Here is a 114,314-nt window from a genome sequence, read left to right as displayed (position 1 = left end):
TAGGACAAGTCTCTGCCCTTAAGAAGCTTGGAGTAGTGGGCCCTGCCGGGTAGCTCAGTTGGTTCGAGAGTCATCCCGCTATGCCAAGGTTGTGAGTTTGATTCCTGGTCAAGGCAGATACAAGAATCAATGAATGCTTCAAAAAGTGGAAAAAAATCTATGTTCCTCTCCCTAAAACAAAATCAATTTTTTAAAAAAAGAAGCTCAGAGTGTGAAAGAGCTGGCAAGTTTAATTCCTATAAAATAAGTGCCATGATAATCACTCACCCAGAGTGGACCCACTCAACCCTGGGACGATGGTCACAGGAGAGAGGCTTCCTAAATTCTGAGGTCTCTAAGCTGAGTCTTGAAGAACCCATATAAATCAGCTAAGTAAAAGGTAACAACAGGGGTAGGGAAGAAAAGGAGACCCCTGGGAAACAACACGCAAGGAGGCTGAAACAGAGGTAGCGTGTAAACAATCCAAGAGGGCAGGACAAGAACTGAGGAGATAAACGGCCCTGTTACACTGAACTAAGGAGTCTTATCTTTGTACAGAGGTTGTTGGGAAAATTTTAAACAATGAGTTACAAAATCCAATTTGAACTTTTTAAAGATTACCTACCTTCAGTATGAACGATTGGAGGACAAAGGCCAGAGTCATGAGGATTCTAACAAATGTACTGGAAATCCTACCATAAAGAAGTAGACAGATGTGAGAGAAATCGAAGGAAACAGTAACCTAGAATCGTTCCCAGGTGTCTTGGTAGCTGGAAGAGGGTGGAGCACCGGAGGAAAAGCCAATTGCAGTGCTCACGTTGGAGAGGACTGCCCGACACCCAAGAGGAAATAGAAACAGACCCTGGATACGAGGCTCTGAGCTCAGGGAAGAAGTCTGCATCAGAACTGTAGTTGAGGAATCTGCAATATTAATGTAGTAATGCCCAGGTCTGACAAATCTGAGCCACCGCTCATGTTTAAGACTTCAGTGAGAAATTCAAGTTTGAAAAATCCAGTGAACAAGACAAACAAAAGCTCATAGCCACAGACTACAGTATGGTGGTTACAGAGGGGAAGAGGGTCGGGCAGGGGGTGGATCGTACAGGGGGTCAGATAGCGAACATATGGCGACAGAAGGAGTTAGGACTTTCAGTGGTAAACACACAATGCAATATACAGATGATACAGAATTGTACACTTGAAACCTATATATTTTTACTAACCAATGTCACCCCAATAAATTTAAAAATTTAAAAGTTATAAATCCTCTACTAAGTTAAAAGCCTAAAACATTTATTTCACACTCATTTCTTAATCTCCAATGAGGGTCTTTCTGAGCTCCCTGTATTCTTTCAGTAGCCACCACCTGAACTGTCTTTCTGAAATGGATATAATTCCTTAGGATATCCAAGGCTGAATTAATACAAACCCCTTTCTCATATGCTCCACACTGAATAGTGTCCACAGGGGCCAGCGGACCCCAGTATCACACCCCCAGCCCTTCTTTCACAGAGTTTGCCATCTTCGCCCCTACTGCACCGACCAAAATTCCATTCGCAAAAGGAACTACAGTCCAGAACTACATGACTGTCGCCTGCTAACAACCCCAGCCTAGATTCTGTCATCTTTGAGGAGAGGGGTAGAAAGAAAAGGCATGCAAGGAGGAAAATGTTGACTTTGGCCTCGTGAGGACTGGTTATAACTGCCAAGGGTGTGTTCCGTTGTGAATCCAGGTGTGTGACATCCACTGAGCCCTGTGGGGAAGCAGAGAGGTCGGGGAAGATCAGAACCAAAAAGTGTCCTGTGTATTGGACAAGTAGCCAGGCATGGCTGACCTCACTGAAAACTGCTGCAAGGGAAGAGGGAGTGGAGCTCAAATGGTGGTGAGTTGAGGAGAGAATTGGGAAGTGAGAAAGTAAATGGTTAGTGTAGGGAGCTTGCTATGGTCTAAGTGTTTATGCCCCCTGAAAACTCCTATGTTGGAACCCTAAGGCCCAGTGTGATTTTATTAGGAGGTAGGGCCTTTGGAAGGGGCCTAGGTCATGAGGATAGACACTTCATAATGGGATTAGTGTTCTTATAAAAGAGACCCCACAGAGATCCCTAGCCCCTTCCACCAAGTGAGGACACAGCAAGAGCGAGCCAGCTACGAACCAGGCAAAGGGCTCTCACCAGAACACAACTCTGCTGGCGCCACGACCTTGAATTCCCCAACCTCCAGAGCTGTGAGAAATAGGTTTCTGTTGTTTATAAGCTACCCAGTCTGTGGCATTCTGTTACAGTGGCCCAATGGGGCTATACAGGGCTCTTTCACAAAGAAAATAGAATAAGAATTCAAGGAGAGAGGGGCGAATAAGTAGAAGATTGTCCGGGGTCATGAGAGGTTGTTTGCTTGTTTTTGCTTTTGCTTTTTTTTTTTTTTTTAAGGATAAGAAGAAATTACAGTCTACTTCATACTGAGGAGGAAGAGTCAGTAAGAAGGAAGCAAGAGGAGGTACAAGAGGAAACAGAAAGGCTCTGGAGGAAATGTGGGATGGGATCAGGAGTTATCTTTTGGAACGAGTGGTGTGGATGCTGAATCAGTCAGTACTTTTGAGTTGCAAGTGTCAGAAACCTAACCCTAACTAACCCAAGCAGAAAAGAAAATCTATGATGTAAGGATTGATGCTGGCTTCAAAATAGGCTCAAATAACATCAATAGGTCTCTCCTTCTCAGTCTCCCTTGCTGTCCAATGGGTTGACTTTCTTCTCAGGCAGGTTATCCCCAGGGGATGTCAAGAAGCGGACAGCAGTCCAGGCTCACATTCTATGAGCTTGGGAACCTCGACAGGCCAAGCACTCATCTTTGTCCAAAAGTTACAGTAACAGCCCTCAGACTGACCCCTACTGGAAGGGACTGGGTCACATGCCCACCCCTTAATCAGTCAGGCTTAGTTGAGCCCAAGTGGCATGCCCACCTTCATCAGTCCCACCCAAGCCATTTGAATTGAAGACAGCGGTAGGAAGGCCCCTGAAGAAAATCAAAGTGTAGCTAGCAGAAGGGACATGGATGCTAGGAAGGCAAAAAATGGCAGGAAGGAGGAAAGTAACAGAAGTAGAGAAAGTGAGACAGGGTTGTTTCCATAGACAGATATAAATGAACAAGGTAAAAGAGCATGGAATAACCAACATTGAACACAGGGTTAGAGCAGAAGCTACCGCAGAATTATTTCTGTTGCACTTAGACTTACTGCTCAAAAAGGGGGAAGGGGCAATTTCTTCTATAAAAGAGAACTTTTATTACTTGAAGTTCCTATTATCCGAAAGCATTATGCATTGCCCTTCTATCCATCCATCCCGGTGCACGCACTCACTCCTAAAGACTGGGGCCGTGAGAAAAGCAGAGATTGCTGCAGCTCTATCCCAAACCCATTTGGTTATGAAAGAACTCTTCATATCTCAGGGTCCCGTGGGGAACAAGAGGGACTTTTTTTAAAGCACTGAGTCTCAAACTTCCTCTGCCAAGAACCAATTCTTTGAAACCTTAGGCTGAATGTAAAGACAGCGTCAGAAAATATTCCAAAGTTTCCATCTTTCTCCTGTTACACGAGCAGTGATTCTTCGTTTCCCACTTCTAAGTCTCTATACATTCTCTTCGACCCAGAGAATACCGATACCCCCAAAACAGCATTCCTATACATCCGTTTCTGGGTCCAGCCGGGGCACATTGTTGGTCATGCCAATGCCTAGGCTCTCTCCTACGGATTCTTTGTCTTAGCTCCCCTTTCCAGTATAGCTTAACACAATTTGTGTGTGCATCCATGCCAAATGGACTGCCTTCGGTGGAAGGGGTAAAGGGTCTCTGACCTGCCTGCTCCAGGGTTCTGTGGCCCACAATGGCACGGGCCCGCCACACCCCTTATGATGTCTAGCCCCCTCCCTTCAGGTTGAGGAAGCCCACTTCAGTAATGTTTTCTGGGCTGGAGTGTTTACAAGTGGCCTCCCTAAACCTCCCAGTCTTTCCACAGTTAAGTCTTCAGGAAATATTTTTCAGATTCCATGAAAGTCATATGTGATTAGTGCCAGTTAAGTCTGAACATTAGATTTTTTACTCATTAATCAAATACACATATTTGATATGCAGTTTTCAGAGAGGATGTTATATAATCCTGCAGCCTTCAGTGTCCATGTTATCAAGTAATGTGAGAACCCAAAGCTCCAGGTGAATATTTGGAGGCCATGCTAATATTAACTTCAGACATTAAGGTAAAAATAATGTAAATTCCTGACTTCGTACATAAACGTGCAACTCTTCCCTCCCTGTTGGAAGACTGTGGGCTTGGTATTACCCAGCTACGCCATCTCACCATCCCCATGGGCACCGTCAGCACGCAGGCGTGTGCGTGACACCCCACTGGATGCACCCAGTGGCCATGGGACACAGCAAAGCCAACTGGCCCAGCCAGCAGTTGACTTTCACCCTGAGGGCAGCAGTGTGGATGGAGAGAAATGGACAAATACAGGGGAAATCACCTTTTTGAGGTCAAGTCTGCAGGGCACTGGGTCTGCATCTAATTGAAACCAAACCCCCATGAAAGAGCACCTACGGAAGGAAAAGGAAAATACCAGCCGCTTACCAAGCACATTTACCAGAAAACAGTGTTTCAATATTGATCGATGTTTAGGTTAGAATTTCCGATGCTTCTACTCTATTAAACCCCTTAGCACTCTCCCCTGGCCCTAAAATCTTTCATAATCATATTAGGTTTTCGTGGCATCAAAAGCCAAAACAGCACAGGTTGCTTTTGGTGTAAATGCTGAAAACTGTCTCTTATTACTTGAAAGACTACAAAGGATTTAGACAGTCACATGTAAAATGATCGTGGCCTCTTTTCTAGGCTTTGAGGGTATAACTTTCGTAAGTCAGCCCACCAGAGTATTTAAATTAAAGAGAATAGTTCTTCAAATAGAACGGTGGTTAGTGCGTGTTGGTGAAGTTGTATCCCATGCGTTTGAATGATATGGGTAAAGAACTATATTGTAGACTTCACATATTCCTTACTCTCCATCCCCACTGCGGTCCTTTGGAAAATGATATTAGTGTGGACTCCAAATATTAATCTGGGGCTTTGGGTTCTCGTGTCACTTGATAACTTGGACACTTAAAGCTGCAGGATTATAACATCCCCTCTGATAACTGTATATCAAATACAGATATTTGATTAATGAGTAAAGAGTCTAATGTTCAGAGCTAACTGGTACCCCCAGGTTCTGATCACATTAGCCTTTCCTTATAACCCTACAGCATTCCCACATTCATTTTCCACGTCACGGCAAAATCCATGGCCCTGTGTAAAGAGCTTGCTCAAGGCTGGCTTTCGTTAGTATTCCATGTCCCCATTCTCCACTTTACCCGCACTCCGCCCTGTCATGTGGAAACCATCCTTTAGATGGGCTCAAAAGGCCCTTTTAGTCCTCTTTTCTTCTAGCACCCCTAAGGTCTCACGCATGCGTGCGTGGGTATGGGCATGGATGAGACAGTACTCAAAATGCACACAATGCATTGTGGGACGTATTGATGTATCATTAGTTTTATTCCGGGCACACACAGGTAACTGAATTGCAAATTACGTCGCCATTGAAGTCAGATAGAAAACCCCACCACATAGGACTGCTGAGGTTTGGTGCAGTAGTTCATCCTGACGGCCTCGTGTGTACAGTCACTGTAGTCGGTATCGCACTTGCCACACTTACAGCTTACAGCTACGGGATAGGAGAAATAAGGACTGACGTGGCGCGGGCACCCTGGTATTTCTACGGTCTTGTACGTGAAGTCTCTATATGTACAAACATCCTGGGACAGAGCATGTTTGGGAAGAAACAGCTTGCCATTGATATCCTGCGGAGAGGACAGAAAAAGGAACATAGTATAATAGGACTTGCAGGTACATACAGATAATGAAAACAAAAATTAATTCACCTATATGCCATTGTCACAAATAGGACTGGGAGAGGGTTTCTTAGCCCCATTTAACACATACCAACTCAACACACCCTCACTGAATCCCAGAGAGACAAAAGTGGCATATACCCCCTTTTATCCTTGATCACGGGAATAAGATAACAAAGTGTGGAAGTAAACTTGTTACAAAATTATCTGTGCCCACTGTGCTGAGTAGATGCACATAATATTGTAACCTGTGCATTCTCCACTGAGGAGCCAATTATCATTAGATTTGGAAAGTGGGGATGTGATTTATCTCATTTCCTTTCTGGACAGAAATGGGCGAAGCCTAGGTTTATCTAATTTACAGCTAAAAGAAGTGAGAAGGACTACATACCCGTGTCACACAATATCCAGCACAGATGGTGGTGTTGACGGCTAGGCAATAATCACACTCCTTCCTTTCGACATGCATCGTATACTCAGTAAGAAAACAAAAAGAGGTTGCTTGCCCACATGCAAGGCCAAAAAACACAGACATCAGGAAGATGGCAGTCATGCTAAATCGAAGATAAAATAAAAGAATCTGTTAGATGTATCCTTTAGCACATTCAGAAGGGACATTTGGAAAGAACTAAAAATATATGTATTTTATGTCCTGGCTGGTGTAGCTCAGTGGATTGAGCACAGGCTGCGAACCCAAGTATCACTGGTTCGATTTCCCAGTTGGGGCACATGCCTGGGTTGCTGGCCAGATCCCCAGTGTGGGGCATGTGATAGGCATTACACATTGATGTTTCCCTCCCTCTCTTTCTTCTTCCCCTTTCCTTTCTCTATAAATAAACAAACAAAATTAATTTTAAGAAATGTATGTATTTTAATACAATGCCTATTTTGTCCTAGGCCCTATACTAGGTGTTTTTACATAATTAATACTCTCAGTAACTTTTCTTTATACACTCAGATGCGGCTATGACCCACAGAGCCCACGGTGTGTGAGGTCGTACGGTGAAGGTCCTGTTTGAAAGTGCTGCTTGGCTCCACTGGCAGCGGAACGGCAAGTCTCAACCACCACAGCAGGGAAGCGGCAGAGACACAAATGCCAACTAAGTGCAAAGCCATGCATTCAATGGGCACAATCCAAATACCTGCCTCTGTGGTTACAAAACGTAAATTAACCGCGAAGTTTCAGTAACAGCTTCCCCAGAATTGTAGTTTCAAAAAACTTTGGTTAAAAGACCAGCAAACAGTTCATAACCAGAAAGAGCCAAGAACCCCAGAAAGTGCATAATCAGACATTAGTACCATCTCAAGGCAAATAATCTTGCATTTAATTTTACCCATTGCCTTTCAAGGAAGACAAGATAAAGCTCCAGAAAGTAGAGAAAAGATTAACTGAAATTACCACTGGTGCTAAGGAGCTAACCCAGACATCCATATACTCCCCTTCCCCATCCCTAGGCTATTCCTCTCAGGTTGAAAGCAGCAGAGTTGGACGAATAAAAAATTGTTACTCAGAAGATGTGCAAAGTTCATTATCTTAAAAAGATTACAGATGCAAAAAATACAGATGGATCCAATGAGAGCGATACGCCCCAGGATGGCAGATCCACTGCGGGTTAGCCGGGTAAGTAAGATACGTTTGGCTGCACAGAGGACACCAGAGGGCCCACATTCCTCAGGCAGAAGGAGAACATGTATCTCAGGAGCTTCTGTGTGATGGAAGAGTTGGTTCAATATCAACTGGGCATCATAATGAGCTGGGTAATGTTGACATAATTATTTCAGTTCTGCTACTGAGAGTGTGTAATCCAGATTTTGGATTGTAAAGTGATCACTTCAAAGAGTAAGATTTTTTTTTTACTTTACAAATGTTGTACAGTGAGCTAGGTATATTTGGATTTTTTTCCTTCTCAAGAATATTGGTCCTGGATTAAGGAAAATAATCACATTTTAAGATTTCCCATGTATAATCAATAAAACATACTTTTAAAAAATCTCCCATGGACCTATAAGAAATTTACTAAAACATTTAATCCGTATAGGCCTCATTTTCCCATCTGCAGACCAGAAAGAGACAAATACACTCGATCCTTTTTTAAATCCTAGGAACACAAAAAAAATCTGCTTTAGAACCTTTACCTGTTGCCATATTCAGCATGGACACTATACTTCCTTCAGAGTTCCTCCTATAAATGTAAAACTCTACCTTCACAAAGGAAAAATTAAAAGTACTGAGTTATCAGCAAAACAGCTGTGTAACTTTGTGGATGTAAAGAAAGTAAAAATTATTCTTTCTTCTTTATTGCAAACAGTGAAGTTTGACCCACAAAATCCTTCTAAGCCTCGATTTCTTTATGCAGAAAAGGAGAGCTTAGAACCCGAAGATGACCAGGACACTCCCTTAAGCACCAGTAGTCTGTGATTCTATGTGATAGATCGGTGTTAGACTCCTGGTCTAAGAGTTAATGACCTACAATTCTCCTTCCAAATTTCATTGCAATTGTGTGAAACTGAGCAATTTAATATCTTTGTGCCTTCATTTTTCCATATGCTCCATTCTAAACTCATAAAAAAGAATAAAACAACACACGCGATGAACTTGGAGTGCTACATAAAAAAGACTATATAAATATATACATAAGCATGCATGTATCACTATATAAAATCAGTGTTAGTTAATACCACCCTATATAATCTGCCACAGTTTCTCTTTTATCACCTGGATTCTCGTCTTTGCAAATTAATTGTCTCTTTTAAAATCATCATAAATTACTTATTGACCAGCTAAATATAGAAGGCATGATTTTAGGCCCTAAATAACCACAAATGCTTTTTTCAGTGGAGTAACCATGTATGTCTACACTGCCAATGTTTTTCCTTATTCTAAGATATCTTCTTTCTTTTGCCCCTTACTCCATTTTTTTTCTCTCACTACCTGCATTTTCAATAAATACTTTTTCTCTGCTCTGTTAATTTCCTTCACCAACTTATTCTCTTCAATTCCCTTGCCACACTATGAAGAGAATCAACTGTCCACCCTATACACAATCCAGGAACTTACTAAAGCAACACATTTTTCCAGAGTAAAATGTACTATAAGCCAGATGTGTATACCAGACACTATCCAAGGTGGTTTGGCCACTAAATAACTAAAAGAAGACAGTAAATTACCCTGCGGGTACTCAAAATTGAATTTCCTCTAAGTTTCTCCAGAAGTATATTATCATCAAAGGGAACCATTAGTAATTGATAGAATTCAATAAGCAGATTATTCAATAAATCAAAATGTAAATAGGAAAAGAAAGCCATGAACATCAGTCAGGGAATTGACCTGTTGTTCGTCTTCAAGTCAATGGAATTTTTCTCATCCTTATGTATGTAGTTCACACAACTTCACCCAACATTCAACTATTTTGGAGCAATAATTAAAATTCTCTAGAGCTGATCCAAGCAAATTATCACTCAGCATTTGCCAATTTTCAATAAATGCTAAAATGGTGAAAGTGAACAAAGAAAAAGAACATTTCATCTTGCAAAGCCTTCCAAGTACAGACACCTACCTTACTTTGCATTGGTGAGCTGAGGCTGTAGTGACTCAGGTTAAAGCCTCGTGGTTCATTTTATACCCTTTGGGATAATTCCTCTCTGATCTTCTTGTTTATACAATTGCGTTTGAATTACTGCTCTCTTATCTGAAAAACATCTATTGAAAATTCATACTGAACCCTAAATAAAATGTGTTTAAACAATTTCACAGCGCCTTCCTCTGGAAACTCTGACATTATTGCAGCACAAATTTCCTTTTCTCCTATTTCAAAATAAAGTTACCCTTTTAAATACATCCTTTATTAATACTTATTAATATTACAAAGGAAATACACAGAAGGAGAAAAAAACCTTAACATCATCTAAGTTCGATATGGAAATGAAATTTTATTTGGGGCATGAGTGCCCCAAATTTTACCTAAGGCCTCATTTAGAGACGAATAAAATTACTGCTTAGCAACAAAGCAAAGGCAACTTTTTAATGGAAATCCAGGACACTTGGCATATATGTTTCTGACTAAAACAACAAGAAAAGGAGTTCAAAATGTTTTGGTTTTTTTCTTTGTATTTAAAATAGTAATAAATAAAATTTACGTGACAGAGACTGAAAGTAAGGGATAGAAAAGCATATTTCATGAAAGTATTAATGAAAAAAGCTGAGGTAGCAATATTTATATCAGGCAAAAAAGACTTTAAAACAAAGGCTATAATAAGAGACAAAGAAGGACACTACATAATGTTAAAAGGAACAATCCAACAAGAGGATATAACCCTTGCAAACATTTGTGCACAGGACATAGAAGCACTTAAACATAGAAAACAAATATTGATGGACATAAAAGAAGAGATCGACAACAATACAGTGATAGCAGGGGCGTTAACACCCCATTGACACCAAGGGACAGATCTTCCAGAGAAAATCAACAAGGACACAGCAACCTTAAATGATACACTAGAGCCTTTCACCCCAAAACATCAAAATATACATTCATTCCAAGTGCACATGGAACATTTTCTAGGATACGCCACATTTTAGAACACAAAACAAGTCTAAATTTAAGAAGGTTGAAATCATATCAAGCATCTTCTCTGATCATAGTGGCATGAAACTAGAAATCAATTACAAGGAAAAAAACCCTGAAAAACACACAAATTCATGGAGGTTAAATAACATGTTACTAAACAATGAATGGTTGGCAACGAGATCAAGCAAGAAATCAAAGGATACCCCGAGACAAATGAAAATGAAAACACAACAACCTCAAATCGATGAGAACCAGAGAAAACAGTCATAAGAGGGAAATCCATAAAATTTGTGTGTGAAATAATAGTCATTCAAGTAAATAACCAAATCTGACAGTATGTCACACTGACCTGAGATCCAGTCCTGGCTCTGCCATCTGCTAGCTCTATGACACTGGCATGTTTGAGTGCTCTTTACTTCAGTTTCTTCATTTATTTAAAGGTAACATCACAGTTTACATAGAGCATGTAACACAGTGTCTGGCATGTAATGTGTTCCATAACTGACAACAAGTTTGTAATAATTCAATATTTATTTACTTAATATTTAGTCACAGTGCCTAGTACATAGTAGCCAGCTATTATATTTGTGGGGTGCAAAAATGGATAATGGATGCATGAATAAATACTTACCAAATTTTAAAACCACCTTCCACCATCTCTATAGCTATAACTCATGTTTACCTTTTCAATCCATTTGCCTCACTATAATAAAATGCCAAAAGTTCAATGAAAATTTCCCATTGCACTCAGGAAAAAAGTCCAAACTTCTTAGTATCACTCACAGAGTCCTTCACAGTCTATTTTATACCTCCAGTTTCATCTTTCCCCACCTCCTACCCCTCGCCCTATCTTCTCCACCCTTTTTCCACTTTCTATGTCCTTCAGTCTAACTGAACTGAGTTCCTCAAATTAGTCACACATTCTGTTCCTGCACATTTTCCTGTGCTCTTCCCACTACCTGGAACACCGCCCGACCCCCCACTCCATGCCTCATCTCACCTAACTCCTCTGCATCCTTCATGACTAAGCTGAGAAAGCTCTCCTTCTGCAAAGCCTTCTCTGAGTCCCTAAGGCCTCTCTCATGGTTGGTTGTTTTAATAGAGAAAATATATAGAATATCTGGCACTTGGTAGAGTCTCAATAAATCATAGATATTGTTATAGATTATTGGCAACCTGGTTAGTCTTCTCTTGTCCTCTTTAATGTTAATGAAAGTTAATGAAAAAAAAAAAAAAAGAGGCCTGGTATAAGCAAGTCTCCCTGGAGGGGGAATGGAAAGGTAAAGGCAGAATTGGGGATATATACCAAAAATAGCCACTCCAGGGGCTCCCAAATCTTGGGAATGTGAGCTACTATGTAGTAAGAGAAGAAATCTGAAAACGGGTAAAGTGACAATGAAGATGCCAAATTTAACCTGCTTCGTGTGATTCCACCCAAGATGACAAGGGTACAGTAACAGTGAGAATGTTGTATGTTTGTTTCCAATGGAACTAGTACTCTGTTGCATAAAGTATTGATTCATGTACTCAGTGTCCAGCAGATTCATACACATATCCCTGGGAAATATAAATAACATAATAGGTAACTGGTATACTCTGGCCTACTAAGAGAACTATAAAAATGATCATACATTTGGGTAATGATTTTATTTTCAAAGAGGCTCTAATGTATATGATCTCCTACCGTTAAAAGAATCCAGGCAGACTGAACTTTTACTTCCAGACTGGATTTACTTGCCCATCTCAAATAACTATAAACAGGAAAAAATATATGAAACAATGGCTCTACTTACATGGGACATTAGGCAACAAAGGAAAGTGATCCCAAAGAAACAAGAAACAAAGGAACTACAGCTTACTGCTGGAAGAAAGTTTCTGGCCTATGGTACAGGGAGGGGTAATAAGGCAGAGGCAAGAATTGTCCCCAAATTGAAGAGATGGACCTGGGTGTCCATGGAGCCCAAGGCACTTGGAATTCATAGGAAAGCATTTTGGAGAGGAGAGAACTGCACAGAGAAAGAATTCTGGAGATCTGCAGATAATCTCTGTGAATATTCAGCTGAAAGCTGATAAACTCCTATGAGGAAACTAGGTGAGGCTAGGAAAGGAAATACCTGAAGGGATCAAAGAGAATGGCCCTGGGACTTACACAGGGATAGGCAGTGTTTGTTCCAACCAGCAACAGTGGAAAATTTTCTAATCCATGGGAAATCAAGTACTAGATTTAGAAGGGTTGTGCCTTAATTGTGGGGAAAAATTAGTCGTAGACTAAATGCTGCTCTGACCCTGCCGGAACAAATCTTTAATGCAAGACCCAAAGGATCAACTATTTGCAAGTTAACAGTACTGACTCAGAACAAAGTTGAAGAAATATTTATAGGAATACAACAATATCTTACCCCCGACAATGTATTCAATATAATCCATAATATGTGGCACACAATAAAAAATTACTAGGCATGCAAAGAAGCAGGAAAACATAACTCATAATGAGAAAGTGAATCCATTGAAATGGACCTATAAATGGTATAGATAATAGAGTTAGTAGACAAAGGACGTCAAAGCATGACACTACCAAAGGAACACAATAATTTCCTGGTAACTGATCCCAAAGAAGTAGAAATTTCAGTAATCGAAAAAAATCCTAATTATTTTAAGATTCAAGAGAACATAGACAACTCAATGAAATCAGGAAAACAATACATATATGAAACCAGAAATTCAACAAAGATACAGAAATCACAGAAAAGAACCAAATAAATTCTGGAGTTAAAGAATATGTAAGTCATACTGAACTCTAGCATGTAAGTTAAAAGACAGAACTGTTGAAAATAACCATAGCTACAATATTTTGTTAATGTAACACAATATAAAAATATGTAAATAGGGGCACCAATAACATAAAATGGGTGAGGGAAGTAAATGTGTACAACTTTTTTATGCAAATGAAATTAAGGCATTATTAGCTTAAAATAAACTGTCATAAATATGAAAATGTTTTAGATAAGCCTCATGGTAATCACAAAGGAAAACCAATAATAGATATACAAATGATAAAAGGAAAAGAATTAAAGCATACCACTACCAAAAACATCATCAATTACAAAGAAAGACTACAGGAGAGAAAGGGGAAAAAAAGAACTCAAAACGATCAGAAAAGAGGTAACAAAATGGTGAAAGTATGTCCTTACACATCAATAATTACTCAAATATAAATGGCTTAAATTCTCCAATTAAAAGATATACAGCAGTTGAATGAATTAAAAAAAGAAAAGACCCAATGATATGTTGCCTACAAGAGACTCTAAGCTTCAAGGATACTCATAGCTTCAAAGTGAAGGGACGTAAAAAAGATATTCCTTGCAAATGAAAACCAAAATAGAGCAGAAGTAGTTATACTTATACTAGACAAAACAGACTTTAAGACAAAAGCTGTAACGAGACAAAAGTTATTATATAATGATAAAGGAGTCCATTTATTAGAAGATATAATAATTATAGCCCTAACCAGTGTGGCTCAGTTGGATGGGCATTATCCCATCAAATTTGAACCAACAAATCAAAATGATGTTGGTTCGATTCATGGTCAGGACATGTCTCAGTTGCCAGCCCAGTTCCAGGTGGATCAAGGTATGTGCAGGAGGTAGCTGATCGATGTTCCTTTGACACATCAGTGTTTCTCTCCCTCTCTTTCTCCCTTCCTTCCCCTCTCTCCAAGAATAAATAAAATCTTTTTTAAAAAACAATATAATAATTATAAAGACATATGCATCCAATATTATAGCACCTAAATAGATTAAACAATAATTAATAGATCTGAAGGTAGAAAAAACAGCAATGCAGTAACAAGCACTTACATATCCCACTTTCAAAAATGAGTATGTCATCTAGACAGATAATGAACATAGAAATAATGGAATTGGAGTATGCTTTAGATCACACAGACCTAACAGACATATACACAACATTCCACTCAACAGCAGCAGAATACACATTTTTCTCAAGGGAGAGACAGCTGATTTGCCTAATACATAGAAATAAACACTGAGACTGTGGCAAAGTGAGGAGACAGAGGGATATATTCCAAACAAAAGACCATGAAAAAACTCAGAAAAAGACCTTCATGAAATGGATATAAGCAATCTACCTGATAAAGAGTTCAAAGTAATGGTCTTAAAGTTGTTCAATGAACTTGGAATAAGAATGGATGAATACAGTGAAAAAAATCCTAATTATTTTAAAGAAAGTAAGATTCGAGAGAACATAGACAACTCAATGAAATCAGGAAAACAATCAGGAAATCAGGAAAACAGTGAGATCTTCAATAAAGAGTCAGAAAAATGTAAGCAAGCTCCAAGCAGATGTTAGGGAGCTGAAGAATACAATAACTGAACTAAAAAATACACTATGGTGGTTCAAACGAAGACTGGATGAAGCAAAGGAATGTCAGTGATCTGGATGACAAAGCAACGGAAATCTCCCAGAAAGGGCAACAAAAATAAAAAAAAATTAAGTAAAGATATCTTAAGGGACCTTTGGGATAATTCAAGTGTAATAATATTCACATTATAGGGGTTTGGGAAGGAAAAGAAAGAGAGAATCAGCAAGAAAAATTTATTTGAAGAAATAATGGCTGAAAATTTTCCTAATCGGGGGAATGAAACACACATCCAGGTCCAGGAAGTCCAGAGAGTTCCAAAGAAGATGAACCCAATGAAATCCACACCAAAATACACTATCATTAAAATGGTAAAAGTTAAATAAAAACAGAGAATCCTAAAAGTAAAAGAGATAATGTGTTACATAAAAGGGAAACTGCATAAGGCTATCATCATATTTTTCAGCAGAAACTTTGCAGATCAGAAGGGAGTGGCAGGACATATTCAAAGTATTCAAAAACTTCAAACCAACAGTTCTCTACATAGCATGATTATCACTAAAAAATGAGGAAGAGATTAAGTTTTCCAGATCAGCAAAAGCTAAAGGAGTTAATCACAGCTAAACTCTAAACTGGACTTACAAGAAATGTTAATGGGACTTCTTTAAACTGAAAAGAAATGGCACTAATTAATAACAAGGAAACATATAAAATTAAAAATCTCAGTGGTAGGGGAAAACATATAGTAATGGTACTGAATCAATCACAAAGTATGAAGGTTTAAAAGACAAAAGTAGTAAAATTAAAACTAGTTAGAGAATGCAGAAAATAAAAAGGTAAATTGTCATATCATAAAATGTAATATGTGGTGGGTGGGAAAGTGTAAGTAAAAATGTAAAGTTTTGGAATGTGTTCAAATCTAAGTTGAAATCAACTTAAACTGTTATATACATGGGATGTTAAAGGATCATACACCATAGCCAAGCTGGATTTATTCCAGAGATGCAAGGATGGTTCAACATCTGCAGATCAATCAATGCGATACACCACATTAACAAAATGAAGGATAGCCCTGGCTGGTGTGGCTCAGTGGATTGAGCACCAGCCTGCGAACCAAAGGGTTGCTGGTTCAATTCCCAGTCAGGGTACATGCCTGGGTTGTGGGCCAGGCCCCCGGTGGGGGATGTGTGAGAGGCAACCACACATTGTTATTTCTCTCCCTCTCTTTCTCCCTCCCTTCCTGTCTCTCCAAGGAGGAACACACCAAGGCACATCATAATTACATTACCTAAGATTAAACACAAGGAGAGAATCTTAGAAGCAGCAAGAGAAAAGGACATAGTTACCTACAAAGGACTTCCCATAAGACTGTCAGCTGATTTCTCCAAAGAGACCTTACAGGCAAGAAGGGGCTGGCAAGAAGTATTTCAAGTCATGAAAGGCAAGGGCCTACATCCAAGATTACTGTATCCAGCAAAGCTATCATTTAGAATGGAAGAGCAGATAAAGTGCTTCTCAGATAAGGTCAAATTAAAGAAGTTCATCATCACCAAGCCCTTATTATATGAAATGTTAAAGGGAGTTACCTAAGAAAATGAAGATAAAAAATAGGAACAGTAAAAATGACAGCAAACTCACAGTTATTAACAACCACACCTAAAACAAAAACAAGAGCAATCTAGGCAACAACTAGAACGGGAACAGAACCATAGAGATGGAGATCACATGGAGGGTTGTCAATAGGGGAGAGGGAGAGGGAGAGGTGGGGAAAGGTACAGAGAATAAGTAGCATAGATGATAGGTGGAAAATAGACAGGGGGAGGGTAAGAATAGTGTAGGAAATGTAGAAGCCAAAGAACTTATAAGTATGACCCATGGACATGAACTATAGGGGGGGAAGGTGGGAGGGAGGGGGTGGGCAGGATGGAGTGGAGTGAGGGGGGCGGGAAATGGGACAACTGTAATAGCATAATCAATAAATATATTATTTAAAAAATTCCAAAAATAAAAAATAAATATTTTTTTAAAAAAGAATTAGAAGGCATCCAAATCAGAAAGGAAGAAGTAAAATTACCAGTTTGCAGATTACATGATACTATATATGGGAGTGGGCAAAAGTAGGTTTGTAGTTGTTCATATTGAAAATAATACAATAATTAATATCTAATAATAGAGCAATAAACTGTTTCATGTACTTACAACTGTAAACCTACTTTTGCCAGCCCCTGTATAGAAAACCCCAAAGACTCAACCAAAAAGCTGTTAGAATTAATAAATGAATTCAGTAAAGTTGCAGGATACAAAATTAATATATAAAAAATCTGTGGTGTTTCTATACACCAGCCTTGAACTATAAGAGAAACTAAGAAACAATCTCACTTATCATGGCAGCCGTAGGAAAATAATACATGCAGTTTATGTCAGTTACACCTCAACAAAGCTGTTCTTAAAAATCCAGTAGGCAGAAATAATCTGTCTCCTACTCTGACTTCATCATCTTCTGTCTCATTCTACCTTTTACTTCCAATGTTCCTTTGAGCGTGCTAAACCTGTTCTTGCAAGAGGGTTTTTGCATTGTTGTTTATTATGAAGAGCTCTTTCACCAGATCTTCAAACAGCTTCCTCACCATCTCAGTTTTAACATTACTTCCTCAGGACAGCCTTCCTTGACTATTAATCTGCCTCTGCCACTTTTTCTCCCACTATCTCATTCTTTCTTCCTAGTGCTTATAACTTTCTGATATTATATTGCTTACATGTTTATTCTGTTTCTCCCCTTTCAACTACACTGTAAGCACCATAAATGGAGGAGCTTACCTGTAATGGTAAAACCAGCCTATTTCATATATTAGATGTTCAATAAATATTTACTGAATGCATAAGTAAGTGGAAATACTGGTGCTATTTCCAGAGTTTGTAATTAGATACAAGGAGAGGTTAACTGCTCTAATATGTTACAGATGGATATAGCAAAGCCCTACTAAAATAAAAGTTTCCTAGTATCCTTTTTATTGAATTAAAATTTTAACTCATTTTCAAAGCAAAAATGAAAGCCCCAATCTCCAGTTAGCTAAACAGAGGAATTGCATTGGTTATGAATGAGACTTGTTAGCATTTTACCCTCGTCAAAGAATGAGTGTTCTAGCTGGCAAGATACTTCCATGAAATTCTAAAGTCCTGAGCAACAGATGTTTTTAAAACTCAGGTTACCCATCTGAAGTCTGCGTTATCTGTAAGAGTCACATTAGAATAGTCTGCCATTTGAAATAAAATCATTTATTAAACTCCTTTCAATTTTTTCTTAAACAATACAGATAACCGATAGCAAGAAGAGTTGGACCTAATGTGCACATTTATCCCTGTATTATCCTGAAGCTCCCAAGTAGAGAGTAATATTTATAAAAACTATGTCAGTTTACTTCTCTTTTTTGGTAGCATGTTAAGCCCCCAACATGCCACATTTATATGAATTGACAAAAGCTTTCACCATTTCAGAACATTTTTAAGTTAAGGTCATATATAAATGTTAATAGGAGTTGCTAACATCTTCTGTAATAAAGTTCATAGTGTTATAAAAGTACTCTTTTCTATATACAAAACTTGTTTCTCTATTCCTCAGTACAATATACTATTCACTCTATTTTTTATTGTATATAATCTCTTAGTAATTAGATATTATTTTGCTGTCTGAACAATATGAGCAGTATTAACTGTACTCACAATAACACATGCAACCACTTCTCAGCAACTAATCAAGTTATTAATCTCACCAAAAATTATTTTAATTTCTTCCATCTTTGTTTAATATCTTTTATTTTAAAAGAATCACAGTATTGTTATATGTAAAAATCAATAGAGAATTCCCCTGTTGCTATTATTTTAAAAGGCGAATTCACCTGAAATTGTGTATTTAGAGGTGTGATTACTGATTACCTGATTTTAAAATGTTGTCTTCTGGAACATCTTCTAACAAAAGATTTCTCAAACATGCCAGAGTGGGGGTAGCTTATGTCAACGGAGTCTCCCTGAACCAAGGAAGATAATTTCAGGGTGGCCACAAGGGGACCAGCGGGTTGCACCACATGGTCAACCTGGTCATTCCACTTTGGTTGCTGAAATGCCATTTCAGACTTGTCTAAACACCGTAGGCTTGGCACTTGAGAACACGAAATATCTTGTGAATTGTGAACAGTGCTGAATTCGTACTTCAAAAGGCTTGAAATCCGGTTCCACCACTTGTTCTGAGCCTTTAGTTTTCTCTGAGTCCAGTTTGCTTATCTGTACAATGGGGGTAAATGCTACTTCACAGGGGTTGGCAGGTATTAAGTGGAGTAGTAGACAATAAGCCACTTTCTACACTATAGAGCCTTATATTCTTTTATAAAAAAGAATTCTGTAAGCAAATTAATCTGTGGTAGCTAAGAAATAATACACTAATAAGGCAGCTAAGTTCCTTCACTACGTGTGTGAAAACAACTGAAGTGAAAGCAGCTGGACACAAAAGGTCACATGTGGTGTCATTCCATGTATTTGAAACACACAGAGGAGGAAAGCCCACAGAGCCGGAAATACCAGGGACGGGGGAGTGGGAATCGGGAACAACTCAGTGAGCACAGGGTTTCCTCTGGGAGTGAGGACACTAGGTAAAGGTAGTGTTTGCACCACTTGGTAAACGTGTTAAATACCATAAAATTCGTCACTTTAAAGTGCTTAATTTTATTATGTAAATTTCACCTAACTTTAAAAAATGACAATTCACAGCTTATACAAAAATAACAAACAATGTATTGTGGGGCTTATAACATATGTAGAAATTAACTATGTCAAGAATAGAACAAAGGACAGAAATGAGAAATGAAAATATATTTCTGTATGGTTCTTATACTATATGTAAAGTGCTACAATAGCATTTGAAGTAAACTATGATAAGTTAAAGATGTATATTGCAAATCCTAGAACCACCACTAAAAATGAAAGTATAGCTAAAAAGCCCAGTGTCAAAAGAATGAGAATATAGACTGGGAGAAAATATTTGTAAAACACCTATCAGACAATAGATTGTTATCCAAAATATACAAAGAACTCTTTAAACCTGACAATAAAAAACTAGTCTGATTTAAGAATGGATAAGGCCTGAACAGACATCTCACCAAAGACATCCAGATGGCAAATAGTGTATGAAAAGATGCTCTACATCATGTCATCAGAGAAATGCAAGTTAAAACCGTAAGATACCACTACACACCTATTAGAATGACCAAACTCCAGAACGCCGACACCACCAAATTCCAGTGAGGGTGTGGACTAATAGAAAGTCCTGGTGAGGATGTAAAATGCCATAGCCATTTTGGAAGACAGTTTAGCAACTTCTTTTAAAACTAAATATACAATTACCATACAATCCAGCAAATTGTGCTTCCTGGTCTTCACCCAAAAGAGTTGAAAACTTAGGTCCACAAACAAAATAAAACAAACAAAAAAACCCCACAACACCCTGCACATGAGGTTTATAGCAGCTTTATTCAGGATTGTCAAAACTTACAAACAACCAAATACCCTTCAGGGGGTAAATGGATAAATAAATTGTGGTATAATCAGATAATGGAATATTATTCAGTGCTAAAAAGAAATGAACTATGAAATCACAAAAGACATGGGAGAACCTTAAGTATGATTCCAACTGAATGACAACCTTGAAAAGATAAAACTACTGAAACATTAAAACTTAACAATAAAAATCTAAAAACCTGATTAAGAATGGATGAAAGACCTGAATAGACATCTCACCAAAGAAGACAGACAGATGGCAAATAAGCATCAGTGGTTTCCAGGGGGTGGGAGGAAGGAGGGATGAATGGCAGAGCACACGGGCAGTGAAAACATTCTGCGTGCTATAATAGTAGATACGTGTCATTAAACATTTGTCAAAATCCACAGAATGCACAACACCAAGAGTGAACCCGAAGTAACCATGGACTTTGGGACAATATTGTCCATGGACCATGGACAGTAATGACGTATTGAGAAAGTGTCATCAGCTGTAACATTCCACCACTCTGGCGCTACACGTCAACAGAAAGGGAGGCTGTGCTTGTGTGGACACTCGTGTATGGGAAATCTCTACGTCTTCCACCCAATTGTGCTGTGACTCTAAAACTACTGAAAATATAAAGCCTATTAATTTTTAAAAAGCCAATGGTGAAGATAAAATGAATCATGCCAATATTAAAGTAATCCAAAAGAAAATACAGAGAAAAAAGGAGACAATAGATAAGCCAAATAAAAAATATATGGCAAGATGAAAAACTTAAACCTAAGCATATTAAATGGTTTAAACATTCAAATTATAAAGCAAAGATGACCAGCCTAGAGATAATCAAGACAATATTCTGTCTACAAGTAACCCACTTTACAAAGATATATGTGGATAGAAAATGCAAACATTAGTTAAAAGAAAGTAGTAATATCCAGTATCACACTTTTGGTGAAGTAACGGGGGAAAGGTGAGATGCCCACTCTCAGTATTTGTATGCAACTTTGTACTGGACATACGAGCCCATGCAATAAGGCAATGAAAAGAAGTAGTAATCCAATAAACTATGTTCTTAATGTAGCTGATAAATACAATATTTAAAAACCTCATAAAAGAGCAAAAAATAAAATTTTATTTATCTGCAGATGACACAATCTCACACAGAAATTTTAAGGAATCCACAAGCATGCTTCTGAAACTGAGTTTACCAAGGTTATAGGATACAACCTGATGAGACAAAACTCTCACCTCCCCGGGCACCATCATCCTCTTCTCCTTGCCACAGGGCATCTGGAGGACCAAGCCATGCCACATTCATGCACCCTTTCTGGATCCTGGGTGCCACAGATGGGTGCTGTCAGAGGGCCATCCTTTGGTTCACTTACCTGCTGGCCTGCCAGCTAACCTGCCTCAGCTCCCATGCACCAGACACCATCCAGAACCCTCCATAACAGATGTAGATTTCTGCAAGGCAGAGAGCACTCGGTCAATGCAGCTGGCACCAGCAGACCAATGCTCCTTGCCAATCTGGCTGTTCATGGAATCTGGCCACCGATTACTGGCCAGAGCTGCTCCGAGGCAGCCCACAGGTGTCCATTTGTAGAAACTGCAGCCCCCAAGTTAACCAGTTTTCAAAGAACCTGGGAGAGGCAGGTGGGGGGTGATTATGGCTACTGCTGGCACTAGTCTGGCCACGTGGAATCTGCTGACATTTCAGGTACTCCCAGGACAGGAAAGAGGTTTCTAAAGATGGTGAGTCCACTGGGCCAATTTGGAAGTAAGGAACTTCAAGAGTAAGGGCCCTCCTTTTTTACTGTCCCTGTTAAATTTCCATCTTCATATAGTGAGTCAAATTCATTAAAACCCACAGAAAGCCCACCTATCACAGGCATTCATAACATTGATTTTATTAATAAAAATGAGAGCTAATGATCATTAGCACTTGTTTTGTGCTAATAATGTCTATTAACCTTTCAAAATGTCTATTAACTCATTTTCTCTAGTTATAATCACTACCATTTTACAAACCAGAAAACTAAACCACAAAAACATTATTCAGAACTTGAAAAGCAGAACTAGGGAACCAAACTCAGTTGGCCAAACAAACCCCATACTTTTAACTGACATATCCTATCTGTGGTCTGGCCTAAAGAATTAGTTTTGACCGAATTATGCATGATAATTCAATTTGTGATTTAGCTGATAAACAATATACAAAAATCTCAGATACTATTAAAAAGGCTAAAGAACTTTTACTGAAATAGCTATTAATTTCATATAAGCTGAGAGAAGATTCAACACTATGAACAATATTGTTGGTGAAAAGAGAAATTTTCTACTTATGAAACTAAGTCATTTCATGACTATCGATTTACCAGGAAAGTCATTGAAAAAAATTGATGCATTTCCGTTTCACAAATCATAGTTCAGACAGAAGCTCCTTTTGACTACAGATAGCAACATCAAGCAACTAACAGCAATAATAGTTTTTAGCTAAAGGACAATTTGGAAATTATCAGAATAATTAAATGATCTACACTGCAATTTATATCACAGCAGTTTTATAAGAATGTTTAGTTTGTAAAATATATTTCTATTATAGAACATATTTTAACTTTTATATACATAATGACTTACACATTTATACCAGTGAATCCATATTTTTACTATCACTCCTAGACATGTAAAATTTTAATATGTATATATAGGTCCATGAGTTTCAAATTAATAATTTAACCTATAGAAATAAAAGCACTAATATTAGCACTGTTCATAGTGCAAAAAACCGGAAAGAAAGAGAATTCCCATTGTATGAGTTAACATAGAGTACATTATGCCAACACTAACAACCCCAATTCTCAGGGGCTGAACACCAAAAAGTCTTATTTCTTATTCATACTATATGACAACAATGGGCTAACGGGCGAACTTTATTCCACAAAATTTTCACTCACGGACCAAGGATGACAGAGATTGCATCATCTGTAACATCATAAATTCCTGCAGCAGGATAGAGTGTGATAGAGGGTCTCATGCTCTTCACCAAAAACTCTGGTACAAAAGTAATTAACGCACATCACATCTACCTAGAATCCATTGGCCAGAACTTACCATATAGCCTCACCAAGGTGGAAGGGGAAGTGTAATTTTCTCATGTGCCCAAAAGAAGAACTGGATATAGATAACCATAAAGGTCTCTACCACACTCTAATAGATAAATAGTTATATTATGGTACATCCATGAACTATTACACAGCCATTTAAAAGAATGAATTGGAACTACACCATGTTTTAAGAGGGATTTCCATGAGATACTGAGTAAACTCTGAAAAATATACATAGTATCCCATTTTTTTTAATTAACCATGACCAGAGAAATCTGTGTATATGCATGCATGCATACATAAAAATGTAACCAACTAAATACATTATATCGATATCTATCTGTCATGGAGAAAAATAGCGAAGGATACACCCTAGGTTCTTCTCAAAGGTTACCTGGGAGAGGGGAATTTGATGGAGGGGAATTCTGGTATGTGTGGTGAGGAGGAGAGCAGAGTGGGTCAGGGAGAAAGCAAAAGGGAAAAAAAGAGGGCACTAAGATTTTATATGATTCTATTTATCCAATTGATGTAAATTATGTATATGCATATAGAATTTAAGTCATTTTAAAGCTTTTTAAATTTTTTGATCACTTTTATATGCCCCAAGTTACTGATCTGTTGAAATTAAAATGCTATTTTCCATTCCCTCAAGCTCTAAACTCTATGATTTCATAACTTAAATAATTGTTGAGTCTTATCTGTCTGCTGTTTGTCATCTCCTATTTGTAATCCACAATTGACCTGCCTTGATTAAAGTTCCTGATGTACTACTCCAGCCTGTGGACTATTAATTATACAGAATTCACATTGCCTGAATTGTGAATAATTTATTTCTAACCTTTATATCAACCAAAGCAACATGCTCTTTGACATCATTAATTTTTACATTTTCATGAAGTAGGAGACATTTTAGAAGTAGAGTGATAAAGTTATGGATATTTTTCCTAGGACAGGTATTAGATCTAATCTAAAAGTGTAGAACTTTAACTTTCAGTCTAAGAAATTCTCCCATCTCTCGTCCAGACTACTTCAATAACTTTATATATATTGGGTCCCAAATTTATATCACTACACTGGACCTGTCTCTAGGCCAACTTACTGTCTCTATTTGGAAGTCCAACAGGCATTTCCAACCTAACATGTCTAAAACTGCAGCTCAGGCAAAAAACGCTGAACCTATCCTTGGTCCTTTCTCTTTGTTATCACATCCCACATCTAATCTCCAAAACAAATTCAGAAATTGACTCCTTCCTCCCCTGCTGCTCTCACCCTTGTTCAAGTCACTACCATCTCTCGTATGCATTAAACCTGTTTGCTGTTTTAGCCTTTGGTCCCCTTTTCAAATGTTTTCAATATAGTGGTCAGAAAGATTTAGATGCTGAAACAAATTAGATTTTCTTTGCTCAAAAAAATCTGATTTCACATCTTATCCAGAGAAAAAGCCAAAGCTCTTAAACTAGTCTGCAAGGGCTACATAATCTGCACCCCCACACTCCCCACCCTATTAAGTATCAAGCCTTTCCCCTTCTACTCTCCCTTTTGCACTCTCTCTTCCATCCACAGGGGCTCCTTGCTGCTTCCCAGCTATGCTAGGCACACCCCAGGTGTGTAAATGTAATTAATATTATATTGTTAAAAAATGTCTCTGGGCCTCTGTACTTCCTATTTCTTTTGCCAATAATGTGTTCCCCCAGATAGCCACGGGCTTACTTGTTATCCAACTATCATTTCAGTGAGGGCCACCCCACATAAAATTTCACCCCCTTCATACTCCCTGATACTCTTCCCTGTTTTATTTTTCCTTAGCAATTACCATTAACTAATATACTATATGTTTTGCTTATTTATCTTGTTTATTGTCTATTTCCTTCCCAATAATGTAAGCTCTGGAAGAACAGGGTTTATTTTTGTTTTCTTCACTATTATATCCCAGTATCTACAATTGTACTTGACACTTAGTAGACACTCCATAAATATTTGGTTAATGAATGTTGAATAAATGAAGTAATTTGGGAAGTCAAACTGGTATAGCCCTTTTTCCAGAAACTAAAAAAAAAAAATTGTCAATTTTATAAGTAGGTAAAGCTGCTTCAGAACTGTAGAATTTGGCTAAAATGAGCTCAAGATCTTAAAAATGAATAAAACTATCAAAATTTTGATGATTTGCTGTCTAGATGACCTCACAGAATCAAGAAGAAGCATTTATTTGCATCCAAAATATTTTAATAGTAAATAGGTAAGAGTAAATTTCAATAATCTGTTCCTAGCATTCAATGGCTAACTTTACAATTTGAAAACTTAGCCAAAACAGTGTTCATGAATACAAGAAAAAGTAAATCAAAATATAATCATCTAATTATCTGAATACAATTACAAGTTTTCAGATAACATATGGTTATTTCACATTTAGACCAAAATATAAAAATACAAAGAAAGATAACTAATTTATGCAAGTACCACAGTCTCAATTTCAGAAAAAGTTTGGCTCTTTATAACTTAAGAAAAAATTAACTATAAATTTTATGTTATTGGCCTCCTTAATCACACTGATTTTCTGAAATTAAACAAACAGCCTTTCTGCTTCCTTTAGTTTTTTTTTCCTATCCATTTTAGCAATTACAGCCCAACGGTCATCCCGCATTTTCCTCATAGCTCCAAACTTCAGCGTAGATCCAAGGGTTGTTAGAGATGAAGGAGTCTGAATATGAAATAAAATCACAGTATGTTTAATTAAAAAATAAAGTCCAGCTTTTGAAATTTGCTTTCTGAAATAAATTTGTAAGTTACCTTTTTTGGTGTTTTAACATAAAAATGTGAAGTTGTTGGGTAATTATTCTTGCATGTGTTTTTCAATGTCTCTTCCTCTGAAACCATGCTCTTAAAGAAAAATACAAAAATATAATTTGGGGGCTGCCATAATTAATATTACATTATCTAAAAATGTCTATATACCATATATGAAGAGGAGGAGGCAAAGGAGGAGTGAGAAAGAAACAGAGAGAAAAAAGAGAGAAGAAAAAAGACTGAAGAAAGAAGGCTATGACAAAATAACTTCAATCTGCCAAAGAAAGACCTAGATTTTGATTTCATTAACTATATTCCTGAAAGGTTATGTGAAATACAAGGTGTGTATGAACAGTAATTTCCTAATTTCTATTTCAGTTTCAGAGTCTTTATATGACCAATTTCTCCTCCCCTTACTCCCAAACTACTTACTCAAATTCACACTTAAGCCCTATATAAAAAGGATTTATAATCATATAAAATTAAAATATCAACTGTCACTTTATGAGAATTATAATTCTGCCAAATAATAATAGCTAACGTATATTTAGTACTTTCTTTATGTCAGGCACTGTTTTAAGCGCTTTGCATATTTTAATATTTTTTAAAGATTTTATTTATTTTTAGAGAGGGGGAAGGGAGGGAGAAAGAGGGGGAAAGAAATATCACACAGGGGGAGAGGCGAAATATTGACTCTCGCACACCCCCTACTGGGGACCTGGCCCACAACTCAGGCATGTGCCCTGACTGGGAATCAAACCTGCAACCCTTTGGTTTGTAGGACAGCACTCAACCCACTAAGCCACACCAGCCAGGGCTTAATGAGTTTTAATACAATAATTTTGTGAAGTAGGTATACTATTATCCTCATTTTAAAGGGGAAGAACTAGGATGCACAAATATTAAGTAACTTGCTCAAGATTATATAGCTAGCAAGAGATGGAAACAGATAGGTTGGCTCCAGAATTCATTTTCTTAATGAAAAGCTACACAAATTTAGTCAGGTAAGCAATCAGTTCACATTATCTTTTCCTGCTCATTAAAGTTACATTTAACAAAAAATTCAGAGGCTTCATGATTGAAAATATTCATGTTTTCATGAATTCTAAGATTTTAACAGAATACAATAAAGAGCTACCTTTTCACATGTGTTCAAATCAGTATGCACAAACTGACCAGCTAAGAGGAATTATTTTTAAAGTATGTTGTAAGCTCATTAAAATTTTGCTTAGTGCACAGTAACTGATCATTCATACAGACTGCCCATATGAAAATAATAAATTAACTCAATTTAGAACAAACCCTTGTCTGTCCTTAAGCTCTATTGCAGTCATCCTTTCATCTTTCACGGTCCCATACCCATTTGTGTATCTTCTTTGGAGAAATGCCTAATCAAGTCCTTTTCCCATTTTTGAATTTGGTTGTTTGGTTTTTGTCATTGAGTTATAGCATGGCAGTTTCTTATGTATTCTGGATATTAACCCATTGTCAGATGCAAGATTTGCAAATGTTTTCTCCCATTCTTTAGCTTGTCTTTTCAGTTGTTTTAATGTTAGTGTCCTTTGATACATAAAAGTTGTTAATTTTGATGAAGTCCAATTTATCTATTTTTATTTTCTTTTCTTGTCTGTGCTTTTTGGTGTTATATCCATGAAGTCACTGACAAATTCAATGTCATTTAGCTTTCCCCTAAGAATTTCAGAGTTTTAGCCCTTAAGTTTAGGTCTCTGGTCCATTTTGAGTCAATTTTTGTGTATGGCATAAGGTAAGAGCCCATCTTCATTCTTTTGCATACAGATTTCCTAGCACCATTTGTTGAAAAAAAAAAAACTATCCTTTCCCCATTGAATGCTCTTGGTACTCTTATCAAAAAATCGATTGACTACACATGTGAGGATTTCTTTCTGGGCTATTTTATCATGTTAGTCTACACCTGTCCTTACGACAGTACTATACTCTTTTTTAATTACTAGCTTTGTAGTAAGTGTCAAAGTCAAGAACTGTTGAGTCCTTCATCGTTATATTTCAAGATTGTGTATGAATTGCAATTCTATATGAATTTGAGTATCAGATTTTCCATTTCTGCTCAAAACACTGTTGGAATTTTGATAGGGATTGTATTAAATCTGTAGAATGCCTTGGTAGGATAGACATTTTAACAATTTTAAGTCTTCCTATCCATAAACAGATTTTTTTCTATTTTTTTAGGTCTTTCATTTCCTTCAGCAATGTTTTGTAATTTTCAATGTATAAGTCTTTCACTTTCTTAGTTAGATTTGTTCCTAAATTTGTTTTTGCATTTTAGATGGTATTATAAGTGGAATTATTTTCTTAATTTCCTTTTTGGATTATCTATATTGCTGGTATATAGAAACATACTGATTTTCATGTGCTGATCTTACACTTTCCAATATCGCTAGGTTCACTTTTTTGCGTTAGAAGTTTCCTGGGGAGTCTTTGGGATTTTTCCATGTATAAATAGGATCATGTCCATCTGCAAATTAGAGATAATTTTACCTTTTGTTTTTTTTAATTTGCATGCCTTTTTCTTTCTTTCTTTCCTTCCTTCTTTCCTTTCCCATTGTCCATGGTTTTTTTTGTTTGTTTTTGTCTAATAGCCTAATAGCTCTGGCTGAAACTTCTAGTGCAGTTTGACTAGCAGTGGTGAAAGTTGGCTTCTTTAGCTCATTCTTAATCTTAGGGGGAAAAGCTCACAGTGTTTCACAATTGAGTATGATGTTAGCTGTGGGTTTCATAAGTACACTTTATCATGTTAAGAAATTTTCCCTCTATCCCCAGCTTTCTAAGAGTTTTTATCATGAAGACTACCGGCCAAGATGGAGGCGTAAGTAGACACACTGTGCCTCCTCGCACAACCAAAAGAAGGACAACAATTTAAAAACAAAAAACAACCAGAACTGACAGAAAATCGAACTGTATAGAAGTCTGACAACCAAGGAGATAAAGAAGAAACATTCATCCAGACCAGTAGGAGGGGTGGAGATGGGCAGCCAGGCCGAGAGGACTCACGGCAAGGCGGCAACTGGCGGACCCATTGAGGTGGCAGATTGTGGAGCAGGGTAGGCAAAGCTGCAGCTGGCCAGCGAGGCAGAAGCTAGTGGACCAGGTGACAGACCACACAACCCAGAGTTCCAGCATGGGGAAATAAAGCCTCAAACCACGGACTGAAAACACCTGTGGGGGTTGAGGTGGCAGCAGGAGGAATTCCCAGTCTCACAGGAGAGCTCGTTGGAGAGACCTACAGGGTCCTAGAACGTACACATACCCACCTACTCGGGACACAGCACCAGAAAGGTCCAATTTGCTTGTGGGTAGCGGGGGAAGTGACTGAAAACCGGCAGAGAGCAGAGCAAGTGCCATTGTTCCCTTTCAGATCACTCCCCCAAGTAAAGTGTCACAACGTAGGGTTGTGGGTTGCCCTGCCCTGGTGAACATCTAAGGCTCCATCCCTTTACTTAACAGGCACACCAAGACAAAAAAAAGATGGTTCAAATGAAAGAACAGATCAAAGCTCCAGAAAAAATACAACTAAGCAACAAAGAGATAGCCAACCTATCAGATGCATAGTTCAAAACACTGGTAATCAGGATGCTCACATGATTGGTTGAATATGGTCACAAATTGTATGAAAAAATGAAGGGTATGCTAAGAGAAACAAAGGAAAATGTACAGGGAACCAATACTGACGGGAAGGAAACTGGAACTCAAATCAACAGTGTGGACCAGAAGGAAGAAAGAAACATCCAACCAGAAAAGAATGAAGAAACAAGAACTCGGAAAAATGAGGAGAGACTTAGGAACCTCCAGGACATCTTGAAACGTTCCAACATCCGAATTATAGGGGTGCCAGAAGGAGAAGAGGAAGAACAAAAAATTGAAAACTTATTTGAACAAATAATGAAGGAGAACTTCCCTCATCTGGCAAAGGAAATAGACTTCCAGGAAGTCCAGGAAGCTCAGAGAGTCCCAAAGAAGCTGGACCCAAGGAGGAACACACCAAGGCACATCATAATTACATTAGCCAAGATTAAAGAGAAGGAGAGAATCTTAGAAGCAGCAAGAGAAAAGGACACAGTTACCTACAAAGGACTTCCCATAAGACTGTGAGCTGATTTCTCAAAAGAGACCTTACAGGCAAGAAGGGGCTGGAAAGAAGTATTCCCAGTCATGAAAGGCAAGGACCTACATCCAAGATTGCTCTATCAAGCAAAGCTTTCATTTAGAATGGAAGAGCAGATCAAGTGCTTCTCAGATAAGGTCAAGTTAAAGGAGTTCATCATCACCAAGCCCTTATTATATGAAATGTTAAAGGGACTTATCTAAGAAAAAAATAAAAAATATGAACAGTAAAATGATAGCAAGCTCACAGTTATTAACAACCACACCTAAAACAAAAACAAAAGCCAACTAAGCAAACAAGTAGAACAGGAAGAGAACCACAGAAATGGAGATTACATGGAGTGTTATCAACAGGGGAGTGGGACTGGGAGAGAAGGGTAAAAGATACAGAGGATAAGTATCATCAATGGTAAGTAGAAAATAGACAGGGGGGAGGGTAAGAATAGTATAGGAAATGCAGAAGCCGAAGATCTTATATGTATGATCCATGGACATGAACTATATAGGGAGGGAATGTGGGAGGGACAGGGTGTGCAGGACAGAGTGGAGTGAAGGGGGGAAATGGGACAACTGTAATAGCATAATCAATAAAATTTTTTTATGTTTTTATCATGAAAGAATATTAGATGTTGTAAAAAAAATGCCTTGTATCAATTGAGATGATCATGTGGGCTTTTTTCTTTGTTTCAATACATTAATGTGATGTATTACGTTGGTTTTTTTATTCCTCCCATGAGGATATGTTTTTTGTTTGTTTGTTTGTTTTAGAGAGAGAGGAAATGGGGGAAGAGAGAGAGAGAAACATCCATCAGTTGCCTCCCATCTGCATCCTGACCAGGGATCAAGTCTGCAACCCAGAAATGCTCCCTGACCAGGAATCAAACCCACAACTTTTTGGTGTATATAGCAAGGGTGTCAAACTCATTTTCACTGGGGGCCACATCAGTCTTGTGGTTGCCTTCAAAGGGCTGAATGTAATTTCAACTCCTTAACAGTCAAGGAGTAGCTACATTTATACAGTCCTAAAATTAGTTCAGCACTTTGAAGGCAACCACGAGGCTGATGTGGCCCCCACTGAAAATGAGTTTGACAACCCTGGTGTGCATGAATGTGCTCCAACCAACTGAGCCACCCAGCCAGGGCTACATTGATTTTTTAATACTGAATCACCCTGGCATTTCTTTGCTAAATACCACTTGGTCATGGGCAATAATCCTTTTAATACACTGTTGGATTTGATTGGCTAACATTTTGTTGAGGATTTTTATACCTATATTCATAAAAGATAATGATCTGTAATTTTCTTTTCCTGTGATATCTTTACCTGGCTTTGGTATCAAGGTAATGCTAGTCTCACAGAATGAGTTACAAAGTATTCTCTTTTCAATTTTGGGGGAGAGTTTGAGAAGGACAGTGTTAAGTCTTTAAATGTGTAGTAGAATCTATCAATAAAGCCTTCTCTTTCTTGAGAGGTTTTTTGATTACTAGCTCAAATGTTTTATCATTAATAACTTCAAGTGATACTTACAACCAATAAAACCCATTGTGAATTACCTTTTTAGTCTGTTAAACTGTATGAAATTATACAATACTATACTATATTTATCGTGTGATTCTCCTTTCAAAAATGAAATGAAATTCTGAGCCATTCTGACTCTCCAGTAAGCTAAGAAACTAGCCTAAATTTACACTGCTAGAAACACAGTAATGTCTAATTCTAGACCTCATGCTCTTTCTAATTCTCATTACATTTTTATGTACCTCAGCTTCAGTTTGAACTGGCAGTTACTATGTACAATGACTCACATAGGCTATGGGGCCAGACTGTCAGTGTTCCAGTTCCCACTCCATGCCTTATTAGCTATGTGATCCTGGGCAAGGTGTTTGTATGATTTAGGATGAGAACAGCAACATCACATATACTTCTACAACAAGAGATTGTTCTAAGAGATAACTGAAGTAATCTATGTAAAGTACCTACAACAGTATCTGGTTCACAGTTTTAATCATTAAAATGTTAATCATTATCTATAAAACAAACAGGGACTAAGTAAGGAGTCTATAAGTTAACTTCAATAATTAGGGCCTTAGATGTCAGCTACTCATTATTCCAAAACAAGTAAAAATAGAGGGTTGTAAAACAGTAGAAAGCTTGAAGGATCTCAGAGTTATGACTGGGAATAATATAACTGTTACTTTGAGTTAAGAATCTTTGGTACATTCTTCCATTAGTGTGATCAGGTTTATCTATTTTTAAGTTAAATAAATCTAAGTTTAATTATTCTCAGATCATTATTATGCCTTTAGAAAATATTGGTATGTGTGAATACACTTATGGTAGGTAATAACTTCCTACCATAAACTGCTAGAAAAACATGTAAATTGCTAGGACAAATATCCTCCTTAAATAGGCCATCTTTAATACATTAGTGCCTTAAAAATGATAATGTCATAGTTGTCAACCAACACTGTGCTACAGATTTCAAACAATAAGTGGTGTAAAATAAAGGAAGGTATGTTATATGCAAAATCAAGAGGGTCCCTGAATAACAAAGTTGGCTACAGCAATTTTAAAAATATTCACCTGACCTTTCTTTTTAAAGAAAAAAATGTGGTAAAAGCTCCTTTATAACACTCTGCTGAAAAATATGGTTAATTATCTCCTATGTCAACCACATCATATCAAGTATTTCAAAATGTCATGTTTTCTGAAATTCAGACAAATTGTTTGAACCCTAATTTCTTTAAAATGCTGTAAAAACAAAGGGTTCTGTTATAGTAGAGATGTACTGTATTTCAGGATAGCATTGATAGATATTATGAACGCATACATATATACCAAGAAATAAAACAAACAAAATGTATACAAATAATAAATACTGATTATTTGCAATGTGTTTACCAAAAGGTCAGCAGATTCTGAACTATCTGAATTAACATCAAACTCAAAGACCATTTTTCTCTTTTTAGTACTTTCTTCAGTGGGTACATTCTTGTTTTCTCTTTGCTGAATTTTTTGTTTTGTTGGTGTCTTCACAGTATACACCTATCCAAAAAGAAAAAACAATACATTATCCCATCAAATAAAACATGTATTATTAACAAAGGCAAGATGAGTCTTTAGTAATCAATGACTCTCTGTTATTATTGGCATGAATGTGAAGTATAAATTTTAGATAAGAATTTAATGCAGCCCTGGCTGGTGTGGCTCAGTGAATTGAGTGCTGGCTTGAGAAACAAAGGGTCACTGGATCGATTCCCAGTCAGGGCACATGCCTGGGTTGTGAGCCAGGCCCCGATAGGGGGCACATGAGAGGCAACCACACATTGATGTTTCTCTCCCTCTCTTTCTCCTTCCTTTCTCCTCTGTCTAAAAATAAATAAATAAACAAATAAATAGAAACTATCCCTAAGGAAGCCTAGTCATTGGACTTCCTAGACAAAAGTTTAAATCAGCTATTTTAAATGTCCATAGAGCTAAATAAAATTATGTCTAAAGAATTAAATGAAACTATAAACACAATGTCTAACCAAATGGAGTATCAATAAAGTGATAGAAATTATTTTTGTAAGAACCAAATGGAAACTCTGGAGTTGAAAATACAATAACTAAAGTAATAAATTCACTAGAAAGGCTCCATATCACATTTGAGCTGGTAGATGGCAGAATCCATGAACCAGAAGATCATGGTGGAACCTTGGTTCTCAAACTTAATTTGTTCCAGAAGGCTGTTTGAGAACTGCATTTTTCTTTTTTCTTTTTTCTCCCCAAGACAAGAAATACCCCCCAAGGACCCATGATAGAACTAGATTTCTTATTTAAATGAAAAGTTTGACAGTGAGTCTCATTTAAATCAAGAGAACACTAGGTCTCTTATTTTTTAATTACTTTATTGTTATTCAATTACAGTTGTCTGCATTTTCACCCCACCCCTCCCCCCCACCCCAGCCAAGTCCTTTTGGCTAAGATCAAGTGGAGAACCGAACTGCTCTAGATGGGAGATATTTAAGAACTGAGGCTTGACTATATCAGCATGAAAGGGTTGTTGGGCTGACAACTGAAGTTTTGTTTGATGATCAAGACATTTTTTCTGTGAACAACTTGGTTGAGAACCAAACTGTTCAAGATGGGAGACATTCGAAAACTGAGATTTGACTGCAGTTCAATTGATATCCACTCAGAGGACCAGAAAGAAGAATGAAGAAAAATGAATAGGGCATTAGAGACCTGTGGAACACCATCAAGTACACCAATATACACATAATGGGCATCTCAGGATGCGAGCAGAAAGAACAGAATGAGTATTTTTAAAAATAATGGCTGAAAACCTCCCAAATTTGATGAAAACATTAACCTTCACATCCAAGAAGCTCAACAAACTCCAAGGAGACTAAACTCAAAGATAACCACACCTAAACACATCATAATCAAACTGTCAAGAGACAAAGAAAAACCTGAAAGCAGCAAGAGATAAATTACTCATCACATACAAGGGATCCTCCTAATATTACCTACTGATCTCTCATCAGAAACCATGGAGTCCAAAAAGCTAAAGTTGACATATCCAAAATGCTTAAAGAAAAGCAACTGTTATCAAATAATCCTATCCAGCAAAACTATCCTTCAAAAAATAAGGGACAAATTAAGATATTCCTAAATAAACAAACACTGGTGAATTTATCACTAGTGGACCTCGCCTACAGAAATACTAAAAGAAGTCCTTCAGGCTTAAGTAAAAGAACTCGATGCAAATGAAAAAGAAAAAGAAAAAGCACCAGTAAAGGAAACTGCATACATAATTATAAAAGAAAATATAAAGGAATTTTTGCTTGTAATCTTTTCCTATCTGATTTAAAACACATACATATTAAATAAAGCAATAATCATAATACTGTCTGAATGGGCTCAAAATGTGTAAATATGTGATTTGTATGACAACAACAGCACAAAGAGAAAGAATAAAGACATACTGGGGCAAAGTTTTTGTATACCACTGAAATTATACTGGTATTAATTCAAGACCATCATGTTAGGGTGTTAATTGTGATTCTCAGATAATCGCTAAGAAAATAATTTTAAAAATATAATAAAAAACAAGACAAAACGGTATACTAGAAAATACCTAGTTAACACAAAAGAAGGCAGTAATGGAGATATACCTGAACAAAAAGAAGGCAGTAATGGAGGTATACCTCAACAAAAAGACAAGACACATGGAAAATTAAAAAATAAAATGATAGACATGTTTGATCTTATTAGTAATCCTAACAAATATCAATTAAACACTGCAATCAAAATCTAGAGATTGTCAGAATGAATGATGGGAAAGAAACAAATGCTAACTGTGATGTTCACAAAAAAACACACTTTAGAATCAATATATGGATAAGTTGCAAGTCAAAGGGTGGTAAAACTTTAACCATGCAAATAGTAAGCAAAAGAGAACTGGAGCAGCTATCCTAATATCAGACAAAATAGACTTAAAAAATGTTACTAGAGACAAAAAGGACATTTTTATAAGGATAAAGAAGTCAATCCCAAGAAAAGATAACAGTTGGAAGTATATATGTACCTACCAACATAACCCCAAAATACATGAACCAAAAACTGGAAAAATTAAGTAATTCAACAATAATAGTGGGATACTCCCATACCCCACTTTCAATAATGAAAAGAACCACCACATAAAAGATCAGCAAGGAAATATAGGAACACTATAAACTAACCAGGTGTATATTTAGGAAATTCACAAATATGAGAATATAACACACTCCTACATAACTAATAGGTCAGAGAATAAATCACAAGGGAAATTAGAAAATACTTCAGGAAGAAAAAAAAGGAAAACACAACATACTTATGGGATACAGTGCAATCAGTGCTTAGAGAGAAATTTACAGCTGTAAGTTCCTATATTTATATCAATACTAAGGAGACAGGATGGTGAAACTGCCACCAAGATACAGATTTTCATAAAAACACAGGAAAGACAATCACTCTCAATCACTCCCAACAAAGGCTACTTGTTTTGCCATTCCCGTCCACCTTATAGTATTTGAGGACAGCCAGGTTAATCTTCTCTCTCTTATGCTTATTCTTCTGGGGAGTGGTGCAAGACTTCTTCCTTTTCTTAGCACCACCGCAAAGTGTCACACAAGATGAAGAGTGAAGATGATGTCTTACTGAGTTGTACACTTGAAACCTGTATGATTTTATGAACCAGTGTCACCCCAATAAATTCAATTTTAAAGAAAGAAACATTATATGAGAACCCTTAAGGAAAAAAAGATGAAAAATACCATGTGGTGGCAACAATGTGGAACAACTACAATTCTCATTCACTGCTAGCTACAACATAAATTGATACCATCCATTTTGTTAAAAAAAAAAACATAATTTGTAGTGTGACACAGTAAGAAATATATATTTGGTATTTGTGCCTAGTTTCTGACACAGAACTTTTAAACCCTTGTAATTTCCTCAGTGGTAGAGATGTGATGGAACAACTTTTAGTATAACATTTGGTCTTTGTCCCCAGTAATGATAAGAGAGTCTTTTTTTTTTTTTAGGATGCTGTCACTTTTTTTTTTTCATTTTTTTAATTGTTGTTCAGTTACAGTTGTCCCCCTTCTTCCCCCATTTTGTCCTTCATAATGAGCTCCTTTCAACTATACCTGAGTTTATGTTAATGAAATAGCTGGGGGTTCCTAGATAGCTTCAGGATGGCAGCTATTCACCAAAAGACTAAGGCTTGAAAAGAAGCTTGGAATTTTTCAGCCCCACTCCTAACCTCCTGGGAAAAAGAGGGATTGGAGATTGAGTTAATCACCAAGAGCCAATGATTTAATCAATTGTGCTAGGCAATGAACTTCCATTAAAAACCCCTAAAGGATGGGGTTCAGAGAGCTTCCAGGTTGGTGAACACATGGGAGTACTGGGAGGATGGCACTTCCAGAGAGGTCATGAAAGCTCCATGTCCCTCACCCATACCTTGTTCTATGATTTTTTAAAAATTTTATTATGTACTGGTTTCAGGTATACAGGTTATAGTGTGAAGAAAACCATATACTTTACATAGTGTTCCCCTTGATATTTCCAATACCCCAAATGGTACCATCCATAAAATAGTTATCACAGTATTATTGACTATAGGTTTCCCCATGACTATTTTCACTCACTGCCCCCACTACCCACAAGCAAATTGGGCCCTTCTGGTGCTGATTCCCAGGTGGGTGGGTTTGTGTACATTCTAGGACCCTGTGGGTCTCTCCAATGAACTCTCCTGTGAGGCTGAGAGTTTCTCCCGCCACCGCAACACCCACAGGTTTTACAGCCAGAGGTTTTGAGGCTTTATTTCCCTGTTCTGGAACCCTGGGTTGCGTGGTCTGTCTTGCTCCCAGTTGTTCCTCCTGGTTTATCCGCAGGCAAATGTGGGACTGTCAGCTGCCACCTTGCCCTCCCAGTCCTCCAGCCACCACCTTGTTGCATGTCCTCTATGCCCCAGCTGCCCATCTCTGCCCCTCCTACCAGTCTGGGTGAATGTTTCTTCTTTAACTCCTTGGTTGTCAGACTTCCATACAGTTCAGTGTTCTGGTAGTTCTGGTTGTCTTTTGTTTTTAAATTGGTTGTTGTCTGTTTGGTTGTGTGAGGAAGGGATGCATTTCTACCTACACTTCCATCTTGGCCGGAAGTCTAAGTAATATCTAAAATGTATATTTCTAATCATATTTTATAAAGCTGAAAAGAACTGATTGAATGTTTATTTTCCTGAAGGTATTTTTTAGATAAAGCTTCATAATGGTGTGTAAACTTTATGCATCTATGTAGTTTGATACATATTGTTGCATTTAAAATTCATGTGTATTATAACTGATTTTATACAAAATATGGAATAGAAATTGTATAATTATGATCATGTGATTAAAAATATTAACAAAAAAAAGGCGAGACAGTAGTTGGTCTTGGAGAATGGCTAATAATGGGAAGGGGGGATAAGAAGGTCTTCTGAATAATAATATTCCATGTTTTAATCTGAGTAATGGTTATAAGGTTGTGTTTGGTTTGTAAAAATTCATCAAGTTGTATAATTATAGTTTGTACATTCTTGTATATATTTCTATTAAAGTTGTTTGTTTTTAATCAATTGTCAATGCTGTTTTAAATCATCACCTCGGAATATGTTTATTGATTTTAGAAAGAGAAGAAGGGAGAGAAGATAGAGATAGAGACAGAGATATAGAGAGAATGACAGAGAGAGAGCGGGAGAGAGAGAAACACTGACTGGTTGCCTCCCATATGGGCCCAACCAGGAATCAAATGCACAACCTGGGTATATGTTCTGACCAGGAATCAAACTGCAACCTTTTGGTGTATGGGATGATGCTCTGACCAACTGAGCCACCTGGCCAGGGGTAAAAGTTCCTTTAAGTAAGGTCATTATTTTCATAGAAATCATTTCATATTCTGAATAATATAGTAGTAAATGCAACAAAATAACTTTATATAAAAACCTAAGCTATATGATTAATTTTCATAATTTCCATACGCTAGATAATTATGTGTAATAGGATGTGAGTGTGACTCCTTTCACTCTGCAATTCTTAACTGGGGTACAAATCTGAGGGGGAAATTACTAGTAACCAATTTTCTAAAGAAAGCGACCTATGGTTAAGGCCAGATCCTGCTCTGGGGCTTATTAAAAAGTGGTAATAGCAAGCCCTACAATCACCAAACAACTCCCTTCTTCCCAGTTATTTTAAGGAAACTGGGAGGGAAAGGCATGAAATTTTAGCTTAGAGGGGTAGGGATAGGTGGTGGTACCTTCCCCCGCAACTCCCAAAACAAGTGATGGAATAACTCTAACAGCAGCATTATAAAGACTAAATGCCTTCAAAAAAAGGAGACTGGCATCTCATTCCCCAGCTGGATATAAAACTATGCAGAAAAATTAGTTTGTCTCGCTGTCTGGCTGAGCAGAGTAAGAAGAAATTAGAGAGAGAGGGATGGCAGAGAAGAAAGGGAGGCGTCAGAAGTAGAGCACTCTACACTGCCATTTATCACAGAAAGGCTGAATGATTTCCCCATGGATTAAGTGAACATGTGAAAGACAGCTAGGAATGAGCTACTTTGCTAGCCACAAGGACTGACTGCTCTGTAAAGAATCCAGCAGCAAGATGATGTGGAATAAATAACAAAGGGAGATAACCAGAGTGATACTGGAAAATACCAAGTCAGCATCACATTTCCCCATCAGGGATCTGTGCATTGGTGAATGCTAGAAAGTTATGCAATCTGCCCAAGATGTCACTCAGTTGTAGACAGTGATGGGAAAGGAGAAAAACATTTCATGCTGGTATCACAAAAAATTGAAACTTTCAAGAAATTGGTTTTATATCAATGTCTAATATTAGATATATGGTATATAATACCAAAACTGTCTTTTTAAAAAAATTTTTAATATGTTTATTGATCTTAGACAGAGAGAGAGAAAGATGGGGGTGAGAGAAAGAAACATTGATGTGAGAGAGAAATATCGATTGGTTGCCTTCCACACATGCCCCGACTAGGGATGGAACCTGCAACCTAGGTATGTGCCCTGACCGGAAATCAAACCCCCAACCTTTTGGTGTACCCAGTGATACTCCAACCCACTGTGCCACACCGGCCAAGGCAAAACTTTTTTTTTTCATTTAAAAAAATTATTACTGCTTTTGAAATTTTACCAACCAACCTTTGGTAATGGTGTAGGTAAAGTACTTTTGGCAGATGTCCACAGATATTCTCTTTTATCTTTGGGTTTGCTGTGATCAGCTGATGTGAAATTTAGAGAGATATTTTTCGAAGAGGCTGCTTTAGAATCAAATTTCTGAGAACTAGCTTCAGGTGTTTCCAATAAACATGTCTGTGTTTTCTATAATGGACAACAGAAGTGAAAAAAATCATCATTAAATGTCACTTTAATTAAAGTGTAGCAACTATCAGAAATAATGCTGGAATAAACAAGAATTTACTCTTAAATGTATTACTGATTACAGAACTTTGAATAAATCACACAATTATTAATCAAATAATTAATTTCCCAATTTCTCACTTTGTTTTCCTATTTAAGATGAACATGGTATCTGCTTCTCTGTCTTCAAAGTGCTGCTATGAAAACAAATAAGATAGCTCTCTATCTCACCAAAAATTCAGGATTCCATAAAGAAAAACCTCTATTCCTGGTGGCAAAATGCCTTAATCTGTGGTTCATTCTAATAGCCTAAAGCTAAAGAGCAATTTATTCTCATTTCCATTCATTCTCTTTTATGCTTTCATATTTTCTCTCTCATCTAGTAAAAAAAGAAATCAGCCTTTTCCAATCTACCAGCCTTGTTCCACTCCAAAAAAGAAAAAAAAATGCTCTATCAAGGCAAAATGATCTAAAAAAAAAGAAGTACAAATTGATAGTTACAGAATAGTTATCAGGGTGTAAAGTACCGCATAGAGAATATAGTCAATAACATTGTAATAACTACATATGGTGTCAGATGGGTACTAGATTTATTGGGTGATCACTTCATAAGTTATATAAACATCTAATCACAGGGTTGTGCCTCTGAAACTAATATAGCATTGTACCTCAACAGTAATTTTAAAAATATAGATAAAAATGGAAAAAAAGGAAAAAATTGCAAATTTACTATAAATACTTAGATCTATTATTTCAACTCAACTTCTTTGGTTCTTCTCTCTCTCTCTCTCCCTCTCCCTCCCTCTCTCTCTCTCTCTCTCTCTCTCTCTCTCTCTCTCTCTCTCTCTCTCTCCCCCCCTTCAGCACCTGACCAAGCTTTCCAGTAAAAACTAATAATAATAATAATTGCTCTGATGGACCCCTACATGAAACTAATGCCCATTACTTTCTATTTTACCACTTTTGTTGGTCATCACCATATCCACATATCCATGAATACAATCATGGCAATCATTCTCAAGAAAGAATGAAGGACACACACACCAAAGGGGCTGCTTTCAAAAGCCTGGTGGTTGAATCTGCAGTGAGCACAGATTCATTACACAAATTAGGAGAGTAAAAAGTACAGGAGTATGCCCACAAGTGCTATCAAAAAACTTTGGACTAGGAGTCAAGTACGCTCTTTCCTCCAGATCTTTCACTATCTTTCTGGGTGATTTTAAGTAAATCACTAAGTATCTCTAGGCTTAAATTTATCCATTTATATCATCAAGTAGCTAAATAAGGTGATTTGCAGGTTTCTTACCCTGTCCTAGTGGTCTCACTTCACAGTCCTTGTTCTCTAGCAAATAGAAATTTTAGTAGCATTTCTTCAGAGTTTCATTTCTCCACAATTTTTCCCAAATATTTCTATGTCATAGTTGATAACACAATTTTGATGAAAACAAATTTATTCTGCTCCTTGGATTCGTCATGAGTCTCCAAAACATAACTGCTTTCATGAAATTTTTCTCCCAAAAAGAACTGAGAATGGCAACTGCACCACCGTGTGGCCATGTCTGAGAATTAACATTTCCCTAGAAGCCTTGTAGCCTGAGAAAATGGGAGCCCCTGTTCCCATTCTAGAATACTGAAATAACTTTCTTCATGATACATCATGGAAAAGTATGCACCTTCCTACAAATCACATTCATTTCTAAATGTTGTATTTCCAGTGAGGCATATAAATAGAACACTCATGATTTTCTCTGTTGTACTTTTTAAACAAATATACGATGTTTCCTGTGTGCTAAACACTACTTTAAATGCTTTACAAGTATTATCTCATTTAACCCTCATAACAACTTTAGGAAATAGGTACTATTATTATCCCTTTATAGGTGAGAATACTGAGGTGTAAAGAAGTAACTTGCCCAAACTTAGAAATGTGTGATAAACCTAATGATAATTACATAAATGCTTGTGATATTTCAATAATTTTGAAATAAAGTATAGCAAAAATAAGCCTATTTAAATTATTTCTTTTATCATTTTCTTATTATTTGCAAGAAGTATATGTATATGTATATGTACATGTGTGTACATATATACACACACACACCCCTCCAGATACAATATAAGGTATTTACTAATCTACTTCAAAACAGATATAAAAAATAGGCTATATATTACTGGGATTATACATGAGTCAAAACAACTCTGTAACTATAGGGGATATATACACATTCATAATGTGAATGCATTCTATATTTAGAAATGAATATTAGAATTTAACCAATTTATCTATCTTCATCAGATACTTCTCTTAGAATACATCTAATCCTGCTGGCTAATTTTAATATGGCAATAATTTCTCCAAATAAAATTTTTTCCAGTGCCTACCACAGTATTTGGAATATATGAAGTGCTCAATGTTCACTCACAGGTACAATATTTCTTTTCTTCTTCTCTTTCTTTGAACCCAAATATAACAAAATTGTAGCACTGTCTTATACCTAAAAATTAAACTGTTCTCAACTACTCCTATCACCTCAGTTTATAGTCAAAAGCAACCTCTGTCAGGACTCAGGACTGACTACACCACTGTGTATAAAGAATTTAATCATTTAAACCTTGCCATTAAAATTCTTCTGTAATGGGTTAGACACTGAGGGGTACTCCTCTTCCACATACCTGGCGCGTCCTTCCATGTTCAGGGAACAACACTAAGGTAACATTCCTAACCTCACTGATTCCTTAGGGGAAGAAAAATGACTTAATGGGATTAGTGAATTTGGAAGAAGAAACTGGACAAATAAGAGTTCAATCCCTTCCTTATTCCTCTTGGGTACCAGAAGAAGTACATACTCAGCTCTCCTCCTTTATGCCGTGTGCTTTACATGAGCCATCCATTTTTAAGTGCCCAGACCTACCTGTGACAGAGTAGACAAATTTGTCTAATTTGGGATTTCAGGATTAAGAAATCCCCTTGCCTTCAAATATAAGCTAACAAAGATATTAGTTTGGTTTTTACTGTCTTTTTCAATTGGTTCAGACTTGAGAAAATCAGGATGTCATTTACTTAGTCCTCTCAAACCCAAAATTAGACATAATCTAAATATAAGCTTTAGAATTTTTAATGAAAATATTTTGCTTCTAACATTGGAAAATTCTCAAACACAGAAGTACCTAACTTAAGATAATACTATAATAAAAATTATAGAAGATTGAAATTTTCTCTAAATCTCCAAATTGAAACTGCTTTATAACTTTTAGCTAGTGCTTTTGAATTAATAAATAACAAGAAACAGTTTAGGAATTGAAATTGTGTGATATATTTTAAATGTTCTTTTCCTATTTATGAACACTTAAATAAAATTTTCTAAGTAGATGTTAGAAAATTGGTTATAAAGAAAAAGTGACAATTATATAAAACTCTTACCTTGTCATTTTTTTCTTTGAGAGTCACTGTGTTTTCTTTTGCCTCACTTTTGAGTTTTTCCTATTAAAAATGAATATCAAATACATACAATGTAGTCATTGCTATTATCACAAGTAAATGCTCCCATTATCAAAATCTTTACTAAGAAGTACTAATGAGAAAATACTTATCTATAAATTTTATTGAAATAATAAAAATAAAACACAAAAATGAATTAGTTCTTCTCTACGAAATGTTATTTGGTTTTGAATATATTTTTTAAAAAGTCTGACCTGGCCCTGGCTGGTGTGGCTCAGTGGACTGAGTGCCAGCCTGCGAACCAAATGGTGGCCAGTTCAATTTCCAGTCATGGCACATGCCTGGGTTGTGGGCCAGGTACCCAGTTGGGGGCATGCGAAAGGCAACCACATATTGATGTTTCTTTCCCTCTCTTTCTCCCTCCCTTCCCATCTCTAAAAATGAATGAATTAAAAAAATATTCTGATCTGTCTCTAGTATGTTATCTGTGGAATCTTGAGTAAGCCTTTTAAAAATCTGAATTGCAACTTTCTCAATTCACAAAATGAAGTGGATAGACCAGATTACAAAGTAAGGAATATACACAGGTTAACTAACTATAAAGAACAGCAAAGAGATCCAAAATATTCTTGGCCTTTAGAGGCAGAATTCACTTTTTTCTCTGTGTGTTAACCTTGAAAAATAAACTTTCAACATGAGATGAACAAAGATGAAGGATAAAAAGAAAGTACAGAAAAGCACAAAATACTTAGGAAATAATACACCACCTTAGGGTATGTGAATTCAGCAGTAAAAAGAAAAATAAAAAAAGACCTTGGCTGGTGTGGCTCAGTGGATTGAGCGCCGGACTGTGAACCAAAGGGTCACTGGTTCAATTCTCAGTCAGGGCACATGCCTGTGTTGCAGGCCAGGTCCCCACTGGGTGGGGCGGGGGGCGGGGGGGGGGGGGCGGGTACACACATTGATATTTCTCTTCTTCTCTTTCTCTCTCCCTTCCCCTCTTTAAAAACAAATAAACAAAATCTTTTTTAAAAAAAATAATAATAATACTGGCCTACAGAAAAGAGTATGTAGTAAGTATGTCATTAATACAACAATCATCTAGAAAACAGAATTGTTACAGCCCTAGGGAGCCTTAAAGGTCTCATAGAACGGAAAGTTTCAATGCAAAGAACGTTAGGAAAACTTGCCCTGCCTGGCCATGATACCTGTGTCAATATCTATCTTCACTGAATGTCTTGTGTACACCATGGCATCTCCCATAGTGTTGCTCCTAACCAGAGAACCCACTTCTTAATGTATCAGTAGTCACTGTTCTTACAATATTATATATTCCATCAACCACCAATGGTTGGTTGATCTTTAGAACTATAAAACAGCCAGAAAACAATAGATGGCCTTAGCAAGTCTTTCCCAACAATAATTACTTTAAATGTAAATGGACTAAATTTGCCAAGTAAAATACATAGAGTAGCTTAATGGTTATATAAACATGATCCACAGATATGCTGCCTATAAGAGACTCACTTAAGCTTTAAGGACATTCATAGCCATTAAGTGGAGGGATGGAAAAAGGTATGCCATACAAATGGAAACCAAAAGCGAGCAAGAACAGCTATACATACATCAGACATAATAAACCTTAACTCCAAACCTGTAACAAGAGACAAAGGAGGTCATTATATAATGATAAGGGGGTCAATTCAGCAAGAGAATATAACAATTGGAAATATGTATGCACCTAAGAGCAGAGCACCTAAACACATTAAGCAAATACTAACATATCTTAAGGGAGAAACAGACAACATTACAATGATAATAGGGGATTTCAGTACCCCACTTTCAACAATGGATAAGTCATCCAGACAGAAATAAATAAGGAATCACTGGATATGAACTATGCTTTAGAGCAAACAAACCTAACAGACATCTACACAACTTTCCACCCAACAAAACAGAATATTCATTCTTAAATGCATATAGAACATCTCCAGGATAAACCATATGTTAGGCCACAAAACGAGTCTTAACAAATTTTTTAAAAGTGGAAGTATATTTTCAAACCACAACGACATGAAGTTAGAAATCAATAATAGGAAGAAAACTGGAAAATTTACAAATATGTGAAAATCAAACAACATAAGCAACAATCAATCAATGGGTCAAGGAAAAAATCAAAAGGAAATCCAAAAATATCTGGAAATAAATGAAAATGGAAACAGCATATCAAAACTTATGCGATGCAAGCAGTTCTAAAAGGAAAATTTACAGCAATAAACACCTAATTAAGAAAAAAGAAAGCTGTCAAGTGATTAACCTAACTTTACACTTCAAGAAAATAGAAAAACCATGTCCTAAGTTAGCAGAAGGAAATAACAAAGATCAGAACAGAAAGTAATGAAATCAAGACCAGAAAAATAGAAAAGAACAATTAAACTGAAAACTGATTATTTGAAAATATAAATGCAACTGATACCTTTCAATAAACTATTTAAAATGAGAGGAGTCAAATAAAATAAGATCCGATACATAAAAGGAGACATCACAAATACCACACAAACACAAAGGATCAGAAGAGACTACTAAAGGGTCATAAGAGACTAGTAAAACAATTACATGCTAACAAATTGGATAACATAGAAGAAATGTATAAATTCTTAAAACCATATACCTACCAAAACTGAATCATGAAGAAATATAAAATAAGAACAGATCAATAACAAGTCAGGAAGTAGAATCAGTAGTCAAAAATCTCCTAACAATTGCCCTGGCTGGTGTGGCTCAGTGGATTGAGCACCACCCTGTGAACCAAAGGGTCCTTGGTTGATTCCCAGTCAGGGCACATGCCTGGGTTGCAGGCAGGGTCCCTGGTGGGGAGGTGCAAGAGACAACCACACACTGATGTTTCTCTCCTCTCTTTTTCCTTCCCTTCCCCTCTATCTAAAAATAAATAAATAAAATCTTTTTTTTTAATTTCCCAACAATAAAAGCCCAAAACCGGATAGCTTTACTGGTGAATTCTACCAAACATTTAAAGAAGAATTAATACCAATCCTTCTTAAAATCTGCCCAAAAATTTGAGGAGGAAAGAACACTTTCAAATTCATTGTATAAGGCCAAAGAAGGGCACTGCAAGAGAAGAAAATTTTAAGTCCATATTCTTGATAAAAATAGATGCAAAAGTCCTCAACAAAATATTAGCAAACAGAATTCAACAGCACATTAAAAGGATCCTACACCATGATCAAGTGGGATTTATCCCTGGGATGAAACAATGGTCCCATATATACAAATCAACTAATGGAATGCCCACATTAACAGAGTGAAGGATAAAAATCCTAATGATCTCAATAGATGTATTAAAAGCATTTGACAAAATTAAACTTTCTTTCATGATAAAAACTCAACAAATTAGGTACAGAAGGAATGTACTTCAACATAACAAGGGCCATAGAGAAAAGCCCACAACCAACTTCATACTCCAGTGTAAAAGCTGAAAGTTTTTCCTCTAAGATCAGTGACAAGAATGTCCACTCACACCACTCCTATTCAACCTAATACTGGAAGTCCCAGCCAGAGACATCAGGTAAGAAAAAGATATAAAAGGCATCAGATTGGAAAGGAAGAGGTAAAACTGTCTCTATTTGCAGATGACAATTTTTATATAAATAAAACCTAAAGATGCCACCAAAAATCTGTTAGAATAAACAAATTCAGTAAAGTTGCAGGATACAAAATTAACATACAAAAGTCTGTAGTGTGTCTATACACTAACAATACTACCTGAAAAGAAATAAAACAATCTCATTTACAATAGCATCAAAAAGCGTAAAATACTTATGAATAACTTTAACCAAGGAGAGAAAAGATATCTATACTGAAAACTACAGGACATTGATGGAATAAATCAAAAAAGACACACAAAAAAGAAAGGGATCCAGTGTTCATGGATTATTAATCATAGAGAACTAATATTGTTACAATGTCCATATTACCCAAAGCCATGTACAGATTCAGTGCAATCCTTATCAAGATACCAATGGCACTTTTTACAAAAGACCCTGAGTAACCAAAGCAATCCTGAGAAAGAACAACAAAGTGGGAGGCACAGACTTTCTGATTTTAAGCTATATTATAAATACTTCTGAAAAAAGCTAATCGGGGAAAAACTTTATTTTTACATCCAGTCACTCAGATGTATCATATTATTTTCTAATATGACATATTTTTATAAACACAAATAAACCTTACAATTAGTTACTTTGTAATGCCACAAAACTTACTTTTTCTTTCCTTTCTATTTCAAGTTGTTTCCTAATAGACAAAAGTTCATTTTTGAGATTGGACAGTTCAATCTCCTAAAGAAAAAGAAACATGAAGTTTATTTATAAGTACATATAAATGCAACCTACTGTTTCAAATAAATTTAGTTTCATAGAGAAATAAATTACTTACAAAATATATACACTTTAAAGCCTACTGATAAGAAGGCTGTTAGTTAAACATAACTGAAGATTTCATTTAGACAAAATTTTCATAGTTGCTCTCAAGCAATAGTTAACTCTATGTATCTCTCCTCCTCAACCTCTCCTAGGCTACCCCACCCCCCCTCCCAATCTCAATTAGAGCTCTAAACTTATTTGTAACTCTAGTTTATAACTTTTCATTTAAAGAAAAGGGTTCATTCCACCATTTCAAAAAAATAAATTGGAAACCCACTTAACTGTAACTTTCCCACTTAACCCACTTAACTTTCAGATCTAAGATTTTTTTTGATTCTACAACTCAAAAAATTGTTTTATTTCATATTGTTCTTTAGCACCAGTCCTGTTGACATGAAAATTGGCTTTTATAGCCATCTGTTCTGTATCTCACCAGTGATGCTTTCATCGATGACTGTTCTTGTTCTCTGCTCTTATAAAGTCCTAATTCTGAGTCTCTTTCTTCAATGATTTTATCATACTGGTGCTATATTAAACAGAAAAAAAAACATTTTAATATATTAGAAACCAAATAGATTATGCTTTAATGTAACTGTCATCCGTGTGCATTTGAAATTTGAAAAAAATAATGATTATTAATTCAGTAATATATATGAGCATATTTTTAAAATTTTTCAATTACATAAACAATGAAACATAGATAACTGTCTTGAAAACAAAATAACACAAGAGTGATAAATAATTCTTTTTAATTGCAAACACTGAATTTCGTAATTTTAAAAATAGGCTAGAAACACCAGGACCTCTTAGAAAAGGAGCTGATTCCAGATCAGAGGCAGGAAGTTTATGATGAGCCTTGAACACTGTCACAGCAGAAAGCAAGAAAGCTATCTATCTAGGACTATTAAAGTCAAGTCAAAAAGACTTGCGAGCCAGTTTGAAGAGGCTCCCACTGGCCGAGGATGAGACAAGGATAAAAACTGCACTGGACTGAGACATACCAAATGTGTTTAAATCTAGGAGTTCACAAACTTAGTTAAAAAGTTTTTTACATCATCGTTGGTTACCCCATAATAATGTTATATCCCAGCCACAATTTTTAAAGTTAATAGGCAGGTATAGCCCATCTCATCTCCAAATCCTGAAGAGAATAAGGCCTAATTTGCTAACAGAATGATTACTTTAGAACAATGAAAAAAATAGAAACCCACACTCACAAACCTGACAAATATTAAGCTATTCATCTATGTATTCCACTGATAAAAATTTATTTAGCCTCAAGTATGTTAGACACCCACAGAGAATATAAATATTAGCAAGATACATATCCTGGCTATGTACTTACAAGTAAGTATAAGATAGAAAGTGCTGTTACAAGACAACTAGGAAAACTGAGATAAAGAGTGATCAATTCCGCCCTGGCCAGTGTGGCCCAGTTGGTTGGAGCACTGTCCTGTAGACAGAAAGGTCACAGGTTTGATTCCCAGTCAGGTCACACACCAGGGTGCAGGTTTATTGGAGCCTATACAAGAAGGCAGCCAATTGATGTTTCTCTCTCACATCGAGGTTTCTCTCCCTGCCCCCACCCTTCCTCTCTCTCAATGAAAAATAATGTCCTTGGGTGAAGATTTTTTTTTAAAAAGTGATCACTTCCATCCACCATAAATGATGAAAAGTATTTCCTCAAAGTGACACCCAAGCTAAGCTTTGTGTGGCTAAGATTCAAACACAGAGAAATGGGAGGTCAAGGGCACTCCAGCAGTAATTATATCTAGATCTAGACCTATAATTTTTCTGATAAATAAGAATGCTATTTTATGCATAATTATGGCTCTAATAAATAATTTTCATTAAACAGAAAGAAAAAAATTACCTTATGTTTTTCCATAAGTGCTACCATTTCAGCTATTTTATGCTGACACCGTATATCAGTTTCTTTCTGTAGTTTTACTGCATCATCAGCTATTACTTTTGTTTTCTCGACCTACCAAATCAATGAAGTACTTGTTAAAATTAAGCATAAAAACAAATTTAACTTAAATGTAGAAACCATATGCTATTATACAAAATGCAGAAATCAAACACCAGAAATTTAAGGAAGCCAAGTAGAAAATGCATTACCGTTTTGGTTTATTATAGGGTGCACTACACTATAATGATCATTTAGTCTTTTCAAAATAATTATATACTACTCAATACTCAAGTACTTAGAATAAAGGATACTTTCAGCTTCTATAATAAATTGTCCCTTATACAAATTTATTATTCCTTTTAAAATCATAATTTAAAAATTAATTATATTTCTCTTAAAATGCTATTAAATAAACAAATACAGAGTTTTAGTATAACAAATTCTCAAGTATATTTAGTTTTTCCTACCTCTCCCAGCAGATTTTCTTCTGATATTTTTTTGTCCTCAATTTCTTTTTGATAACTGTCAGTCATTTCTTTAAATTTTTGTTTGGCACCTTCCAGTTCTAACTCTAATTTACTGACCTTTGTGTAAAAAAATTAAAAAGTAACATGAACATTAGGAAATACTGTAGATTTCTTGAAAATGTCATACTAATTTTGTGGTTCTCTGAATCTTTAAAGATTACTTATTCATGGAAATTACAGTTGGATCATTTTCCTTACTTTTTCCATGGGGTAAAATGTACTTTATTCACAAAATTTATCTTCTCCCCTAAAATACATATTTAGACAATAATATTTTTAAAACAGCCATATTTTAATTTTTAATGAGCTTCAACAATATTTAAATTGTTTATAGTCTCAGTTCAGTATGTTTTATTGCAGTGAGTATTCCATTTGTATAGAACAATCGTGTGACTTTTAAAAAGCATATTCTCTTTTAAAAAACAGCTTAACTACAGGTATTTCATGTATACAATCTGATGAGTTTGGACATATACATAAGCCCATGAAGCTATCAACACAATCAAAGCAACAATTTTTGAAGATAAAGATAATAGCTCCAGAACCAAGATGGCAGCATAGGTAGACACACTGCGCCTCCTCGCATAACCAGAACTGACAGAAGATCTAACGGCAAGGAAGTCCGACACCAAGGAGATAAAAAAGAAACACACATCCAGACTGGTAGGAGGGGTGGAGATGACTCGAGTGGCCGCAGCAGGATAGAGACTGGCGGAGTGTGGGACCAACGGGGCAGGCAGTCTGACCACGAGCAGGCCCCGTGGCCCCACATTCACGCACAGATAAACTGAGAGCGCCGGACTCAGAGTGGCGGAGAGAGGGGCAGGCAGAGCGGCGGGTAGCACCCCGCGGCCCCACACTCGCACACAGATAAACCAGGACAAACGGCAGGGAGCGAAGCAGACCTCGTAACCCAGGGCTCCAGCGCAGGGAAATAAAGCCTCTAATTGAAAACACTCGTGGGGGTTGGGGCGGCAGCAGGAGAGACTCCCAACCTCACAGGAGAGGTCATTGGAGAGACCCACAGGGGCCTAGAGTGTGCACAAGCCCACCCACTGGGGAACCAGCACCAGAGGGGCCCAGTTTGATTGTGGGTAGCAGAGGGAGTGACTGAAATCCGGTGGAGAGTGGAGGGGGCGCCATTGCTCCCTCTCGGCCCCTCCCCCATGTACAGCGTCAGGGCACAGAGACCAGCATTACCCCGCCCCGGGGAACACCTAAGGCTCCGTCCCTTTAAGTAACAGACGCGCCAAGACCAAAAAAGAAAAAAAATGGCCCAAATGACAGAACACTTCAAAGCTCCAGAAAAAATACAACTAAGCGAGGAAGAGATAGCCAGCCTATCAGATGCACAGTTCAAAACACTGGTTATCAAGACGCTCACAGAATTGGTTGAATCTGTTTGAAAACCAGATGAAAAAATGAAGCCTATGCTAAGAGAAACAAAGGAAAATGTACAGGGAATCAATAGTGATGCGAAGGAAACTGGGACTCAAATCAACGGTGTGGACCAGAAGGAAGAAAGAAACATCCAACCAGAAAAGAATGAAGAAACAAGAACTCGGAAAAATGAGGAGAGACTTAGGAACCTCCAGGACATCCTGAAATGTTCCAACATCTGAATTATAGGGGTGCCAGAAGGAGAAGAGGAAGAACAAAAAATTGAAAACTTATTTGAACAAATAATGAAGGAGAACTTCCCTCATCTGGCAAAGGAAATAAACTCTGGGAAGTCCAGGAAGCTCAGAGAGTCCCAAAGAAGCTGGACCCAAGGAGGAACACACCAAGGCACATCATAATTACATTACCTAAGATTAAACAGGAGAGAATCTTAGAAGCAGCAAGAGAAAAGGACACAGTTACCTACAAAGGACATCCCATAAGACTGCCAGCTGATTTCTCCAAAGAGACCTTACAGGCAAGAAGGGACTGGCAAGAAGTATTCCAAGTCATGAAAGACAAGGGCCTACATCCAAGATTACTGTATCCAGCAAAGCTATCATTTAGAATGGAAAAGCAGATAAAGTGCTTCTCAGATAAGGTCAAGTTAAAGGAGTTCATCATCACCAAGCCATTATTATATGAAATGATAAAGGGACTTATCTAAGAAAAAGAAGATAAAAAATATGAACAGTAAAAATGACAGCAAACTCACAGTTATTAACAACCACACCTAAAACAAAAACAAAACTAAGCAAACAACTAGAACAGAAACAGAACCACAGAAATGGAGATCACATGGAGGGTTATCAATAGGGGATTGGGAAGGGGAGAGAGGAGGGAAAGGTACAGAGAATAAATAGCATAAATGATAGGTGGAATATAGACAGGGTGAGGGTAAGAATAGTATAGGAAATGTAGAAGCCAAAGAACTTATAAGTATGACCCATGGACATGAACTATAAGGGGGGAATGTGGGAGGGAGGGGGTGGGCAAGATGGAGTTGAGTGAAGGGGCAGAAATGGGACAACTGTAATAGCATAATCAATAAATGTATCAAAAAAAAGATGAAGATAATAGACATATCTACACCTCCAACAGTTTCCTTTTGTCCCTTTTTTGTGATAAGAATACTTAACATGAGATCTACCCTCTTAATAAATTTTTAAGTGCACAATACATTATTGTTGACTATAGGCACCATGGTGTACAGCAGATCTCTAGAACTAAAAGAACTAATTTATCTTGCATAATGGAAACCTTATACAAATTGAGGTATAATTTCTTATCTCCTCCTCCCCCCAGCCCCTGGTAATCACCATTTTAATCTTTGCTTCTGTAAGTTTGTTTTAGGTATCTTATATAAGCAGTATCATGCCATATTTGTCCTTCTGTGACTGCCTTTTGCTGTTGAATTGGAAATGTTCTTTATGTATTCTAAATACTATGTCATTACCAAATATATGATTTGCAAATATTTTCTCCCATTCTATGGATTGTCTTTTCACTCTCTTGATAATATCCTGACACTATCAAGTGAGTGAAGAGATTTCAGTGCAATCTCTACCAAAATTCTGTCTTTTTTATCAGAAATGGACAAGCTGTCACAAAAAGACAAATACTGTATTTTCCTATTCATATAAGGTACCTAGAGTATTCAAATTTAGAGGCCAGAGAATGCTGGCTACCAGGGACTGTGAGGAGGAGGGAATGTGGAGTTGTTTAATGAGTACAGGGCATCAGTTTTATGAGATAAAGAGAGTCCTGGGGATTAGTTGCACAACAATGTAAATGAACTTTAAATGTAGAGTTTAAGAAAAGGTTAAGTTTTATGATATGGGTAAGTAAAAAAGAGGGCAAAAGACTTGAATAGACACTTCGTAAAGGAAATACACAAATGACTAAATAGCTCATGAAAAAATGCTTCACACTATTATCAGGAAATGAAAAATAAAACTGCAATGGGATATTGCTATACACATGAACAGGACCAGCTACATAATTTGCAGAGCTCAATACAAAATGGAAAGGGGGCACATCTAGTTCATAAATTATTAAAAATTTCAAGATGACACTCTTGCTGGTGTGGCTCAGTGGATTGAGCACCAGCCTGCAAACCGAAAGGTCGCCAGTTTGATTCCTAGTCAGGGCACATGCCTGGGTTGCCAGCCAGGTCTCTGGTTGGGGGTGTGCGAGAGGCAGCTGATCAATGTTTCTCTCGTACATTGATGTTTCTCTCCCCCTCTCTCTAAAAATAAATAAATAAAATATTTGAAAAAATTCCCAGATGACAATAATAGAGCAGGAAACTAAATGTAGGATGTTGTATGACTCAACAGGTCTCACACCCATGAAGCTGGGCTCTACCCACAAGAATGACTGAAATTAAAAAGACTGTGAACAGCAAACATGAGTAGGATATGGACTAACTAGACCTCTCATACATTGCTATTAAAGTGTAATACAATTTGCATAATGATTTGATTGTTTCTTATAAAACTAAACATACATCTATTCAATGATCCAACAATCCTTTTCCTAGATATTTACTTAAGAGAAATGAAAAACCGTCCAGTGAAAGTCTTATACAAAAATGTTCATAGAAGCTTTATTCGAAATGATAAAAATGGAAACAATTCAAATGTCCATTAACAAGAGACTAAACAAATCTGTTATGTTCATACAGTGGAAGGTGACTCAGCAGTATAAAAGACCTACTGATACCTACAGGGACATGAGGGAATCTCAGAACAGGCTGAGCAAAATAACCCTCATAACAAGAGAATGTATTTAGCATGGTTCCATTTAAATGATGTTTCAGAATAGACAAACCAATTTAAAAAGACAGAAAGTAGACCATTGGCTGCCTCTGGAGGACGGGGTTTAGACTTCAGAAGGACATGAGGGAACTTTCTGGGATGATGGAAATAATCCTGTATCTTTGAGTGCTGTTGTTTCGTGGTTGCAAAAACATTTGTCAAAGTTCATCAAACTGTATACTTAAAATCATGCATTTTATTACATGTAAATTATATCTCAAGGAATTGGGACTAAGAAACTATTACCTTGACATCATGAGCTTACATTCCAGGATTTTAATTTGTTTCCTACAAAGTCGATGGTTATCTAACCCCTTGTGCATCAGGATAACCACAGATGAAAACTTTAAAAATGTAAATTCCAAGGCTCCACTCCAAATCTACTCAACCTCAATTGTCAACGTATGCATAAGGAATATGAATACATACATATATTGTACACACCCACACATGTATTTTTTAAGCTGCTCAGACTATTTTAACACAGCTAAATCACAGATGAGCACTCTCATAATCAAAAGGATTGATCTCCACAATCTCAAAATATAATGTTTGAAAATAACTGCTAAAAGGCTGTAAAATTCTTAAATTCTCATCTATTTACTACTTTAAAAACAAAATTAATGATTTTAAATACCTTTATCTCATAAGCATTCAACTGCTTGCTTTCCTCTGTATTCCTTTTTTTTAGGGCCTTATTCTGTTAAAAGTTAAAAATAAAGAATTATATTTAGTACCAAAGTGACTCAAACACACACTGCCACCTTAATCAAGACTGAAATTACTAAGGGAAAGGAAAGCGTTACTCTCTAAAATTGGAGTGAATAAAATCTTTTAAAAATAATTTGATACATACCTCCTGTTGGAGTTCCTCAATATTCTTGTTTTTATTTTCAACTTGTTTCTTTAAATTGTTACACTAAAAATTATGAAAAATTATAATTATTTTATTCAATATTCTAGTCAAAGTTATTTCAAATAAAATTACATAAATATAGAAGTCACTTCAAAAATCATTTTATTAAATAATTCCATTAATGTCTAAAAAACCTGTGAACAAATTTTAATAAAGATTATCTCAATACAAATTTGAAATCCTTAACAATTCTTAATAAAAATACATTTGAATTCAACTACTTTAAAAATGATTCCATTTCTCATTTCTGAGATCTCTTTTACTCATTATCTATACGGTAAAGGAATAATATGATACTCTGTCTCCTCCTAACTGTATTTTTATTCCTGTTAAAATACCAGCTGAACCACTTTTTAAAATCTCACTTTGAGGGACTTCTTCACCTGGGTGCACATGCAGAATTAGATTAAGAAGTTATGAGTCCCCCAGATATTTGGAGTACCATAAAAGCAGCACAGATTTCTAAAGGGTCCTCCTAAAACATCCAAGATCTGTAAATTGTTCTAATGCCAATTAAAGTAGAAAGAAATTCCAATGGAAAAAATATTTATTCTCCCTCATTAGCACAAGACTGAAATTTTTTGAGAGCACTATTTTATTTTTTTTTATTATGCTATTACAATGTTCCCAATTTTCCCCCTTTATCTCCCCTCTGCCCTGCACCCCCCAACCCTCCAGCATTCCCCGCCTTAGTTTATGTTCATGGGTTGTACATATAAGTTCTTTGACTTCTGTTTCCCATACCATTCTTAACCTGTCCCCGTCTATTTTATGCCTACCAATTATGTTTCTTATTCCCTGTACTCCCCCCCACTATTCTTCCCCTTCCCCTCTCCCTCCCCACTGATAACCAACCCTCCACATGATCTCCATTTCTCTGATTCTGTTTCTGTTCTAGTTGTTTGCTTAGTATTTGTTTATGGGTTTGTTTGGGGTTTTTTAGGTTCAATTGTTGATAGTGTAAGTTTGTCATCATTTTACTGTTCATAGTTTGATCTTCTTCAATTTCTTAGATAAGTCCCTTTAACATTTCACATAATAAGGGCTTGGTGATGATGAACTCCTTTAACTTGACCTTATCTGGGAAGCACTTTATCTGCCCTCCCATTCTAAATGAAAGCTTTGCTGGATAGAGTACTCTCGGATATAGATCCTTGCCTTTCATGGCTTCGAATACTTCTTGCCTGTAAGGTTTCTTTTGAGAAATCAGCTCACAGTCTAATGGGAACTCCTTTGTAGGTAACTCTCTCCTTTCCTCTTACTGCTTTTAAGATTCTCTCTTTATCTTTAATCTTGGGTAACTTAATGATGATGTGCCTTGGTGTGTTCCTCTTTGAGTCTAACTTCTTTGGGACTCTCTGGACTTCTTGGACTTCCTGGAAGTCTAGTTTTCCTTCATTATTTGTTCAAATAAGTTTTCGATTTCTTGCTGTTGTTCTTCTCCTTCTAGCACCCCTATGATGCAAATGTTGGAATGTTTAAAGTAGTCCCAGAGGTTCCTAAGCCTCTCTTCATTTTTTCAAATTCTTGTTTCTTCATTCTGTTCCAGTTGGATGTTTATTTCTTTTGTTCCAAATCACTGATTTGAGTCCTGGTTTCCTTCCTGTCACTGTTGGTTCCCTGAATCTCTTACTTTATTTCACTTTGGGTATCCTTCATTTGCTTTTTCACTTTTCGACCAAGCTCAATCAGTTCTGTGAGCATCTTGATTACCAATGCTTTGAATTCCACATCAGATAGGTTGGCTATCTCCTCATCGCTTAGCTCTTTCTCTAGAGTTTTGCTCTGTTCTTTCATTTGGGCCATATTTCTTTGTCTTGGCACAGCTGTTAAATTGCAAGGGGGCGGGGCCTTCAGTATTCTCCAGGGTGGGGCAACACTCTTTGCTGCTTTGTGGCACTGTCTGCAGAGGAGGGGTCAGAGAGGGAACAATGCAGCTCAGCTTGCTGGACTCTAGCCCCACTTTCCAACAAACTCATGTGAGACTGGGCGTTTCTCCCACCATGGCAACCCCTGCTGTAGTCCACAGTCAGCTCTGAGTCTCAGTTTCCTGTTCAGCTAGCCCTGCCCACGTGGTCTGCCACCTTGCCCTGGGTTCTCTCCATCTGCCCGTCTGCCTGTCTCCCTCCTATTGGTCTGGTTAACTATTTCTTTAATTTCTTGGTTGTTGGAGTTCCATGCAGTTTGATTTTCTGGCACTTCTGGTTGTTTATTGTTTTTAGATTAGTTGTTATCCTCCTTGGTTGTGCAAGGAAGTGAAGGGTTTCTACCTATGCCTCCATCTTGGTCAGAACCTTGAAATATTTTTTCTTATTGTACTCATTGCCCCTATCTCACTCTCCTTTCTTTCTGAATAAGCTAATGAAAATTGAAGTTTTTGATCCTTTTAAATTTAAATAATTTGAAAAATTAGGACTAATTAAGATAAATAAATTTGGTTGAATGCCCAGAAATCATGGAAAGTATCAAACTACCACAGTTCATTATTTTTATTGTTGTTCAAGTACAGCTGTCTCCATTTCACCCCACCACTCTCCCGCCCACCGTTTCCACCCCTACCTATCCCCCACCCTCAATCCTACTCCCCTTTGGCTTTGTCCATGGGTCCTTTATACATGTTCCTTGACCACCCTTCCCCAGTTGATTTTTAAGTATAATAATTCTTGTACACAGTAATAAAGAATTTTATTCATCAGAATTCTAGGTAGGAAAAAAATGGTGTTGATATTAGAGGCCAGAACTTCAGAAAGTGAACTATACTTTCCAGATGACTATTCACTATATAGAAAGTCACATTTAGGACCATTGTGCAGTGAGGTGCAGAGAAGGAAAGAAGTGAATTGGGAAGCCAGGCAGTAAAAACACTTTACATAAAGGTAGCAGAAATTTTACTGCAGCTCTCTTGAGAGATGGGAGAGATATCTTTTTTAAAATTTTGGGAAAAGGAAGAGATAACTAAAGAGGAATACAATAAAACCTTGCTTTGTGAAGCATTGTGCAAAACTGAACCCAGAGTCTCTTCAAAGAAAGTTACAATGAAAATTCTACACTAATCCTCAAAGCCTTCAAGAACTGAGATTTCTATAATGGCTATTAAGTATAAACACTGGCCCTAAAGAGTCTAGTCATACATACAGGGTCTGGTAGAAGTAAGGCTTGCTTGAGTGTGGTTGGTAGGCTGTGTGAATGTCGCACACAAGGTGGACAGCAATTTGAACATTTCACCCAAAATGTCATGTGTTGTGCTTGAGTGTGATACTGTTATGTTACAGAATTACATGCTTATGATTTTATAATAAAAGATTTTGTAATAAAAAGGGAGTGTTATTTGTGCCAGATCCTGTATATTGTTACAAAGTATCTATTCCCAAATATTTTTGCAGTTTGATAATACCTTGTTTTCTAGTATCTTCATTTGTTTATCTTTTTTTAAAACTTCACATTCAATGCTTCGAACCTAAAAAAGTAATATTTAACATCAGATTTAAAATATTACAGAATTATTATTTTCTACAAGTATCATTTAGAAATGAATTATAAAGCTCAGTCTTTTCTTTCTACAAAAATATTAATAGTTATCAGTACTCCTAATTTATTTCAGTATGCTTTCTTTAAAAAACTGCCTTTACGTTATCTTATAACATTCTTATCTTAGCCCAGTATCACTTGGCAATATTTTATGAGCTTTCCCAATTTATCTTGAATTTTTAAATATTGTCTTGCATCTAAATGTTTATAATCTTTTAACTACACCTTTCAGACATTTGTTAATCTAAGCCACCTAACAACCCAATGATATAAAAGGGACAGGTATTATCCCCCTTTTAGAGATAAGGAAATTGAGGGTCAGATAAAGTATATATGAAAAAAAAGTCTAAAGTGAGGTAGTGGATTGGAAAAAAAAGAGTATAATAAATTTCAATGTCAGGCAAAATACGTGAGAAATATTTGCAAACTGGATTCTTTCTGGGAAACTGTTTCAATAGGTAAACTGAAATCCAACCACGGAAAGACTAAATATGCTAACAACCTGTCTTGTGTTTTGGGGTTTTTTCCTTAATTAATCACTAGTATTTTGTAATTAGTAAAATAAATTTACATTCTTAGTGGCATATTTTTATTTTTCATTAGACATCAAATTCGTGTTTTTCCTCATCACAAACAAGATTAGTTTTTGAAGCAGCCTCTGACTGAAATTTTTAAGTAGTGAATTACATAGCAAGTCTTGAGAAGATTAAATTCATTTTTTTCTGGTTGAATTTAATTAATAAACATGAAACTAAAAAAATTAGCTTTATGAGAGAAAAAGCGTATGGTGTAGGCTAAAGAATGTTAGAAGGTCAACTCCACTCCTTGTTGTAAGGTAGCCTTTCAAAGATTTTTACTTTTTGGAGTTCTGATTTCTTAATTCATAAAGTGAGGGAAAAATGACTTCCAGTTAAATAACATATTTAAAGGACCTAGAATTTTCCTGGTCCATTGTAAGCCCTTAAAAATATTACAGCTCATCTCATCCTTGGACTTTCTCAATAGTCATACAACTTTTAAAGTGTAAGGTCAAAACTCTTAAGCATAGCTTATGAAACCTAAATGTTCTACCCTCATCCCTCCCCACTTTCATCTTTCCTTACACTCTCCACTATCACCACTATCTTAAACTCCATCTTTCAGCCAAGATGAATGTTTTATAGTTGCTTAAATATGATGGTTCTCATATACTTTATAATGTACATGTGTGTGTGTGTAACCTGGAATACTCTTCTTCTGATATACTTGTTTCCCCCCACCCTCTGACTTCCACAAGTTCCTATTAATCTAAGGTTTCAAGCTAAATGTCATTTTTTCCAGGAAGCTTGCTTGTCCTAACTCAAGTCTGGATCAGACGTTTCTTCTATGGTCTCCAGTAGCATTCATAAAGAGGACCTGTGTTTTGGTTTGGCCACCATCCTTTCCTGTAAAGACTCCTTTATTGTAAATCCACAGTGACCCTGCTCAGTCTATGCAGTCTGACAAGAGGCTGATTGGTCTCCAGAAGCGGACACACAGCTCACTCGTGGCCAGATCACTCTACCCCTAACCACAACCGAGAGTCCTCTCCAAGACTTTTTTCCAGAGCTTTCAATACTACTTTTTATAGCCTTCCAACTAATTCCAGTGCTTTTCACCTCTTCCTATTCCAATCTTAAAAATTAAAAATATCACTTCCCTAATAAAAAAACTCTTAATTCGATCACCATTGTGTACCAAAACAAAACAGACAAGCCAAAAAAGCCAAAGTCAGCACCCAGAACATTCACTGTCTAGCACACAGTAAATAGTGAATAATATTTGTTGACTGAAAAACATTCATGGCCTTCACATCTCCTTTGATCTATTTTTGCACAACTCTCTCCCACTACATATGTTACATACTGTAATCACACCACCTACTTCGTACTGTTACACTTTCATGACATTCTTCCCTAAAAACCTTCCTCCTATCCCAACTTGTTAAATCATATCCACCAACGCACAACACAAACTTATTACTCAATTTATCAGTATATTCTGTATTATTAAAGCATGAGGCTTTTATTTAGCCTAAAAATGTAAATCAATGTTAAATATTGAGCATTTATAAAAGCAATTTAGAATTATACCACTATTTCTCCCAGATATAAACCATATAAGCACAATAAGCAAACTCTGCCTATATTTTAAAGGTCAACAGCCTACAACAGTCCCTCTATGACTAGTTATTTATTCAACAGTATACGTCATTTTTTTAGACACATGATATTGCCTTTATGATTTGATATTTTGTGATACAATCTATTATTAAACATAACATACATTTTTGTCACTCTTGTCCAATTTACATTTAACTTCATCTTCTTTCTGCTTTAGTTCTTCTCTCACAGATTCCAGTTCATTCCTTAAAGAAAATGAAAGAGTGACATAGTAATAAAATTTATATTTTCATTTTATTTCCTTTCTGAATTTCTAAAATGGTTGACTATTACATTTTATTGGTTTATATTTTCATTTTGCTGGGTATTTTTCATGCATTAATACTAATTAGGCACAATTCACCCCTATATTTAAATTAATGTATACATTTATTTTGAAATTAACTATCTGGATATAGTCATTATTCTATTAAAAAGCTCCCAGAAAGAAAGCAATACTTATTTAAGTCAAGACTTCACTTTACTATTTTCTAAATCATAAATCAGTCATCACTCTAAGATACAATTTTATTCAAATAAATTTGGTACATAAACACAAATGATTTTAATGAAAAACTACATGACTGGTATATCTACATACACATATATCCTTACATACGTAACAGAGTATCTCTGGAAACATACACACAAAACAGTGACACCTCTGGGAAAAGAAACTGGATAACAGAGACAAAGGCAAGAAAGATAGTTTTCTTGCCCCAAGTGTTTCTTTGTCCCTTTGAGTTCCGTACCATAAGTATGGACAGGATCCGGCAGAAGTAACACCTGCTTAAGTGTGGTTGGTAGGGTAATAATGTGGGTGTAATACTTTATAGTTTTATAATTTGAACATTTTATCTAAAATGTTAAATGGTGTGCTTGAGTGTGATATTGTTATGTTACAGAATTACATGGTTATGATTTTGTAATTTAAAAAGGGGCATTATTTGCGCCAGATCCTATATTATCCTTTTTAAAAATTAAAGGGGAGTAGGAGAAGAGAAAGGGGTCAAATAGATAATAATGGAAGGAAAGATTTTGGGTCATTAGCACACAATATATCAAAGAGCATAATATAATGGCGTACACCTGATATTCATATAATGTTATTAACCAATGTTACCCCAATAAATTTAATTTTAATTTTTTTTAATTAAAAATCTGTCTGTTGCACTTAAAAACAATGGAGCTTTCTCTAAAGGATACTTGAAGCTATTTGTAACTGTACTCTCTCATGACCACTAATATATTTCCAGGTCTAACCTGTATGCATGGAATAGTTTTCAATCATGTAGAATAACTGGCTTGTGAAAACTAAACCCAAAATATTTATTCCTTAACTGAGTATTAAACCTTTAATTGGTATATTCTCACTTTTCCTAAATATATTTATATTTAGAATTCTGTATGCCCACAGAGCAGATAGATGTACTAAAAGATATTATCCAAATAATTTGAATTAAGCCATTTGAAAGGCTTAAATAAAAATAGCCTTTCCCTACAATATACCTTTACTATTTATCCTTAAAATATACAGGGGCTTAATCACAGAGATATAATCTATAAATAACAGCCACCTCTGAATAAGACAATTGAGTGAAAGGGGCAAAAGCCATCATTGGAAGTATGAAAATATAACTTTCCAAATCTGGAAAATAGGAAGTTACACACCAGGCACTGTGTTGGGCACTCTATTCACATTAACTCAGACAGTCTCAAACAAACCTACGGGGGAGGTGTAGTAGATCAAAAAGAGATTCAAATAATTTTAAGTAGCAATAAGTTTTACTGACCACATTCTTTAACTTAACATAAAAAAGTCAAAACTTAATACTTCAGAAATAAGTACAAACAAGACCCCCTACACATTTGGAAATTATCTAAATTACTAACAGATTAAAAGAAAACTTAAAACACAAAAACAGATTTATAAAATAATAAAAATGAAAACACTGTATATCAAAAACCAGGTCATTATCCATAGCTGTGTTAAGAAGTAAACTGATCTCAAAAAAGAAAAAGATAAACCAGTAAATATCAATATATAAATTTTAAAATGAATTAAAGAAAAGATCATAATTGATTTCAAGCAGGCAAAAGATTTCTAAGTATAAAAGCTATAAGAAAAATTACAAAGGACAAGACAAGTATATTTAATTTAAAAAATCACAAAAACTTCTGTATGAAAAAATACCCAAAATAAAAGAAAAACAACAGTTTGTGGAAAATCTATGCTGTAAGTAAAACAAGATAAAGGATTAATACATTTTTTAAGGCTTAACTAAATCAATAAAACAACCAAGACCTCAAAATATTAGTGGGCAAGAGGTATAAGAAATTTTAGTAAGAGGAAATTCTAGCAAGCAAATATGAAAAATTCTAATGCTTACCCTGCAAAATGAAAAGGACAAATGACAAGAATAGTGAGTTGTTTTTATCTATTATATTACCAAATAAATTAATGAGAATACCCGAAACCAATTAAAACATTTTGAAACCAGTATTTTCATACAATATTGGTTGTATTGCATGCTTAGGACAGATAATAACCTATTATGAAATGATGCCTCTGACTCAATAAACCCTACTATCACATTCAGAATAAGGAAAAGATCTGTATATGCTAAGTTGTTTACTATAGCATTATTTTACAATAGTGGACAACTGTACAATGTAAATATCCAAAAATATAAAGGATTAAAATTTAAAATGTTGTATCTACTTGATACAACAGACTGGTATACAGGCATTAATACAGAAAACTGTGAAAACACTTAGAAACATGAATAATGCTTAAAATAATATTAAATATTTTTTATTTCTCTTCTAAATTTTCTGGCACATGATTAGTGTACCTTCTTAATAAATAATATTAGAGAGCTTATGATTCTTTAAAATTAATTTCTATGTCAAATCTCACTATTTCAACACTGAGTATAAAACAGACATTATTAAAACTTCATTTTTAAGCAGGATTTCAAAGCAGTAATTTAAGTCTAATTTTTACTTTATGTTATATGCACCATAAGTTTAATATAAATTAACTATAACAAGTTAACAGAATGCTAAATTTTTTGTCAGACAAAAGAAGCCCACTCATTAGTCTTGCCTTAATTGTCTTTCTGTTTCTTCCAGATTTTCTATTTGTTTCAATATCCTTTCTTCTTGCTTTTTGCTATCCTAAAAAAATATTGTTTACATTAATTATCTTGTTTCAACAAAAACAAAATTGAAACTAGTATTTAAGAGCTTTGTGTGTCAGGATAAAACTCACTTAAATAAAACTCTATTGTTTTATACATAAAACAATAGAACGAGCTAACTTCCCTAGCGCCACACTGCTTCCCCAGACTTCGATTACTCCTCTAACAACCTCTAGTCAGCAGCTAATGAAACAAGTCTTATTTGCTGATTCCCACTGGTACCTTGAGACACATCCTTTGTTTATATTGTTGTGGCTTCAAGGAATGGGTTTCCACTCTTTGTTACCTACTGAACTCAAGATTAGTCATGTTTTAGGCTAAAATCAATGCTATACTGTCTCTGAAGCCTCTTCCACCAAGGCAGAAGTGATCCTGTGAACTCAGGTGACACTCTGCCCTCCAAACAACACATATACTGTTTTGTTTAAGTTCTGTAAGCATTTTTTCTATTGAATTGTAAGCTCCTGAAGAGGAAGAATATTTTATTCTTCAATGTATCCTCCACACTGTCTTATATAATTACTCAATAAACACTTGTTGAATAAATATACAAATCTTGATGCTTAAAATTAGATTAACTTCATCATTGGCCTCCATATTCTGTTGCTTATCACCATCTAAGATCAATATGTTTCTTTTCTTCTACAACAAAGTGTCAGCTCTAAGATAATCAGACTCTTTTACAGGTCATCTATTCTAACTCCTTAAATTTAAAGGTAAGAAAACTAAGTCACTGGTACTTTTGTTTTTCAACTCACATTAATATCTTCTTGCTGCTTACTAAGTTCTAGGGCCATTTCACTTCTTTCTTGTGCTAGTTCTTTGTTCTCCAGTGAAAGCCTGTTGCAGCTTGCAGTTAGCTCAGTATTCTTAAGCCTATTTTTCAAAAAAACATGTCATACAAAAATATTTACATATAAAATGAAATTATGTGAAATTTAGTTCAAAATAATGTTAGAGGAAAGGAGGGAAGGGCTTGGGGTATAAAGTAAGATTGGCCATTAGTTAATACTTTCTGAAGCTGGGTGATTGGTACACACTGGTTCATTTCATTATTCCCTAAATTTTGTATACGTCTGAAATTTTTCTCTAAGTTTTTTCAATATGAAATATATTTCCTTGCATACTCCCTACACCATAACCTCTCCATACTTTTCCACAAATTTAAAGGGCATACTATTTTTTATGTGATTTTTTTCTAATAGACTGTCTTAGAAACAATAGTATATGAGGTATGAACTATTTTTAATTAAAATAAAAACCAGGTTTAACCTTTGTGCAAATATTTTAACTGCTCTTACAAGGTCTCAAATGCTCTAGACTGGAAGAGAGATCACTGCTGTCATCAGTTGGAGCCAGGATCAATTTTAAATGAAGGACTGGGACTGTGAGGCTCTACGAGCACCTACTGTTTCCTACTGTTTTACTGAGAGTGGAAATTCATGAAAAAGTAGATAAAAGTTTTCATTAAAAAATGAAAGGATGAAAAAGCAAATACACCGAGGATAACAAATTTATACTTAAGTATAATTAACCACTCAGTCTATTTATTAAAAGGGGTTTGGGTTAACAGATGAACCTGTAAAAAAGTACTGCTGAAAAGGTATCAGAAGCAAGGAACGGGAGACAGAAAGGAAGAAACAAGACCCTGAGTAAACTGCATCCCTCTCATTTTTATCCAGAGTTGAGAAGCAACCAAAAAGAAAAAATCATGCTCACCACTAGACTGGCTATTTGAGTTTACTTCTCTGTAAATAAACACAAAGTAATTATTTCCTCCCACTTTCTCTGAAAATTAAACTTACTAATAACTAGGTGACTCACTCAAATAATTTATTTGGAAATGTAAGGAATGAATTTGTATTTTGTCATTTCATCAATACAAACCTATGAAATAATTTAGCCTAACAACCAAAATAAGGAGTTAGAACTATAAATGATTGCTTTTATGAGGAACCAAGTATCTCCAAGAAAAGTAACATACTGATCTTAAGCACTTCTTAACTTCATGATGTACTCTTTTTATGTGAATGGTATGTGCTTGCCTTAGCAATAAAGTTCATAAATTATTTTGACCTTTAGAAATAAAATACAACTTTAAGCCCATTCAAATAAATACGAATATAACATTAATTTATTATTAAATACCAGAAAACTTAACAACTGAATACTTAAGCTATTTTATAGAAAGACAGAAAACATACTTCTCATTTTCAAGCTCAGTTTTCAGTTCTTTAACCTGTTGTGAATACTGCTGTTCCCTGGTCACAATGGTAGTTAATTGTATTTCCAAATCGTGTACTTTTTCCTGGAAAATAAACATGTATATCCTTGGTTGCTTTTATAATTTTCTCATTTGAAAAGCTTGTTCCCTCTATACAAGTAAGTCATATATTTGGCAAAAATTAAGTAAGAATATGTCAAATTTTTTAAATTTAAGTAGATTCGGTGCCATAAGCATTATAATTTAAAAATTGAGCAATGACAAATGTAATACAAGTAAATCCCATCTTGATATTCTGAAGCTCAACCAATAAAATTATATTTATCTATCATAAAATACTTTTACTACTTTTGCTCTATCAAGTAATTAATTTCAATTACAATGTTATATTATTAGGAAGAAATACTAGGTCCAATAGAATAACACCTGTTTGGGTGTGGTTGGTAGGGTAATAATATGGGTGTAATAATTTATAGTTTTGATTTGAACATTTCACCTAAAATGTCACAGTGTGCTTGAGTGTGATATTGTTATGTTACAGAATTACATGCTTATGATTTTGTAATAAAAGATTTTGTAATAAAAAAGGGGTGTTATTTGTGCTGGCCCCTGTATATTAACTAATAAAATCAGTCTTAAAAACTAAGCTGTTCATACTACTATAAATAGTTATAATACTGTTATGCTGTAAAAATATACTTTATCAAATAAAAGACATTCTAAAATTATCATGAGCAATATAAGAAATGATCGTAAACTAAGAACTTAAGGCTAACTTTATATTTTAAAAAGGAATTTTGTGAAAAAATCTTTCACAAAGCTAATAGCTACACCTTAATCTATCTTGTAAGTCTGTGCTCTACTAACAAAATACATGAAAGAAAAAATGTAGGCTTTTTAAACAAACCTCTCTGGTTTGGAGAAGACCAGTTAGCTCTTGCTCTGTTCCTTTTAATTCTTCAGCAATCTTCTCTAATTGCTTATTTTCATCTAAAAGCTTTTGGTGTTCTGCCTATTTAAAAAATTAATAAATCATGATAATGAAAGCACATATACATTCAAAATAATAAAACTGCCTAATAAAGTTGTGGAGAAAATTATGAGTTTATCTTTGGCTAAAATTTTTTAAAAGAGAAAATAAGTCCTTATTAAGTAAATTCCAAAATTAAATATGATGAAAGGAATTAATGGACAGAGCCCTGAAATGATTTTTAATTTTTTTATTGTGGTTCAGTTGTCCTCATTTTTCCCCCATTGCTCTTCCCTGTCCTGCCCACACCACCTCTTCCACACTCAATCCCCCCCTCCATGTTGTCCTTGTCCGTGGGTCTTTTATACATGTCCCTTGACGACCCTTTCCCTTCTTTCTTTGTTATCCTTCTCCCCACCCCCTCTGATCACTGTCAGTTTGTTCTTTATTTCCATGTCTCTGGTTCTATTTTGCTCACTTGTTTGTTCTGTTGTTTAGGTTCCACTTATAGGTGAGATCATATGGTATCTGTCCTTCACCAGCTGTCTTATGTCACTTAACATAGTGCTTTCCAGTTCCATCCATGCTGTTGTGAAGGGTAGGAGCTCCTTCATTCTTTCTGCTGCATAGTATTCCATTGTGTAAATGAACCAGGGTTTTTTGATCCACTCATTTGCTGATGGGCATTTGTTTCCAGCACTTGGCTATTGTAAATAACACTGCTATGAACATTGGGGAGCATAGGTTCTTTTGGATTGGTATTTCAGGGTTCTTAGGGCATAATCCCAGCAGTGTAATCACCAGGTCAACAGGCAGTTCCATTTTTAGTTTCTTGAGGAAACTCCATACTGTTTTCCGTAGTGGTTGCACCAGTCTGCATTCCCACTAACAGTGTACCAGGGTTCTCTTTTCTCCACAACCTCACCAGCACTTGTTGCTGGTTGATTTGTTTATGATGGCCACTATGACTAGTGTGAAGTGCTATCTCACTGTGGTTTTAATTTGCATCTCTCTCATGGCTAGTGATGTTAAGCATCTTTTCTTATGTCTCTGGGCCCTCTGTATGTCCTTGGAGAACTGTCTTTTCAAGTCCTTTGTCCATGTTTTAATTGGACTGTTTGTCTTCCTAGTGTAGAGTCATGTGAGTTCTTTATATATTTTGGAGATCAAACCCTTGTCTGAGGTATCATAAGCAAATATATTTTCCCATATGGTCGGTTCTCTTTTCATATTGCTGATGTTTTCTTTAGCTGTGCAGAAACTTTTTAATTTGATGTAGTCCCATTTGTTTATTCTTTCCTTTCTATCCCTTGCTCTAGGGGACATATTGGTGAAAATTTTGCTCCATGGGACATCTAAAATTTTCCTATGTTCTCCTCTAGGACTTCTATGGTGTCACAACTTAAATATTTAGGTCTTTTATCCATCTTGAGCTTATTTTTGTGTATGGTGTAAGTTGGTGGTCAAGTTTCATTGTTTTGCATGATAGCTGTCCAGATCTCCCAATGCCATTTGTTGAAGAGGCTGTTTTTACTCCATGGTATACTCTTGTCCCCTGTGTCAAATATTAATTGACCATAGAGAAATGGGGTTTATTTCTGGGCTCTCTCTTCTGTTCCATTGATCTATATGTCTGTTCTTATGCCAGTACCAGACTGTTTTGATTACAGTGGACTTGTAGTATAGTTTGATATCAAGTATTGTGATCCCTCCTACTTTGTTCTTCTTTCTCAAGATTTCTGAGGTTATTTGGAATTGTTTATGGTTCCATATAAATTCTCGAAATATTTGTGTTCTATATCTGTGAAATACATCACTGGTATTTTAATAGAGATTGCACTGAATCTATAAATTGCTTTGGGTAGTGTGGACATTTTAATGATGTTAATTCTTCTAATCCATGAACGTGGTATATGTTTCCATTTATATGTGTCTTCCTTAATTTCTTTCTTCAGTGTTCTGTAGTTTTCTGAGTGCAGGTCTTTTACCTCTTTGGTTAGGTTTATTCTTATGGTCTTTATTTTTCTTGTTGCTCTAGTAAATGGGAAGTTTTTCCTAATTTCTTTTTCCAACATTTCATTGTTGGTGCACAAAAATGCCTTCAATTTCTGAATATTGACTTTGTGTCTTGCCATTCTGCCAAATTCACTTATTAGATCAAGTAATTTTTTGGTGGAGTCTATTGGGTTTTCTATGCGCACTATCATGTCATCTGCAAACAATGACAGTTTTACTTCCTCCTTTCCAATTGGTATGCTTTTTTTTTTCTTTTTCTTATCTGATCACTGTGGCTAGAACTTCCAATACTATGCTGAATAGATGTGGTGAAAGTAGACACGCTTGTCTTGTTCCTGATCTTAGGGGGAAAGCTTTAATTTTTTGACCATTGAGTATGATGTTGGCTATAGGTTTCTTGTGTATGGCCTTTATTATGCTAAGGTATGCTCCCTCTACTGCCACTTTGCTGAGTGTCTTTGTTATAAATGGGTGCTGTATTTTATCAAATGCTTCTTCAGGGTCTATTGATATGATCATGTGATTTTTCTTCCTTTTGTTTATGTGATATATTACGTTTACTGATTTGCAAATATTGTACCATCCCTGCATCCCTAGGATGAATCCCACTTGACCATGGTGTATGATTTTTTAATGTATTGCTGGATGCAGTTTGCCAATATTTCGTTGAGGATTTTAGTATCTATGTTCATCAGCGATACTGGCCTATAGTTTTCTTTCTTTGTTGTATCTTTATGTGGTTTTGGGATTAGGATGATGCTGGGTCTTATAAAAAGAGCTTAGGAGTCTTCCCTCTTCTTGGACTTTTTGGAATAGTTTGAGAAGGACAGGGGTTAGCTCTTCCTTAAATGTTTTGTAAAATTCTCCTGTGAAACCATCTGGTCCAGGGCTTTTGTGTGCCAGGAGTTTTTTGATTACTGCTTCAATTTCACTAGCTGTTAACGGTCTGTTCAGGCTTTCTGCTGCTTCTTGATTAAGTTTTAGAAGATTATATATTTCTAGAAATGTGTTCATTTCACCCAAGTTTTCACATTTCTTAGCATATACTTGTTTGTATTAATTTCTTATGGCCCTTAGTATTTCTGTGGTATCAGTTGTAATTTCTCTTTTGTTTCTGATTTTATTTGATTCCTCCCTTTTTCTCAATGAGTCTGGTTAAAGGCTTGTTGATTTTGTTTATCAAAGAACCAGTTCCTAGATTTACTAATCCTCAAATTGTTCTTTTAGTCTCTCTTGTTATTTAATTCTGCTCTGATCTTATTTCCTTCCTCCTACTTGCTCTGGGCTTTGTTTATTGTTGTTACTCCAGTTCTTGTAGATGTAGGGTTAGGTTGTTCATTTGAAATTTTTCTATCTTTTTTAGGTAAGCCTGTATTGCTATGAACTTCTCTCTCAGGACTACCTTCTCTGTGTCCCATAGGTTTGGGGTTGTTGTGTGTTCATTTTCATTTGTTTCCAGAAACATCCTGATTTCTTCCTTGATCTCACTGTTAACCCATTCATTGTTTAATAACATGTTATTTGGTCTCCATGAATTTGACTGTTTTTGAGTTTTTTCCTTGCTTTCTAGTTTTAAGCCATTGTGGTCCAAGAAAATGCTTGATATGATTTCAATGCTCTTGAATTTGTGGAGGTTTATGTCCTATTATGTGGTCTACTTTTGAAAATGTTCCATGTGCATTAGAAAAGAATGTGTGTTTTGCTTCTGACAGTGGGGAGTTAAAATCCCCTACTATAAGTTTGTTGCTGTCTCTATCTTTCTTGAAGTCCTCCAAGATTTTTCTTATGTATTTGAGTGCTCCTATTTTGGGTGCATATACCATACTTTTCAGACTATAAGATGCACTTCCCCCCCAAATTTGGGAGGAAAATGGGGGTGTGTCTTATAGTCTGAATGTAGCTTACCCAGCTCACTGGCGGCAGGGGGGCGGGGGTGGTGGCAGTGGAGTGGCGTTTTTTTTCCCTATCTTTCTCCTCTAAAACCTAGGTGTGTCTTATGGTCTGGTGCGTCTTATAGTCCGAAAAATACGGTATGTTTACAATATTTATGTCTTCTTAATGGATTCTACCCTTGAGCATTATGAAGTGTCCTGTGTCTCTTTTTATGGCCTTTGTTTTGAAATCTATTTTGTCTGATATAAGTGTTGCAACCTTGGCTTTTTTTTCCCTGTCCATTTGCTCAGAATATTTTCTTCCAAATCTTGACTTTCAGTCTGTGTAGGTCTTTTGTTCTGAGGTGGGTCTCTTATAAGGCAGAATATGTGTGGGTCATGATTTCTTATCCATTCAACTATTCTATGTCTTTTGATTGGAGCATTTAATCCATTTAGGTTTAAGGTTATTATTGATAGGTACTTATTCATTGCTGTTTTTCGTACCTGTGTTCCTCTCTCGCTCACTCTTTTTTTTCTTTTCTTATAGCAGACTCTTTAGCATCTCTTGCAGAGATGGTTTGTTGGAGGTGTATTCTTTGTGGCTTCTTATGTCCAGGAAGCTCCTTATTTGGCCTTCCATTTTAATTGAGAGCCTTGCTGGATAAAGCAGTCTTGGTTGCAGGTCTTTGGTTTTCATTACTTGGAATATTCCTTGCCATTCTCTTCTGGTTTTGACAGTTTCCATTGAGAAGTCAGCTGCTAGCCTTATCAGGGCTCCCTTGTATGTTACTTCCAGTTTCTCCCTTGCCACCTTTAAGATTCTCTCTGTCTTGGATTTTTGCCATTTTAATTATGATGTGTCTTAGAATAGGCCTCATTGGGTTCATCTTGATTGGGACCCTCTATGCTTCCTGGGCTTATGTGACTTTTTCTCTCATCAAATTAGGGAAGTTTTCCATCATCACTTTTTCAAACAGGTTTTCTATCCCTTGCTCCTCTTCTTTTCCTTCTGGCATCCCTAGTATACTGATATTACTATATTTCATGTTGTCCTGCAGCTCTCTTAACCCCTCTATGTTCTTTTTGAGTCTTTTTTCCTTTTCTTGGTCTTTCTGGGAATTTTTTCCTACCCTGTTTCCCAGGTCACTGATTTGATCCTCTGCTTCATCTACCCTGCTTTTAATTCCTTCTACTGTGTCCTTCAGTTCAGAAATTGTATTCTTCATTTCTTCCTGGTTCTTATTGATAGTTCTATGTCTATTTTGATGCTGATATAGTCTACAGTAAGTTCCTTGCAGCTTTCCTGTAATTCTTTGTAATTCTCACTGGACTCATTGAGCTTCTTCATGACCATTGTTTTGAACTCAGGGTCTGATAGTTTACTTGCCTCTATTTCATTTAGCACTCTCTCTGGGGATTCTTTCTTTCCTTTTGATTGGGGGTTGTTTCTATGTGCCCTGATCAAGGATTGAACCTGCAACCTTTGAGTATCAGGATGACGCTCTAACCAACTGAGCTACCTGGCCCAGGCAGCAGTTTCTTTTTTAGGGCCTTGACCTCAGAATGGCTTTTGTATTTTTATTAGGGTGTTAAAATTAAAAGATGAGAGGAGGAAGATGACAAGGAGAGGAGTAGGTACAGGGACATGAAGGGGGAGAACGAGTAGGAAAGAATTAACATTTTATACATATCCCACAAGCCTAAAATATTTCCTATCTTGTCCTTTACAAAAAGAGGTTGCCAAATCATGGTCTATACATTGAAATCAATTAAAATATAATGAAGCCTTATCTGAACAAATTCATTATTCATAATTCTACCTGAATATTAAACAGGTATGAATATGTATCATACACATACTTCTCAAAATTGCAGCTTTCTGGCTCAAAGGTATCCAAGATATACCAAATTTACAATCAGCTAAATAACATGCATATTTGATCTTATTTAAATGTCCTATCAACACATGTCCAAATAGTATAAAGACACCAAGACAATTGTCAGGATGTATTAGTATTAGTATAGATAAGAATGTGGCTCTACTAAAAACCCTATGTGATTTTCTTCATATTTTAGCTGAAAAAAACTAGCATAAAACATGTCGTGTTAGAGTCTAAGTCACTCAATTTGAAAAGTAATTGCTGTATACTAATAATAGAAACTAAACACTTACCAAGATTTTTTTCAATTCTTCAAGTTCTACTTCTTTGTTATATTTAAGTTTAGTCATCTCTTCTAAAATAAGCAAAAGAATATAAATATGTTAAAAGATGGATTAAAAGACAAGGAAAACAAAGGCAAGAAATGAGAATAATACCATTTGGCCCTGACTGACATGGCTCAGGGGGTTGGGTGTTGTCCCACAAACCAGAAGGTCACCAGTCTGATTACCAGTCAGGGCACATAACATGGGCTGCACGTTTCACCCCTGGTTGGGGTCATACAAGAGGCAACTAATCAATGCTTCTCTCACACACTGATGTTTCTCTCCCTCTTTTTCTCCCTCCCTTCCCCTCTCTCTAAAAATAAATATAAATAAAATCTTTAAAAAAGAGAAATAAGAATAATACCATTTGAAAGGGGAAAACGAAAAGAGATGGATTAAAGCAACTAGAGTATCCTAAAGCAGCCAGTTTCAACTGGTGTGTCACAGTAATTTTTAAAACATGCAAGACCTGACTATTTAGTCAAGTGCACTGACCTCTTTTCCTTTAACTGTCAAATTTTAAAAATGACCATAGCCAATACAATAGCCATCTGGTGCGAATGAAAAAAATTATATTTTTTGTCAGATTGGCAAAAAATGTATTTTTTGGTGTGCCACAGAATTTTAGTAATTTGTTTGTGTGCCATGAAATGAAAAAGGTTGAAAATCACTGCCCTAAGGCACAGAGGAAGCCCAAATGGAACTATACCGAAATAATGGATTAAAAACAAAAAAAAAAGACAGAGAGAAATAGTGGATAAATATTGGTGTTTCTATAAAGTTAATTCCATAACCAAATGCATCCAAAGTTCATTAACAAAATAATTGATCTGTATTTGGAATGTAATCATTCAGCATGTGTGCTTTTACCTTCAATGCATCATTCCTCTCTAAACATCTGGCCTCTTACTCTTCACTCCAAACTTGAAAGTGATCCACTCAATGCCAGTTAACTCTAACCATTGTGCTCTGGATCTCAACACTCCCACCCCCTGAGGCTTTAGTTTCTCTATTACCAAAACACACTGACTCTCTGTAGAGCAATCTTTCATTTCCCTCATGATGACTAAACATCTCTTTGAATACAAAAGGATTTGACTGACCTTTCTGCCTTTTCATACTACAGTCAAATCTCGATTTTGTTTGGCAGGCAAATTCCTATTTGTTATCTACAAATGTCTTTCTTACCCCCATGCAGAACTAATGCCTATCTCCATTAAATTAATAAAATTATGATCTCAAAGATCACCAATAACCATTTTGTGATGCAATTCTTTGTCCTCATCACTTTGGAAATTCCTGGCATTTGATACTATTAACCACTCTAATTTTCTCCCTTTGATTTTCCAGACCTTGCATTATTCAGATTTCTTGTTTCCTAACTTCTGTTCCTGTTTTCTCTGCTGACACCCTTCCTTCTTGTCACCTTGAATAATGCCTTTCTTTCTTTAATTCCACAAATTCAACATTAGGCTAATGAATTATAAAATCTTTCCAGCCCATACCTCCTGCTTTTTTCTCCTTCCTTACATTTTTTAACTGCCCACAAAGTCCCAAATGATGTCTAGCTGTCGCCTAAATTTTGTTACATCAGCAACATTCTTTCTTCACTATTAACAGTTATCAGTTATTGGAGATATAACTGCATGTTATCAAAAACAAGTATAAAATACTTGTAATAATTGCCCACAGGCTTTATAAAGAAAAATCTACAAAATATGAAATCCCAATGTAGAGTCTGAAAGAAAAACTTGTCAAATACAAAGCTTATTTAAACCACAAAGGTTCATTTTAGTTTAAAGCTAAATTTTTATATATTTCTCCTGGGTTTTTTATGGTTTTCTTTTTTAATTAATTTTTTATTGAATTTATTAGGGTTATATTGATTGATAAAATTAAATAGGTTTCAGGTATACAACTCTACAATACATCATCTGTATATTATATTGTGTATTTACCAGTCAAAAAAATTGATTTTTTCAAACTCAATGACTGGTTAAATAAAGATAGTGGACTGAGCATTCTCTACACTCTTTCGCACCCCCAATTACATAACGTTTTTAAAGACCAGAAAAAGATATATGTGAACATTAAAAAAAAAAACAGACACGTTACCACAAATAACCCCAAAAGTTAAGGATTCCTTGTAGAGGTAAAACCCACAGTAATTCAGTGAAGGCTATGTGAAATGAGGCCAGGTGACCACATCTCCCACCACACAATCCACCTCAGGTTAAATCAAGGATTCTGGGAATTGGAGCCAAAGGCACTTGTCAGTGTCCCACACAACTCATGATCTCTAAGCAAGATAACATCCCCTATGCCCAAAAGACAAGCTACCAAGCCCAGCCTTCCTTACAGCACCTCCCATCCCTCCCCCATAATCAGATAAGGCAAATTTTAACATACATGTGGGTGAAGATGGGTTCTTAAATACTTACATGAGCAAACAATTAAGAATCAACAATTATTGAGGAAAAGCAAAACCATGAAGAAAGAACCAAGTTCTATCAAGAAAATTACTAAAATAAAATCCAAGAAGAATAAGAATAGATCAAAGAGAAGCAGATATTTTGCTAAGTATGGTAACATTAGTATGTTCCAACAGCATATTATATACATGAGATAAATTACCTAGAGCTCTTGGAAATTTAAAATTTGACAACTAAGATTTCAGAAATAGCAAAATAAACATAGCTAAATACTGAATTAGCAGAGGGAAGTAAAAAATATTTTTCCCCCAATTCTCCAGAAAAGAACTAAAAGGTTGAAAGTATAAGAAAAAAATTAAAACACAAAGGATAGATCCAAAATGTCCAAAATCCACCTCTCAGGACTCACAGAAAGAGAGAACAATGACACTAAAAGAAATTTTTTTTAAATTTCAGGTCTGAAAACAGACAAATGTTCTCAGATTAATGGGCTCACCAAATGCTTGCAGAAGTGTGGTATGATTCCATTTCTAAAGATATCCTCTCATACCTGTACCACTCAAAAAGCCTTCAATCCGATTTCTCCAATTCTACTTTCTTCATTATCAGCACTTCCTACCCACTACCAAATTTTTCTGCCATAATGAAGTTACAATGACTTAAAAACAGCACTGGCTGGGTTGCTCAGTTGGCTGGAGCATCATCCCACATACCAAAAGGTTGTGGGTTCTATCCCTGGTCAAGGGATATACCTAGGTTGTGGGTTCAATCCCCAGTCAGGGCACATATGAGAGGCAACCAATCAATGTTTCTCTCTCATATTGATGTGCCTCTCTTTCTCTCTTTCTCCCCTCAACCCCCACCTTTCCTCTCTATCTAAAATCAATAAAAATATATCCTCAGGGGAGGATTACAAAAAAATCCCTAAACCATATCATGTCATTTCTCTAACTTAAAATCTCTACTTAATACCTTTGCTGTTAGAATAAAATCAAAATTCCTGATTTGGTCCTTACTACCCCAAACTCATTTCATTCCTCTTTTCATATCATTTGTTATACTCCATCACAAAGGCTTTCATTCAGTCACTTAAATTAAGCAATCTCCTCCATACCTCAGAACACTTCTGTGTTTTTTCCTTCTAACTGAGGTGCTCTCTCCAAATCACGTGCATTAACAAACTAAATCTCACTTATTTTTTAGGTCTCAGCTAAATGCTATCCCTGACTGCCAAATCTAAATTAGGCCCTATTATTGTATTTTCTTCCACTGCATCATTTTCATCTTCTTCACAGCACCTATCCCAATCTGTAATTAAATATTTTTCTGTGATTGTTTTATACATCTCCCCAAGTAGATCTCATTAGCACAAAGTCCATGTCTATTATGTTCCTAATTATATAACCAAAGATAACTGAAGAATAAGATCTAATAAATTCAATAGTTACATTATCTAATATCAATATGAGGGAGGACCAAAAAACACTGGAATTATTTCCTGGAGGGCAGGCCCTTGTAGTACAGGCTTCCCCCACTAGATGAGTGTTCTAGGAACCCATCTGCATCAGTGTACAAGTGGGCATTGTTTTAAGAAGCTGGGTTAGGCTTCAGTGAATTCTTTTTTAAAACTTTCAATGTGCCCATTTCACAATGGGTGATTTACAAGCATATCTGCCCATACCACGCTGAGTGTTAGGCAGTTTTTTTTAAGTATATTTTACTGATCATGCTATTACAGTTGTCCCATTTTTTTTCTCCCCTTTATCCCCCTCTGCCTTCTACCCCCCTTAGTTCATGTCCATGGGTTGTACATATAAGTTCTTTGGTTTCTCCATTTCCAATACTATTCTTAACCTTCCCCTATTTTGTAGCTACCAATTTTGCTTCTTATTCCCTATACCTTTCCCCCCATTCTTTCCCCTCTCCCCCCCTGCTGATAACCTTCCATGTGATCTCCATTTATATGATTCTGGTTCCTGTTCTAGTTGTTTGCTTAGTTTGTTTCTCTTTTTGTTTAGATTCAGTTGTTGATAGTTGTGAGTTTGTTGTCATTTTACTGTACAGGCAAGAAGGGGCTGGAAAGAAGTATTCAAAGTCATGAAGACCAAGGACCTACATCCAAGATTACTCTATCCAGCAAAGCTATCATTTAGAATGGGAGGGCAGATAAAGTGCTTCCCAGATAAGGTCAAGTTAAAGGAGTTCATCACCACCAAGCCCTTATTATATGAAATGTTAAAGGGACTTATCTAAGAAAAAGAAGATGATCAAAACTATGAATAGTAAATGTTCAGCAGTTTTTGACCAAAAATGGCATGACCCCAGTGCTGCACCCTCCCTATTCACCCGATCTTGTCCTGCCCGGAGTGACTCTTTTTTTTGTTCCCTTGGATAAAAAAAGTCCTCAAAGGGAAACATTTTGCGAATATGGAAAAGGCGAAACAAAAAAATGGCAGAAGCACTAAAAGGCATCAAAATTGACTTGTTCAAAAACTGTTTTGAGCAGTGGAAAAAAGTCTCCATATGTGTATTACATCAAGTGGAGAGTACTTTGAAGGTAATTGAAGTTTAAACATGTAACAATAAATACACAATTTTTTATAAATAAATTCCAGGGTTTTGGGGGGTCCCTCCTCATATACTATCTAGTAATACTAGGCAACAGCAGCAACAGATAACACCAGAGGGAGAATCTGTTATATACCCAAAGTGAAAGTGAACACAGGTATAAACACAAGCAAACTGACTACAGGAGCAAAACCTATTTAGAGCAATATCAGGCTTAATTCAAGATTGGAGACACAGGAAGAAGCAAAGCAAACTATACAAAGTAAAGAAACAGAAAAAATTATTTGACAAAGATTTTGTATTTACAATTGTCTTTAACTAACTTGGAATGCACTACTTCACTCTTTAAATGAGCAATGAAAAGAAAGCTCATATTTAAAGTGTTTGATCTCAGGCAACGAGATGGCTCTAAATTTACAATACAGAATAGTCAGATTTGAACTGCATAGTGAACTGAATAGTCTTTCTTAAGGTTTAAATTTTCTATCTTTGAAAAGTCAAGTGAAAATTACCAACTAATCACTACTGGTAAATAACAGAGGAGAAACTTTATTTTATTCTGGAATAGTGTTTATGTTTTTAGAATTGGCTAATAATATTATGTACACATATTATTCTCTAAATCTTACCCAGTTCAGTTGATTTCTTCTGAAGTTCCATGGTAAGTATTTTTGATTGATCTTCACTTTTTTCCAATCTTGTAAAATATATTATTAGTTTACAATGTAAAACATTCTCTTAATCAGAATACATCTAGTAACTAAAGTTGGTGCAATTTAGCAACAATATACATTAGCACAGATTCATTCATTCAATTATTAAACATTTTTTGAGTACCTACTCTGTGCCAGATAGTACATTTCAAAATAAGATATTGCTATTATAAATACATTTTTGTACATTAATTAGTCTACATAAAACTTTAAGCCTGTGGTCACAACTTATCTCTTTCTTAGCTGTTGATGAAAATCAAATTAATGCATCCTAGAACTTTGAGACTGAATATGTAACTATCATTATACTCAATTCTGCCTTAGGGACAATATAAATATGAAAAGTTATGAAACTGGCTTAATTCCTCTGGCTTTCCATTTCCTTGTCTATAAAACTGAGGTAACTGGAACAGATGACATTAAGATCACTTCCAATTTTAAAACTTGAAAATTAACTAGATAGGTCAACCCAAGTATCTATGAGATTAGCTAAGCTAGAAAGTTAGCTTTTCTTCCTTTATCAGACACAAGCAGTAGAGAAGAAATACTTCTAGGCCCAGTTCATGACTTCAGAGAGAAACTTGTTTCTTTCATCTTCATTAACCCTAATGCTAATGGGACAAAAATAACTGCCTAGGCCTCATAACACAGCTTTATAAATGGATTTTTCTTTAATATAAAGTAGTGAAAAACAGCAAGTTTTTAACTCTTTTTAGACACACTGCTATTTAGATTAAATGCAAATAGCTGATTTTATAATTAATCATATTCATTAATTCATTAATCTATTAATTTAATAAAAATGTTTGAGCACATTCCTTGTAGGTTAGTTGCTAATTTTATAAATCAGAAAGGTTACAGACCCCAGTAAAATTAACCCCACTTCCCCATATTATTTCTATGAAGCCAATAATAATCCAGTTTAATTAAATATGTCATATCGCTGCGTCAGCAGTATCAGCTTATCCATTTAGCTTGACTCTAAGGAAAGCATGCATAGGAACTATCCTAGAGAATATCTGCTATCTTTCCCGAGGATACCTGCTTGTAAAATGTATTCCCACTTTATACATTTTTTTAAAAAGGCTTGGTTACAGTTGTTACAGGAATTAGTTGACAATGAATAGGAGATGGCACTGAATATTAATAGTAAATAACTTTTATTCAGCTAAGTAATAAGTATTTTTACCTCTGATGTTCTGTTGTCAGTAATTCTTTCAAGTTGCAGACAGTAGTTTTAAGTTCAGTAACCACAAATGAATGAGAAGCGTTGGCTTTATTAAATTCTTCCATTTGAGCTTCTTTTTCTCCAGTGATCTGATGTATTTTTTTTGTCGCTATCTGTAAATCTTCCTCTAAAGCCTTTTCAGTACTCTAAATGAAAGAAAGTACAAAACAAAAGCTATGACCCAAGGTCCTAAAGAAAAAAGGCTAAACTCATCTGCTTCTGTAATTTGCTGTCCCTCCTTAGCCTCTCACTCCCCTCTCCTATCCCACCCACCACTCTATCTCAATCCACCATTCTTCCAAAGCCCACCTACAGTCCCATCCCCTCCATGGAGACTTCCTGGCCAACTCAGCCCCACAGTGTTTTTACAGTTCTTAGAACTATTGTAGCGGTTTTTGCCTGAATCACACTCTTGGTACCTAGCATGGTCTTGTATTTTAGTTAAGTTTTAAATGTGGTTTTTATCCAATGTCTCTAATTAAACTAAAAGCATTTTGTGACTGGCACTGTATCTTCTCTAATTGAAGTTCTGAGTCCTTGTACATGGTATTATCATTCAATAAGTATTTGATGACTGATCAATAGATTTAAATCATACCACACTTCTTTGCAAAGACATTTTACAATCTTCTAGTTCTGATGTTAAATTATCCTGCTTCTCATTTGTTTCTTTTAAGTTTTCATTCTGTAATTCTGAAAAAAGAAAGTTAAAGGTAGGTAGTATTAATAGAAAATATAAAAACAAAGTATTTGTAACAATTACTTATTTTTCTCCATTAGATATTACAAAATCAGAAAGAATTGTTCAGATATAGATACAATGATATTGGTTATCATCAACTTTTTTTTAAATCACCTTTGTTTTGGGGTTTTTTTAAAAGGTTTTATTTATTTATTTTTAGAGAGAGGGGAAGGGAAGGAGAAAAAGAGGGAGAGAAACATCAATGTGTGGTTGCATCTTGTGCACCCCCTACTGGGGACCTGGCCCGCAACCCAGGCATGAGCCCTAGACTGGAATCAACTGGTGACCTTTGGTTCACAGATCCACGCTCAATCCACTGAGCTACACCAGCCAGGATCATCAACTTTTTAAAAATATTTTATTTATTTATTTTTAGAGAGAAAGAGAGGGAGAAAAACATTAACAGTTGCCAAATCTGCAACCCAGGCATGTGTCATGACCAGGAATCAAACCAGCGACTTTTCAGTTTGCAGAATGCCGCCCAACCAACTGAACCACAACAGTCACGGCAGTCATCATTGACTTTTATTGACTTTTCAAGACTTATCTCCCAAGCACTCCAAGGTGAATATATAAGGATTTTTGGTGCTACAGTTTTAGTAAAAGTTGAACATTGGAAACAACCTAAATATCCAACAGGAGACAGATTAAATTACAGTGGTACATACATAATAGTATGATGTAGCTACTGTAAATGACAATATAGATCTTATTTATGGATTACTAAATTGGATAAATATTTATAAAAATCATAGAATAAAAAGAGCAAGTTAAAAATAGTACTTATATAAGTACTGCATGTGAAAAGAAAGAATATACACAAGAACATTAAAAGTAATTTATCTCCTAATGGTGAAGGTATTCATGATTTTATTTTCATTATTACTATCTTATTTTAATTTTTAAAAGTATATCTATTTATTTAAATATTAATTCTAAAAGTTGGTGATTCCACTTAATAGCTAATGCTTACTAACTACTAATGTTTACAGATACTAGTCTCTGTGTTTTATATGTGTGCACTCACTTTTAAATCTCATAGAGACATAAAGGGAAAACAGAAGTTCATGCTCTTCCCTAGGTTCAAACAATTCTTACTAGCTAGCTAGCCAGTCAGTCTGTCTCTACTTTTCCCACCTGGAAATTCAGAATAATGGTAGTTAGTCATACCTTGAAGGGTTGCTGTTAGGATTAAAAAGATAATGCAACTAGAGATGTTTTATCATTCTTAGTATCAAAAATATCATAATTTTTAACCGCAGTACCTAGCACATAATCAGCAAATGTTAAATACAATGAAGATGTTGATGATGGTGGTGGTGGTGTATGCTAGAAACTGAATCTTAAACTTCATGGTATTTACAGTATGAGTGGGCAGGCCGACAATGAAAAATCAATAAGTGCTGATTGGTATTCACTGGAAGTTCTGAGAATATACATAGAAGGGCACCTAAATCAAATAGGATCAGTAAGGGTTAAAAGTAAGGAATGACAGGCATAAAGATGGAAAGTTCAAGGAAGAATCCTAGAAAGTGACAGCTGAATTGAAGCATTTGAAGCCAGTAAGAATTAATAAGCATAATGGGAGCTGGAGGAGAAAAGACGACCACAGACAAGTGAAAGACAAAAGACAAAAACGGAAGAGGCAGAATGATGCACCCTGAGTTCTGAAGGAAACGTATTTCAATAGCATTAAAACCATATGAGGGAGAAATCAGAGTAGATGATTGGAAAGAAAATAAGAACAAGATCATAACAGGATTTATGTGACTTGCTCAGAGAGGTAAGCTTCATAAGTCATAAAGACCATGAAAAACAATGAAGCATGTTAAGCAACAGAATGATGTTTCATGTTTGTATTTTTTAATTCTTGAAAAATCTGTGTAGAAATAAAAGAGTTAGTGCTCCAACTCTGGGGGGAAAATAGGGAAAGTAGATCTGGAGAGAGGGAAATGATAACTAAACACTGCAGTGTCCACTGTGACACTATTTATATAGTCTGGTAATTAAATGTCTCCTCTGAGAAATTATAATCACAAACTAGTCCTGAGGCATGTGTGGAAACTCAATGTATGCTGTTTGAAGGTTCTAAAAAGCTTCATGCCAAAACTTAGTTAGAAGTGCCCCAAGTTCTCCAAGGATCCCAGAGTTACAAATGCAAATTTTCTCTGTAAAAATACACTTCCAATCCAGGCCTTAAAAAATTTCCACAGATGAAGTTACATGACCTCACAATCAAAACCCACAGAAGAAATAAAGCACCATGAGCAGAGTCAGCAGAATAAACAAACAAAAGGCAGGCTTTTACCTGCATATACTCCAGATGTTAGAATTACTGATGGTGGATTGTTAAAAAATAAGTATTATATCAATCTTTAAAAACTAAAATAGGTAAGGAAAAGGTCCATAAACTAAATAAAGCTTCTAAAAACACCTTTAGAAAGGAATAAAATTTCAGGATCAAATATAAAAATTCAGGATCAAAAAATCACTGAACTCTTGACAAAATAGGAAGAAATTATCAGGCTAAATGTGAAGGGAAAACAGAAACCTGAAGATGTAAGAAAAACACAGACGCTTTTGTCCCGAGGGGATCTGCAGATCCTGGCAAAGTTGGACTTTTGATTTGAAATCATGATTGGGTGAGAAAAAGAAATGTGAACATCCCAAGACTTATAAAGTAGAGAACCCAAGAGTTAAAACTTTTGTGAAATAAGCTGGAACATTCGTTTTACAAAGAAACAAAAGTAAGCCAACTCACAAAAGCAAGCCAGCTCAAGTCTGTATCACCTGAGTGGTCTAAGGACCCCAAGCCCGGAAGCTGACTTGGATTGTACCAGATGGGCAGAGCCACCGTGCACATGGCAGAAGTCAACAGAAATCCTCCCAGGAGGAGGTTAAGTTACCTACATACTTGGCAGGCCATAAATTATTCCCACAAATAATTTTTGCAAGGAAAAATGAGTGTGAAGTCAAAAACAATAAGACACACAAGAAAACAAGGCACTTTGAACAAAAACTTTAAGACACAAGTGACAGCAGTTACAAAATAGTCACAAGGATATAAATTACAGCATAGGGAATACCGTCAATATTATTGCAATAACTGCATGTGATTGTCTAACCAACATGGTGTACACCTGAAACTAATATAGAATAATACTGAATATAAACTGCAATTGAAAATTAAAAAATAAAAATTAAGCTATACATTTTTTAAAAAGCAAATGACAGAATGAGGCTCACAAACATTTAAGAAAGAATTATCAGTAAGCAACTATCAAACAGCTATTCTTAGTAGTTAAAGAAAAATACCTTGAAAATAATAAGAAACTAAAAGCTACATAAAGTACAATAGCAGATTTGAAAAATAAGATAAACTAGTTTTATCTTATAATAAGATAAAAACATTTTAAAGGTCTTAATAACTGAAAATAAAGTGGAAGGGTTCATAGTGGGTAAGAAACAAATAAAGAGGGGCTTTCGGGAACTACTATAAAGGACACATGGACAAAACCAAGAGGGAGGGGAGAGGCGGGGGAGGGAGGTGGGTTTGGCTGGGGTGGGGAGAAAATGCAGACAACTGTAATTGAACAACAATAAAAAAAAATGAAAGAGAGAGAGAGAATTAGTAAAAAAGAGAGAAGATTTTTAAGAGAAAAGTGACAAATGTCACGAGATCCCTATGATGTTCTGAAAGGTGCAGGGTTTCAGTGTATTATGCCTACCAAATGCATGCTGCTTAATCAAGTTTAAAAAATTTCAGTAAGATAGTCTAAACATAACATGACATTCAAGATCCTTCATAATCTGATCCAAAATTCATTTCCAGTCTCATCAAGATACAGACACACAAATTAGTTTCAAATATATCCTAACTTTCACACTTCCATGACTTGCACAAGCCATTTCTTCTGCATATACTCTCTCCTCCAACTAACTGTCTCATAATCCTTTAGTCATCTAAGGTCTAGTTCAACAGTTTTTTTCCCCTAATGCCTTTCCAAATGTCTCGCTCCAGAAATAATGAATAATTCCCTCCATTGTGCTCCCAGAGTATTTATTCATCCATAAAATATTTATTGAGTGCCTCATATGTGCCAGGCATTGATTTTTGAATGCATCCGTGAACAAAAAGACTTATGTCCCTGTTTTCAAGAGCACTGCGTTGAAACTAAAGAAAGTGAGAATATGAAATGGGAAAACAGGAGTGTAGTACTTTGAAAAACCTCTGTAAGTGATTCTATTAAGCTTTACTTGAGCTGGTTCATCCCAAGTTGGGAATTACATCACTAGAAAGCATTACAACAAAAGTGTAATGAAAGCCAAAAATTAAAACATAACAAGAGAAATACATAAGATACATTGTTATATTTTATTATATAAAGTCTTACTGATTTTTTCTTCTAATTGATTAACTTTATCTCCGGATTCCTCTAGCTGCAGTATTAACTCTTTTACTTTATTTTCTTTCTCGGTGTTTTGGATCAATAGCAGTGATACCTAAAATTAAATATTTACATAATATATTACACATATGAAAAATAAAATATGATAACTTAGCATTTACCATTACCTGCAATTGTTTTATGTACTTGATTATATGCTTTTCAGTTGGCTGTGCCTAGCATTTAGTATGTGCTTGCCGCCCCCCCCGCAAAAAAAAAAAAAACTTTAATAAATGAATGAATGAAGAAAATATAGCAGGTCCTCAAAAATGATGTTTCATTCAATGTTGTTTATTATAATTTTGATGAGATGCCATAGGAACTTAACTTTTGTTTACATCAATTAGCCTATGGTAAAATTAGTTTCATTATATATCATTTGGCTGCAATTCTAAGAACCTATTGGTGACATTAAGTGAGAACTTACTATAATATGATATACGCAATATACCCAATATTATAGTTTGCATTTTAACTTATTACTGGAAAGATTATATAATAAAAGCTGCTTGGTCTATTTATTCCATAAATATTACTGAGCACCTACATCATTACACAAACCATAATAAGCATGAACTCACTTACAAAACACACATAGTCTAGACCAGGGGATAGACAACTCTACCTGAATATTATTAGTAACAGGACAAAAACATTACAGGAAATTGGGGAAGGAATATCTATATAAATCTTGGGGGAATGTAATAAAAAATTAATCCTTCTCAGAGAACAGAATAGAGCCCTTCTAAACAAGTAGAAATTAATCAGACAAACACAGGGAAATAAGCATTCTAGACTCATATAAGAACACAAAGGATCCACAGATCATGCTTCATATGGAGAACAGAAAATATTCAGATGGCTAAAATACTGAGTGCTCGTGACAAAAAGGTGAAAGATATACGTAAAACACAAGCTGACACTTGCAGATTCAAGATGGTAGAAAGATCTCTTTGCCCTATTTTCACCTCCAAATCACCCAAAAAAATAACCAGGGAAACAAAAAAGACAGACTTTATCTTCCATGAAACGGGGAGCCTTCTCTATAATACAAACCACAGTCTGTAAAGAAAGAAGTTGGAAGAAATGGAAAATGATTCAGCATAGAAAAGCAAGGTCAAACCTAAGAGCCAGAGCAAGGAAGACACTAATGAAAAGCAAAGTATGTCCACCCCAAAGAACCCAAGAATGCTTCAGGAATAAGAGGCAACAGACACTATGGAAGGTAGGCATGAAACAGGGGACTAAATTTAAGGAGGCTATTCGAAAGTCCTTTCCTGGACTCTATTCCATAACAGCCAATGTAGTCAGAGAACTAACCCTACTCTATCTTTGCAACAAACACAGACATAAACTGAAAAAGATAATCTCTGAACATGGGTATACTAGGCATGGGGAAGGGTAGGGTAAAGGATAATTGAAAAGACAACACATGGAATGACGTGACTCAGCATGTCTTCCTACCCTGCGAACCTAGCTCCAAAATGCCACAGCCAAGATTTTATTTCCAGGCACAAATCTGAAGAAAAAAAGTCATAATAGTAATGACATTTAGGAATCCCCAGCAAAAACATTTGCTGACCACACCATCATTTTACAGGGAACCCCAACAATCTGTAAGCTATACCCAAGCATCCAGAACTTCAACAAGCTTTTTCATACTGCATTCTCTTTTTGTGTTCTAATAAGCACAGTTTTAACTTTTAAAAATACCTCCCTTCAGAAATTTCATTTACAAATTCAGCTAAAATATAAAATTGCTAAATCTTTCAAAGTATGTAAGCCTAACATACAAATTATTCTATTATTAAACCAGAACTGAAAGAAAACTCTAAAATCTTCTGTGCTTTCAATGAACTTTTGCTACTATCGTTTAAGTAGATATCCATATTATCTACCATTACAAGATATCATATGACAAATCAGAGAAAAACTCGGAAAAAAAAAAAAAAGAAACAAAGAGCAGAGGATTCCTTTCTATATAATGCTTTCCACTGGGAAGCAGAAGGCTCAAAACTGATAAAGTTGGCATAATAATGACCTGAAAACAACATTTACAATTTTCAAGTCTTACACTATGTGACATTTAAAAAAGAAGCAAAAAAAAAAAGTTTTAGTTCACCTTCATTTGTGTTATGAATAGTATATTTCAAAATAAACTATAAAACGTGGGCTGAATGGTCAATGATCATCATCTTCACATCTTATGAGATTTTTGTTTGAACAAAAGTTCTCACAAAGTAAAATACTTTTGCAGCAAGGCCCTATTACTCATTAATATAAATAATGTAGAAGATTCTTTTTTTTAAAAAAAGATGTAGCATCCACAAAAGAAAAAAGCAAACAAAATATAACCAGAAACTTTGAAATTAAGAACATTGTAACAATAGCCAGAGGGGAGTGGGGAGAAGGGTCTATAGGGGCTACTATAAAGGACACAAGGACAAAATCAAGGGGGAGGGTAGAGGTGGGGGAGAGAGGTGGGACTGGCTGGGGTGGGGTGGAGGGATGGGGAGAAAATGCAGACAATTGTAACTGAATAAAAATAAATAAATAAATTTAAAAAAATAAAAATAAATAAATATTTTCAAAAAATAAAAAATAAAAGATGTAGCATCCATTGTGTGTGCGTATTTGAGTCAATGGAAATTAATTCTGTTAGGCAAATGGCTGAATATTTGGGTATGTAAAATAATAAAATTATCTAATAGAAATTTATCGTGCAGTCAGCAAATACAAATTTCTTTTGAACTTTTAAAATTTTATAAATTATGTCCTGGCTGGTGTGGTTGAGTGGATTGAGTGCTGGCCTGAGAACCAAAGGGTCACTCGTTTGATTCCCAGTCAAGGCACATGCCTGGGTTACAAGCCAGGTCCCCAGCAGGGGGCGCTCGAGAGGCAACCACATATTGATGTTTCTTCCTCCATTCATTCCCCTCTCTAAAAAGAAATAAATAAAATACTTTTTAAAAATATTTTATAAATTAACCAGACTTATATCAAGAATGAAAGAGACCTAGCCAAAATAAGTCAAATCAGAAATGAAAGTGAAGAAGTAACAACTGTTATCATAGAAATACAAAAGATTATAAGAAATTACTATGAACAACCATATGCCGAGAAATTGGACAACCTGGACGAAGTGGATACATTTCTAGAAACGTACAATCTTCCAAGACTGAAGCAGGAAGAAGCAAAAAACCTGACTAGACTGAAAACAACTAGAGAAATTGAAGCAGTAATCAAAAAATTCTTGGCACACAAAGAGCCTGGACCAGATGGCTTCACAGGAGAATTTTACCAAACATTCAAAGAGGAACTAACACCTATCCTTCTCAAACTATTTGGGTGAGAAGGAAGAAGAAGGAAGACTCCCAAACTCTTTTTATGAGGCCAGTATTATCCTAATCCCAAAACCAGGTAAAGACACAAGAAAGAAAGTAAATTACAGCCAATATCTCTGATGATCTTAGATGCTAAAATCCACAGCAAAATACTAGCAAACCAGATCCAGCAATACATTAAAAAGATCATACACCATGATCAAGTAGGATTTATTCCTGGGATGCAAGGATGGCACAATATTCACAGATCAATAAATGTAATATATCACATAAATAAAATGAAAGACAAAAATCATATGATCATGTCAATAGGTGCAGAAAAAGCATTTGGTAAAATCCAGCACCCACTTATGGTAAAAACACTTAGAAAAGTAGGAATAGAGGGAGCATATCTCAACATAATGAAGGCCATATACAAAAAACCTACTGCCAGCATCATACACAATGGGTAAAAAATGAAAAGAATTTCCATGAAGATCAGGAAAAAGACAAGGGTGCCCACTGTCACCACTCCTATTCAACATAGTACTGGAAGTCCTAGCCACAGTGATCAGACAAGAAGAAATAAAAGGCATCCAAATTGGAAAGGAGAAAGTAAACTTCTCATTACTCATAGATGACATGATAGTATAAACAGAAAACCATATAGGCTCCACCAAAACACAACTTGACCTACTAAGTGAATTTGGCAAAGTAGCAGGACACAAAGTCAATATTCAGAAATCGATGGCATTTTTGAACACCAACAACAAACTATCAGAAAGAGAAACTAAGGAACAAATCCCATTTACTATAGCAACAAAAAAATAAGATAAAATAAAGTACCTAGGAATAAATTTAACCAAGGAGGTAAGAGACCTGTACTTGGAAAACTATAGAGCACTGAAGAAAGAAATTGAAGAAGATACAAATAAATGGAAGCATATGCCCTGTTCATGGATTGGAAGAATTAACATCATTAAAATGTCCATACTATCCAAAGCAATTTATAGATTCAACACAATTCCTATTAAAATATCAATGACATACTTCAAAGGTCTAGAACAAATATTCCAAAAATTTATATGGAACCAGATACCAAATGGCCTTAGCAACCTTGAGAAAGGTTGGAGGGATCACAATATCTGATTTCAAACTATATTACAAGGCCACTGTAATCAAAACAGTCGGTACTGGTATAGAACAGACACATACATCAATGGAACAGAATAGAGAACCCAGAAATAAACCCATGTCTTTATGGTCAGTTAGTATTTGACAAAGGAGGCAAAAGCATACAATGGAGTAAAGATAGTCTCTTCAATAAATATTGGGAGAACTGGACTGGAAGATGCAAAAAAGTGAAACTAGAAAACCAGCTTACACCATACACCAGAGTAAATTCAAAATGGATAAAAGACTTAAATATAAGTCAGGATACCACAAAAATTCTAGTGGAAAACATAGGCAGTAAAATTTCAGATATCTTACATAACAATATTTTTGCCAATGTATCTCCTAGGGCAAGGGAAATAAAGGAAAAAATAAACAAATGGATTTACATCAAATTAAGAGGCTTCTGTACAGCTAAAGAATCTGTCATGAAAATGAAAATGGAACCCATTCTGTGGGAGAATATATTTGCCAATGATACATCAGGTAAGGGTTTAATCTCTAGAATACATGAAGAACTCATATAACTCAACACCAGGAAGACAAACAATTCAGTTAAAAAATGGGCAAAAGACCTGAATAGACAATTCTCCAAGGAGGACATACAGAGGGCCCAGAGACATATGAAAAGATGCTCAACATCACTAGCATCAGAGAGATGCAAATTAAAAGCACAATGAGATATCACCCCACACCTGCCAAAATGGCTATCATTAATAAATCAACAAACAAATGCTGGTGAGGATGTGGAGAAAAGAGAACCCTAATGCACTGTTGGTGGGAATGCAGACTGGTGCAGCCACTGTGGAAAATAGTATGGAGTTTCCTCAAAAAATTAAAAATGGAATTGCCTTTTGACCCAGCAATTCCATTGTTGGGAATATATCCTAAGGACCATGAAACACCAATTCAAAAGAACTTATGCACCCCTATGTTCACAGCAGAGTTATCTACAATAGCCAAAATTTTGAAACAGCCTAAGTGTCCATCAGTAGATGAGTGGATCAAAAAACTGTAGTACATTTACACAATGGAATACTACACAGCAGAAAAAAGAAGCAATTCCTGACTTTGTGTCAGCATGGATGGAACTGGAGACTATTATGCTAAGTGAAATAAGTCAGTCGGTGAAAGACAAATATCATATGATTGTACTTACAAGAGGAATCTAGGGAACAAAACAAACTAATGAGCAAAACAAAACCTGAGGCATGAAGTCAGGAAATAGGCTGCCAGCTGTAAGTCAGGAGGATGGAGGGGGACTGACTGAAAGGTGAAGGGGTTAGTCAAATAACACACATGAGAACCCATGGACATGGACAATGCTGTGGGGACTGACTATGGGAGTGGGGGGTAGGCTTAGTGGAGGGGTGAAGGGGGAAAAAGGGGACATCAGTAATAGCATAAGCAATAAAATATCAAAATGAAAAAAGAATTTTATAAATTAGCCAATACAAAGTATGCAGAGTTAATTTTTTAAAAACACCTGCTTTTCCTTGTCATCTATTTCTTTCTTGTATTCTTCTTCAAGGTGTTGGATTTTTTCATAGTCTTCCTTTACTTTAAAAATAAAACAAAGATACCTTAATATCTTAATAGAATTGCATAACAAAACTTTAAGTTTCTTGTATTTTATTTAACTTTCTTACATATTTCTAACAAGCAAAAAGCTTAAAGTTATTTTATATAAAAAATATAAATTGTAAATAAAGTTATTTTTAAAAGCTTAAAGTTATATTTAAGTTATTTTCTTGCTAAATTTAGTGAAATAGTGAATTTAATATCACGGTTACGACTTAAGAAAATAGAGCATATGTAAAAGTTCTTTATTGGTGGCAGGGGCGGGGCATGTAAGCACGTGTGGTCTTTACCCAGAAGAACAAGGGGAACTGACTCCCCTAAATGAGGGGGATAATTACAGGAAGCGAGATCAGATACCAGCAACACATCATGTGGGACCTCAGGTCATTGTAAGATGCTATGAGCAAGATGGGAAACCTTCAAAAAGCTTAAAGTAGACGAATGTCACACTCTTGATTTATGCTTTACTTGATCAGTTTTGCTAGCAGTTTATCAATTTGATCAGTCTTTCAAAGAACCAACTTTTGTTTTGGTTGATTGACTCTATTACATGCAAGCTTTCTCTTTCAAAAAAATAAAATAAAAGTTCTTTATTATATACTAATTTGAAATAAAATTTAAAATATATATTGTTATTTTTGCATGCAACATGTAAAAAGACAAAATCACACTTCTGAAAATTAAATACAAACCTTAGTAAGTTTGGTTTCAGGGAAAATGTAGCTTTGAAGCCAAAAACATATTTTTAACACATACAAATTCCCTGCCACATTCCACAAGATTTTAGGAGCTTACAAGACCACATATTATACAAAAATTAAAAGAGCTGAGGCATCAAGCTGATGGTATAAAAACTTAACAGAATCTAGTAAAAATATAAACAACAGAAGAGTAACGAAAATTAAATAGAATCCCTACATTTAAAATGCATTTCTAGTCTGGAATTCTCAGCTTGAACACGAAGCTCCTCAAAAGCTATTATCATTTTCTGAAATACAAAATTTAATTTTTAAGAATAATACTTAAACTTTTTAAATCGTTTTCTTCAAACTGAACTATTAATAAATTTATATCACATTGTCATTGGATTTAAAATCATGCAACTTTGAATAATGAAAACCCTATACCTTTTAACAATTACATCATTTCTAAAAACTCATTGAGTGCCTATTATATTAGCCTCTCATATTCTTAAAGGTACTAGAAACAAGTTATATATTAAATAACAGTAAAATGACTGTTAGTATTCTACTGATTTACTTCATAGCCTTAGTATCAAAATCTGCAATTTTGTCTTTATTTTTACTTACTTACTTAGTATCTGTCTTCCCTATTAAAGCATAGCCTCTGTGAGGTTTGTTCCCATAGGAGTCCAAATTACATGTTCATCATCTGGCACCATAAGTTCATTCAACATTCAACAAATCTTGATTTGCAAAATTGGATGAATTCATTTACCCAATTAATAAATAGTTACTGAGTGTCTATTACATGCCAGGCACTGTTTTAGGCACTTAGGATATAAGCCAAAGCTTTTACCCTAATGAAACTAACTTATATTCCGTATAAGAAAGAATACACACACATATACACATCAGATGTCATGTACTTTTAGGTGCTCCTTGGAAAAATTAAAGAAGGTAAAGCAAGTAATAATTAGAGATATTTTAGATAAAGTAGTAAGGGTATAATAAAAAATGAAGTTTATGATTTTGCATTAGATCTTGGACACGAAAGTTCTAGACAAAGGGAACAAATTCAAAGAACCAAGATCAGAAATAGCTTAGCAAGTCTGAGAAACATAAAAAAGAGTGACTATAGTAGAGAAGGAAAGTAGAGAATTACAGGGGATGCGATAACACAGGTTAAGCAGGAACCAGACACATTAAAATACTATGCTTTTCAAATGAATGATTATGTGTAACAATTTGCTAATATCTGACACAGAGTTAATAAATTAAGTTAGTGTCACTAACATGTAAATTCAAAAGCTATCCAATAACAAAAGATTAACACTCACAGTATAAAACCTTAAAAATTTTATTGGTGATATAACCATATATAAACAAATAAATAATAATCCCTTTAGCAAGAACAGTTTTCTGTTTCTTTGTAGCTATCACTCTACTTTGCTTAGAAATACCTCTGTTTAAAATATTAAATGTTCACTACCACTTACCTCAATGTTATTATTTAGGTCCACATAAACTTGCCTAGTTTCTTCCCGTTCATATTCATCTATTATTAATATAAAATATTTTAAAATTAAATTTTAAGACAATTATGATACCAACAAGATAATACTCCAAGTGCCTCAAGAAAACATTAAAATACTTAAAATTCTGTGTTAGTGAAGGTCATTGTATATCTTTTAAATCTTTTAGTAGCAGCAAAAGCAGTTTCATAGTAATTCATGGGAGTACTTCATCTCAACCTCAAAAGCTTGGTGCTGCTTAATTATCCCTAATTTCCTTCCATAAAATTACTACCCTTGAATTTATTCAAGCTTTGTAAAATGTAATTTTAGCCTTTACAATATTAGGGGTTTAACACCAATTCTACAAAGCATTTTTTTTCTGACTTCCAGTCAAGATGGAGGCACAGGTAAACATGCCTCACATCCACACATAACTATAGGAAAAATACAACTAGACTACAAAAACAAGTATCACCTAGAATGGTCAGAAAATCAAGCTGTGTGGAAGTCAGACAACCAATGATTTAAAGAACCCACATTTACGCAGATGGGTAGGAAGGGCGGAGACTCAGAGACACGTTGAGAGGCATGGAGATGGGAACAGGAGGTCCCACATCCATGTGTAGTGGGTAGAAATTGGGAGGGATACCTCCAGAGTAAGGGATCCCAGACCCAGGCCAGATCACCGAGTCTAGGGTTCCAGCACCAGGAAGATAAGTACCCATAAATTCTGGCTATAAAAACCAGTGGGGTTTGGTACTGTGGAAGAAACTACAGGATTCTCAAGGGACTCCTCTTAAAGGGCGCATTAGGGCTCACGAAGAACCACCCACTCTAGGATTCAGCACCAGGACAACAGCTGGAAGGGCACCAGTGGCATACGGGGGGGAAATGAACAGTCTAGAAACAGGGCAGTGCCAGGAGACAGCTTCCTCCCAGGCAAAACTGCAGAGGCCAGGCAGCAGCACTGTGCCCTCAGCAAGCCCTCCCCCACACAGACCAACAGAGCAGTGACAGGAGTTGCCCTGCCCTGACAATTACCTAAGGCTCCACCCCATACAACTTAACAAGTGTACTTTTCCAAAATAGGCCACACTACTAAGACAGGGAGTCAAAAGCAGCTCTACCTAATACACAGAAACAAACACAGGGAGGCTGCCAAAAGAAATATAGCCCAGATGAAAGAGCAGAACAAAACTCCAGAAAAAAAACTGAATGAAATGGAGATAAGCAACCTATCAGATGCACAGTTCAAAACACTGGTTATTAGGATGCTCAAGGAACTCATTGGGTACTTCAACAGCACAAAAAAGACCCAGACAGGAATGAAGGTTACATTAAGTGAAATAAAGAAAAATCTACAGGGGGCCAGAAGTGGAGAGGATGAAGCCAAGAATCAAATCAACAATGCGGAACACAAGGAAGGGAAAAGCATTCAATCAGAACGGCAGGAAGAAAAAGCAATTCAAAAAAACGAGGATGGGCTTAGGAAACTCTGGGACATCTTTAAACATACAAACATCCAAATCATAAGGGTGCCAGAAGGAGAATAGGAAGAGAAAGAAATTGAAAACTTATTTGAAAAAATGAGAGAAAACTTCTCTAACTTGGTGAAGGAAACAGACATGCAAGTCCAGGAAGCACAGGGAGTCCCAAACAAGATGAACCCAAACAGGACTACACCAAGACACATCATAATTAAAATGCGGAAGGTTAAAGATAAAGAAAGAGTCTTAAAAGCAGCAGATAAAAGCAGATAGTTACCTACAAAAGAGTTCCCATAAGACTGTCAGCTGATTTCTCAAAAGAAACTTTGCAGGCCAGAGGGGACTGGCAAGAAGTATTCAAAGTGATGAAAAGCAAGGACCTACAAACTAGATTACTCTATCTAGTAAAGCTACCACTTAGAATGGAAGGGCAGATAAAGTGCTTCCCAGACAAGGTAAAACTAAAGGAGTTCATCATCACCAAGCCATTATTATATGAAATGCTAAAGGGAATTATATTTTTTAAAAAAGAAGATCAAAGTGGTGAACATTAAAATGGCAATAAATTCACAACTACCAGTACTTGTATGCAAATAACAAACTAAGCAAAAAAGAAGAACAGGAACAGAATCATATATATGGAGATTGTTTGGAGCGTTATCAGTTGGGAGGGGGAAAGGGGAAAATGAGGGGAAAGGTGCAGGGGTTGAGAAGCACAAATTAGTAGGGACAGAATAGAGAGGGGAATGTTAAGAACAGTATAGGTAACGGAATACCCAAAGATCTTATATGCATGATCCATGGACTTGAACCAAGAGGGGAATGCTGGAGGGAATGGGGGTACTGGGTGGAGGAGCAAAGGGAGAAAAATTGGGACAACTGTAATAACATAATTAATAAAATATATTTTTAAAAGTATTTTTCTTTGTATATTTAAGATTCATGAGACACACAGTAAAGCTTGTTCTTGTTGTCTCTTGATCCATCTCTAAGAATACAGGAAGGAAGATAAACCTCAAGACAGGAAGAGTAAGTTTAAGAATAGCCCCAGAGAAAAATCCCCCATGAATACCTTATAATATCCTTCTTTTTTCCTTTTTCTTTTTTCTTTTTTTTTGGGGGGGGGTGTTTTATATGAGCAATGATTTTTTCTAACTATACTAAAGCCTTCAGTAAAGTCAGTAAAATTTAGCGTTGGTAGGTAGTGCTGTGGGGAATTAAGCACAAGGCAGTGGAAGAAAATGTGGCTATCCCTTCATCATTCCCCCAAAAGAGGCCAGCAGCGCAGAAACCACACTGAATTCCCAGATTCTCGTTAACAAGGTGCAAAACAAGAACAGCAGCTCAAAGTTTCAACAAGGAACCAAACAACCAAAAAAAGGGTACATGAACTGACTTTAGAAGAACACAAGTATCTTAAACCCCTCAAAAATACTACAGAGAGCTCTGAAATAATCACATGCTGAACCATTCTTGAATATTAAACGGCTGGAAATTTTAAGAAAATAGAGGCAGAACACATCAGCATTTCAACAAATAGTTCATATCAATACCTTTTACTCCATCTGTTCACTGTAATTTTCACTACCTAACACACAGCAACAAACCTTACCTATTCCTCAGAAACTATCTGTACTAAAGAACTGCATTCCCACCCAGCCAGTGTGGCTCAGTTGGCTGGCCATCATCCCGCAAACCAAAAGGTCACTGGTTTGATTCCTGGTCAGGGTCTATGCCTGGGTTGCAGGTTTGGTCCCAGTTGGGGCACATATGAGAGGCAACCAATTAATTTTTCTCCCTCATGAGATGTTTCTCTCCCTTTCCTTCTCTCTCCTTTCATCTCTCTCTAAAATCAAAAATAAAATTTAATTTGAAAAAAAGAATTGCATTCTATCACCAACACCTTTTTGGTCTTTCTTCTTGATATTTATCTATCCATCAATTCATCTATCAATCAATCTATCTCCCTATTCTCCTTCCTTACTCTCTTCTTCCTCCTTCCTCCCTCTCTCTCTTTCCCTATCTCTCCCACTTTCCCTTTGCCCCTCGCCCTTTGCCCCTCATCTGTGTCCCTCCCCCCCTTCTCTTCTCTTCTCTTCTCTCTCATACACACAAACACACAACCTACTCTGTCCCATATTGGGGAACTAGATCTTGCAGTTCAGGCAAAATTAATTACCTTAAAGAAGAAATGATTTAACTAAAAGCAAAGAAAAAAAATCTTTGAGTTTCAGAAGCCGAGTGTTGGGGTTAGGAGAAAGATTCAGAGCATAACTAATAGATTTTAAACATATCTATGTCAGAACAAAACTTCCCCATCTTTTAGACCTAGGAAATATTTCTAATTTGTGAAGGAGAAGGTGAAGAGAGCTTATTAGTTTGTGGCAGATATTTTAAAAGGGGTTCTGTGGCCTCTACGTTCATCAGGCTAAGCCTCATGTTTGGGGACCACAGAAACACCAAAAATTTTGGGCAAACCAAGAGCAAAGTAGAAATGTGCCTTTTTCTTCAGTAGGGTTCAAGAAAGATGACAAAATCCTCAGGGAAAAAATGGCTGTATATAGGAGACTGTTCTGCATGGCATGGGCCCAGCCCCCACTCAGAAAGGCCAGTGGAAAGGGAGGTCCAGTACACAGGACCTACGCCCATGGATAGGTTCTCCCAGGGGGAATCAGGCCTGCATTGTACCTAGGCCACTTTGAAACTTGCTTATTGCTAAAATTCCCTCACCCTGAATTAAGGCAGCAAACGTTTACTGCATATCTTTAAAGTAACTTCCTAAAATCTATGCTAAACCTTCCAAGGATGAGTGTAATCAGTTCGACCACTTTTCCCTTTACATGTGCAAATATCCTTCCTTTTCGATGTATTTAGCAACATCCTCTCCTTTGTTTTCTGTAACAGGTAACCACCTAAAGTGAACCTGTGCATAGTAAATGAGGACCATCCTCAATGTAATGGGCCCAGAAAAGAAAGAAAAGTCTGTCAAGCCAAGGGTCGGGGCACTCTTCTCTTGAGAGAGTGGCCAAGGCACTCCGAGGCACTCTCCCCTCGAGAAAGTGGCTGTGCCATCCCTTTTCCTCCACAGGACTCAGTAGTCCATGTGAATTTGTCTCGTCTCAGCCACAACGTCACAGACACTGCAGGCCGGTGTCTGCATCAGCTGTAAAATATATTTAGACAGATGGGGTCTTAGACAGCTTCAGGGTTTCCCTTGTTTCAACATCCTGTGCAACTGCACGTGGTGGGATGAAGGACAGAGAACCAGTGAACCTGGAAAAGCACCGATGACAGGGAGAAGGGACAACTCAGTAGCAACCCATGTGGACCATTAGCTGAATACCAGTAGAAATGTTGACAGTCTCAATGGATAGATGACTGAGAAACAAATGTCCCTCTCTACCACATGGTACTATATATGTACCCCAAAATTTAGATGTAACCCCAGGGGAAGGGGGAAAATTTCCAAATTTACTGAAATTAAGTTTTTCTATGCCAGGAGAATCAAGCATTATGATTTTTTTAACATTTGGAGATACAAGCTTTATACATGCTTGAGTTTGTTGACTAAAATTATTCAGAAATACATACACTACATATAAGAGTACCAGCAAACCAAACAGAAGGGGCAGAAAGAAGGTGCAACTATGCAAGGTGAAAATTTTAGAAACTGCTCAGTGACCTGCCATACAATTATAAATATGAAAAGAGGATTCAACCACTAAAACAGAGAGGAAATTAGGACCGAAGTGAGTTTAACACCTGGTTTATTTAGTCTGAATAGTTTCTGCCTTTTTCAATGATGTATATGGGGAGAAAGATCTATGGTGCCTATGAAAAAATATGGTCAAACAAAGGAAAGAAAACAACATGAAAGATGTTAAAATAAACAGCCTGTCTCTGAAAATGAATTCTTTAGAATCCAGATGAAGATTTCAGAAAACTATATAGCCTCAATGAGGAAGATAGAGTCATAAAGAAAGAACAGGCCACATGGATAATAAGGCAAGTATTAAGAATTTTTTAAGGAAAAAAATACCATCTATGTGTCACACCAAGATACAATCCTTACTTCCAGTCCAGATGGCTCCTAGGTAAATACAGCTCGCCTCCTCATACCACCACATCAAAATCACAACTAATCTACAGAACCACCATTATTCAGAACCACCAGGAATCAAACCAAATGGAAGTGTTACAACTATAGAACTGGTAGGAGGGGTAGAGAAAAATCAGGAGGGATATTTCGGGAGCAAGGGATTTCAGCTCCACACCAGGCCCCCTAGCCCAGGGTTCCAATGCCAGGAGGGTAAGTCCATGTAACTTCTGGCAATAAAAACCAGTGGGGATTGAGGCTGTGAAACACAGAAACTTCTGGAGTCCCAGGTAGTTCCTCCTAAAGGGCCCACACTCAGACTTACCTGGACACACTCCCTCTGAGCTCCAAAGCCAGCAGCAGCTTAAAAGACATAAGAGGCATATGGATAGGAACTAAAGTGTCTGGCATCAGGGCAACAGCTGAGGGGCAGCCTCCTACCAGACAGAAGTGCTGGCAGAGACCATTGTACTTCTTCTGAGCCCATACCCCACAGAGCCAGTAGGCAGGTGTCATTTCTGAGACTCCATCAACCTGGCTCACACTGTTTGCCCTGACCTGGTGATTCCCAGAGACTCTGCCCCTACCCAACTTTTGGGCCCACCCAAGCTGTTTTCCAGTGGCTGTTCAATATGAATGGCTTGTCTTTGCTCATGCTTCAGATTTTCCTAAATTCTCTCAAGTGGCATCTAACCTCAACAAGCCCTGTACCTCTCACTAAGTGGTCCCAGGCTTGGCATTAGCAGCAGCTGGCTTTGGTTCACAGTCTGGCTTCACCTGGGCAGCTCTAAACATAGCACAAGTTGCAGCCATCTGTAGATTGCCTTGTAGCTTACGGTAGGTGACCCTGGACAGAACACAGATGGTGGCTAACCTTGGCCCCAAAGCCTGCAAACCCAGTGTACAATTACAGACCACATCAGAGCACCACCACCAAACCACCTCCAGAAGCAACACACTTAAGGGGTGGATCAGCATGCATCAGATCCCTGCTGCAGTAAATCCTGCTCTGTGAAGTGGGCCCCTGCACAGCTGATCCTCCAATGTGGTTGGAGGTTGGTGGTCAGTGGTCACAGCCAGTCCTTGAAGCCAACTGGCACAGAGAAATCCCTTCCATTGACCTGCCAATAGCAATCAAGGCTAAACTACAAGAGGAGGGTGCACCCAGCCTACAAGGTGGGTGCACCTTGAGTACCCAGCTTGGGAAATAGGGGAGACAGTGCCACTGGACCCTGCAGGGCACCTACTACATTAGGCCACTCTACCAAGCCAAGGATGCTATAGCAGCTCTACTTAATACATAGAAACAAACACAGGGAGGGTGCCAAAATGAAGAGACAAAGAAACATGGCCCAAAAGAAAGAACAGAACAAAACTCCAGAAAAAGAACTAAGCAAAATGGAGACAAGCAATCTACTACCTGCAGAGTTCAAAACACTGGTTGTAAGGATGCTTCAATGAACTTAGGGGAAGAGTAGATGAACTCAGAAAGAACTTCAACAGCATAAAAAAAGAACATAATAACCAAAAAAAACAGAACCAGTCCGAAATGAAGGATAACCTAACTGAAATGAATAACAATTTACAGGGAATCAACAGTAGAGTGGACAAAGCTGGAAGTAAAATTAGTGATTTGGAATATAAGGAAGCAAAAACCAATCAAAACAAGAATAAGAAATAAGAATTAAAAAATGAGGATAGTGTAAGGAGCCTCTGGGACAACTTCAACTGTACCAACATTTCCATCATGGGGGTGCCAGAAGAAGAGAGAGAGCAAGAAATTGAAAACGTATTTGAAAAAATAATGACAGAAAACTTCCCTAATTTTGTGAAGGAAATAGACATATAAATCCAAGAAGCACAGAGTCCCAAACAAGATGAACCCAAACAGGACCACGCCAAGACACATCATAATTAAAACGCCAAAAGTTAAAGACAAGGAGAGAATCTTAAAAGCAGCAACAGAAAACAGTTAGTTACCTACAAGGGAGATCCCACAAGACTGTCAACTGATTTCTCAAAAGGGTAGAAGGGACTGAAGAAATATTTGAAGTGATGAAAAGCAAGAACATACAACCAAGATTACTCTACCCAGAAAACCTATCATTTAGAATTGAAGGAGAGACAAAGAGCTTCCCAGACAAGAAAAAGCAAAAGGAGTTCACCACCACCAAACCAGTATATATGAAATGATAAAAAGTCTTCTTTAAGAAGAAGATGATCAAAAATATGAACAATAAAATGGTAATAAATACCTACCTATCAGTAATTGAACCTAAAAAACAAACAAAAAAAAAACAAACAAACAAGGAGAACAGGAACATAACCATGGATACAGAGAACATTTTTATGGTTGCCAGATGGGAGAGGCATCAGGTGATGTGTGTAAAAGGTAAAAGTTTTAAAAAGTACATATTGGTTGTTACAGAATAGTCATGGGGATGTAAAGTACAGCAGAGGGAATATAGTAGCCAAGGAATATATATGCACTGACCCATGGACATGGGCAATAGTGTGGGGTAGCCTGAGGGAGTGGGGGGATCTGGGTGGAGAGGGGGAAGTAGGGGAAAGTTGGGCAAACTGTAATAGCATAAACAATAAAATATAATGTTTTTAAAAAGTTATACTCCTTAGTTCATTTAAGAGGTCATCTAAAAAATGTTTTAAAAGATTCTTCAAACCATCTGATCTCTGACTTAGAGAGCCTAAAACCAAAGAGTGAAGATAATTTGTTCTACTCTCAACACCCATCAATAATATAATAAATAATAAATTGATAAAATCACATAGAACAATAAAGACATTTACATTTCTTTGTCTTTTCTGCAGATCTGGTACAGGTTTCTTTAAGTAAATTGCATAAATGCCTTGTAGCATTATTCCTGGAACAAAGAAAAGAACCTAAGTTTAATCCAATTGCAAGCAAAATAAAACTCTACAGTTATGAAACATACTGTTACAACTATTAATGGAATTCTTAAACATTTTATTTTGTATATATCGCATACTGTTCATAAATGATATGTAGGAAAAAACAGCTGACTGTACTACTAGCAAAGCTGTCTCCCTTTAAAAGTAAAAGGAGTAACTCTTTAACAAGTTTCTACCCAAGTAGCTATCAATAACCTTTCAGTAAACATTTCCAGATTTGCCTTTAAAAAAAGGAGAAGAGAGGGTTGGGCTTTTCATTTACTAATTACCCCAAATATTCAAGCTGTCTACTTTCAAAACATAAAATAGATAGTTTTCTGACTAGCCATTCATTATGTGAATAAAAATACCTCTGATCACCTTAAGAGATATTGAGAAAGCATCTGACAAAATTCAATATTCATTTATTGTTTTTTTAAAAAAGCCTCTCCCTCAACATAATAAAGGCCACACACAAGAAACCTATAGCTAACATCATACTCAGTGGTCAAAAACTAAAAGCTTTCCCCCTAAGATCAGGAACAAGACAAGCGTGTCTGCTTTCACCATATCTATTCAACATAGTATTGGAAGTTCTAGCCACAGCAGTCAGACAAGAAAAAGAAATAAAAGGCATACAAATTGGAAAGGGAAGTAAAACTGTCATTGTTTGCAGATGACATGATAAGAAAACCCGATAGACTCCATCAAAAAACTACTTGACCTAATAAGTGAATTTGGCAGAACGGCAAGATACAAAGTCAATATTCAGAAATCAAAGGCATTTTTGTACACCAACAATGAAATGTTGGAGACAGAAGTTAGGAAAAACTTCCCATTTACTAGAGCAACAAGAAAAATAAAGACCCTAAGAATAAATCTAACCAAAGAGGTAAAAGACCTGTACTAAGAAAACTACAGAACACTGAAAAAAGAAATTAAGGAAGACACACACATAAATGTGTGGAAGCACACATTTATGGAAGCATATACTGTGGAAGCATTAATGGAAGCATTATGGAAACATTAATGGAAGCATATACTGTGTTCATGGATTGGAAGAATTAACATCATTAAAATGTCCACACTACCCAAAGCAATTTATAGATTCAGTGCAATCTCTATTAAAATACCAGTGATGTATTTCACAGATATAGAACACAAATATTTCGAGAATTTATATGGAACCATAAACAATTCCAAATAACCTCAGAAATCTTGAGAAAGAAGAACAAAGTAGGAGGGATCACAATACTTGATATCAAACTATACTACAAGTCCACTGTAATCAAAACAGTCTGGTACTGGCATAAGAACAGACATATAGATCAATGGAACAGAAGAGAGAGCCCAGAAATAAACCCCATTTCTCTATGGTCAATTAATATTTGACACAGGGGACAAGAGTATACCATGGAGTAAAAACAGCCTCTTCAACAAATGGCATTGGGAGATCTGGACAGCTATCATGCAAAACAATGAAACTTGACCACCAACTTACACCATACACAAAAATAAGCTCAAGATGGATAAAAGACCTAAATATTTAAGTTGTGACACCATAGAAGTCCTAGAGGAGAACATAGGAAAATTTTAGATGTCCCATGGAGCAAAATTTTCACCAATATGTCCCCTAGAGCAAGGGATAGAAAGGAAAGAATAAACAAATGGGACTACATCAAATTAAAAAGTTTCTGCACAGCTAAAGAAAACATCAGCAATATGAAAAGGTAACCAACTGTATGAGAAAATATATTTGCTGATACCTCAGACAAGGGTTTGATCTCCAAAATATATAAAAAACTCACATGACTCCATACTAGGAAGACAAACAATCCAATTAAAATGGGCAAAGGGACTTCTGGCCAACATGGAGACATAGGTAGATATACTGTGCCTCCTCACACCACCAAAAGAAGGACAACAATGAATTTACAAACAACAAATAACCAGGACTGCCAGAAAACTGAACTGCATGGAAGTCCAACAACCAAGGAGTTAAAGAAGAAACATTCACCCAGACCTGTAGGGGGGGCGAAACGGGCAGCCAGGGTGGAGAGAACTCCCAGCAAAGTGGCAGCTGGCAGAGCTATGGTCCCTCATTTGCATGCAGATAAACCAGGAGGAACAACTGGGGATCGAGATAAACCACACAACCCAGAGTTCCAGCACGAGGAAATAAAGCCACAAATCTTCTGGCTGAAAAAACCTGTGGCAGTTGTGGCGGTGGGAGAAACTCCCACCCTCACTGGAGAGTTCATTGGAGAGACTCACAGGGGCCTAGAATGAACGCAAACCAACCCACCCGGGAATCAGCACCAGAAGGGCCCAATTTGCTTGTGGGTAGCAGAGGAAGTGACTGAAAGCTAGCCGAGAGCTGAGCAAGTGGCATTGTTCCCTCTCGAACCCCTCTCCCACATACAGCAAAGTGGGTTGCCCTGTTCTGGTGAGTACCTAAGACTCTACCCCTTACAATGTAACAGGCCCACCAAGACAAAAAAAAATATGGCCCAAATGAAAGAACAGATCAAAGCTCCAAAGAAATACAACTAAGCAATGAAGAGATAGCCAACCTATCAGATGCAGAGTTCAAAACAGTGGTATTCAGGATGCTTACAGAAATGGTTGAGTATGGCACAAAATAGAGGAAGAAGTGAAGGCTATGCAAAGTGAAATAAAGGAAAATGTACAGGGAACCAACAGTGAAGGGAAGGAAACCAGGACTCAGATCAATGGTTTGGACCAGAAGGAAGAAAGAAACATTCAGCCAGAACAGAATGAAGAAACAAGAATCCAAAAAATGAGGAAAGGCTTAAGAACCTCTGGGACAACTTTAGAAGTTCCAACATTCAAATCATAGGGGTGCCAGAAGGAGAAGGAAGAGGAAGAGCAAGAAATGGAAAACTTATTTGAAAACATAATGAAGGAGAACTTCCCCAATCTGGTGAAGGAAATAGACTTCCAGGAAGTCCAGGGAGCTCAGAGAGTCCCAAAGAATTTGGACTCAAAGAAGCCCACACCAAGGCACATCATAATTACATTACCCAAGATTAAAGAGAAGGAGAGAATCTTAAAAGCACAAGAGAAAAGGAAACAGTTACCTACAAAAGAGTTCCCATAAGACTGTCAGCTGATTGCTCAAAGGAAACCTTGCAGGCAAGAAGAGGATGGAAAAAAGTATTCAAAGTCATGAAGACCAAGGACCTACATCCAAGATTGCTCTATCCAGCAAAGCTATCATTTAGAATGGAAGAGCAGATAAAGTGCTTCTCAGATAAGGTCAAGTTAAAGGAGTTCATCATCACCAAACTTTATTATATGAAATATTAAAGGGACTTATCTAAGAAAAAGAACATCAAAAATTCGAACAGTAAAATGACAACAAACTTCCAACTATAGAAACAGAACCAGCAAAATAGAACCAGAGACATGGACATAAAGAACAAACTGACAGTGACCAGAGGGGAGGAGTGAAGGGGGTAGCAGAGGAAAGAAGGGGAAGGGTGGCCAAGGAACAAGTATAAAGGACCCGTGGACAAGGACAACATGGTGGAGGGAGGATTGCATGTGGGAGGGGAGAAGTAGGCAGGGAAGAGGAGAGTAACGGGGAAAATGGGGACAACTGTAACTGAACAATAAAAAAAAATTTTTTTAATCTCAATAAAGTGGGTATAGAGGGAATGGTACCTAAACAGTATAAAGGCCATTTTTAATAAACCTACATGCTCAAAGTGAAAAGCTTTACCTTTACGATCAGAAATGAGACAAGGATGCCTAATCTTGCCACTTTAATTCAATGTAGTATTAGAGGCCCTAGTCAGAGCAATTAGGCAAGAAAAAGAAATAAAAGGTTTTCAAATAGGAAAGGAAGAGGTAAAATTGTCACTACTAGCAGATGGTATGTTATCTTAGAAAACACTAAAGATTCCACAAAAAAAAAAACATTAGAGTAAATAAACTCAGTAAAGTTGCAAGATACAAAATCAATATACAAAATTCAGTTGCATTTCTATAAACTAATTAAGAAAACAATCCCATTTACAAATGCATCAAAAAGACTGATACCTAGTAATAAATTTAACAAAGGAGGTGAAAGACCTATGCGTTGAAACTTGTAAGACACTGATTAAAGAAACTGAAGACAAAAATAAATGGAAAAATATTCTGTGCTCATGGATTAGGAGAATTAGTATGTTAAAATGTCCATACTAGCCAAAGCAATCTAGAGATTCAGTGCAATCCCTATGAAAATCCCAACAGCATTTTCCACAGAAATAAAGCAATCAATCATAAAATTCATATGGAGTCACAAAAGACCCTGAAAAGTCAAAGCAATCTTGAGAAAGAACAAAGCTGGATCCATCACACTACCTGATTTCAGACTATATTGCAAAGCTATGGTAATCAAAACAGTATGGTACCCTGGCTGGGCAGCTAAATTGGATGATTCAAGCATCATCCCAATAAACCAAGGTTGTGGTTTCAATCCCCAGTCAGGGCACATAAAAGAATTGACCAATGAACACATAAATAAGTGGAACAACAAATCGATGTTTCTCCCCACTCTCTCTTTCTCTCCTAAAGTCAATTTTTAAGAGATGGTATGGTATTGGTATAAAAATAGACATATAGATCAATGGAACAGAATAGAGAGCCTAGTAATAAACTCAAGCATATATGGACAATAATACATTGATGACAAAGGAGTCAAGAATATACAATGAGAAAGGGACAGCCTCTTTAATAAACACAACCTACTCCTTAGACGTCAGACACCAGTGGTGAGCCAAGATTATTACTTGTACCTCTGACACACTGGTTATATACATCAGAGGTTCCCAAGACCTCCTCCTTAGGTTTGATTAATTTCCAGAATGGCTTCCAAAACTCAAACAATTAATTACCAGATTACTGGTTTATCATACAAGTATATAAATCAGGAACAGTCAGATGGAAAAGATGCATAGGGCAAGGTATGGGGAAAGGATGTGGAGCTTCCATGCTTTCTCCCCAAATCTCCAAGTGTTCACCAACTTGAAAGATCTCTGAACACTATCATTTTGGGGCTTTTGGAGACTTCATTACACTGTCATGATTGATTAAATCATTGGTCACTGGCAACTGATTCAACATCCAAGTCCTCTTCCCTCTCTGGAGGTGGTAGTGGGGAGAGGAAGACAAAATTCTAACTCTCTGACCCCCTGGATGATTCTCCTGGCAACCAATCCCATCCTCAGGGTCCAAAAGTCACCTCATTAACACAGTAAGAGACACTGTCACTCTCAACACTTAGGAAATTTCAAGGGTTTGGGGAGATGTGAGTCAGGACCTATCTTACAAGATACTTTAGGAACTCAATCATACACCCATATGAAAGTGACCAGTATGTACCAAACATACAGTAGGCACACAGTATTAGAAACTCCCTCTTCGGCCTCCCTTCCCCCATAACCAAACTTCATTTAGGCAGGGAAAACGTTAAGATGTAACATTTAAACTTTATCTAGGAAGTTACAGGTTGTCTTTCAACTGGGCTAAAACAGTCCATTGTAACAGTATTTTCACTTAGCAACTTCACTGACAGGTGATAGGCTTCTAGAACCATGTTTAGCATGTTTAACTTAAAGCAAGTAAGGAACAAGGAAATTCAGCACTCTACATGGACCCATACATTACATTCTAACTCTTCAACATTTACATGGCAGAGGAATGAAACAATTACATTTTTCTATTAAATTCTACATGGTGGTAATGTATAAAATAAGGCTTAGCTATTGCCTAGAACAAAGGAAAGGAAAAGTCAAAGATGATACTAAAGTTTTAAGTCAAAGTCATTGGAAGAATCATTGGGCCACTGGCAAAAATAGTAATTTGAGAGTGAGAATTAGCTTGGAACTAAGCTGAGCACTATTTTGTAGTGCTGCACCTAAAACAAGAGTCAAACATAAAGGCAGATAATACACATAGGCAGTTGTAGATACAGAGTTATCAGGTAGCTTTTTGAAACCAAGTAACAGTTTCTCCTGCTTGACATTTTTAAAATGGAGACGTTATTAGCAATCAGTGACCACAGTTTGCCAACAGCAAGAATGTAAAAACGGTATGTCTTCATTTCTCCACAGCACCCATGTAGAATTCTGCATGTATAACAGGAAATGCTCAATAAATTTTTATAAATTATTTTAATAATAAATTTGGAAAGAACAAATTCACTGAGTTACTACTTACTCTTTTATTAGATCTTTATTTTCCTGAATTCCTTCTTCTAATTTCAAACTTACTTTTTCATTTTCAAACTAATTAATAAAACAGAAAAATAGGCCATCACACTTGGCTTAGCAAAATAAACATGTATAATAACAAGCAGTGTAATATGTAATTATTTATGTAATACACATCTGCTTAAAGACTGTAATTGTATCTCCTTTGACATATATATAGTGTTTAAAATATCAAGTGATTTTGCTATATAAACAAAGCAAAAGCAGTATTTCTTTGCTAACATGCTATGACAGTCTGTAAGAATTCTTCTCTTTGAACACCAAAAAGTACTTTTTTGTCACAGCTTATGGATTTCCCATATGACAATGGTTCTCACTTTCATCAACCTAAAATCAATTTTGCTGAATTATCTCCAAAAAAATCCAACAATATTTTAATGCAATGTTATCTTCCCTAAACATTTTGAAATGACATTTTATCTTTGTTCTAATCCACTATTGCATTTTCTCAACATTTTTCTATCACTATCCTATAAAATAAAATTTCAAATTTAAAGTTTTATCAATAAATGTCATATTCCAATATAATAATTTATATCACATGAAATATCAGTAATAGGAATTAATAAAAATAAAAATAAATTAGAACCATTAATCAATCTTTATCTAAAGTGATATATTATTTCCCTAATAATTTGCATTATTTTGTGTAATCTTGTCCTGTGTGCTCATCCTAAAGCTGAAATGCAACTATTATTAGTGAAACTTCAAAAAAACACTACCTTTAAAATTTATATCACTGAAACAAGATAAATGCAACTTACCCTGAAATAATACTCTACTCTAAATAGTATGATGAGATTAACTATACTACATTTTCAATTCCAAATCTCCTTATACCTGTAGTTCCTGAATGGCTTTCCTCTGTGCTTCGATTATCTTTCTGTTTTCTTGCAACTTATTTTCTTTCTGCTTCAGTTCAGATTCTACATTCACTTTCCACTTCTTAATCTTTTCAGCTTCCTTATACAGTTTTGAATATAGTCTGCTCATTGGCTCTGAATTCTATTAAAACAGGTTTTCAAAGATTGTTAATTGTTCAAAATTTTAGTATAACCAAACTATTTCTATCTATTGAAAATATCCATGAGTAATAGTATCTTAATAGTTGAGACCAAATCTCTCAATTTATACCCTAAAAGCATACATAAAGCTACATTAACTTTTTGCATTATTAAGGCACTCCTAGCTACTTCACTAACGTTACTGGTCATTTGACTAAGTTATACCTTGCTGAATACAATCAAGTAACTTCAAAAGGTACCTAAGCCAGAAGTTAGAAATATTTTAGTCAATGAAAGAATCTGACTAGTTAAAAGCTAAAATAAATCACTCTACAAGAAATCTATAAGTCTTAACAATGGTCTTGAAACACTTTGGTTATATAAATAGTTTGAGGATTAACTACAGGGCACGAAGTTTTATAATGACAAGGAAAGTAAGAGTGAACACAAGATCTAACTTTCATTTAACCTGAGATTTTATTTGGATTTCCTGCATTATCCATTTCCACATTATAAGGTAAATATCATAGCTTATTTTTCAAAAAGTGACACTGATCTCTGCCCACAGATGCTTTGTCATCAAAATATATAAATAATTTCCATATTTTTAAATTCTATAACCACATACTATACTATAACCACAGCAACAAGCATATAGTGCTTTCTTAGGCCGTGGAATTTCTCTTCATTTTAAAGACATCTATGTACCATTTGTCAGAATGGTACATTTTTTTGTCAGAACATTTTTTTTACAACTAAAATCGAAAGTATTGCCTGTCCTGCAAAGTTCTTACACAATAAACCAACCAAACAATCACAACTAGTAATAAAAAGATTGTAAAATACTGGCTTGATTCTCAGCCTTTTCACATTTTGTATCCATCTCCTCTCTTCTATTCTTGATTTCTATGGTTTAAAGTAAAAGTGCCCCTAAAAAGCAGATACCATTATAACCCAGGATAATACAGGAACGTAGTGTTTTGGCAATTTTAAAAGATAAACAAAGAGGAAAAAAACAAAGGGCATACTTTAGAAAATAAACCAAATATTTCTTTTGAAGCTTCAAAATAAAAATATATATAGATGATAATAAATGATTTCCTAATTACAAGAAATTTCATGTGGATGAAAAAATCTTCTGACCTCAAAATCAGAGTCTTTTAGTCCTTCCTGGTAGTGACAACTGTCAGAATTATCAACCTAAAAAATGAATAAATATTTCCTGTAAGAAAATATTTCTGACCAGAGTTTCTAAATAGTAATGAATACTAAATACTAGAAATTCAACTACTACAAAATTTTTTTCCTTTTTTAAGGAAGCAATTCAATACCTAAACAGATTATATCTGTAGGTACTATATTTAACTGACCTGTTCAAGCATGGGCAAAAAGTTATATTTTTGTAAAGTAGCACCTGCAAGATAAAAGACAACTGGTATTAAATATGCCAACATCTTATTTTTTATATTAAGTATTATATCTAGCTTTAATGTCAAGACTATCAGTGTAATATTTGTTATATTTTCAATATCTAGCAATGTGTATTTTAAAAATGCTTCATTGTAAGGTAATATATTACTTTTCCAATCTCCTACCTGAATCAATGTTTTCCCCTTTTTTAGAGAGATTAGTCATTGCAAATGGAAAACCAGTATCATCTTCAATATCTTTGCTGAAACTCTAGAAACACAAAGAAGTTCTTAAACATAGTGTCCTATACCACTCTGATAACACGCAGTGTAATACATAATTACATATGTAATATGCCCTATTTTGTTGTGTATAATGCACACCATGTTTTTGGCCCAAACTTTCAGGAAAAAAAAATCTTTCGTTTTAATTTTTTAATTCAATTTTTTATTTATTTATATTTAGAAATAAAACCAATTATCGTATTCCAGGGTGTTATTTTGCATATGATATTGTTATTGCTTTCTGGAGTTACACTTTTAATGTATAAGCATAAATAAAAGAATTAAAAACATTTATATAGATATGGAATTAGCACTATGTGTGTATAATGTGCATCCTTATTTTCCCCTCAAGAATTTGGGCAAAAAAGTATGCATTATACACAGCAAAATATGGTACATCTGCTTAAAGAAGTGACTATAGTTGTAAATTGGTTAACATGTACATATATTGTTTAAAATATCAAATGCTTTTACTATGCATACAAAGCAAAAAATGCAATTAGGTATTTCCACATATAAGATGAAGCTAAACTATCAATTATGTAATACATGCTTTGTAAATATTCAAGAATAACATTAATAATTTTAATTAGTAGCACAGGGTATTAGTTGTCTTCAATTTCATTATAATCTTCCCCTTGATATAATTGAGAATTATCTTTGCTACATAGCATTTTAATATTACATTCTTGGCTATAGAGACATAAGAATATTCGTACAGCATATAAAAATTTAAATATTCATTGTTTCATTCCATTTCCAATATAAAATTCAACCTAAGAAAATTTTTTTTAATTTAGAAAAAGCTCTGTTTCACTGAGAAACTCTACCATATAAATGAGTTTTCCTTTCTATCCTGTCCACCGGGAAGCTCAGAGGCTAATTTGAAGCTCAGTCACACACTAAATATTACTAGTATATCGACGTATTTGTCCCAGTGTTCTTAATTTTCCTTCATCTTAATATTCCCCTAACTTATATTTTATGTCCTGGTATACGTCCCGTACACGGCCCCTAGTCACTTAAGGGAAGGGAAGAGTTAATACACGCGGGTTCCATCGCGTTCGCAGCGTCCTAACGCCGCCGCCTTCAGTGCTCCGAGCGGCGACGCCCTCGCTCGCTGGGAACGCTCAGCCTTCGAAGCGACGCTGGTCCTCGTTCCTGGGTAAATCAGACCAGCTTACTCCGAGAGATACTCATAAAAACACCACCACTGCAAAAGCGTATCTGGCCTCCTTTGCCTAACGTTCATTACAGTCAAATTCAAGATTCCAGGGCCAATTTACCTTGAAGAAATTAGCCTCTCCTCCCAAGGCCTGCGGCTTCACGGCAGACACCTGGCTGCTGCCGAGCCTCGGCGGGACGAACAACGTGAAGGGCTTCGGCTTCTCCATGTCTCCGGGCAGTCGGGCCACCTAGAGCCCCAAAGGGGGCATGGGGGGAGTATTTTGCACGGTCTCATTAATACACCATTTTTCTTTACTCTAAACGGTGATGTTTGTCTGCTCGTTGGCCACCCGAAGGAACAGGATGGGACCTTTGCTCCAATGTAAGCTTACGGCGTCGCCCGTCGCCTAGGTGGTCCCAGCGGAAGCACCCCCGTGTCCCCCACGGCCCCTCCCCCACCAGCGGCCGCACCGACGCTGGAGATGAGCGGGACACTCGAACATGGCATCAGCTGTGACCGCCGGTAACGACAGTCCGAGCCCGCACTGGCCAGCCCCGGTACGCGGCGTCGCCTCGCGGGGAGGAGCTGCCTTAGGCGCTCGGCCCCACACCCAGAGGCCGCCTTTGGGAGGGAGGCGGGGTATCAAAACAAGGCCCAGCTCCGGTTCCGTCCGGCAGAAAGAACCCGCTACACCTGCCCGGTAATACCTTTAAAGTCCACGAGAGCCCTCACCTGCCACCTAGGAGGGAAACAAAAAGAACCCGCGAGAGCCTCCGAACCTCGGAAAAGGCGGGAAACCTCTCCACCTGCGTAGCCAACAGGGCGCGGTGGGAGCGGGCGGGCAGCTGTCCAACGGCTAAATAACCGTCAATAACGGTCAGCCACGTGAGTGGGCTGAGATCGCGAGACCGGCATCTCGCGATATTTCCCCTTGTTAGTAACAATTCCATCCCGGATTCTGTTGCTGTTCGTAGGTTACATTGTTGAAGCCTCTGCTGTTGTGGAAGAATGCTAGGAAGACCCTCAAGTGCTTTGACAGATAGGAGCTGAGCGTGAAAAATCCATTTCTGTATTCCAAGAGCTCAGTTTTAGATTTAAATGTTAGTTAAATTGGGCAAACAAACAGTTATAACCAGATGTCGTCATTTAGGCCATGGGACGGTGGCACTCACAGTGGTTTTGGGGGTCAGGGGAGGCTTCCTGGCGCA

The 114,314-nt window shown here is 36.2% G+C and overlaps 2 protein-coding genes across 2 annotated transcripts; both read right to left on the bottom strand.

The window, feature by feature from the left end:
* Positions 1 to 5,561: 5,561 nt before the first annotated feature.
* Positions 5,562 to 6,461, bottom strand: TSHB (thyroid stimulating hormone subunit beta). The gene is made up of 2 exons (XM_024570683.3): positions 6,300 to 6,461; positions 5,562 to 5,857 (listed from the first exon to the last, which is right to left on the bottom strand). The coding sequence occupies exons 1-2, from the start codon at positions 6,459 to 6,461 to the stop codon at positions 5,603 to 5,605; spliced, it is 417 nt and encodes a 138-aa protein (XP_024426451.2). The 3' UTR covers positions 5,562 to 5,602.
* A 19,452-nt stretch (positions 6,462 to 25,913) lies between these two features.
* SYCP1 (synaptonemal complex protein 1) lies at positions 25,914 to 113,462 on the bottom strand. The gene is made up of 31 exons (XM_024570534.3): positions 113,225 to 113,462; positions 111,840 to 111,924; positions 111,615 to 111,658; positions 111,388 to 111,444; positions 110,081 to 110,245; positions 109,188 to 109,255; positions 102,858 to 102,931; positions 94,449 to 94,507; positions 93,188 to 93,257; positions 92,175 to 92,248; positions 86,139 to 86,247; positions 81,601 to 81,695; positions 80,964 to 81,148; positions 79,691 to 79,758; positions 74,029 to 74,090; positions 67,903 to 68,007; positions 66,976 to 67,079; positions 65,530 to 65,647; positions 64,678 to 64,748; positions 61,693 to 61,774; positions 55,801 to 55,863; positions 55,582 to 55,644; positions 50,626 to 50,742; positions 50,120 to 50,230; positions 48,680 to 48,772; positions 48,088 to 48,162; positions 43,787 to 43,846; positions 40,147 to 40,326; positions 33,318 to 33,461; positions 26,279 to 26,368; positions 25,914 to 26,189 (listed from the first exon to the last, which is right to left on the bottom strand). Exons 1-31 carry the CDS (start codon positions 113,330 to 113,332, stop codon positions 26,052 to 26,054), a joined length of 2,937 nt encoding a protein of 978 aa, XP_024426302.1. The 5' UTR covers positions 113,333 to 113,462; the 3' UTR covers positions 25,914 to 26,051.
* Positions 113,463 to 114,314: the final 852 nt, after the last annotated feature.

This window comes from Desmodus rotundus, chromosome 12 (assembly GCF_022682495.2).
Source record: "Desmodus rotundus isolate HL8 chromosome 12, HLdesRot8A.1, whole genome shotgun sequence".
Lineage (NCBI taxonomy): Eukaryota > Metazoa > Chordata > Mammalia > Chiroptera > Phyllostomidae > Desmodus > Desmodus rotundus.
The sequence above is the reverse complement of the archived record's forward strand: the minus strand, read 5'-3'. Positions and strand labels throughout refer to the sequence as shown.

Excerpts from the sequence above, each read along its gene's own strand:
- SYCP1 (XM_024570534.3), bottom strand. The coding sequence starts at position 113,332 with ATGGAGAAGCCGAAGCCCTTCACGTTGTTCGTCCCGCCGAGGCTCGGC. Across the intron at positions 74,091-79,690 it reads GAAGAAATCAACTGAACTGG|AAGAGATGACTAAACTTAAA; the intron begins GTAAGATTTAGA and ends TGCTTATTTTAG. Across the intron at positions 55,645-55,800 it reads TTGAGGAACTCCAACAGGAG|AATAAGGCCCTAAAAAAAAG; the intron begins GTATGTATCAAA and ends AACTTTTAACAG.
- TSHB (XM_024570683.3), bottom strand. The coding sequence starts at position 6,461 with ATGACTGCCATCTTCCTGATGTCTGTGTTTTTTGGCCTTGCATGTGGG. Across the intron at positions 5,858-6,299 it reads CTGGATATTGTGTGACACGG|GATATCAATGGCAAGCTGTT; the intron begins GTATGTAGTCCT and ends TCCTCTCCGCAG.